This window comes from Notolabrus celidotus, chromosome 13, assembly GCF_009762535.1.
Source record: "Notolabrus celidotus isolate fNotCel1 chromosome 13, fNotCel1.pri, whole genome shotgun sequence".
Classification (NCBI taxonomy): domain Eukaryota; kingdom Metazoa; phylum Chordata; class Actinopteri; order Labriformes; family Labridae; genus Notolabrus; species Notolabrus celidotus.
Genome location: NC_048284.1, coordinates 6,454,008 through 6,594,030, shown reverse-complemented (window position 1 = coordinate 6,594,030; position 140,023 = coordinate 6,454,008). Strand labels below are relative to the sequence as shown.

The 140,023-nt window shown below is 40.4% G+C and overlaps 3 protein-coding genes, 3 long non-coding RNA genes and 1 other non-coding gene across 7 annotated transcripts; 3 read left to right on the top strand and 4 right to left on the bottom strand.

The window, feature by feature from the left end:
* Positions 1-1,819: 1,819 nt before the first annotated feature.
* LOC117823749 (clumping factor B-like) lies at positions 1,820-3,780 on the bottom strand. Its single transcript, XM_034698986.1, has 2 exons — positions 2,902-3,780; positions 1,820-2,371 (listed from the first exon to the last, which is right to left on the bottom strand). The coding sequence occupies exons 1-2, from the start codon at positions 3,407-3,409 to the stop codon at positions 2,151-2,153; spliced, it is 729 nt and encodes a 242-aa protein (XP_034554877.1). The 5' UTR covers positions 3,410-3,780; the 3' UTR covers positions 1,820-2,150.
* A 6,482-nt stretch (positions 3,781-10,262) lies between these two features.
* trnal-cag lies at positions 10,263-10,345 on the top strand. Its single transcript has one exon. It is a non-coding gene; the product is annotated as a tRNA-Leu (tRNA).
* A 2,767-nt stretch (positions 10,346-13,112) lies between these two features.
* LOC117823764 lies at positions 13,113-22,887 on the bottom strand. Its single transcript, XR_004633491.1, has 3 exons — positions 22,783-22,887; positions 22,043-22,162; positions 13,113-13,721 (listed from the first exon to the last, which is right to left on the bottom strand). It is a non-coding gene; the product is annotated as an uncharacterized LOC117823764 (long non-coding RNA).
* A 21,106-nt stretch (positions 22,888-43,993) lies between these two features.
* On the bottom strand, positions 43,994-94,757 carry LOC117823762. Its single transcript, XR_004633489.1, has 4 exons — positions 94,561-94,757; positions 69,060-69,266; positions 44,537-44,788; positions 43,994-44,350 (listed from the first exon to the last, which is right to left on the bottom strand). It is a non-coding gene; the product is annotated as an uncharacterized LOC117823762 (long non-coding RNA).
* blk (BLK proto-oncogene, Src family tyrosine kinase) lies at positions 48,147-62,095 on the top strand. Its single transcript, XM_034698975.1, has 14 exons — positions 48,147-48,249; positions 49,387-49,470; positions 50,928-51,021; positions 51,525-51,555; positions 51,975-52,068; positions 52,173-52,271; positions 53,664-53,767; positions 53,911-54,060; positions 56,106-56,258; positions 56,353-56,532; positions 59,288-59,364; positions 60,178-60,328; positions 61,210-61,341; positions 61,450-62,095. Exons 3-14 carry the CDS (start codon positions 50,929-50,931, stop codon positions 61,650-61,652), a joined length of 1,467 nt encoding a protein of 488 aa, XP_034554866.1. The 5' UTR covers positions 48,147-48,249; positions 49,387-49,470; position 50,928; the 3' UTR covers positions 61,653-62,095.
* Positions 82,278-139,818, top strand: fndc4a (fibronectin type III domain containing 4a). The gene is made up of 6 exons (XM_034698989.1): positions 82,278-83,141; positions 98,209-98,324; positions 105,409-105,613; positions 123,077-123,166; positions 130,344-130,477; positions 136,545-139,818. Exons 1-6 carry the CDS (start codon positions 83,066-83,068, stop codon positions 136,584-136,586), a joined length of 663 nt encoding a protein of 220 aa, XP_034554880.1. The 5' UTR covers positions 82,278-83,065; the 3' UTR covers positions 136,587-139,818.
* Positions 104,320-130,648, bottom strand: LOC117823763. The gene is made up of 3 exons (XR_004633490.1): positions 130,334-130,648; positions 115,684-115,811; positions 104,320-105,628 (listed from the first exon to the last, which is right to left on the bottom strand). It is a non-coding gene; the product is annotated as an uncharacterized LOC117823763 (long non-coding RNA).
* Positions 139,819-140,023: the final 205 nt, after the last annotated feature.

The window sequence follows — 140,023 nt, the reverse complement described above, 5'->3', positions numbered from 1 at the left end:
CCTGTGGAGGGTAGACAAAGCAAACCAGCAGGCCGTCTGATGACAGCTCGGAGACACAATGAGAGAGTTTCTGTTGGAAATGTTCAAAGAGAAGTCTTTGATACACTTCTTATACAAGGACCATTATGTAAAATGCTGTCCTTGACCATTTTGACAACTAATTTACTTTGGCCATTACTACATGTATTATTTAACACCGTAATCACACCTAAATTTAAAGTCACTGATTTACTCCAAGAGTCAATCATGTACACTGCTAGTCAAAAGTTTGGACACACCTTCTCATGCAATGGTTTTTAGTTATTTTAATTATTTTCAACATTGTAGATTAATACTGAAAACATCAAAACTATGAAATAATCTGGTTTTACCATAATCTGGATTACAATAGAGGTCAAATAGGGCTATCCATTGTGTACTAACTCTACCTCTGAGCAACACAACCGATGGTCTCAAACACATTAAGAAGGCAAGTCATTCTACAAATGAACTCTTGACAAGGCTCATGTTAATTAGAAACCATTCCAGGAGACCACTTCATGAAGCAGACTGAGAGAATACCAAGAGTGTGCAAAGCTGCCATGAAGGAAAAAGGGGGCTACTTTACAGAATCTAAAATATAAAACATATTCTGCTTTGTTTAACACTTTTTTGTTAATTAAATAATTCCATATATGCTCTTTCATAGTTTTGATGTCTTCAGTATTAATCTACAGTGTTTCAAATAATTGAATGAGAAGGAGTTTCCAAACATTTGACTGGGAGTCTACATGTAAAAAGTATTGTTCTTTATTCTTTTTATCATCAAAATCTTAACATGATTTTTTTTACGTTTCCCATATTGATAAAAAAAATTGTTTTGTGATTTTTTTTTTATCCCCTCTTAAACTCAAGAAAAGAAGATTGAGGTGTTTCCCTTTCAATTCACAAATATAGTTAACCCTCCTGTTATGTTTGTTTCTTAGGGACAGTAATAATGTTCCTGGGTCAACTTGACCCGGGGCATATTTAATGATCCAAAAGTGTCCAACCCCCCAAAAAAACAATAAACACTTTTTAAATCTCATTAATACCTCCATTACTAACCATTTAAATCAATATATATGGTGTTCTTTAATTATCATAGATGTGCAATACAAATGTAAGAAATGAGCCATTTACATTGTATATGTTGTTTACACTAATTAAGCCAAGTAGAAGAAGTTTCATAACAAAATAATACTTTTAACAATTTTTTATTTATTTTTCAACTTAAAAATGGGTCAATTTGACCCACAACATAACAGGAGCTTTAAAAACACTAAATTTCTACTCGCTTCAATTAAAATGTAACATTTTTTAAGTTATTTTCCAAAATTGCTGGGATTAAGAAAAATATGTCTTTATTTTCCAGAGAGTACAAAGTCGTTTTTATAAACATAAAAAAATATTCCAGGCATAATACAAAGCATGACATTGATATATACAGAAAGATTAATGGACAGAAATGTCAACATGAATATTCCTGCTAAAGCCCAGCTCTTTAATCAGTTTCATGTTGTTGATTAAGCAGGTGAACTGGACCCTGAATCAGAATGTTTACCGTGATGTAAATTTGTACTGCAAGGAGGCTGGAAGGAATCTTTTGCCATGCCATGCTACCAATTAAAGGAACTATAATCCTTAAAGTTGCATAGATACATCCTTTTAAAATCAATGAAATCATCATTAAATCATTACTTTCTGTCAACTTTTTTATAGCATTGGTTGGTAGCCAGGTAATAGTTCTCCCCTTAATGTGTATCTTAATAATAAAAATAATGAAAATTGAAATTTCCAGTGACAGTTTGTCAAAATTTTATTATTTCATTTCAGTTAATTTTTTTAAATGTGAAGACAGAGCATTTCAGTTTATGTTTCTTTTTTCATCTTGATTTCATCTTGGACGTGTCAACTCCAACTCCTGTGTTGACCTTGAAAATTGCGTCAACCTGGTCCACACCAAACCTGAGATCTGGATCTAGGTATCCCTAGTCCACACAAAGATCTGGATAGTGCATTTTTTTCCCTGATCCCCAAGATTGAAGATTGCAGTGAATCCATTGGGGGTTGTGGATGTGAGGCGGATGAGGGGGATGAAGGGGAAAGTGTTTGTTGTGGTTCTTGATAGGTCAGTGTCTGAATCTTTTGAAGCTTCCTCCATCTTCATCATCTCCCTCTTCATCTCTTTTCCTCTTTCCGTCATTGTGGTCATTATATGGGTCATGATCGTCATTGATATCTTTGTCCAGCCTTTTCATCTGTCTGATATCAGCAGGACATGTGTCCTCCTCTTCCTCTTCCTCTTCTTCTTCTACTGGGACCATATCTTTGACATCTTCTACGTTTTCACTTTCAGAGGTGAGTTAATTTTTTTAAATGTGAAGACAGAGCATTTCAGTTTATGTTTCTTTTTTCATCTTGATTTCATCTTGGACGTGTCAACTCCAACTCCTGTGTTGACCTTGAAAATTGCGTCAACCTGGTCCACACCAAACCTGAGATCTGGATCTAGGTATCCCTAGTCCACACAAAGATCTGGATAGTGCATTTTTTTCCCTGATCCCCAAGATTGAAGATTGCAGTGAATCCATTGGGGGTTGTGGATGTGAGGCGGATGAGGGGGAAGAAGGGGAAAGTGTTTGTTGTGGTTCTTGATAGGTCAGTGTCTGAATCTTTTGAAGCTTCCTCCATCTTCATCATCTCCCTCTTCATCTCTTTTCCTCTTTCCGTCATTGTGGTCATTATATGGGTCATGATCGTCATTGATATCTTTGTCCAGCCTTTTCATCTGTTCGATATCAGCAGGACATGTGTCCTCCTCTTCCTCTTCCTCTTCTTCTTCTTCTGGGACCATATCTTTGACATCTTCGACGTTTTCACTTTCAGAGGTGATACTGCTGGAATCACTGTCAGAACAGCTCTCAGTGTCCGTATCCATGAACTCATCCCACCACCTAAATCTTTTGCTATCGCTCTCCTCTGATTCTGAATCATCTTCCTCCTCTCCTTCTCTCTTTCTCTTGCCTTGGACGGGATGTGAGTCCTCATCATCTCCGTCTTCTACAGCGAACACATCGCCTTCGTCGCTGCTGACACTTCGATCCAGGGAGCTGTCTGTGTCACTGTCGGTGTCGCTTTCAGTCTCACTATCAGTGTCCACGAATTCATCCCACCACTCATTTTCTTCCTCAGGAGCACGAGCCACTATTACAACTGGTGCAACATTGGGAGCTGGATCAGGTGGGACATGGTTTAGAGCCTCAGGATGCTCGGCTAACATTTGGACCTCAGTCATCACTGGAGGATCGTACATGCCCAAACCAGGACGCCTGTAGCGTTGGAGGTTTCTCAGTAGGGACACATTATAACCATCTCCTGAATAGTCCATCTTTGCTGACTGTTTGAGTAAACAAATAAGCTTTCAGTGAAAAGTTAGTAAACTGAACACAAGGGAACTTACCTGTTAACCAGCTCTGAAGAAATGGTACTGCTGTGTGTTGGATCCACTACAACTGTATGAGGATTCTGTGCCTTTGTGTGACTCCTTTGTGATGTCATAGATAAAGACGCGCCAAAATGAAGATTTCATTCTATTTCACCCGATGCAACAATGGAACCTTACACGTTGACATTTCTGTGGTTGCCACGGTAATTTCTGTGTTGCTGTCAATCAAAGTGAATCCAGAAGTAAAACTCAGTTTTTTAACCTAAGATTATGAGACCTTAGATAAGGGTTAACGGTTAGGGTTAGGGTTGGGGTTATGTTTAAGGTTAGTGTTAGGGTTAGGGTTAGGGTTATGGATTCGGGCCCCTAACCCTAATCCTAACCCTAGCCCAAATCATAACCCTAACCATATTCATAACCCTAACCCTAACCCTAATCATAACCCTAACCCTAACCCTAATCATAACCCTAACCCTAACCCTTTCATAACCCTAACCCTAATCATAACCCTATTCATAACCCTAACCCTATTCATAACCCTAACCCTATTCATAACCCTAACCCTACCCATAACCCTAACCCTATTCATAACCCTAACCCTAACCCTACCCGTAACCCTAACCCTATTCATAACCCTAACCCTATTCATAACCCTAACCCTAACCCTACCCCTAACCCTAACCCTAATCCTAACCCTAACCATATTCATAACCCTAATCCTAACCCTACCCCTAACCCTAACCCTAATCCTAACCCTAACCCTATTCATAACCCTAACCCTATTCATAACCCTAACCCTAACCCTAATCATAACCCTAACCCTATTCATAACCCTAACCCTATTCATAACCCTAACCCTAACCCTACCACTAACCCTAACCCTAATCCTAACCCTAACCCTATTCATAACCCTAACCCTATTCATAACCCTAACCCTAACCCTACCCCTAACCCTAATCATAACCCTAACCCTATTCATAACCCTAACCCTAATCATAACCCTAACCCTAATCCTAACCCTAACTCTAATCATGACCCTAACCCTAATCATAACCCTAACCCTAATCATAACCCTAAACCTAACCCTAATCATAACCCTAACCCTAACCCTAATCATAACCCTAACCCTAATCATAACCCTAACCCTAACCCTAATCATAACCCTAACCCTAACCCTAATCAAAACCCTAACCCTAATCATAACCCTTAACCTAAACATAACACTAACCCTAACCCTAATCATAACCCTAAGGGTTAATAGGGTTAGGGTTATGATTAGGGTTATGATTAGGGTTAGAGTTATGATTAGGGTTAGGGTTATGATTAGGGTTAGGGTTAGGGTTATGATTAGGGTTAGGGTTATGATTAGGGTTAGAGTTATGATTAGGGTTAGGGTTAGGGTAATGATTAGTTAATAGGGTTAGGGTTATGATTAGGGTTAGGGTTATGATTAGGGTTAGGGTTAGGGTTAGGGTTATGATTAGGGTTAGGGTTATGATTAGGGTTAGGGGTATGAATAGGGTTAGGGGCTCAAATCCAGCCTGTGGCCTCTTTCCCACATGTCATTCCCCCCACTCCCTCCCTGTTTCCTTTACTATCCACTGACCCAACACTATTTACTTTGTATGTTAAGTTACATAAGTACACAGAGAGAGAGAGAATAGATCAAACATAACTGGCCGCATATAAAATGCTAATGTTTGCGGTGTTTGCTGTATGTTTTTTTGTTGATTGTTACTGTTCTGGTGTTTGTTTTTAACTCTGTTTAGCACTTTGAATTGCTCTATGTATGAATGGTGCTTCAAAAATAAACTTGCCTTGCCTTGCCACTGTCTTCTTCTCTATAATAAAGGTGTAAAAGCCCCCATGTTATGATTAGGGTTAGGGTTAGGGTTATGATTAGGGTTAGGGTTAGGGTTATGATTAGGGTTAGGGTTAGGGTTATGATTAGGGTTAGGGTTAGGGTTAGGGTTAGGGTTAGGGTTATGATTAGGGTTAGGGTTAGGGTTAGGGTTATGATTAGGGTTAGGGTTGGGGTTAGGGTTATGATTAGGGTTAGGGTTAGGGTTAGGGTTAGGGTTAGGGTTATGATTAGGGTTTGGCTTAGGGTTATGATTAGGGTTAGGGTTATGGTTAGGTTTAGGTTTAGGGTTATGATTAGGCTAAGGGTTAGGGTTATGATTAGGGTAAGGGTTAGGGTTAGGGTTATGATTAGGGTTAGGGTTAGGGTTAGGGTTATGATTAGGGTTAGGGTTAGGGTTATGATTAGGGTTAGGGTTATGATTAGGGTTAGGGTTAGGGTTAGGGTTATGATTAGGGTTATGGTTAGGGTTATGATTAGGATTAGGGTTATGATTAGGGTTAGGGTTATGATTAGGGTTAGGGTTATTATTAGGGTTATGGTTAGGGTTATGATTAGGGTTAGGGTTATGATTAGGGTTATGGTTAGGGTTATGATTAGGGTTAGGGTTAGGGTTATGATTAGGGTTAGGGTTAGGGTTATGATAAGGGTTAGGGTTAGGGTTAGGGTTATGATTAGGGTGAGGGTTAGGGTTATGATTAGGGTGAGGGTTAGGGTTATGATTAGGGTGAGGGTTAGGGTTATGATTAGGGTTAGGGTTATGGTTAGGTTTAGGTTTAGGGTTATGATTAGGCTAAGGGTTAGGGTTATGATTAGGGTTATGGTTAGGGTTATGATTAGGGTTAGGTCTATGATTAGGGTTAGGTTTAGGGTCATGATTAGGGTAAGGGTTATGATTAGGCTAAGGGTTAGGGTTATGATTAGGGTTAGGTTTATGATTAGGGTTAGGGTTAGGGTTATGATTAGGGTTAGGGTTATGGTTAGGTTTAGGTTTAGGGTTATGATTAGGCTAAGGGTTAGGGTTAGGGTTATGATTAGGGTTATGATTAGGGTTAGGGTTAGGGTTATGATTAGGGTTAGTGTTATGATTAGGGTGAGGGTTAGGGTTATGATTAGGGTTAGGGTTATGGTTATGATTAGGGTTAGGGTTATGATTAGGGTAAGGGTTATGATTAGGCTAAGGGTTAGGGTTATGATTAGGGTTAGGGTTATGATTAGGGTTAGGGTTATGGTTAGGTTTAGGTTTAGGGTTAGGTTTAGGTTCATGGTTATGATTAGGGTTAGGGTTATGATTAGATTTAGGTTTATGGTTATGATTAGGGTTAGGGTTATGATCAGGTTTAGGTTTATGGTTATGATTAGGATAAGGGTTATGATTAGGTTTAGGTTTATGGTTATGATTAGGGTTAGGGTTATGATTAGGGTAAGGGTTATGATTAGGCTAAGGGTTAGGGTTATGATTAGGGTAAGGGTTACTGTTAGGGTTAGGATAAGGGTTACTGTTAGGGTTAGGGTTGCCTCTATGTTACTCACTGCTAACAGGTGCGCTCGATCTCGGACTTCAGCTCAGCAGGTGTTAGGTTGGGGCTTTCCCCTGTATTGGCTGTGATGTGAGGTCACAGCTGCGGCACGAGAATCGACCGGCCTTGTTCGCATTTTGTTCTCAGCAGAGGTTAACTTTTATAAACTCGATATTTTGTTGGGGCAGTTCTTGAATCAAGAAATGGCCAAACTATTCACAATACTGAGCACCTTCATGCGGAAAAAAAATGCTGGAGCTCGAATGTTTCTATTCAGAAGACTTCTCCAAGCCAGAGGAAATTGAGGAGCCGTTCCACTCTTTTTGAGACATTGTATTCATTGTGTCAGCCATGGATCCTAACACTGATGTTTAAATGACGTGTTTAACGGATCTCGGCACCTATGTGTCATCTCCTGAGGTGTTGTAGACTGACTTTGTAATTGCGTTTAAACTGCAATGCGCCTGCCTGTCGCTGTCCATCAGTGTCGGTGCTATACCATTCATTAATCAATGCAGTAGAGTGCTGTTTGCTGTCCTCGGTGCAGCTGAAACATTTGAACTCGACAAGCAACCTGTTGCCTTTTATCGGCTGTCTTGGATCAATAAGTGAGAATTTGTGTTATTGATAAGTAGGGCAGAAAATATATCAGCTGTTTTACAGTTGTGAATTTGACTATCAGAAGGGCCCCTTGAGGATGCTCTGCCCCCTTTGCGCTGAGAGTCTAGCTCCGCCTCTGTACAGGACATTTAGTTTGACCAAGAAAAAACTCAGCAAAAGACCTGAATCCAAATTGAAGTTGTCGTTGAAGTCATGTAGAATAAAAAGCAGCCTGTAGAAGACATGTAGGCAAAAGTAATTGTTAGTTGCAGCCAAAATGTACATCAACTGATTTAGTTCATGTTTATTACAACAAGTGATATGTGTAAGAAGACATCCTGCTCAAGTGTTGGCAATATTTTGAACCTCTGTCACCCAGGGGTCTACATACAGGAACAACAAACCTCAGTTATTGCTGCTTACTTGGAGATGAAGTACGTCAGTCATGACACATGTCACTTCCTTCACCTTGATGTAGACCGTTTACACTCAGAGTTTCTGGGTAAGACCACGTCTGACTGACCTTGGCGGTGGGTGACTCCTGCATCATTTCCATGCTTCACCCCCTCTCCTCCAGCCTTACGTTATGTGTGTAATACTCCTGGTGTTGTTGATGTCTGAAGTTGGAGAAATCCCTTCCTTCTGGACGCTCGGCCCCCATTTCCTTCAAGACTCAACATCAAAAATGAGACACACGGAAATGACTCACACAGTCGTCCCCAGCGTTCAGACACATCCATTTAAGTACCGTGTTGACAGCTTCAAAACAGGATATGAGCTTGATGGGTCTATGTTTATTACAGATGTCGGAATGCTTAAGAGCAGTGATAACTGAGAGCTCTGATGGATCAGGCCAGCAGCTGTGGTCACGTATGCACAGTGACCTACAAGTGGTCACACCATAGACTGCATACAGATTATAGGTCACACGAAGGCCACATAAAATAGAAGTCTAACAATAGATTGATATGTAATATGCCACATTTATTTTCACATTTAAGCTTCCAAGACATTTTGAATTATATGCACAGCAGTGCATCTGATGAGAGGTATAAAGTCATATCAGGATATTTTCCATGATCCTACAGTTTTCTAAATTCTGCATCTGCACAATATTACACAGTTTGCACTTTAACAGGGCAGTATCCCCAAGGTGTTTGGGTACAAGGTTCCATAAAAATGCATTAATAACAATGGCCTGGGACCTTAAAGGCTACTGATCATTTTCTGCTTGGTAAGATAATACTCTACAGGCATGAGTAAAAAAATAATTATTCACATGGGAATCTGTAGGCAGCAATAAAATCACTCTAAAACTGCAGCTTTGATTGTATATAAATTAATGCTTATTTTAATGAAGTCATTGTCTTAATTGGCTTCAGCTGTGTGAAGTCAAGATGCTATTAATTCATAAAGTTAGTCAGCACAGATTGAATTGAATATAGGGTGACATGGAGAAGATATAGAGCAGAGGCATCAATACAGCCCAAGTTGATCTGAAGTGGACCGGACCAGTAAAATCATAACATAATAACCTAAAAATAACAACAACTCTAAATTTTTTCCTTTGTTTTAGTGCAAAAAAGTACAAGAACATTCTGAAAATGTTCACATTTAATGAACCATCTTTCTTTAAAAATAGCTGTTGGATTATGCAAACAGCAAGTAATCTATTTTCTCACTTTGAGAAAAAAAAGCGCTGTTCAGGTGCGCACCATCAGCACTGATTTTATGTGACCCCCAGAGGACAAATTTGAAATAGGGTTTACTTTTATTGAAAAATTGCAGTAAATGTCTTCTCTGTCATTTTTTCACTTTGCAAAGTTGTTCCGCCGGCCGGATTGGAACCTCTGGAGGACCGGTTTTGGCCCGCAGGCCGCATGTTTGACCCCCTGACCTAGAGGGTTGTTTTAATACTGAATGGCTGCATGACTGATTTAATGTAAAGTTTATTGTTTCTTCCTGTTAGATAAGATATAACAGCTAGCTTGTATTGAGACTTTAAACATAAACTTAAAACATATTTATTCAGCCTAGCTTTTATTCAGGGTTAAAAAAAATGTATTACTTTAATATTTTATATTGATTTTAATTTTGTTTTATTGTTGTATTCATTTTAACTATCTGTTTTTTCTTCATTTACTCAGTTTTGTTGATATTTTTAGCCTTTATTTTACCTTCAACTCTTATTCTTACCCTTTTTTATTTATTCATTTTAACTATTTACAGTCTTAATGTTATTTTGATGCATTAATTTATTTTAATTACACATATTTTATTGTTGGTGTGCATTAGTCTCTGTTTTAATTTTTTTTTAATATGTTTACATTATTTTATTTCTGCTCCTTTCTTGTTGTCAGTCGCTGTAAAGCTCTTTGAATAGTTGATTTGTATGAAACTCACCTCACAGCCATCCCACGTGGTGTGCTGTTTACAAGTCCTTATCACAGAGACCGGTTTCGACTCCAACTCGTCACTTGTGCAACATCAGCCTTATCCTGTTCCTTTCACTGCAGAGTACAGGCAAAATGTCCACAGAGCACCTCTAAAAACAAATCCCCCGTAAAGCAAAGTTTACGTACGTAACTTTTCCGTGACTACGCCACGAACCAGTAGCAGTAATCCAGTTCCTTTGTGTTGTGTTTAATGAGTGTAGGTTTTTAGGCATTCCACCGCTCGCCAGGTGTTAGCTTATTCTAGCTAATTCCATGCGGTTTTTACCATTAGCCGGCTAAGCTAATGACTGTTTTCGCATATTTAACATATTAATTTTGTATTTTTATTTCTGTAAATGCTGTTTACCGCAGAAATAGATGTCAGGATGGCCGAGCGGTCTAAGGCGCTGCGTTCAGGTCGCAGTCTCCTCTGGAGGCGTGGGTTCGAATCCCACTTCTGACAGATATACGTTTTTCCCATATTTACGGAAACACGAACGTCTCATTTTTGTACGCACATCTAAAAATAGCACACACTAAAAAAAAAGGCTTTTTAATTTAATTTGAGAAAATAATCATTACTTATTCTGTTTTATTAACAAGTGAAGTCAAAGACAACACTTAACAACCGTATTTGCTCACTAATAATAATAATATTAAGGATACCAAAACAATAATAATAATAACAACAACAAGAATAATTTAAGTGATAATAATAACAACAACAATAATAATAATAATGATAATATATTTCTTTCAAAACATAGTTAATAAGATTAAAAAATTACATGCAGCCTTAGCAAAAATAACATTAAAAATATAGAAAAATATTAAGTGAAGGACCTAAACTGTTAGATTAGATTAGATTAGATGTACTTTATTGATCCCCATTGGGGGAAATTATTTTGTTCCAGCAGCTTACAACATGGTTCATGAGAATACAACACTGTACTTACATAGTTAAAAAAAGAATCAGAATCAGAATCAGAATCAGCAATACTTTATTTGTACACAGTATGAAAAAGTCCAAATATTAATAGAAAGAAGGAATAAAACAAGATATAAATACGAATAAAATAATATAAATTGGATTAATAATAAGTATATACAGAAACGCAGAATAGTTAGAGTTCGCTATGTGCAAAAGCACTGGGAATGAAGGTATTATAAATAGGATGTTGAAGTGGCAGGGATATTGCACAGTGCATTGCATGTTATTGCAACTGTATTGAGTACAGAAAATAGTTCAGTCATCAGAGTAATAATAATACAATAAAATAATAATAATAGAAATGATAAAAGTGAATATAAACTAAAATAAAATATAGCAAATATAACAGATATACACTATGTACACTTCTACACTTCTATCTTATGAATCAATGGTAAGGTAGGTTATTGCACGGATAAAATTGCACCAGTTTTTTGTTAGCACACACAGTATGAAAAACACTTTCAGAGCGATTCAAATATGAGAAGTTTACAGTCAGTTTGTGGGTGTGAATCATAAATAATGACCCGGGAAGACAGGTCATCGTGCAAGGTCACAAAGTAGCAGCCATGTAGTGAAATGAAAGATGACTAACGGAAGTAATGCAAGTTGAAATGCAGCCAGAAATTAAAAGTACATAAATCAATTGAGTCAATAAAACAGTAAAACAGTAAGGACAATGAATCCAAGTGAAATTAGAAAAAAAAAAAGATTGAGCTGACCTCACTTCCTCAGGTAGAGAGTTCTCCAGCTGCAAGGCTCTTACAACAATATTTACAGCAGTTTTGTATTTGAAGGGGAGGAGAATTCCCATTTCAGCATAGCTTAATAAGTAGTATGACATGTTGAGTTACATCCATTGTTCATTATTTGAATAATGACTTTTTCATACTTTATGTTTTAAAGGAGCAAAATTAAAGAAAAACAAATGCTAGAGTGGTAGGAAATGTGGCTGTTACAGTACATTGTCTATGCCATACTTTTTTTTTGTCTTTTAAAGTTTGTTAATCTTAAATTCGGATGGGTCAATAAAAAAACAAGACTTATTTGTTTTGTTAGTTTTTTATTTCTTCATTGTAATCTCCCTGAACACTTCCTGTATCAAGATAGATACGAGTAAAAAATTACAAACTCTCATATGTAGCCCGAGGCACTGTCTGAAATCATCTACTGTTAAATTGATAATCATCTTTACAACTCAGTCCATGGAGATGTATAAATGTGGTCAGATAAGGCAGAAGAGGCAGCTCTAGTACTTTCAGATCTTAGTGATAGGATTGTCAACACTTGTGTTTTCTGTGTCCAGGCTGTAGAAATGTCCCAAAAAATAATGGTGACATGTAAAAACTATTTCCAAGGCCTAAGGTTCACACACACACTAAGGATAGTTTGAAAGCTTAACTGCACACACTGTGTGCAGTTAAGCTGTCACAGTTGCACATGCATGCATGCGTTTTAACAGGTACAGTGCAGGATGTGAAATTGTTGCATTTCTCAGTGCCCTGCAGAGCATGAATTTCTCGTGGTAAAATCACAATGCACATCTTTTACATCTGCCTTACTTCACCCTCAATATAAATCCTTAAACATCTTCGAGAGACAGAAACAAAACTGCAAAGGGATAAATACAGCAGGAAGTTTAAATTAGCATTCTCCAGAGGTTTTTGTGTAAGTACCGCAGCAGGATTTGGCCACAGTGTGGGCCTGCCACTGTAGGATTCTGTAAATGTGCTTTGAGTCTAAATATGTGGCCAAGGCTGCTTCTCTCGGTTATATTTATACTCCCTCCCTGTGATCCTCACGGTGACCTCACTGCAACCTGTAAAGGTTACAGAGTGACTTGAGTTCAGGCCCGTCTCGACACTCATTATCATGAGATTGACACAGGTTCTTAATCGTGTAGATTAAACTCTACTGACAAAGGACTGCATCCTTCCATCTTCTCTCGGTTAACTTAAATGTGTTATCTTCTTATATTAACCGGGTTTGTCAGCTGACTTCCTCTGCTGTTTCCCTGTTTCTCCTCAGGTATGGAGGATGGATGGAGGTATAGATGAATAAGTCGTGGAGTTAAAAGCTTAAAACAGTTTAATGAACACTTGAGAACAAGGAGGCACTCAGACACTCCTTAGAAATCGTCACCATTTAACTCCCTCTGAATTTCTGAGAGATTTGTTTTGAATTATTCCTTTAAAAAATAAAAATCTTAAATCAAATCTGGTAGAATTTCTTGTTTACCTGCATGCTGTTATATTCTTCTTCTTACTATTTTGCAATGGAAAGTTATTCATTATTACTTTACTGCTTCCTGCATAACATTCATCCCTGTAACTGACTGGCATGCAGCCTATAAATGCAAATATACCAAATATATAAATGCTCATTAAACCCTTCAGTGAGAGTGTGCATCACACATTTTATTGAACCTTACACCTGAGTTAAAGCTGCAGAGTGTTACCCTTTAGAAGGTCTTCAGCTTCCTGGGTGTGCAGCTTTTGTAGGACTGTGACTATACATACCAGGACTCCTGCTGCACACACAGCAGGTTGCACACTAATTAAACCTGATATTTAAACTGCAGCCAGGAGAGGGGGAGGGCTAAGCCTGAGCGTCACAGCACACGTGCAGGCTTGATGGATGTTGGACTTGTCATGGCGTCCTGCTCCGACCGGATCCAAGCCGCATCCGCATGTCCAACGATAAACAGCTGAAGGCCTGCTAATCATATCTAATTCAAATTAATGCAGGTTTCTTGGTAATGATTTCTTTGTGGTGTTTAAAACTCTGAGAGGAAGGCGGTAGTGGGAAGAGGAGTCAGCATCAGTCATCCCAGAAGAACCGGATCTCTCTGTGGAACAATTACCAAAAAACAAAAATCAGATATTTAATGAAAAGATAAATCATATCCTCACAGTGATTCCTCTTAAATCTGACTCCTGTGACCTCTCTAATGTGAAAGGTGAAGGGAGGTGTCTTCCTTGCACAGGAAAGCACACGGTCAAATGACTAAATCCTCTTCTCAGCACTTCTGTGGAGTCACTCACTCACAGTCGTGACTCAGCAGGGGGGTCTTTCTGCTATTTTCTCCCATGAGTCAGGACACAATAAATCTGCCCCACCACGACCCATCAAGCTCCTTAAGACCAAAGACAGATGGCAGCACGAGGGCTCACCCCGCTGTGACTGTGTGTGTGTGTTCGTGCGTGTGTGTCGGCTTTGTGGGAGTGGGTGCTCCTGTGATGAAGCACTTCTTGAAACTCCCTGCATCACAGGGAGGGATGGGCCTGCCGGCTGTGAGCCTCTGATAAGGGTTACCCCTCACGTATTCTGTGGCAGTTCCTTTGTCCTTGAAAAGAGCGAGCTGACCCCCGCTGATATTTAGACAAGGAGAGAGCGCTCTCAGAATAGATCCACACACGCTGACCTTTCACATGTAATGAGTGCTACATGTGGAACATGCTTGAGGAGATGTTTTAGGCCCTGGGATCATTTCACATGTTTTGTGTGACAGGAGACTTTGCCAACCAGGCAGCTGGGTTTAAGTAGGCCTATTAGCCTTTTGTTAGGATTACAGTACTACGTAAAGACAATAGGTGACTTAAATGATGCCATCTTTGAACACTTATGTTGATATGACCCTTGAGGCAGCCGTTCACCTCTGCGGTGATTACAGAGCAGGTTTTGTTGCTGCTAAGGTTGCTAAATGTAGCGCTAGAAGGTGTCAGGTGTCATTCAGCAGAACAGTTATCACCGCTAAACACGGTCCTGTTCTAAAATCTTGGTTCTTTATTAATCCTCATACACACTCATGCACAAACCTGCTAAGGACATGCACTAATAGAGATGTCAGAGTGAGGAAGCCACCCAAGCAGTTAGGGGTTCAGTGACTTGCTCAAGGGCACTTCAGCAGTGGACAGGTAAATGAACAAGCACCTCTCCAGCCACCGGTCCAATTTCCAAACTTGGACCAGCGACCCTCTGGTTCCCAAACCAAGCCCCTATGGACTGAGCTACTGTCGCCCTCAATTATCTTTAAATCTATCATAATAATAAATGATCCACAGAGGGCTTTTAAACATATGTACTGATTCTTTACATGACACATTTATTAAATAATCAAGAATCCTCACAAAAGAAAACATGAACAAAGTAGCTGCATGATTCAAAATCACATATTCAGAGCTAGATTAAAGGTTTGTGTTGTATTTTTTTCCCCGCTGACACTTTAAACTAAAGGCGTCCTTGTGACACAGAGTTAGAAGTTTTGGAATACACAAGATGATTTTTTTTGTGTTCCTAAAAACTTCAATCTGAGATATGAAAGATGCCTCTAAGTATAAAGGCCTATTACGCAGCTTTCTTACTAACCACCAGGCTGTGTTATTTGTGATTGGTCGAAACCTTTTGACAGCGGTCATTAATTCTGACTAGCAAAGGCGATGCTAGGGACAAACTTATCACACACGTCATACATCATATCCATCCGCAGAAAGGAGTCCTGGCACATCTGACAAAAACATTACTTTCCGATGGCATCATTAGACAACAGAGAGAGTATTCTTAATATTACTTTCATTTTATTTGGGGAGCACGAAACTTTAGGTTAATGGTTAATGGCTGATCAGTCACCAGCACAGAAAAGGACGAAAAAGGCAGTGGATAGGGCTTTCACTGTAGCAGCTCCTCAGCTCTGGAATAACCTGCTGGAGGTCATTAGACAAGCAAACTCTGATGAGGCTTTCAAGAAACACCTTAAATCCTACTTTTATTCCATTAATTTTAATTATGTTTAACCTGTTTAAATGTGTTTCTATCTTTATCTTATGTTATTTTTTCCATATTGGTTACTCTAAACTGTATAATGTCTGTTTTTAAGCTGGCTGTGTATAGCCTATGACTGTTCTTGTGAAGCGCTGCAGTGCAGAACGTGTTTTGCTTTTAAGGTGCTGTATAAATAAAATAAACGTAAACTTTAAACTTAAAAGATGATGGCGAAGAAGAAGCGGGAAGACAGCACAGAAATTAGAGAGGGATGTCAGGATTTTGTCCCACCCTGTCAGGATTCTATTTTATACATCATACATTATTCCTAACTTAACTCTAAGATGTGTGCAGGAGACGTTGACAAAATTGAAGAAAACAGACATGAGGCAACCTCAAAGAAGAAGAGCGTATGCAGGTGCTGCTGTTATTTTCTGCATCTGTTAGGAATGCCAACAAAAATAAAGGTTGTGAATTAAAATGCAAAATTTAATGTGATTTATGACAGTGAATCAGGTTAGTATTTAGACTTACTGTGAATGAAAATGGTTAGTTGAAAGTTAATTTAAAGACTGTAAAGAATATTGTCACCATCAAAACTTGGGGACTATTTTTTTTATCTCTATAAATAAATTATATTTCAGTCAATATAAACATCTTGTCATCTTGTTTGTATCTGTAGCTGTTAGTCGTGTGATAAGCAGGATAGTTTAGATTTATTTTAACAAAGAGTCAAATTGGCAGATAATAAAAGATGTACATATTTTGTTTACTTTGTTGAATGTTGTGCAGGTTCAGCAAATAAACCAGCAACCTGAGTAATATGTAGTGCCATATCAAAAAGCTGCGTCTCTGTGAGGGTGACAAAGGACAAAAGGTGGCAGATAAAGACAGGAACATTATGCCTAGTCATTGTCACTGAGCCTTCAGCTGCTTTCTTAAAGCGTGTTAAACTCCCTTTATGCAATGCCCAGGTCCGAGTCATGTGTCCAAAGCCTCAGCAGATTTCAGTCCAATCTCAGAGTGATTAGCAAGGCTTTTCATTCTATCCTTAGCTTCCCATGGATGTGATTAGCAGGTAGGCCCGCTTCTGGAGGGAGGCTTTTGAACTGGTTTCTTGTTCTCTCTGCGTGCAGGAGCTCCGGTGTTCCTTTGGGAGTTTACATCGTACACGCCGTGGCTTTGGAGCTATTTTCTATCACTTTGGTCCTTTTATGATGGTGGATCATGTGAGTATACATACTTGATGTATATATTTGATTTTCTGACTGCCTGCTTATTTACCTACAGTACATTTAAAAAGCCTTGTGACAGTAAAATGCTTCAGGAGTGACCCTAAAGGTTGTACTTCCTAAATAAAGTCAGAACTTCAGTCACGCAGGGTCATAGATTTTTGGGATTTGCACGAAGAAAGGAAACAATAATCCATGTTTCATTGGATGAACTCGAGCTGGCCTGTATGCAGGATGTGATTTTTATTTTCCTTGTTTGAACTTTTTTAGGAGACTCAGTTTGTGAATACGACACCTTAGGGATAAAGAGCATTATTCATGAGATCCAAGGCCACATATGTTTCCTGATTGTGATGAATAAAGAAAAAGATTTGGCATTTGAAGTCCATTAAGAATAAAAATAACAGAAGGAACTCTGCAGAATCATTTTCCCTGCTGTGCTATTTAAACATCAGTGATATGATATCATCATACTTCAAAAAAAGGCATCCATGCACCTTATTAATTATCATTTAATGCACAATCTCTTCTATGCTTCCTGTAAAGTCTGCATCCTGCAAAAATGCATCTCTAAACCTGAAATCTGTGAACCATACATTCCTATAAATCTGATATCTTGCTTTGGCTTGTCCTTAAAGTCATGAAACATGTGATAAACAACACTAAATTATGCTCTTAAAATTATACAACCAATGCCTGTAGTTAAACTCCTGAGTTCACTGACACTGAAATAGAGTTGGCCTGCATAATCCTGGATTATGGAGTACCTAAAAACATATCTACTCAGACTATATTCTAAGACAATCAAAACAGTGTTCAGACTATAAAAATACTGTTAGTGCAACCTAAAGTCTTCACAGCAGGCTGGCAATATGACATGCAAGATTATTTACAACAATCAATCACTTCTTCCTGCCAAAATTTGCAGCTAGCAGAAACAGTCGACATGTGCAACACGGCTAATACAAAAACAAGGACAACGGCCAAACCTGTTCTGTATACGTGTCAGTCAAGCTTAGCCTATTTTGGACTCACCGAATTTGACTCATTCTTATGAATTTTTAAACATCACTTTTATTTGCATTTCATACCGGGCTCGCGTCCCTTCCCATCAGGCAACAATGACTTATCTGTGCCTGGTGCGTTGTCTCGGGGAGAATACATTGTGCTTGTTGCAGATCTTGCTTTTTATAGGTAATCCGTGCGTTATTGAGAGCAGGGGGAAGCGGGCTGAGGTTGTATTGTTATTGCATATATTCTTCAGTGACAATCACCGAGGTGATGTCCACTTTCACACCTCACACAGACTTAAGCTTGTTATTTAAAGTCACTTGGAGGATTTATTTGTGGTATCATCCTCATTATCCCTGTCTTCATTTACTCTTTGATCTCCTCAGCAGTCTGTACATACAGTATTTAACATCCCTGTCATGTGTACCCTGCTTTAAATGTTGGAGACATTTGCAGTGGTAAGTGGTTTAAACAGAAGCTGAACTAAGAATGCATTTATATTTAATCTGGATTTTCTCGTACGTCTTGTGTAAACAGAAATGAAAGCATAGTGCACATAAAAAACTGAGGAAAGCATTTTATTACATTTGATTTAAAATGTTGCACAGTTAGCATCCAACCAAAAGTCCACAAATGAACGATCTTAAGGGTTAAAGTTTACAATGATTCTCAGAAGATGTAAGACAGCGTTAGGCTGCTTACACACAGGGCCAAAAGTGTTTCTTTGCAGGGATTTCCAGTTTCAGACAAGCCCGGTGTAAACCCCGATCAAACATGTTTACAAACTGCTTTAGACTTAAAGTCTTTAGAGAGGGCCATGCTGGGTTACCAAGAAAAGATAAAATGGGCTCAAACGTGCAAGAGCATGTTCACTGTTTGCATGCAGGTGAGCTGAAATAAGAAGCTGTATGTAAAAAAAGAAGGGGGAATTTCTATCATGTCTTTGCAGTTTGCATTTCACTCGTCACTTTAAGATGTGTCGTTTCTTCTTTTTCACCACCTATGTTAATTTCTTCCTGCAGCCTGGGTTGCGTGGGAGCCATGCAGATGTGCAGTGCAACCATGAGAAACATGCAAACCCCATTCAGCTGTTTGCCTGAGCTCACCTGTCCTCTCCATCTGCTCATGTGAGACCACTCTTCATCCAGAGCAGAGGGACGACCACCGGCACAGAATGTCCTCCCACAAGCGTAACTTCCAGTGCTTCAACGCTTTAGGAAGTGAAGGCTCCCACAAGTCTTCCCTTCCCTACAAACACACCACTCGCCTGCCCAGGATCTCCCATCATGGCATGGTGGCCCACCAGAACCCTCTGGACGACTGTTACGTTTGCACCCAGTACAGACACGCCCAGGCCCTGGAAGCCCTAGAGACTCAGGTCACACCTTTCTGTCACCCTCACAGCCCGTATCACCACCATCATCCACACCAGTATGTTCTCAGGAGACCCACCAGGCCCGAGGAGCACCCTTTGGCTCATTCAGGACACGACCATCACAGTCATCACAGCAAGCACAAGAGGGTGGTTCTGGTGAAGAACAGCGACCCGGCATTCAAGAAGACCATCGTCCTGCACCGCAGGAGCTTACGCAGTTTCGGGCTGTTCCTGGAGGAAGTTTCCGAGCTCATGCAGTACCACATCAGGAAGCTGTACACTCTGGAGGGTCGCAAGGTGAGGTCACAAACACCAGGGAAGTCAAAGCTTATGCAAAGAGAGGTCTCAGTTTTTACAGAGAGCTTGGGAGTACCTGGGTTTTATAACAAAGGGAGTTTTGGTTCCCTGGCAGATGAGTTTAAAGGCTTATAAAAGATTGTTGAGTTGGGAGTTGACAGAAGTCCCACAGCTTGAGTTGTGTTTTAAAAGTCTGCTGTTGTTACGTGTTGCTGTGATTCATGCTGCAGATAAAAAGAGTGAAAGAGAGGCCTCTAGTGACAGGAATGATTTTGCTCTAAATCCCAGCTGAGAGCTTTGTCAACCAGCAGCTTGACTGCAAACACACAGTTCCAACAAGTACGCCTTAAAGTCTTGGATTTGGTACTTTAGTTCATTGTGCAAAGACTGTGGACATGACACGAGGAACACAAGCCAGTGCATGAGTTTATCAGTGTTTAAATGTCCTGAGTGAATTTATTCACTGTACAGAATCACTTTCAAAATCCAGTCATTAGTCCATAAAGCGCTCAGTGGTTCAGCTTCTCAGTATGTTATATCTGATCCCCTGAGGTTCTCAGGTGGAGATCTTTTAATCGTACCCAGAATCAGATGAAGTCCAGTGAAGGGGCCTTAAGTTACCGTGCTCCTCCTCTCCAGAAAAGAAGGGCCTGTCTCTGCTTATACCGTTAAACTGAAACCTGACTGTGGGTGTGTCAATAGGATGACTTGTGTGGTTGTTTGCACGTGCGGCAATGCTTTTTTAAAAAGTTTCCTCATGCTTTTAATGTTTCATGGTTGCTGTGTGTCTGCTTTTTTTATTTGTATGTTTTCCACGACTGTAAACACGACTGTTCTTCTCATTTTAAATCCTCAACGTATCACATTGGGCTTACTACTACCAAATGTGCTTTATAAATAATAATACCAATGCTAATACTAAAGATAGCATCAAATGAAGAATTAATTTGCAAAAAACACATTTCTTTTTGATATAGATTCCTGACAAAGTTACATTTTCAAGATATCTCTGATGAGTTAAGTCATTTTGACTTAGTCAAAGCCACCCAACCTCAGTTGATTGATCATACCAAAAGCTAGTATTAGAAAAAATATGTTTTTTGAACATTATCTTAATTTTTAAAAGGTGAGTTAACTGTTTTTGCAAATGAACTCTTCAAATATAATCAGTAATGAGGGCTGCTCTGTTTGCTGTTTATTGATAAACACACTTCTCTCTGGTTAAAATCAACCTCTGTACGGAGTGAACAAAGTTAAGTTAAGAGGTTCAATCAATAAATTAATCTTTATTTATAAAGTGCCAAATCACAACAAACGTTATCTCATGACTCTTTCCAAACAGAGCAGGTCTAGACCGGTACTCTGTTATATTATCAACAAAGACTCAACATCAAGACAGGATAAGATCCAGTCCCATCTTACAGACAGGACTCAGTCTGATCTCATCTTAATCCACCATGAGCAGAGCACTTTGCAGCATTTAGCAAGTTACAGTGGCAAGGACAAACTTCCTTTAACAGGCAGAAACCTCCAGCAGGACCAGACTCATGTTAGACAGCCTCGACCTCTTTATTCTTTAAGTAAGACTACTGAAAGTGATCCATGTGTAGAGTCTGGAAAGAAACATCAAACATGCGTGTCCTCCTCAGTTTTATCTGTTTGTTCAGTGTTAATCTGCTTTATGCTAACAACTTTTTAACATTTACACACCCTTAACACTCATACATTATACTTTCATTTCTGCTCTCTGTAGTTTGTTATATTCTGGGTCTTATGGGACAAATATTTTGAGTATGTGCACGAGAGAATGAAACAGGGATATTCCCTCACACTCGGTTTTAGATTGTGGGTATCTCTGCAAACCTCCATTAATCTTGGTCAAATCAGAGCTATTTTTGAGAGAGGGAAAACAGGTCAATGTTGAAACTCCACTCCCTTTACTTTGATACCAGAGCTATCTCAGAAATGTGTCTCCACAGCGGCAATTAATTACCTTCACCATGGGCTTTGTGTGACCAGAGATGAAGCCATTCATCTGCCTTTACCAGCAGCAGGTTTCAAATTGAAAAACTGCACTCTCATCAAACTGACTGCTCACAAGCAAATAAATCCCTCAATGTATTAGTCGACATGTTGTGCCTGAGTTTCCTCGCTGTCAGGATAAAGAAAGGTAGCAAAGGCAGAAATATTCAATATCAATTCTCATGAAATTGCAAGAAAACACTTGGATGAAAAAGAAGGAAAGGCAGCTTTTTATGCAGTCACTGTGATCTGCACCCACAGAATAAAACATGCATTAGAAATTAACTTGACAGATTAATTTGATAGAGTATCGTGTGGGATTTAAAGATGTGGAAGGAGTTAATGAGCAGAGAAATAAGAGGTTAATACTAAAACAATGAAAAGCCCTGAAAATTTAACAGTAAAGAAACTTAGGGACGTACTGTATATTTATTTAATCTTATAAAGGATGTATACATGAGAATGAAATACCTTTACAAAGAGTAGATCCTCCTTGATCAGGCTGTCGTGCAGAGGTTTTCGGCGTAACAGGTCAGAGCTCACTCAACCTCTGTGCAGGCGTTCAGTGATTTAGGCCGTCGCGTGGGAGAGCTACAAGATGTCGAGGAAGAAGTAGATCAGCATGATGTTAGCCATTTTGTTATCAATCAAAATACATAAAGAGAATCAGTGTCTTCTGATTTAAAGAGTCAGACACCTCCATAGGAAAATAATCAACGTAACAATGCTGATTGACTGTTTTATCGCGGTGAGCTCACACCTCTGTTTCCTCATCCTAACCATTCCATCCTCTGCTGTCACACACTTGAAAAACTGCTGATCAGTGACAGTGATGGTGACAGCTCAATATTTCAAGAGTGCACCGTCATCTGTCAACCTCCCTAAGATCATCCTGGATTAAGATATTTATCTTGTTGTGACTCACTGCTCAACTCTCCGCCTGCTGCTGCTGCGGGATTTAGAACATTTAGTGGCACGAAAGAGGGAACTGAGCCTCGACTCAAACATTACTCAAACACTGAACTAGAGTTTACCTGTTACTCTTATCGTGAAAGTCTATTTCTTTAAGTCACAGATGAACATTCGATTCCACCATAAAATATAAATGTGCTCAGAAATGTTGTCACTGATATATTTCTTAAGTTAGTGGAAGGACTGAAGAAGAGGCTGCTGACACGTTTTCATGTGCACCGATGCTTTTTCATTCTTACCTTCCAGAGACTCTTGGTGCTGTTCAGGATGACGGCTCTTTAGATGCATTTTCAAAGTGGTAGTGTTAAAGGAGTGCAGTTTTGCTCCTTGATGCATCACCTATGATTCACAAACACTGCAAAAGGCTATTCTGTTGTCTGTTTCTTACACTACAAAATACGTCCATACTGCCGAAATGTTAAAGGTGGTTGTTGGCGTCCATGAGCTGATATTGCATGCACTTAATTAGTGTGCCACCTTATTGGCTGTACATTTAGGCAGACAGCTTTATAGTGATATATAAATACATTTATATATATATTCAATTTTATGTTGTATTTATATATGTTATGTTCACCATTTTATTTCTTATTATATTTTATATCATGTATTTTAATTATTTTGTTTACCCAAGCTTGTACTCATTTTAATTGATTTAATTGACCTTTAGTTATTTTATTCTTTTACTCTATTAATTTAATTGTTTTCTTTTAATCATTTTTTTTATCTTTTATCATTTTATCTGTTTCTCTAAAATTTTCTTTTTATCTTCCTTTTGTTATGAAGCACTTTTGGGGCTTTTGCATGCTTTTATGTATGAAAGCTGCTATTTAAATATTGTTGAATTGAGTTGAGTTGATATCGTGCATTCATAGGCGTGACGGTTGGTATGTTTAAATCCCACCAAATCTATCTCAGCTTTAACTCAATGGCGCATCATCCATCCTGCTTTGAACTCAGTCTGCTCATTAGCAACATTGCTTTTACCCTCATTTAGTAATGCTCTCTTCTTCCGTTTCAGATTGACAATGTTCAGAGTCTGATTCAGTGCCCTAGTGTCATCGTCTGTGTGGGACGTGATCCCTCACATTCCTCCATCATCGACAGTTTTCGGAAAACATCTGATGACAAACTCCCAAAGCTGAAGGCACACATCAGCAGCTGCAACGACGTACAACAGGGTATGACCAATTTTGAACATGTAAAGCACTGTTTCTTTAAAAAGGATCTGCCTCGTGTTGTAGAATTATTGCAGATCATGCAACAATACTAATTTTATCTGTTTATCTCTCTCTCTCTCTCTCTCTCTCTCTCTCTCTCTCTCTCTCTCTCTCTCTCTCTCTCTCTCTCTCTCTCTCTCTCTCTCTCTCTCTCTCTCTCTCTCTCCTGTCTTTTGTCCAATCTTGATGGCAAACCAAGAACTGCCAACAAGGAAAAGTGTCACCAGTCCAAAAGAGGAATCAGTCAACAGCTCTACCGGGCACTCAGTGACATCTGACAAGTCCTTACCGGATGGAACCGACTCACAGGACAATGTGGACTCCGGCCAGTTCACTGGGGATGGAATAAGGGAGGATGACATTGAGAAACGGGTCCATGTCAATGAAGACGGCAGTTTGTCTATGGAAATGAAAGTACGCTTCCGCCTTCAGAATGACGACACGTTACACTGGTCCACACAAGTTAGAAAGGCAACGGGCAGGACCTGCGATTACCTCCAGGGACACAGTAACACATGTTTCGCACAGGTTAGTGATATAAGCTGTTCTGAATCTGAAAACATCTCTGCTGATGAACAAGACGACGCTTACATCCATAGACACTACCAAAGACATATAGCGGAGGCTCACTGTCCTCAGTGCTGCAGTCGCTGTCAGGATTATGACATCTGGAAAAACATGAAAGCTACACAGGGATCCAGTCGAAGCGTTGGAACTTCGAGCTCAAGCGCGTCCTCACACACAGTGGTCTCCAGGAAGACAGTGGTGGAAAGGCGAACTACGTCTAGGTCAAGCGAAGACAACGCTGGAGGGGAGACTTGTGTGAGTCAGACTGTAGAGGCAGTTGAAACCATCGAGTACTGCACCACCAGGAGTGAGACTCACACACCAAATTGCAAGGCGCAATCCCCTGCACCGGACAACTCAGAGGGATGTGCTGACAGCTCCGAGGCCAATGACCAAACTGCTCAAACGCCAGAGCAAGAAGAACGACAAGGATCGTCTCCTTCTGCTTCCTCTGAAGTTTTAGCCGACCTAGAGGAGGATCAAAATTATGAAATCGATGATGTCCCACTGAGTGTCTCAAGAGCGTCCTCTCAGAGTAATAAACCTGAAAAAGAAGAGACAACAGGAAGTGCTGAGTTGGAAGCAGGATCTGCATCCCATCGTTCATCCCTTAGCCCGACTGATAAGGCATCAAATGCCTCAAGGAGCTCAAGCAAGTCAAGAAGATCCAAAAAGTCACACACTTGTAATTGTGGAGCATCTAGTGATCCTGAGGGTGATAAAAAAGGAGAGGCCGATGCCCACGCTGAAGAAGAACATGAGATACAAAGAGATCAATCAAGTGCCATGTCTTTAAAATCAAATGCCACTGGCAGATCGAACAAGTCTGAGGACGTAGAGGAGAAAAGACCCAAAAGTGCCATGTCAGTTCATTCAAATGCCTCCATGAAATCTAAACCTGATGTTACAGCGGAAGAGTCACAAACACACGACGATGGAGAAACGCCAGAAAGGCCATTAAGTAGCACGTCCAAGAAATCGGTGAAGTCAGAAGTGGCAGCAGAACAACCAGAACCAGAGGAGGACATTGTTGAAGAAAGAGTCTTAAGTTCTATGTCATCAAAATCCAAAGCGTCCGTTAAATCAAAGGGATCAAGAGTTTCCTCTCGTCCTGATAAAGAACAAGATGAGGGGGAAACTGAGGACAGGACACCCAGCTCAATGTCGGCGTCTGCACAGGAAGGCCTTCAGGATGCAGCCGAGGAAGATGACACAGAAACCGAACAGAGAGCGCAAAGCTCGCTGTCTGCTAAATCTAATGCTTCTGCAAAGTCTAACAAGTCAACAACTTCTGAAGCTCCACCTGAAGACAACTCAGAGGAAAAAAGTGATGCCTCAGAGTCACAAACTGCTGCCGAGAATCCTGAGGAAGAGGAAGCAGAAGAATCTGGAGAAAGAGTGCCAAGTGTTATGTCTTCAAAATCCAATGCTGAGGAAGATGCTCAAGAGAGAGCATCCAGTGCCATGTCAGCAAAATCTGCACAATCTGCAAAGTCTAAAACCTCTGAAGCTGAAATTCAACAAGCTGATGAAGTGCAGGAAGAAGTCGCAAGAAGTCCTAGTGCTTTGTCAGAAACCACATCGAATAAAGCTGACAGTGGAGACGAGGTGGAAAGAGCCCTGAGTATCAAATCAGTCAAATCCACAAAGTCAAATTCGTCTGTGAGGTCCAGAAAATCAGAAAAATCAAATACATCCAAACCACCAGTGGCATCCGATCATTCGGCTGAGGACGAAGAAGCTGCTGAAAATGAGGAAAGTGAAAGAGCATCCAGTTCCATGTCTGCGAAGTCGGTCAAGTCAGATGCATCGGCAACATCTAGAAAGTCGAAATGTGCTGAAGAAGTTAGAGGAAATGTTGAAGAAGCAGAAGAAGCAGAAGAAGCAGGAGAAGCAGAAGAAGAAGGAGAAGCAGAAGAAGCAGAAGAAGCAGAAGAAGCAGGAGAAGCAGAAGAAGCAGGAGAAGCAGGAGAAGCAGAAGAAGCAGAAGAAGCAGAAGAAGAAGTAGAAGAGAGAGCAAGCAGTGCTGTGTCGGCTAAATCGAATACATCTGCAAAATCTAGAGGATCAACAAGGTCTGAGCTCCTCAAGGAAGGTGACGGGAATGCCGAAGGGGGAAGTGAAGGGAGACCACAAAGCAAACTCTCAGATAAATCAGCAAAGTCTGCAAAATCTAGCAAATCTAAATCATCACAAATCCCTGATGAAAATCACGATGATCAAGGGGACGGAAATGATGAAGAGCAGACCGAAGACAATGCTGCAAGTTGCACAGATGACGTTGAGGAAACACCAAGCTCCTGCGATGTCTCAGCTGAGGAGAACCCTGATGAAACTGAAGCGAGAGCACCCAGCGCTGCGTCAGAGAAATCAGGCAAGTCCGTATCATCTGCGGTATCTGGTAAGTCAAAAGAGTCCAAAGTCAAATCTGAGGAGAACGGAGATGATGAAGACACCGCTGAAAGACCAGAGAGTGAAATGCCAACACAGCGTGCAAAGTCAAATGCCTCTATTGTATCGGTGAAATCTAAGGCTTCTGAAGTTCCTCCTACACACGATGATGAGACCAGCGAGAGATCGCTGAGCTGCATGTCGGCTAAATCCTGCAAATCAAACATTTCAGCAAAATCAAGTCAGTCAAAATGCTGTGACGGTTCAGAGGCAGACAGGGTGCTGAGTGCAATGTCAGCCAAATCAGCACATTCAAATGTTTCTGCCAAGTCTCATACGTCCAAACACAGCTGTGTGTCAGCTGAAAATACTGAGACAAACACTGAAAATGAAGAAAGAGCTCCAAGCAATATGTCGAATACGTCTGCTAAATCTGCAAAGTCAGACACTTCAGGTGAATCTGGGAAATCAGGGGGTTCTGCAGCCCCTTCTGAAAACAGTGGTGAAGAGGAGACTGAAGGAAGAACAATGAGCTCAATGTCAATCCACTCACTTCAGTCGGGGTTTTCCGTAAAGTCAAACCGGTCAAAATGTTCTGCTCGAGTCCTTGCTGAAGACAGCGCTGACAGCCCCAATGATGAAAATGATAAAGAGCAAACAGAAGGAAGAGCAACCAGCTGCATGTCAGCCAAATCAGCCCAGTCACATGTTTCTGGATTATCTGCAAAGTCAAAAGAGAGAGCACCCAGTGCTTTGTCAGCCAAATCTGCAAAGTCACGTGCTTCAGCTAAATCAGGCAAATCAGGAGCTTCTGAAGTCTGTTCTGACAAAACTTCTGACATCCCTGATGAGGGAGAGGGTGAAGAGGAAGCTCAAGAGAGAGTGCTGAGTGCCATGTCATCCAAAACTGCAAAGTCAACTAAGTCTGCAAAATCTACCAAGTCGAAAGGAAAGACAGGAGATGATGATGAAGACGCAAAGAGGGCTCCTAGCAAGGCTTCGGTCAGATCTGGTGTATCGGCCAAGTCAAATGTTTCTAAGACATCTAAAAGATCCAAAGCTTCTGAAGTACCCTTGGAGGACTGTGCCGACTGTCCTGAGGAAAATACGGGGGAGAATGAGGATGACGAGAGACCCGTGACCCCAAAGTCAGAACATTCTGTGAAGTCAAATGTTTCTGCATTATCGAAAAAGTCAAACTGCACTGCTGATGCTCCAGCAGAGGAGAATGATGAAGAAGAAGACAAAGAGCAAACTGAAGACAGAGCACCAAGCTGCATGTCAGCAAAATCAGGCAAGTCCCATGTTTCTGGTATTTCTGTAAAGTCTAACGAGCGAGCACCGAGTGCTGTATCAGCTAAATCAGCAAAATCAGCTAAATCACATGCTTCTGCTAAATCAGAAGCTCTTGAAGTTTGTTCTGTTAAAACTGGAGACATTTCTGATGAAGGAGATCCTGAGGAGGAAACTCCAGCGAGAACACAAAGTTCTTTATCTGTTAAATCAGCAAAGTCACGTGCATCTACAAAATCTGTCAAATCAAGTGCTTCTGATAAAGCAAGCCTTGCTCCTGAACAGGAGAGAGCCCAGAGTGCAATGTCAGCAAAAACTGAAAGGTCAGCTCTTTCTGCAAAATCTACAAAGTCCAAAGGGCCCAACGATCCAGCTGAAGACAACACAGCTGATCAGGAGGAAGATGCAGAGAGAGCTCCAAGTAACCTGTCAGTCAGATCAGGCAAATCAGCCAGGTCAAATGTTTCAACAGCATCTAAGAGATCCAAAGTTTCTGAGGTTCCCTTGAAAGAGCCTGCTGAAATAACTGAGGAAAACACGGATGAGGTTGAGGTTGAAGAGAGAGCAGTGAGCTCAATGTCAGCCCAGTCAAAGAAGTCAAATGTTTCTGCAGCATCAAACAAGTCTGAACGTCCTGCTGATTCTCCTGAAGAGGAAAGTTCTGATAAACCAAATGAAGAAGATGATACAGAGCAAACAGAAGAAAGAGCACCGAGCTGCTTGTCAGTAAAATCAAGCAAGTCACATGTTTCTGGAATCTCTGTTAAGTCTAACAAGAGAGCGCCCAGTGCTTTATCTGCTAAATCAGCAAAGTCAACCAAAACAGAAACTCCTGAAATTTGTTGTGATGAAGCTGCAGACATACCTGATGATGAAGATGCTGGAGAGGTGTCTGAAGCCAGAGCACAAAGTGCTTTGTCTGTTAAATCAGCAAAGTCACGTGCATCTACAAAATCTGTCAAATCAAGTGCTTCTGATAAAGCGAGTCCGGCTCCCGAACAGGAGAGAGCCCAGAGTGCAATGTCAGCAAAAACTGAAAAGTCAGCTCTTTCTGCAAAATCTACCAAGTCCAAAGGGCCTGATGGTCCAGCTGAAGAGAGCACAGCTGACCAAGCGGAAGATGCAGAGAGAGCTCCAAGTACCCTGTCAGTCAGATCAGGCAAATCAGCCAGGTCAAATGTCTCTAAGACATCAAGAAGATCAAAAGTCTCTGAGGTTCCTTTGGAAGATTGTGTGGATGTTACTGAGGAGAACACTGATGAAGGTGAGGCTGAAGAGAGAGCAGTGAGCTCAATGTCAGTCCAGTCAAAGAAGTCAAATGTTTCTGCAGCATCAAGCAAGTCTGAACGTCCTGCTGATTCTCCTGAAGAGGAAAGTTCTGATAAACCAAATGAAGAAGATGATACAGAGCAAACAGAAGAAAGAGCACCAAGCTGCTTGTCAGTAAAATCAGCCAAGTCACATGTTTCTGCAGTATCAAACAAGTCTGAACGTCCTGCTGATGCTCCTGAAGATGAAAGTTCTGATAAACCAAATGAAGAAGATGATACAGAGCAAACAGAAGAAAGAGCACCAAGCTGCTTGTCAGTAAAATCAGCCAAGTCACATGTTTCTGCAGTATCTGCAAAGTCAAAAGGGAGAGCGCCCAGTGCTTTGTCAGTCAAATCAGCAAGATCCCATGTTTCTGCTAAATCAGGGAAATCAGGAGCTTCTGAAGTTTGTTCTGGCAAAACTTCTGACGTCCCTGATGAAGGAGAGGTTGAAGAGGAAACTCAAGAGAGAACGCTGAGTGCCATGTCATCCAAAACTGCAAAGTCAACTAAGTCTGCAAAATCTACCAAGTCAAAACAACCTGAGGATCCAGCTGAAGGGAATCCAGCTGACCAAGAGGAGGATGCACAGAGGGCTTGTAGCAATGTGTCAGTAAGATCCACTAAGTCGAACATTTCAGTGGCTTCTCAGAAATCAATAGCCTCTGATACTGGACCGCAAGACATTCCTGAATCCCCAGCTAATGCAAATGAAGAGGAGCAAAACCAAAGCCGACCAGCAAGTTCAAAGTCGGTCCGTTCAGTAAAGTCAAACGTTTCTGCGAGGTCAAGAAGGTCCGGGTGTCCAGCTGATGATCCAGTTGAAGAAAGCATCCCCAGGCCCAAATCACATGCATCAACAGCATCTGTGAAATCAAATGCTTCTAAAGGGCCTCTCAATTCCAACCCCAATGATGGGAATGATGATGAAGAGGAAACTGAAGATAGAGCAGAAAGTGCACTGTCTCAGCGGTCAACCAAATCGAGAAAGTCAAAATGCTCTGAAGCTCCGGTTGAAGAAGAACCAAATGAAGAAAACGATGAGGAGGAAACTGAAGAAAGAGCATCAAGCCCCAAATCAGTAAAATCAACACGGTCTGCAGTTTCTGAAAGATCTATGAAGTCACAAGCCTCCGGTGCTCCTGCTGATGATGTGGCTGAGCATGAGGAAACCACAGAAAGAGCCTCTAGTGCCTTGTCTGCCATATCAGAAAAGTCCCATGCCTCAATACGATCTAAAAAATCCAACGCCTCTGTAGTTCGCTCTGTCAAAACTGCAGACATCTCTGGTGAAGAAGAAGCTCAAGAAAGAGCAGAAAGTGCAATGTCAGCCAAATCTACACAATCCGCCATGTCAGTGAAGTCAAGTAAGTCTAAAGTTTCAGATGATCCGGCTGAGGAAGAAGACGAAACTGCAGAGAGAGCAAGCAGTGCAATGTCGGACAGATCCACAAAGTCAAACGCCTCAAAGCTAGCTGAAGAGGAGAACAAAGACAGAGCGCCTAGCTGCATGTCCATGAAATCAGTCAAATCACATGTTTCTGTTAAGTCTGTCACCTTCAAAGAGGTACCTAAAAAAGCTGAGGAAGCTGTGGAGCGAGCAACAAGTGCAATGTCTGAGAAATCAAATGCTTCAGGGAAATCAGCAACAGTTTCACAGGCTTCAACTGGTAATCACGAAGAGGAAGATACTGAGGAAAGACCAGCGAGTAACATGTCAGCCAAATCAGTCAAATCAAACGTTTCAGCGTCATCAAAGACAAAAACAGCAAGTGAAGCTCCTTCAGAGGCTGCAAATGATGGGGAGGAAAGTGAGCAGAGACCAGCAAGCACCCTGTCAGCTAAATCAGCCACCTCGGCCAAATCAGCAAAGTCAAAAGTTTCAGGAAAGTCTGGTAACTCGAAAGCTTCTGTTGCCCCAGAGGAAGATCCTGAAGAGGAAGTAGACCGGGCACCAAGCGCTACTTCAGTCAAATCAGCGACATCAAATGCTTCAAAGAAATCAAAGGCCTCTGAGGTACCTGCAGAAGACGTCGAGGAGGACGATGAAGCAACAGCAGGAAGCGTAGTGTCTGCCAAATCAGGGAAGTCAAATGTGACATCCATATCAAAGAAATCTAAAGCATCTTCAAGTCCTCCAGATGGAAAAACTAAAGACAACGGTGGGAATGAAGATGATGAGAAAGCGCCAAGTGTTGCATCAGTTCGATCGGCAAAATCAAATACTTCCAGGAAATCAGAGAAATCGAAAGCATCTGAAGTTCCTGCTGATGAAAACACTCCTGAGAAGGCGGAGAGAACACCTAGCCCTGTTTCAGTGAAATCCACCCATTCTGAAATGTCAGTCAGGTCCGAAGTCCCTGCGGTGACAGTGGAGGAAATTGTAGATCGAGCACCAACTGGGATGTCCTCAAAGTCTAAGGTTTCAGCACGTTCAAAAAAGTCAACAATCTCAGTGGTGAAAGACAAGAACGTTGAAGCACGATCGCAAAGTTCCTTATCCGTCAAGTCAAATCTGTCTGTGAAGTCCCGGAAATCAAAAGGGACTGAGGTCTTAACAAGTGCAAATGAGCTCACAGCCATTGATGTTCCAGTGGAGGAGGAGGGCGATGTCTCTGTTGAAGCTGAGAGCAATAAAGACCAGAGCAAACCCACATCAAGTGTGCAATCGAACGTAGAACAACGTAACACAACTGATGAGAGGAGCTGTAATTCTAAAACGACTAAGTCAAGTGGGCAAGTCTCAAAAAGTGCAACAGGAGAAGGTACTGCCAAACCAAAGTCTGGTGCAAATTCACAACGGAGTGCAAAGAAACCAAATCACTTGATCACTCACGCAGAGTCACACGAGAGTGATATGTCCCAAACTCTGTCCAGTTCAGATGTTGTCAAAGAGGTTTGTGAGACTCCACTAACGAGAGATAACAATGTGACCAAGAGGATGGCGAATGGTCCACTGAACGCTGCGGACTGTGGAGGGAGTGTCACTGATAACAAAAGCGACAAAAGCAGCAAATGCATACACAAGACCACAAACGATGATGACTATGAGCTGGTCCCATCCAGTCTACCTAATGCATCACCGACAGAGGTTGTGAATGAGTGGCTGAAGTCAATACCAGCAGATGGTAACATGTATGAAGTGGAGGAGTTTCCTGAGAACTGTGATGGACCGAAAGGCTGCCACACAACAGAGGACCTCAGTAGGGCAGAGGATAATGAAAACAACACTAAACCTGCAGAGACCGAGAATCTAAATGACACAAATGAAGGTGATGGGGTGAACTGTGATCCCGAGGATGACTGCCAACAAAGCAAAGTGGCACCAGAAACAGATACCACCTGTCCTCAGAGAGATGATACCACAAAAATATTCAGCTCCTCTGTCCAGGTGATGAAGGTACTCTTAAGTCCAAAGCTTGACAGATGTAACAGTTTGCCAGAGATCTCTCACGTGTATGGACGTAAACTAAGCACTTCAGCTAGAGGTCTTCTGGATTGCCTTGTGAAGCTGCAGTTGATAGACCACAATCCTGAAAACGCAAATGAGAATGATGAAAGATACCAGGAGCTTATGAACATCCTCAAGTCTCTCTGGCTTTGTGATCCTCCAGAACATAAACATGTGTCGAGGAAGAACGAACATCAATCATTGGATGGAGATTTCAACCACACTTCATCTTCTGGTGTGGATGTCAACAGTGGGTCCACAGGCTCAGGGAAGAGTAGCGATGGTGTGAATGGGGATGCATCCAAACCACAAGCCAGTGCAGATGTGTTGAACAAAGTACAAGAAGTCTGTGAAGAAGAGGTAGATGAAGAGGCTCAGTGTACATGTGGGAATGAAGGAGAACTGATGTGTGAGGAGCAACAGAATGATGACGGTCCAGCAACAGATGAAACCATCAGGAGCAATGATAGTCCAAGAGAACTGCCGGAAACGCCGCCGTCGTCCTCAAACAAGAGCTCAGGGCACGACAGCAACAGCCCAAAGCTCCAAGAGGAGGGGGAAGTCCAAGAGAACACAATGTCCAACTCTCCTCCCCCTATTCAGAGACCACAGTTATCCAAGAGGATTTCTCAAGATCCTGATCCTGTTTGGGTCTTACACTTACTGACAAAAATAGAAAAGCAGTTCATGACTCATTACATCAACGCAATGAATGAGTTCAAAGTCCGCTGGAACTTGGATGATAATGAGCAGCTTGACATGATGATAAGTGAACTCAAATCTGAGGTCCACAGAAGAATTCAAACAAGTATAAACAGAGAGCTGAGAAAAATTCAAGGGAGAGCAGGACTACCAAGACCTCCCAAAGAATCCATGACCCGTGCTTCAACAACGCAAACCGAGGAGAGAAGACGGAGGCTAAAGGTGATGCTCAAACAATCAATCGACCCCCAAGCTGATAAAAGTTACGACTCAGCAACTGGAACATCCTTCAGTGACCAGCGCAGTGAAAACAACGACTACTGCCCGTGTGAATCATGCATAAAGAAAAAACTGGAGTCGAGGCCAGATCCTGCAATCAAATGTACCGCACCTGTTGCAATGGCCTTTGACCTGAAGAGGATCTTGCTCATGAAGAATGGTGGTCTTGGCGATGCAGAGGCAACTGACTTTGAGAATGATGATGACACAAATGCTGCAAAAAACCTTGTGGAAACGGTGATTTACAACGCTGTGAGAGAGCTGGGAGAGGATGTGGTGTACTTTGAGAGAGAGTGTGATCATGCAGCTGCAGAAGATGAAAAGGAAGCACATGATGCGTGTCAAGACAAGGTTACTGAAAACAATGAAGAAGAAGATGCAGAAACTGTTAAAGATTTCACAGAACAGGCTGTTGACGAAGTATTGCACGCAGATGATAATGAAGGAATGACCAAAACAGAGCATGATCATGTAGAACCTACCGAGGAAAATGAGGTTGAAATTTCAGCAGAGGAGGCTGATGAGTCTCAGGAGGATGCTGTTAAAGCTGGGGAGACCGATGAGGAGGCCCCAGGTGAAGACAAGTGTGACGAAGACGAGGCTGTAGAAGCAGGGACAGTTGATGAGGAAGAGATTGCTGTCACGGATGACAAAGAAACGAAGGAAGAGGAATATATCACTGTGGCAACCTTGACTGAGCACGAGTCAGAAAAAGATGAAGCTGTACAAGATGAGGAGGAGGAAGAGGAGGAGGAGATTGCCGCCACGACTGCAGATGAGTCTGTAGAAGCAGATGACTCAGCCACAGCTGATGAATCACAGGAGCAGGTTGAGGAACCAGCAATTGAAGACGAGATGACTGTAGAGAAAGAGGTTGACGTCGATGATGCAGAAGACTCAAAAGAAGACATCGCTGAAGATGAGACTGCAACAGCAGAACATGAATCAGAGGAAGATGAGGCAGTGGAGCATGAGGAAGAGATGGCTAAATCTGGCGAAGATGAAATGGAGGAAGAGGCTGCTGAAGACACCACAGCAGAAGATGATCTGACATCCACAAGTAAACATGCCTCTGATACAGAATTGGCTGGAGAAGAGGAGGCATCTGATGAGGATGAGGATGAAGGGCTTGCCTCTACTTGTGCAGATGAATCTACCCATGAGATGAGTGAAGCAACAACAGCCGAGGAATCAACATATGACCAAACTGAAAAACCAACATCTGAACATGAGATGGCGGACATCGAATGTGAAGATGAGTCAAAGGAAGTTACTGCGGAAGATGAAATCGAAGCAGAAGACGTAGCAGACACTACAGAACGTGAATCAGATGAAGAAGAGGCTGATGATGATGAAAGCTTGCGTGCATCAGCAAATGAAGAAGAAACGGCAGAGGAGAACGATGCCGTGTCTGAGAAACTGTCACAGGAACATGCCGAAGATGCAATAACTGAAAAGGAAACTGGGGATGAGGTTGAGGAACTTGAGGCAGCTGAAGATGAAAATGCAGAGGAGACCTCCGTGGCAGTAACAAGTGAAAAAGAGTCAGACAAAGAAGAGCCTGTTGAGGAAGGGACAAGCGATGTACTCGAGTCTGAAGATGAGAGTAAAACAGCCACAGCTGAGGATGAAGAGGAATCAAAGGTAGAGAGTGCTGTGGCCGCCACAACTGAAAATGACTCTGACGAGGAGGAAGCAGCAGTTGAGGACGAAGAAGACACTCCTGTCACCAGTGATAATGATTCAACCATAGCAGCAACAACAGAAGGTACTGCTACAGAAAGAGAGATGGATGCATTGAGTGGATATGAATCAAAAGAAGAGCTGGCAGAAGAGGCCAAAGTTGAAGATGAAACTACTAAGGAGGGCGCTGAAGTTGCAGCCACAAGTCAAAATGAATCAGACGATGATGAGGCTGTGGAATCGGGAACTGGAGAGGATGCAGAGGAGACTGCTGCAACGATGGACGAAAGTGAAACAGCAGGATATGACGATGCAACAACAGCAGGAGATGAAAGTGTAGTCGATAAAGAGATTGGTGCCACCAGTGGAGGTGAAGCTGGAGATGACAGTGCAGAAGAGGAGGAGGCTGATGTCGGTGCAACAACTGCAAATGAATCCGGCGAAGATGCCTCCATGGAAGACACCGGAGCTGATGAGTCTGAGACAGATGGCCAAGAACCAAGTGAAAAAGCAACAACTGAAGACGAGATGGCAGAAGGGAAGGAGATCGCCGCTGCCGCTGAGGATGAAGCCGAAGATCACAGTGCAGTAGGAGCAACAACTGAGCACGAATCAGAGGAAGAGGAAGAAGTGGAAGATACCGGAGCTGATGAGTCTGAAGCAAGTGCCATGGAGACATCTGAAAAAGCAACAACTGAAGACGACTTGGCAGAAAATCAGGAGATTGCTGCTGCCACTGAGGATGAAGCCGAGGATCACAGTGCAGTAGCAGCTACAACTGAACACGAATCAGAGGAAGAGGAAGCTGCAGAAGACACCGGTGCAGATGAGTCCGAAGCACAAGCAGCAACTGAAGATGACATGGCAGAAGATCAGGAGATTGCTGCTGCCACTGAAGATGAGGCTGAAGACAATAGTGCTGTAGCAGCTACAACTGAGCATGAATCAGAGGAAGAGGAAGGTGTTGAAGATACTGGTGCAGATGAGTCTGAAGCAAGTGCCCTGGAAACAACTGAGAAAGCAACAACGGAAGATGAGGTTGCAGATCAGGAGACAGCCGCTGCCACTGAGGATGAAGCTGGAGAATCAGAGGGCGTTGAAGATGGAGCTACAAGTGAGCATGAATCTGGCGAAGAGGAAGGTGTGGAAGACACCGGTGCAGATGAGTCTGAAGCAGGTGCCATGGAAACAACTGAAAAAGCAACAACAGAAGATGAGGTGGCAGATCAGGGGATTGCCGCTGCCACTGAGGATGAGACTGAAGACAACAGTGCAGTAGGAGCTACAAGCGAGCATGAATCTGAGGAAGGTGTTGAGGATACTGGTGCAGATGAGTCTGAAGCAAGTGCCATGGAAACAACTGAAAAAGCAACAACTGAAGATGACATGGCAGAAGATCAGGAGATTGCCGCTGCCACTGAGGATGAGGCTGAAGACGAGGCTGAAGACAACAGTGCTGTAGCAGCTACGACTGAGCATGAATCTGGTGAAGAGGAAGCTCTAGAAGACACTGGTGCAGATGAGTCTGAAACAAGTGCCATGGAAACAACTGAAAAAGCAACAACCGAAGATGAGGTGGCAGATCAGGAGATTGCCGCTGCCACTGAGGATGAAGCTGGAGAATCAGAGGGCGTTGAAGATGGAGCTACAAGTGAGCATGAATCTGGCGAAGAAGCTGCAGTGGAAGACACTGGAGCTGATGAGTCTGAGGAAGATGGTGAAGGACCATCTGTAAAAGCAACAACTGAAGATGAATTGGCAGACGAGAAGGAGGTCCCCACTGCCACCAGTGCGGATGAAGCTGATGATGGAGCTACATCTGAGCATGAATCGGGCGAAGATGCCTCCATGGAAGACACCGGTGCAGATGAGTCTGAGACGGACGGAGAAGAACCCAGTGAAAAAGCAACAACTGAAGACGAGATGGCGGAAGGGAAGGAGATCGCCGCTGCCACTGATGATGAGGCTGAAGATCACAGTGCTGTAACAGCTACAACTGAGCATGACTCTGACGAACAGGAAGGTGTTGAAGACACTGGTGCAGATGAGTCTGAAGCAAGTGCCATGGAAACAACAGAAAAAGCAACAACCGAAGATGAGGTGGCAGATCAGGAGATCGCTGCTGCCACTGAGGATGAAGCTGGAGAATCAGAAGGTGTTGAAGATGGAGCTACAAGTGAGCATGAATCTGGCGAAGAGGAAGCTGTGGAAGACACCGGTGCAGATGAGTCGGATGCAAGTGGCATGGAAACAACTGAAAAAGCAACAACTGAAGACGAGGTGGGAGAAGAGAAAGAGATCGCTGCTGCCACTGAGGATGAAGCCGAGGATGGAGATCACAGTGCAGTTGGAGCTACAACTGAGCATGACTCTGGTGAAGAAGCTGCCCCGGAAGACACTGGTGCAGATGAGTCTGAGACAGAGGACCAAGAACCAAGTGAGAAAGCAATAACTGAAGATGAGGTGGCAGAAGAGAAGGAGGTTGAAGCCACCAATGAAGATGAATGTGACGACAACAGTGCAGGAGAGGAGGCTGATGCTGGAGCTACAACAGAGCATGAATATGGTGCAGAGGAAGCTGTGGAAGAGACCGGTGAAGATGAGTCTGAAGCAAGTGCCATGGAAACAACTGAAAAAGCAACAACTGGTGATGAGGAAGCTGAAGAGAAGGAGGTTGAAGCCACCAGTGAAGGTGAAGCTGGAGATAACAGTGCAGTAGGAGCTACGACTGAGCATGAATCAGACGGAGAGGAAGCTGTTGAAGACACCGGTGCAGATGAGTCTGAGGAAGGCGAGGCCCTGGAAGAAGGGACGACTGAAGATGAGGCTGCTGAAGGAAAGGAGATTGCTGCAAGTGAAGATGAAATTAAAGACGGAGGTGGTGAAGCCCTGGCAGCTGCTGCTGAAAGTGAAGCAGAGGATGTAGCGGGAACAACAGAGGCTGAAGAGGAGGCCGCGGAAGAAGGGACAACTGAAGATGAGGCCCCTGATAACAAAGAGATTGATGCCACAAGTGAGGATGCTGGTGAAGCTCAGGGGACCGAACTGGATAGTGAAAGAGAAGATGTAGGAGAAACAACTGAACGCGAATCTGAAACCGAGGCAGCTGAGGCATCTGAGGCAGCGACAACTAAAGACATGGACGAAACCGCTGCAAGTGCTGATGATGATGATTCTGAACGCATGGATGCCACCACGAATAATGAAGAAACCGCAGAGGAGAAAGATAACATCACTGAAGCTGACGATCCCTCAGAAGAACCATCTGCAGTAGCAGCGACTGAGGATGAGGCTGAAAATGAAGCTGAAGCCTCTGAGGAAGATGACACCAAGCAGGAAGAAGCTGAGGCAACCTCAGCCACAGAAAAAGAGGAGGACGTCAGTAAAGCTGATGATGAAGCAAATGAAGATGACTTAACCACAGATGGAGGGGAAGTAGAGGAAAAGGGCGATAATGTAGAAAGCTCCAGAGCTGAAAATGAATCAGCAGATGAGAGCGATCAATCAGCCGCGGATGGAGATGAATCTGCACACAATGCAACAACGGATGCAAATGAGACCGCGGGAGAAGAGGAGTCATCAAAAGTCACCAATGATGACACAGGAGCGGGGTCGGAGGATGCTGAGAAGGATGGGGAGGAGTCTGCTGACGATGAAAAGGACGGCGAGTCGGGCGAAGATTGCACAGCAACAGGAGACGAGACTGGAGAGGGAGAAACGGCTCAAGAAGAATCAGGAGAGCCTGAAATGACAGGAAATGAAAGGGAAGAATCTCCAGAGAAGGAAGAAGATATGTCTGCAGAAGAGAGCAAACAACTTACTGACGGAGAGGATGAAGAGGTGGAGAAGGAGGCTGCCAGTGAGTCTGAAAACCATGACAAAACATGTGAAGAAAGTGACATGATTGAAGAGAATCAAGACACAAATGTTGAAGGCTCTGATGATGTGGTGGAGCTGAAACCAGAAGAGGAAGAGGAGGAGGCGGAGGAGAAGGTGGAAGAAATCAATAACGAACCAGTGGAAGATGTAGATAATGAAGAGACATGTGCAGATGTAACACACTGTGAAAGCATCAGCATCCCAAATGGAAACCAATGCAAAGATGAAGATACTCTGTCCTCCTCTAAAACAGAGGACACCAAGGCATCCACCGAAGGCTGGCAAGGGAACCAAGGAGACTCGGCTGACGGAGAAGATGAGGCAGAGGAAGATTCGGAGGAACCAGAGGATGAAACCGATGATGGAGAGAAAGAATTTGTTCCAAGAAAGACAGATATTCAAGAGGCAGCTACAAAAACAGCTAAAAAAACAGCACTGATCCCCCTCGATTTGATCAACAAAGCAAAAGAAGAATCCGAGGAAGGTGCTTATGCTGACGTTGAAGATTCTGAGACTGACTTTAACAGCTGAGAAGTAGCTTCAAGCCTGGCGTCAAACAGTCTGCAATAGTTCTCAGCACAAAGCTGACTGACTCTGCACGGGCTGGGAGACTTTTGATGTAACATGCAATGAGTAGACTCAAGTCATTCTTCTCATTTTAAGCCACAAGGTGAAGTTTCCTCAAGGAGACTTAAGAGGCAAATAAAGAAAATTGATGTAGGTAGATTTCCCTCATGGAGTTGGGTTAAAGTAGCAGAAACACAAGCACTTTCTTTTAGCATTTGTAATGCTGATGTTGTACACAAGCACAAAAAGTACTGATCATACACTTGTATGAAAAAGGAATCTTAAATACTTGAATGTATATATTTTACGTAGAAGCTTTAGACTCTTTATAATATATTTTTATGCACTATGAGTCATAGAGTATTGGTTACATGCAACTCTATACTGTAGTTTTCTTTAAATTACTAAAGTGTATTTACACCTTCTGTGCTGCTGAACATTGTTCTGCAGGACTAAGCCAGTTTATGATGTCATTTATCTCATCAAAAGCATTATTTGAAGACTTTTGGTTTCAAAGGTAAAGTTTAAAATCATACAAAGTTATTTATTTTTCTAGTGAATGTTGTATTTTTTTTTTCTGGAGAGCCAGAAAATGCTAATTATATTGTGCAGAAACCACACTGCTCATGACTGAATTTTGGTGCTGGATCTAAAGGAGGAAATAAGATGATGGATATCATCACTGTAAGCATTTTCAAACTTCCATTTAGTTGCTGTACAATAGCTTTAATGATTTCTATAGCAGATTACAAACATCTTTGGAAAGTGGAGAAAGTCCTGGCGGGGTTGTATGTATCATGACAGGCTCTCCTATTGTTCTGTATTTTAGACCAATGAACATTGTTTATCAGTAACAAATACATTATTCTCTGTGTTACAGAGGTAAAACCTTTGCTGAATGTACTGTACTTATTTTCTCTGATATTAAATGTACTTTAAAACCATTCTTTTGTTGGATGTACGATTTAAATTAAAAACTGGTACATTAAATCATCATGCCTGCAGCCTGCTTCATACTGGATGGGTGTCCTACGGGGTCACAGAGACTTTCTTCAGCTACAATCACAGAAAAAGCAAAGAAGACTTTAAGTGCAATCATGTTAAGGAAGTCTGGTCATCACTTGCACAGATAGAGGCACAGTTTGTCACTTGAGTTTAATCACATGCATCAACTTCAGTGTGAGATTCCAGTGAGTGAGTGAGTGAGTGAGTGAGTAAGTCCGTCTATTGAGATTTCATCCACTCGCTTCCCCCTGTGAACCCTATTACACAGAGCTGATGGATGTCCCTCTCTCAGACTTTCCATTTGTAGTCTCTTGTGGTCATGTGACACACACTGTACATAATTGGTGTCACTCTGGTTGACTGCATTACACCAGTGTGAGGAGCAGTCCAATTGAGCCAAGAGCATGTCGTGCAACCTTTGAAGCTTTGACTGTATTTATGGAGGTGAGAAATCTCTTAGATAGCACAATTAATATCAAAACACAGATAAACAGGAAAACATCACCTCAGGTGTGTCTCACAGACTGTGGTAAGGATATCTGTATCGCTTTGTGAAGCTTTTATTTTGGTGCTTCTGCTAGGCGGCAGTTTGAATTTGAATGTTTGCTAAATATTTAGGATCGCAGAGCAACATTTAACATTTAAATTTAACATTTTGATTTAACAGTTAACATTTTGATTTAACAGTTAACATTTTGATTTAACATTTTGATTTAACATTTAAAATTTTGATTTAACATTTTGATTTAACATTTCAGTTAACATTTTCATTTAACATTTAAAATGTTGATTTGAAATTTAACTTTTAAATTTAATATTTGTATTTAACAGTTAAATTTTTGATTTAACATTTAACAATTTTGATTTAACATTTAACATTTAAAATTTACCTTTAACATTTTGATTTAACATTTTGATTTAACATTTAAAATTTTGATTTAACATTTTCATTTAACATTTCAGTTAACATTTTCATTTAACATTTAAAATGTTGATTTAAAATGTAACTTTTAAATTTAATATTTGTATTTAACAGTTAAAATTTTGATTTAACATTTAACATTTTGAGTTAACATTTTGATTTAACATTTTGATTTAACATTTGAAATGTTGATTTAACATTTTGATTTAACATTTGAAATGTTGATTTAACATTTGAAATGTTGATTTAACATTTAAGATTTACATTTAACATTTAGATTTAACATTTAACAATAAGAATTCACATTTAACATTTAGATTTTTATTGAGTATTTAGATTCAACATTGATTTCAGCTTAAATATAAATTGTCACACCACAAATGAAGTGAAAAATATCACAAATATTGCTCTAAATGTGATAAAAAAAAACATGACTTTTAAAAATTCACATTACGTTTTCATGTCGTTTTTGAGCTGTTATTTTCAGTGAGCACAACCTTCTTACTTTCTTTCCTATCAACCTTCTTAAAGCAGAAGCAAGCAGCTACGTCCAGTCCCAAATGGCTAACAGATTCAGCAGCATGCTAAAATGCTGAAATTGTCCATGAGCTTTAAGACTTTGATATTTTTGTTAGTAACTGATGGGGACTGAAAAGTAATGCACTCTTATGTATCCTGGTTTGGAGACACTACTCCAGCTGGCTGATAATGTGGCTTCATCATGTCACCTCAATATGACAGTAAGATAGCATGCTAGCTTGAAAAACTGTACCAGCTAGCTAAGAACATGTAAATGGACTGTGTTTGGGCAAGTACTGCATGCATATATAGAAGTTCAATAGTCTGTAGAGTCATGAAACATTGCTGCAAAAGCATAAAAGTCATGGATTTCCAAAAATGTGTATGAACCCTGTATAACATAAAAAAGTGACTTGTGCCAACCATAGACTGTATAACAAATAGACATAGTATCCGTGACGTCACCCATCTGCTCCTGAAGCGTTTTTCTTTAACCTTTATGTTACCAGGAATAGTCCCATTGAGATACAGAGTCTCCTTTACAAGGGAGTCCTGGCCAAGACAGCAGCATCAAAAGTTTCACAAATAGAACAGGACAAAACATATAGTGACAAGTATTACATTGATTTATAAATTAGCAGTGTTAAGCTCTAAAACATGTGCACAAGCTGACCAGATCATCCTTTATCCTACTTTTAAAATCCTCCACGTTGTTTTGAAGCCAGTCGTCGGCGGGTGCCATATTGGAAATGCTGAACTCAACCTAACTTAAGCCTTTAACCTTTTCACTAACAGCTACGGGGTTCCCCACCTGTCAATCAAGACAGCCATGTCCTTATTTAGCCAAAACTAGTGAGTTTAATACCTTCAAAAATAATGAGTTACAAAAAAATTAACCCCCTGTACAGTGTGTTGATAAAGAATTAACTATTTAGTCCTAAACCGTTTTTTTTTAACCAGGCTGTAAACATGTTTATTATTGCTGTAAAGATTGTCTTTTTTTGAATGGGTGTGTATGTGGTTTCCTGTGTTTCTGCAGCCAGCCTCAAGTGGACGCTTGATGAACTGCAGCTTGTAACACTTCCGCATGGGCTTCCTATTTTAAGACCAGAGGTTGCCAAAGCAAGTCGACCACTGATGGAAGTATAATCAGCATATTTATTTGTCAGTAGGTTCACTATGGAATTAGGTCTGTTGTATGCATGATCAAATATTCATACTCAAAGAAAAGATGTGGTACTTAAACAACACCTTTCAGAAAACCAAAAGACTTCTGTTTTTCTAATTAAGTAGAGTTGAACTATTCCTCCATTGTTGTACTTAATAAAGCAGCACTAACGTTTGATTCACTGATGAGAATCCAATCCTCTAATCTTCTGGAAAAGTAAAGAGTGTTTGAGGAAGCACCTGCCTGCTGGCACGAAGTTGTTTCCACAGTAAACACTGGAGGAGTGAGGAACCTCATCCGGAGCACAATAATAAGGGGCTTTCCCGCAGCCATGTTTACCTCAGAGCTACTTGCCTCTGGAGCAGCTGCACAGACTCACTCCCTCACACATTCCTGCAGGTATCCTTATGAGTGAGTAAAAGTGCTGTTTTTAGTGCTTCAAGTATCGCTTTTATGGATTGTTTTGATGTTCACATGAAAAGTAAGAAACAAAGAAGGAATAAATATGTTTTATGGAGGAAATGAACTCATTACAGAGGCTCTCATCTCGCTGAGGTTGCACTAAGATACATCTAAATTAGGCAATCTAAATACAGCTTGCATATTCAGTCATTACGTCCTCAGTTTGATGTCAAATGGGAGGAAAATGAAGCTTGCAAAACTCATGAGCATCCCAGGGGAGCAGCGGACAGAAGTGCCTGCTGAATGAATGGGGGACTTCAATTGTTCCTTGTTTATTGACAATCACTTTGTCTTTTAAGGCAAATGCAGGAGCGAGGCCTTCTCTCACTCCATGTGTGACAGGGGACAGATATGGTTCCCACACAGACAGGAAGTCAAAGAGGGGCCTCCTGTGATGCAGAGGGGGATGAAAAATTGAGGAACGTGTACGTCTGTGACTTAATTTGTGTGTTTGCTTCCTTTCAAATCAGAGCTTTGATGTCTTTTAAGCACATAGAGGACACTTTAAGGTGGATGTTATACGTGTAAGCTTTGTTTTAAATAAGAAGTGTCCAGTGGAAATCAATCACACTCACATGTTTGGATATCATGCACTCTCAGGTTGATAAAGGGAGTTCAAAGTGCTCATTGGCAGCATGTATGCTTCTGGCACAGAGGTGGTCAAGACTGTGCCGCTAAAGGAGACCCACGCTCCCGGTCTTTCCCACCGTTGTTCAGGTTATCCTGTGGGGCCACTTATGACCCTCATGCAAGCAGGATGCAATGTCTGGGGACCCCAACAGAGCTGTACACAAGCATCCGCCGAGCCCTGGGAAGAAAACAAGAGGCTGATGGAAAACCAGGAGAAGGGAGCATAAAGAGAAACAGCAGTTAGTAACCAGGACGCACTCAATAACACTCACCATGCACCTGCAGCCTCCCTGTGTGTGTGTGTTTGTGTTTGTGTGTGTGTGTGTGAAGAGTGCTTGTTCCTTCAGAGAACTACAGCACAGCATAGTCCCCACACACAGCACAGGTGGTCCAAACAAAAACCTGTGAAGTGTTGCCCAGAGAGTAATATCCCCACGTTACGTGTTGTATAAAGCCCCCCATAGGAAACAAACACTTCCGGTGCTGTAAGATTTATTGTTCCCTGCACTTACAGCGTGCAACACACTCTGAATGATACCTTCCTCACAAAGCATCTTTGATTCATTCTTAATATCATTTCATCATAATTTAGCATGCAAACCACAAACAAAGGGGGTCATAATAACTTGTAGATAACTCAAGGACACATTGTTTTTGTGTTTATTGTTCCCATCGCTGAAGAAGAGCGGTGAATTCCCTCCTCGGGGTATTGAATGGTGAGAATAGGAAAGAGCTGGTTAGCTGTGCTGTATGGTGTGAAAACCAGAGCATTGTTGCACTTTGATAGATTGACCGCACATCAGCTTGTATTTTTTTTCTTTTTCCTTCAATGTGACAAACTTTGCATCTGTATTCACATCCGTTCACTTCCCTCTGCACCAGATACTGACATACACGCATTATGTAATGAAAATCCCCAAAGTTCATCACCTGGCTGAGTCATTTCTATATTCTCTAGGTCAATGTAAGGGTTAGCTATTCATAGAAATGATGTGGATTTATAAAAAGATGAGAAAGTACTTTATGATCAGTTAGTGTTACATGTTCCCCAAGTTGGGTTATGATGCACCTGACTCCTGGAGCTGAATCTACTGAAGTTGTTGCACTTTCCAGACCTCCATTTGTCATTGTTTAACTCAGGAGTACTGTATTTCTCTGCATTTGTATCATTAACATACTTATTTATTCTACTACACATCAGACTTCACCTTATCTTTATTGTACCTTTAACTATCTCCTCTTTCAGGTCAGAAAATATCCCTTTTCCCGGTCTGTCATCATGGCTTTTACTTTATCATACTCATACTTTGTCTTGTTATTGTGTAAGTGCTTGACTCTGTATCATTCTAAATCAGGGTTTGCCATCAATGATCTCTTGAGTGTAAATAAAGGTTGTTTCCATCTTTGTAAATGGACAATCTGGAGGTGAATAAGGGTTCAAAACACGTCTTTCTATGCCCTCTAGTGTTCACATTGTGGAACAGCATCAATCAGACAACACAGTACAGTGATGTCAGCCATTCAAGGTGAAACAGAATCACAATGAAGACTGTGAACACAATTCTAATCCTACTTTCCCACTTATTTGAACAGATATATATTCATTATGTATCTGCGCAAAGAAACTTCAGAACTCAAATGCAAACCAAGGAATTCAAAATTTAGAATAAAAAAGAAAGGTAAGAAAGATCATTAAAGGAATGAGTTGGAAAAACAATACAATACAATGCTTGATATTCCAGGAGCTTATCACTACCAGTGTTAGTTACTGTTCCTGTTTCATGTTCACCTTTAAAGGATGACCCAACTCGGTCTCAGCAGATGTGTGTCTAACATGAGTCTGGTCCTGCTGGAGGTTTCTGCCTGTTAAAGGAAGTTTGTCCTTGCCACTGTAACTTGCTAAATGCTGCAAAGTGCACTGCTCATGGTGGATTAAGATGAGATCAGACTGAGTCCTGTCTGTAAGATGGGACTGGATCTTATTCTGTGTTGATGTTGGGTCTTTGTTAATAATAGAATATAGAGTACGGTCTAGACCTGCTCTGTTTGCAAAGTACCTTGAGGTAATGTTTGTTGAGATTTGGCGCTATACAAATAAAGACTGAGATTGGGATTGATCAAGACAGGATACGATCCAGTCCCACAGGACTCAGTCTGATCTCATCTTAATCCACCATGAGCAGAGCACTTTGCAGCATTTAACAAGTTACAGTGGCAAACTTCCTTTAACAGGCAGAAACCTCCAGCAGGACCAGACTCATGTTAGACACACATCTGCTGAGAATGTTCTAGTCTTTCTACTTAAATTCTTTATTCTAGAAAAACAGTGCAAAGTGGTGAATTATATGTTAAGCACATCTCCTTGAATATATTATGACTAGCTGTGCATAAATCTGCATATGGTTTCAGATATGCAGTTTCAGCTCCACCTCTTGGTCTGTTTCTAGACTGATTGAAAAGTAGGCTATGTCTGCTTCTGCAATATGGTGATGATCACACTTCCTCAGAAACCAATGAATGATGTCACTGAGTTTGTGTTCATGTTTTATACAGTCTGTGGTCGGTTTTCAGTAAATAGGATTATAATAGCTGCTGGTACTCAGTGCTGGTATTATTCAGTACCAGATCAAAAGTGTACTTCAGAGTCTACAGTTCTAGTTATGTGTATATAATGGGCAGTTTACCTCTTAATAAAAACGAGAGTTGAAAGGAGAGACAGTCAAGAAAAAAGGTGTAAATCCAGGACAATGGATGGGCAAAACTTGATCTTAAAACCAGTTAAGTATTTGTCTGCACTGCCACACTTCCTGACATAGAAAACTGACAAATATTTGGCCTCATTGATCTGATTTAAAATCATTTTCCTATGTTCTTCACTTCATAGTTTTGCTTTGTTTAAATATGAGATACTTTGGTTGTACTTCAAAGTTTTAACCAACTCTTAGCTCCATCCTGTGGTCAGAGTGTGAACTGCATACTGTTACCATGCGTCACAGTTTCGCTGGTTGCATCAATGTCAACAAAGTGGTGGTTTTAACCACCAGAGGAACTGAGAAGTGTCTTATTTATGAGAACTCAGCCACTGAATCTAAACAACATGCATACCCTACAGTGCATACACATTAGCCACTCTATTTAATTCAATACAGACCTCAGCTGTTTTCAGAAGCACCACAATAGCATTTATTATTACTTTTTGTGTTGTAATGAATCAATGAATCTGACCTTGTGTGTGGTACATTTATGATTCTGAAGACTTAAGGTGTATCATATGAATCGCCTTCATTTGTCAAACAGTTGAAGGTAAAATAAAGTTAACATGTCGGAGGTTTAACCAGCAGTTGAAGTGATCTTGGCTCTGTTCTTTACATGATTTGCCACAGGGGCCAACAGAGGCACAGAAATAAACAGACAGACTGTTATCTGTTACAGTAAACTGTACGGAGCCCCCCATGGGGAGGCCGTGGTCTTCACAGAAAGAGAGAGAGAGTGAGAGAGAGAGGGAGTGGAAAAAGAAAAGAGAGAGAGTGAGTTTCAGAACAAAAATGAGCGAGTGAGAGTGACACACTGACAAGCTTTTGTGCTTTTCAATGAGGAAACTGAAGCATTTGACATCTGGGGGACTTCTGAGGACACACGCCTGGGAGACTGCTTCAAGGTAACTTTTTAAATTTAAATTACAAACACACTGATGACAGACGTGTAGATGCTTATTATGTATTATAGAGCGATTTTACAATTATGCAGAATAAGAGCAAAGCCTAGATTTAAAAGAGTGGATATTATTAACTTAATTTAATACTAGCCTGCTGTAAGGTCATACTGAAACATGTTAACATCAGTTGTTTGTAGGCATGAAGATGATCACAAAATTGTACATGAAAATATTTTTAAACTATATTAAAACTTCAAGTGTCTGAAGAATAAAGCACACTAAAAGTAGTGATAAAGGAGTTGCAAACATCCGTCAGTATAACACAACTTTTAATTTACTTTGTATGTTTTCTCCTCTTGAAAGCAGATATGGGAAATATACGTATACTCCAGATATTTAAAAAATCCCCTAAAAGTTAACTATGAAAGTTTGTCTTTGGGATTTCCACTTGTTGTATAAACACCAGGGTTGAACTTACACTTTCATGGATACAGCTGTAAGACTTTTTAATTTATCTATGTGATCTGAAAGTATTTCCTCACGCTATAATTAAGACTTTTGCAGTGTCGGCATAAAACTCAGAGACATCAAAACTCCTTAAAAAAACAAAGTGATTAATTCAAAATATAAGCTTAAAGTCTAAGCCCCCAAAACATACTGTTCCCAATTTTAACTCTCCAGTTCGTGTTTGACTGTAAAGGTTAATTTATGTGACGCACGTTAACGATGCATTCATTGGGTGTAAAGTAACTCTGATGAGCTTTACAACTTCTGGTCTCTCACTCATATTCCATCATCTCATCACAGAGCATCTTAAAATATGTCTCTTCACATAAATATAGAATCTCTGTCAATAATATCTCCATCAATGGAACATGATGTCACACTGAACAGTTGGGAGCTCAGAGTGCATTTCTACTTCTTCTTCTTCTTATCAGTTGTTTTTTCTTTCTATTTTTCAGCACTGTGTTTATACCTTAACTGTAAATGCAAATACCACCATAAAAAACAAAAACATTTCTCACTTCCCCTTTTTTGAGCATCAGTTTTGTTCCACTTGTAACCAAGACTCTTGTCTGACACTCTCCAGTGATAGTATAGAGAATCTGAGATTATTTTTATTCCTTTTTTTTTTTTTAGACCCGGCATGAATTTACAGAGCGGTGTGTGCAGCAGGAGGAGCGGCGACTGAGAAGTTTAAATAAAGCTCATCTGCTTTATCAGGTAATCATTCAAAAACAAACACACTGTAACTGTATGAGGAGTTTTGAAAGTAGTATTTGCAGTGGTATTTGGGATGTAAAATCAAAAAGTATGGTAATATTTGACTTATTGAGTAAGTATTGTTACAACCCCATTTTTAAAAAAAGTTAATAAAAACCAAATTCCATGTTTTGAAAATCATCAAAACCCTATATTAAATTGAAAATAGTGCAAAGACAACATCAAATTTTAAAACTAAAAGGTTTTCATGTATGGAAATGATATGCTCATTTTTAATTTGATGCCAGCAACCGAGGAGACCAGCTTCTTTTGTTGTGACGTACAAATATCGTCCCAGTCTTGCCTGATATAGGATTTAAACTCCTCAACAGTTCAGATTCTTTTAGTCGATGTCGTATTTTTCTATTCATGATGCGCCACACGTGTTCAATAGGTGATAATTTGGGACTGCAGGCAGGCCTCGTCTACTGTAGAATGTTGTTTGGCATTGTCTTGCTGAAGTCTGTAAGGTCTTTCCTGAAAATGTCGTCTGGATGGCAGCATTTGTTGCTCCAAAACCTGTATATATTGTTGAGTATTAATGGTGCCATGGGGACTAATGCAACTCCATACCATCCCGGATAGCTAGCTTTTGAAATGTACACTGATAACAAGCTGGGTGGTCCCTCTATTCGTCCATGATTTCCAAAAAGAATGTAAATTTTGCCCAAAGAAGCCACCAGCATTTCTGGATCATGCTTATATATGGGTTCCTCTTTGCATGATACAGTTTTAGTATTCATTTGTGGATAATTATGAGCCAATGTGGTGATTTCCACTATAGAGTCATATCTGTTTATAATGCAGTGCTGCCTGAAGGCCTGTATATTACAGCCCTTCAGTATTGGTTTTTGGCCTTGTCCCCTTTGTACAGAGATATCTCCAGATTCTCTGAATCTGATATGTGCTGTAGATGATGCAATCCCCAAATCCTTTCCTATTTCATGCTGACGAACACTAATCTGAAATTATTTGTGCAATTGATAGGGGATTTGTGGCTGTCAAGAACATATACAGTTGTGCTCATAAGTTTACATACCCTGGTAGAATTTATGATTTCTTGGGAGGTTTCTGTTGTCATTATGATATAAAATGAGTAAACACAGTTGTTTGACAACAAATGGCTTCACCCAACCACTAACCATGAGTGAATTTTTTTCTCTTATTATTATTATTCATATTCTCTGAAAAATAGCCAAAAAAAATCACAAATCTCTCATAAAACAATGATATTTTTCAGTTTCAGCATTCAATATATTGTCTTTGCATTTTTTTCAATCAAATTTAGGATTTAAATCATTTACAAATCATCAAAATCTGCTTTTATCAGCTTTTAACACAGTGTCCCAACTTTCTTTTGGAATAAGTGTTATAGTAGAAAGCAATATAAATGAAAGAGGTTTCATTCATGCACACAGGATGGGCTGCGCTTGCAGTGGCCAGACACAAGTGAATGATAAGCTCTACAAAGGAAAACCCAACTCTCAGGCCTCCCACCTGTCCAACCACATCGTAAGTACGACACTGAAAGAAGAAGCTTTACCGTCTTTAACCCATAACTACTTATCGAAATGTGAAGCTAATTAAATCTACCATGAGGGACTTTCAGTTGATGTACCTGTTGACATAGCCCTGTGCACAAAGGGGTGTACTCTTGTCTCGTTGCTCATCTGGTCCTGTACATGAGTAAAAAGTGTTTTCTGACAAGAACTTGAATCATGAATCTTTTAAGTGAAAATGTCAGCAGTGGGCTGTTATTCGCCTCTGACGTGTGACACCTACCCTGTGGCAGTGGGTTCAAGCATTTAAAATGACATCATAGAAATTCTTAATCTTGTGGCTGATATTCTGGTTTGTTTGACTAGATCATGACGAGGCAACATTAATTCAGTTTGTTTCATCACCCCCCAAACAAACCCTCACAGGAGCTTTAAGTTAACCTACTGCAGATTTAAAGCTACTGTTTTGAAATAATTGACAGATTGTATAATAATGCATTATTTTCTGTCTTTCAGGGGCGAAGTGGAAACACATTAGCGGAAAACGGTAATTACAGTCCCCAAAGGATGTAACAAACCATCTGTTAAAATAAAAGGACTGTTCGTATGCGGTCCGCTGCTCTGTGGAGACGTTAGCAGCAGCGAGATGAGGCTTCGTTTAGCGATTGAAATCTAAATTGTACTTCCTCTGTTCTCTTCTGGGCACGAAATGAGATTATAAATGAAAGAAAGCTGTTTCATGTCAGACAGTGTAGAAACTTCAGAGTAATCATCCCTATGAAGACGAGAGATTTTGGAAAATCTGAATTTAGCTTCGCATTTGTACAGTATTTTAACATTAACTTCCTTGTTTGGAGTAGCAGCAATAAAAGGTTATAAAGGGTTCAACTGAGGAACATTTGAGATCAATTAAACTAAATTGTAAGCAGCTGAGACTTTCTGGGAATAACAATTGTCTCTCTTTAGATGAAGTTGTGTTCGTGGCGCTGCATGACTTCAAAGGGACAAACGACAGCGATCTACCTTTCAAAAAGGGAGACAAACTGAAGGTTTTACAAGAGTGAGTATCCCAAGTATACGTATTTCATATTGTGTTCAATCATGAAATGAAGCAGTGTTTCTAATCTGAGAAATGATCATGATTATTATAATGTCTGTGTGTAGAAATGGAGAGTGGTGGGTGGCTCAGTCGCTGCTGACTGGACAGGAGGGCTTCATACCCTGTAATTATGTCGCCCGAGCAGATACACTGGAGGTGGAGAAGTAAGAGACACTTTCATACAGATAACTGAACTGCAGTTTGATAACATTTCATTAACTAATAAGTACATGTTGCATGATTTTAATAAGTGCACTGAAAACAACTGTTATGTAAATTAGTGGTGGCACACTGGCAGCAGTGTTAGAGCCCCTACTGTATCAGCCTAATAGCATGTTACTGTGTTAATCTTTATTTATTATTTTTATTTATTTTTTTAAACTTGAAAATCATTGAGAGCAAAGAAATATAAAAGAAACATTAAAATTATTGACAAGCAAATAAAAGATAAAACCTTAAAAGAATGAAGATCAAATCTTTTATTGTTTTTTTTTTTTTTAAATATTTAGTCTTACATTATTTTCACTATGTGTTTTATTGATTGTGTTTCTAAGCTTGTACAGCACTTTGGTCAACTGTGGTCGTTTTAAAATGTGCTATATAAATAAAGTTTGACTTGACTTGACATGAATTAAAAACAGACAACAATTAAAAAGTAATGTTAAGACAAATTCAGTTAAAACAGGTCCAATCAGAGGTTTAAAATGTTTAAAACTAATGATTTAACATGACTAGAATAAACTAGTGCATTCATTTTAAAGTGCTTTGAAGTGAGTTCCATGCAGATGGTGCAAAAAAAGTCAAAAGCAGATCTTCCCAGCTCAGAATGAACTCCAGGAACCTGGAGAGTAAGCCAATTAGTGGATCGTGTGTGTTGTGCTCCAGAGGACCAAACTAGCATGGATGATAAATATGAGGGTAGCACCCCCAACAAGCGCTTTATAAATACAGAGGTATGAGTGCAAATCATGCCTTTCAATCAGAGAAGACCATCCACCTTATTGTAGAGGATGCAGTGATGAGTATTATGATAATCACCTGTAATAAATCTCAGTGCAGAGTGAAAAAAAGCATCAAGTGGTTTTAACGTGGAAGCTGAAGCATGCCTGTACAAAATGTCACCATAGACAAACACTGATAAAAAAAGTTGCCTCAACCAGGGTTTTCCTGCAGTGCAGAGAAAAACAGGATTTGTTCCTGTAGAAAAAGCCAATCTTTTGTTGAAGTTTACTGGACAAATTTAAAATATTACTTTTAAAAGAAACTTTCCAATACAGAGATATTTATAAAACTTTACCCTTTCTATATTATATTTCAATAATACCCTGCACTGAATTAAAGCACACTGTTTTACAGTTTAAAATCATTAAAATAAAAGTGCTTCATCTTGTTGAATCATTACAATAACAGTTGCAGCAGGTTAGACAGTCCATAATAGTATTCTACGTTTCAGCATAACTGAAAATACAAAACCAACTCATCTTTCTTTTAAAAAAGAGATAAAAAGTGTTGATAAAAGCCAGTAATAGTGTGTTTTTGGGGTCTCTCCTCTGCAGGTGGTTTTTCAAAGACTTGAGTAGAAGAGAGACTGAACGCCTGCTTTTAGCGCCCGGAAACAAACCAGGTGCCTTCCTAGTCCGAGAAAGTGAAACATGTAAAGGTGAGCACACATCATCGATCTCGTCTTGTCATGAGATTACACTATTCAAATAATAACTTTGATGCATCTCAGGAAAACAGCATTTGAATAAGTTACATTTAAAACTGTTTTTTTTTTTTAAATCTTTTTGTTTTTCCCCTCAGGGTCCTTCTCTCTGTCGATCAAAGATAATGTATTAGAACATGGTGATGTAGTTAAACACTACAAGATCCGCTGTCTGGACAAAGGTGGCTACTACATCTCGCCCTCCAACGCGTTTCCATCCCTACAGGAGCTGGTCAAATACTACAGCCGTGAGTTACCAACAGACTCCTGCAAAAACTCAAATCATACAGTGTGTTTGTCTAACTCCTATCAAAATTACTTATTACACCTAATATGACAAGTCTATTTATACATCCTATTCAAGATACTCGACTAGTCTCTAAACATTTAAGGCCATACAATCAGATCTAAAAACTGGATTACTTTAAAATATGGGGCTTTAGAACCAGATGTGAAAAACTACTTTATCATTATTACTCCTGTTATTTAGAGTGATTTTCAATAGACAGCTTCATGACATTTTTAAAGAGCTGGTGTCTGAGCTACCTGAAGAAAGTAATTGCAACAGTTTTAAAATGGGAGAACATTTAAAAAGGTGTAGGTTTGCAAGTATGAATGTGTTCATGAATGTATATTTTACTATTTAACTGTGTTTGCACGTGCTTAATGTGCTGCTATAATTGTGTTGCTGCAGGGCAGCCTTAGAAAAAAGATCTTTGTCTCATTGGGCCTCCTGCTGACACAAAGGATAATTTAAATTTGCTTTATATAATGTATATATATATACATACTGCCAGTCAAGAGTTTGGAAACACCTTCTCATTCCAGGGTTTGTATTTATTTTAATTATTTGAAACACTGTAGATTAATACCAAAGACTTCAAAACTATGAATGGGCATATATGGAATTATTTAATTCACAAAAAAGTGTTAAACAAAGCAGAATATGTTTTATATTTTAGATTCTGTAAAGTAGCCCCCTTTTGCGTTCATGACAGCTTTGCACACTCTTGGTATTCTCTCAGTCTGCTTCATGAAGTGGTCTCCTGGAATGGTTTCTAATGAACATGAGCCTTGTCAAGAGTTCATTTGTAGAATGACTTGCCTTCTTAATGTGTTTGAGACCATCAGTTGTGTTGTTCAGAGGTAGGGTTAGTACACAATGGGTAACCCTATTTGACTTCTGTTGTTGTAATCCAGATTATGGCAAAACCAGATGATTTCATAGTTTGGATGTCTTCAGTATTAATCTACAATGTTGAAAATACTTAAAATAAATACAAGCCATTGAATGAGAAGGTGTGTCCAAACTTTTGACTGGTAGTGTATATATGTATATGTGTATATATATATATATATATATATATATATATATATACATATATAGCCACAAATAAGGCCTTAATCAATTGCAATGATTAAAAATGACTGCCAATATAACAAGCTAAATTTTCACACCAATCTTCTTGAAATAAGGATGACATCTTGTATCAAGAAACTTGTTCAGGAAGACTTTTCATGCTGCATTGACAGCTATTTTTACCCTCTGCATTCAAGTAGTAGTAGTAGTAAAGGTAGTATTGATTCAGTCATCTTACATGATGCAATAATTTCCACATTACAGACACTTTCAACAAAGCAACAGTAATGTATTAAGTGATGACTGAAAAGGCATAGGCAGTAGAATAATGCTTATTTAAGCCCAGTCTACATTTTCTAATTAAGCTACCAGCTTCCCGTCCTTATTTTTGGTTTGTAAGTTTTTGAAATCAGATAAATATCTGGTGTTTTCATGTCAATGTAGCTTACAGTGTAATGAGTCATTTTGACTATCAGACAAATACATTCGGTAAGATATGAGTTTATTTGCGCTGCATTTGATCATTTCAACAATCCAGAAAGTGTTCTACCTCTTTCTTTGACGGATACAATATTTAAATAAAGGAAGGACTGCAGGGTTTAAAATGCTATTTATGTTTGTTACCTGCTGTGTTTTCTTAGAAGAAGTCTGCACTCACACTAAAGTAAAGTAAGAAGTCAGACCCTTGTGATGAGTTGTGCATTTCCTGTGTGAGAGGAGTGAGTCTTTCCCCTCCTGTGACTACACCACAAGATAAGACGGCCGAATCTCTAAAATGGCTGTCATCAGACTCAAGTTCAAACAGCAAGCAAACAAGCGTACGCCGACAAGCCCGAAGCTGAAAGACTGAAGCTAACAATAACAGTGACTAAACTTCAAAACGGCTTCAAATCTGTTGTGTAGTAAGCGTGCATGTGTGACGTCTGTGTGCAGGGACATCAGACGGTTTGTGTCAGCGTCTGTACGCCCCCTGTAAACCCAAAGCCCCCCAGCAGCCGTGGGCTCAGGACGAGTGGGAGATTCCCAGAGAGACCCTGAAAATGGTGAAGAAACTGGGGGCCGGGCAGTTTGGAGAAGTGTGGATGGGTAAGAAAAAAGTTAACTCTTCACCCTGATAAACACACACCATTATTAAGCTACACAAGCTGATAACAGTGAGTTGTTTAAATTCCCTCCGCAGGTTTCTATAAGAGCACGCAGAAAGTCGCTGTCAAGACGTTAAAGGAGGGAACGATGGAGCCTGAGGCCTTTCTCCAGGAGGCCAACCTGATGAAGAAGCTGCAGCACGAGCGCCTGGTGCGCCTCCACGCCGTGGTCACCAAAGAGCCCATTCTTATCGTCACTGAGTTCATGATCCACGGTGAGGAAAGCATTCAATCAGAGGAGAGTTGTGGTTGACTGAAGTCTCTTTTACAACAACTATTTTTAGGAATGATCAACCCGGACATACTGTCTGGATTTGTCCGGGAATTGTTATTTTCCTTGAAAAGACTGCTAACACTTAAGCCCCCGCCAGCTGCTTCAGACAAAAATTAACTATATAGAAAGGACATCTTTCTGCAGATTGTCTCATTTTGCTTTTGCAGCTCATAGAGACATCAGTCTATTCACTAAGAGTTTTAAGTATGTTGCTTTGTCTAACCAAAACCCAAAAGACATAACGAGTAGTGAGATTAAAGCTCCCTTGAGGAACTTTTTGTGTTGATTTCGGCGCCCCCTGTGGACAAAGAGAAACCTCTTATCTCTGGTGATCCTGTACATGTGTACATCTTGTTTTTGAGTCTGGGGCTACTCGCTTGCTTGCTTTGAAGACTTTAGCCTCTGTACATAGGGCAGACGATTTACCAACAGAGCTAATTCTATGCCCCACAGTTAACATTTTGCTCTCCTTCAAAAGGCGATTTAAATATACGGTACCAGTTGAAAGTTTGGACACACCTTCTCATGCAATGGTTTTTATTTATTTTGATTATTTTCGACATTGTAGATTAATACTGAAGACATCAAAACTATGAAATAATCTGGTTTTGCCATAATCTGGATTACAACAGTAGTCAAATAGGGCTATCCATTGTGTACTAACCCTACCTCTGAACAACACAACTGATGGTCTCAAACACATTAAGAAGGCAAGTCATTCTACAAATGAACTCTTGGCAAGGCTCATGTTCATTAGAAACCATTCCAGGAGACCACTTCATGAAGCAGACTGAGAGAATACCAAGAGTGTGCTAAACTGTCATGAAGGCAAAAGGGGGCTACTTTACAGAATCTAAAATATAAAACATATTCTGGTTCGTTTCACACTTTATGTTGTTTAAATAATTCCATATATGTTCTTTCAAAGTTTTGATGTCTTCAGTATTAATCTACAGTGTTTCAAATAATTCAAAAGAAATACAAACCCTGGAATGAGAAGGTGTTTCCAAACTTTTGACTAGCACTGTATTTTTTAAAAATTATTCTCAAAATGATTTCTAAAACTGAAGACGTTCTCACTTAGCTGGGACAAAGATCAGCATGAACAATAACATTTGTACAATAACCTGCTGTCAAATCTGAGGAATTAAAAACTACACCTACATGAAGCTTAAACAATTATAACACTATGTCTTTAGCTGATTTAATCCCACAGATTAGATGTGCCACTCAGCAGCTCTGTGCATGCTTAGAGCCAGACTCCTGGGCACTCGTCACTGCACTGTGAGCATAAAATGATAGAGCATGAAGATATTATTCTGCCATAATCTTAATAAAAGATTTAGTGGTAAAGTATCAAACATGCTCCCCGTTCTCTGAAGATGCAAATGAGGAGAGTAGAAGAGTTATGTAAAGTCATTCTGCACTCTGAGGATTGTTTGATTGAGGCTATTGGTCCACTTAGATACCAAAACATAGTCACCTTGTTATTATCAAGCACTTTATCAAGTTTGCACTCTGCTAACTTTTTTTCACTATGCTAGGATTTTTTTGACAGAGCAGCAAAACTTAACAGAACACCGGTCCCATGATATAAATGTCACCCCTGCCTCCTTCTCCAAATGATACTGAACACTCTCTGTGTTCTCAGATTAGCTTACTCCCACTTCATGCAGAAATTGTACTAAGGGGCTGGCGGTAAATATTCAGGAGAAAATAGGGTTGAAAATTTCAGCTGTTTGCATTAACACAGAGCATAAACATTTTTAAAAGCAAACTCAAGACCTACCTTTTAAGTCTCGCTTTTAGGTGAGTTTCATTCTTAAACAGTTTTATTTATTTATTTATTTATTTATTTATTACCTAGTTCGAATTTTAGTCACTTTTATTTATTTATTTATTTATATACTTATTTATTTTATCTTTTAAGTATACCCTCTTATTTTCTTTTAATGTTCTAATATTCTAGTGTTTTATTATCTTACAAATTTTTAATTTCCTGTGTTGAGTTTGAACATCTTATTTTACTTCCAGTGTTTCCTTATTCAGATATCATGGGAGCGTTTCCTCAGTTCGTTCAGCAACTTCTTTTTCATTTTTTATTTTTATTTATTTTATGTTTATTTTATTACTATTGTTGCATAAATTGTGTTCTTAACCTTAGGATTGAGGGGTGGGTTTGGGGTCAGGGCTTGGGGTGGGATCTTGTTCTTAATTTATTCTATTTTAAGTTGTTTTTACGTACTGCACTTTGTGTTGAAAAGTGCTTTATAAATAAAGCCTGATTGATTGATTGATTGATTGATTGATTGATTGATTGATTGATTGATTGATTGATTGATTGATTGATTGATTGATTGATTGATTGATTGATTGATTGATTGAACAGATGCAGCCAACCAGGAATATATTGGGGAGTTTTCATATTGAGTATTGTGCAAATGTGAATAAGGCTTGCATATGTTTTTGAGGGTGTAATCATAGGATTTACAAAACCTGCTGAATTAAACGTGATTATACCAGAATTTCTTCTTATGGTGAAACATCAATACTGCAGAAGTATCACACTGATTTGTCAGGTTCCAGTGAATGCTGCGGTTACGTGTTTACCAGTTGAACTCGAAGAAGTTTCTCAGGAATTAAAAACAGGAGTGTTTCATTTCTCAAAATAACATAGTTGTACTTCTCATTTTCAGGTTGTCTCCTGGACTTTCTAAAAACAGACCTAGGAAAAAAGCTGAAGCTCAATAAGCTGATCGACATGTCGGCGCAGGTAGGAAATGTTTGATGATAATCGCGTCTAATCTCTGAAGCATGATCTGAGAATATACAGTCATGTAGCCTCACACACCTCTAACACTCATCTCTGCAGGATAACAAGAGGTTATCTTTGACAACTTCTTTTCCATTGCATGAGAGTGCCTGGGTGTTTTTTCTCACCTTTATCACTGCTAAATCTTCTATTTATGATGCATGATATTAATTCACAGATTTAGCGTCCTCTGCCACACAAAAAAAAACACAAGCCTCCTGACTGACCCAGAGTCTATTTATACACACAAGCTAGCTGCTCTACTGTCACACCTTTAACTCGTGTCATTGTGTGTGCTCCGACGCCAGGCATGATGTGAAAACACATGGAAACAGCAGTAGCTGTGTGGTTTCTGTGGCGGAGTTTTAGCTCGTCTGGTTCGAAAGCCTCACCCTACGTCAATTATTAACATCCGGACAGGAAGTCGTGTAATTTTCCATCCACAGTGAGCTTCCCCCCACAACTTTCTCGCCCTCCAAACAGAGACTTTTCACTTCCTGAATGTTGGCAGGCTGCTGATATCATACACACGCACATGAGTTTACACCCGTACTGTAGCTGCAGATTTGCATATGCTCGCTGAGACTAGTGTACACACAAACAGAGGGACAAACATGTACTGTATGTGTGCAGATCATACATTACTGTACAGATAACCTTTAACTTAATACTTAACTTAGAACTTAATAAACTTGTAGCTTAATTTTCTGACATTTCATTTGATCTAAATCCCTGAAAAGTTGATTCCAACGCTCCTCTCTTCCTTCCTGACAGATAGCTGAGGGCATGGCGTACATAGAGAAGAATAACTACATCCACAGAGACCTGCGTGCAGCCAACATTCTCGTGAATGAGACCCTGCACTGTAAGGTTGCAGACTTTGGCCTGGCCAGGATCATCGAGACAGAATACACAGCTCAGGAAGGTGAGCAGTGTTTATCCACATGGGTTAATAAAAGCATCCAAGGCTGCAGCCAGGACATGAGCACTGGTTTATGTCTCCAAATACATCCTCCAACAACGCTGAATTTACTCAGATAAGAAGACATCATGTTTATTAACCCTCCTGTTATGTTTGTTTCTTTGGAACAGCAATAATGTTCCTGGGTCAATTTGACCCGGGGCATATTCAATTATCCAAATGTGTCAGAACCCCAAAAAATACCAATACACATTTTTTTAATATAATTTTTAACTCAATTACTAACCATTTAAATCAAGATTTGGTCCATTGGTGTTCTTTAATTCTCACAGATCATGGTTCAATGAGGATAACTCACTCGTTTTACATTAAAATTAATGTTAAAACTTTTTTTAATGTACATTGCAAAGCCCTAAATATAAATACAACAGTTTTACATGACATAGATTTTTGTTTATTTTATTTTAAATTCTTATTTTTTTGAGTGATGTTGATAAAATAACATGACTCCTCTTCTGTCACATGCTGCCCAGATTTATATGCTGCATTTAGCAGGTTTGGAAGGCATATATTGCCTAAAATGGACTTTCAAAAGGGTCAATTTGACCTGCAACATAACAGGAGGGTTAATAATTGTGGTTCGACTAAATGGGTTGAACTGTACTTTTCTGTGATGCAACAAGAGACAAATTCAACCAGAGATGTTGAAGAGAGTGCAGAGTTGTCATGTTTTCTAATCTGTTAATCAAATCTCTCTCGTCTAAGGATGTATTACACAACGCTAAGAGGAATTAACACATATACAAGAACACACACACATCTCAGCAGTCACCACCCAGTGGAAACAATACTCAGCAATATCTATTTTCCTCCACTTCAACTAGGTGCCAAGTTTCCCATCAAATGGACGGCTCCAGAGGCCATCAACTATGGCACCTTCAGCATCAAATCAGACGTGTGGTCGTTTGGGATCCTGCTCACAGAGATAGTCACTTATGGAAGAATCCCCTACCCAGGTACAAGGAGTGAGAATAATGAAAAAGAGAGGGAAATACACAACTTCAGTTTTTGCGATGTATGACAACTTAAATCTGGTAAATCTGTCTGCATTTCTCCCTGATCAGGTATGACTAACCCAGAGGTGATCAGGTGTCTGGACAGGTCGTACAGGATGCCGTGTCCCGACGGCTGCCCTGATGAACTCTTCGACATTATGATGATATGCTGGAAGCAGAAACCCGAGGACCGGCCCACTTTTGAGTTTTTGCAGAGCACGCTCAACGACTTCTTTATCGCCACGGAGGGACAATATGAGATGCAGCCATGATTGAAGCAGAAGTGTCCTGCCCATAACGAGAAATGTGAGACTCGAATGCAAGAGGAGGGCCAACCATATACACATTATAATAAAGGGCATTTTCTAGGTCTACCGTTTGAAGGATTGCAAAAGATATGAAGGACATCGGAGATGAGATTGTCTTGGCTGGAAATCTTCAATAAAAAGTTGTATTCTATGACTGCAGCAGCTACTGAATATTCAGGAACATCATAAGGACTGATATGAAATATATGATTGCTAAAAGGAATATGGAAATATTATTACCCTACATGCATGATGTTTAAAGCCTTTGGTCCTGAGGAAGTTTACAGAGTTGATATTATATTATTTTGCGTGGTACAGAAGCGAGCAGCCTGAGATGCACAATATTTTGCACATTTTTTAATTCAGCATTTACATACAGAGGCTTTCTAAATAAAATACATATAAATAAAGGATTTTTGTAAATAAAATATTTACACTGTATAAAAATGTGGTTTCTGCTTGAATTTTAGCTCAGTTGGTTTGATTGCAATGCAGGTGAAATATGTTAAAATGCATTTTAAATCAAGAGTCAGCGGCTACAACCGGTTTCAATAGTTTGTTCTTTGAATTTAATCAATTGCATTCATTTTAAGCAGGGTTCATTGGTTCACTGAGGTTCCTTTTTCATACGCTTAACAAATGTTCCAGTTATTAAGACTTTGTTTGCTAAACAGCTTTGTAAACATGTATCAGGTTGATTTTACAAGTAGATTACTTATCCTTCCTTCTGAATGAGGGATCGATTAGGGCCTGTGTCCACTGACTGCAGTTTTTGCACTGGCAGCGCCTATTATTGATTTAAAACCAAAGCAGTTCAGGGTTTCCATCATTCAGCACGAAACATTGGCTGTCAGATGTTTTTTGTCGCTACACTTTCAGTTCAAAATATAACAACTTTTAGAACACTACCTTGGCCATCAATGTCATCTCTCCATTATCAGCCAATCAAAGTCAAGATCAAGAAGGGGCGGTACTTCTGATGTCAACTTTGCAATAACATCAGTTTAGGTCCATGCAGAAAGAAACTAAACACACCTTCTTCTGACCTATGACCTGGAACTCAGTAATAAGACATCTTATTACCCGGCTTTCTCACTGATCTTCCGGTTGTGTAAGATGCTTGATTCTGATTGGTCAAAACCCCTTGACAACCCCTTGATTTTCACTAACATGAGAAACACCAGAGGCAAACTGATCACGCCACGTCAAATCAAGACCGTAGGGGACTTCGGCAACTTTAAGTTACTGGCCACTACAAAGAAACTTAAACCATGAGCGGTGGTGATTATAGCAGCCGGGTTCAGAGTTGTGACGTTTGCCTCATTTATTTTTAAAGGTGTGTGAACCGCAGAGCTCAGAGAAGAAGGAGAGCTGAATGGGGCCAGTTTCATGTTAAATCGACCACAACAGGCAGATAAGAATCCATCACCATGGAACGCTAACTTTGTGGTCGAATCACTGGGACTATTTTTAAAAAAACTATATATATAAATCAATTTAAATCAATACAATTATCTATTAATAAAGTTTTTTTGCCACTGTGTTTGTATTTTAAGTTAGTAGCCGGGTAATAAGCGGGTTAATGTATGGTGAGCAGGTTGTTATGGGAAAGAGAACACCTTCAGGGTGGACAGGACCCATGCTGGGATTCTATTTCCCATGACTACCTGCTAACCGTACATTTTCCCTTACATGACAGTATTGGAACTTCCCACCCAGAGTGTGACGTAACAAGAGGATGGCCGCAATGGAAATATAGTCTATCAAAACAGCGCATACATTTTAAAATCCTCCTTCTCATCCACAAAGCCCTCCATAACCAGGCCCCCTCTTACCTCACCGACCTGCTCCACCACCACACCCACCTCCTCTCCCTACCACCTGACACCAAGCACCGAACCTGGGGGGACAGAGCTTTCTCTGTCGCCGCCCCCACCCTCTGGAACGCCTTACCACTTAACATTAGAACCTGCCCCAACCTGTCCACCTTCAAATCACTCACCAAAACCCACCTATTTAGAATCGCTTTTAACGTATGATTGCTTTTAAATGTATTTTACTCATGTTTTTACTATTCTGTTGTTTGATACGATGTTTCATCCTTTGTGCAGCGTCTTTGAGTTTTTAGAAAAGCTCTTTATAAATAAAATGTATTATTATTATCATTATTTCTAGGTCTAGAGCTGCTAATGCTACGGTATGATTTTTATAAACAGTTTTAACAATTTCTTTGTAAAATTCCTTTAAATGAAAGCAAATATGACGCATACAGAGCATTTTAAAACAGACTGAACAGTCACTGTTAAGAAAAGTGCTGCAGGACAACTTTTGTAACCTAGCAAAATGAAGCACCAATGTAAGGATCTCTGAAATTGAGGTCATGGGGGTTAGTGGACACAGACCCTAATGAGTGCTTTCATTAAAACAACATTGAAGTTACATATAAATTAACAACTTGAATTCATGTGTGAAATATAGGTGAATGAAGACGATGAGGCAAACTGTATGTAGTAAACGTTGTGGTTCTGTGAAACAACAGTAGGCTACAGGAAACCTTTAAAAGCAGCAACTGAACTCAATTACTCTGGTTTTCATCCTCTCACTAAATGGCCCATGGGGAGCTCAGACAATATCAGGGAGATAAGAGAGTGGAACGGCTGAGGCAGACGGGGGGGGTTAAACCCTGCCACTTCCTGAATGGACAGGAAACAGGAAGTGTGAGTAAGCATTCTTTAAATGCCACACAGCTAAAAACAACCTCCCAGAATAAAGTGTGAGGATAAACCATCTGTGAGGTATTTGGTCAAGAAACATTAAGAAAGTATTATTTTTTATTGCAATGATTGATAGATGCCAAATGTCTTACAATAACTTTACCAAGTTGCTTCATGTACATCTGTCTGTTTCCTCTTGTGTCATCAGAACAGCCTGTAACAGCGATTGATTGCTTGTTTCATCGGCGAGCTCAGTGCTTTCTCCAAAAACAAGCCAACATCCATTTTGGCGAGTTTCCAAATGGCACAACAAAACAGCAGCGCCTGGAATCAACAGCATCTATTAATTCCATTAACTTAAATCAAATTAATGACATTATGCATCCCAGCATCAGTTGGCTGTCACATTAGCAATCAGTGTAGTATATATCTTTCTTAGAAACGCAAGCACAGGCTGTTAAGTGGCAGTTTGATAGTCTATTCCTTGTCCTCATATAGATGATAAGTGTAAAACCTAATAACTCTTCAAAGTCATGTGGTTCTTTTCTTTTATATTACATTACAAATCAAATATAAATGCATGCATGTTAGTTTAAAAAGGCAAAAAGAATCAAATGCAAAAGAGATGTGTTACAGCAGGGACTGTACTCAAATCATCCTGCAGAGGTCAGTGTCACACAGTTTCACATCATGTACTCTGCTGTAAGCCATTAATAATGACAGTGTAATACTGCAGCTTTACATCAAATCACATCAGACAAGAACATTTCATTTAACTCAAAGAGGGGAATTGAGAAGCTTCCTTAATTCAGCATGATCAAAAATGATGTAGGACACGTGGAGACTGAAATCCAATCATTAAACCTCCCTCCTTTCAGTGAATACCAAGCATTGGGTTCAACATTCACCTTGACAGCAGATAAAAGCATCCTCAGAAATTACTGCACATCCTTTGATGGCTTTGTGGACATATTTCTCAGTAAAAGCCATGCTCACAAAGTCCTCATAAATCAAAGACAAACCATAAACCCTGCAGCTTTGTATGACCTCATGTATCCTGTCCTGTATGGTGGTCTGAGTCCTTACAGGCCATCCTGCCATGCAATGATCTTATCATACTTTCATTTTGTCATTATCTCATTGTCTTTTTTTCTGTCTTTGCTGGATCTGCAGATAATGAACTAAAAAAAAAACACTTGAAAACCTTCATTCTCACTGCTAAACAACAATATTACTGATTCATCATTTCAACCTTGTTTGTAATGCTTTAAAAACAGATTGTTCAACAATATACTGAAATATATTTGGTAAGTCCAACACTGCAGATGCTGCAGTGGCTGTGTATAAAGACAATTACGCATTTCCACCTCCTCCCAGTGCACAGAATTTAAGCCAAAACACTCCTCCTCCCACAGGCGCTGACATTTTGCACCCTTGAAGCCAGAGTCTGAGCTCTGCTACTGGCATCCCGACCCTGCCACTAAACAGAAAACACATTTAACCTACTAATAAAAGAGGCAAAGCTCCCTCAGGCTGGCATAGTCCATAGCAGAACAGATGTGGTGTATCAGTCATAGAGAGTTCAGTGACTCTGGTTCCCTTTGCTGAGCCAGGAGCTGTCAATCATGCCGCTACACTCCTTTTAATAGCATCAAATAACATATTCATGCAAAATGTTCCCAATTAATCAGCATGAAGAGAACTTTCTATGACAGAAATAATGCTTGAGGAAAAATTAGTTTGAGATGTATTTTGATGTCATAGTTTGGTCAATGCCTCATCTGTTAACATGGAGGGGGCATTCTTTAAGACCTATACTGCTCCGAGTCAGCAGGGGAGCTCTAAGTCTCTTGGGTTCACTTTCTATGGCTGTCATTTTGTCATTTTTATGTTTGCTAGTCATATAAACAAAGAGGGTCAAAAAAATGGTTATCTTACCACTTCCCTGAAACCACAAAGACAATGATAATGAAATCTGGAGGGACATCAGGCCATCTGAAACAACATTTTAGTCACCTGCTGGGCTGCTTCTAAAACAGCTAACATCAGCATTCAATCCTATCTACACTTGGATTGTACAGAACTCAGCTGCCAGGGTTTTAACCAGAAATTGTTCTCTTTTTTCACCAGCTGTCCTGTAATTTGTCCTGTTTTTTGGGGAAAATGCAAAAACCCTCATTTGATTTCCTTCATTCTGTAGTCTAGAAAGGTCCCCCGTGCTTCTGCAGATATTCAAAATTGTCTCTGTTTTCTTCCTGTCTATGCGTATGTCACACGCCTAGCTCTAAAAGCGGCTCAAGCAGGGAGGGAATCTTGACCGAAGGCTGAATTGTCCGTGCTGAGGTCTTCTTTTCACCAACTTTAGGCGTCTCCATTTGAAATGGGAGGAGAGACGACTGACGAGGAAGGAGATGGAGCAAATACATGCAAGCCACCACCAAACTACTAGTTACAATCCTGACTGGGTGACACTGTCAGAGTTTGAATAGGTACGGCCGACCCAGGGAGACAATTTTTCCTCCACATGCGTTTTTGTGTCGGGCGAAAATCTCTGTAAAATATGAAGGCATTGGAAATCCATGCAAAAACAAAAAAGCATCAAGCTGTGGAATCAATCAAACAAAAACAGGCAGCCATTGCAACTTTTATGACCAAAAAAGGTTCACCAGAAGAAGACAAGATTGCAGCAGCAGAGCTTACCAGTGTCCTATGTCCGAATTGTATGTTCATTTGTTCAGCCTGAACTGGTAATAGTGGCCGTGTTCCTTTTTTTCACAAATCCGAGGTGGCAACCCTACCGGGATGACTGGGAACATTCACAGACATGTTAGCTAACAGTTGTCTAAGCTAGGTAATGTTAGTCAATGTAAAAAATAATGTTAGCTAGTGTAAATGTTAGCTATAATCACTGGGTAATGGTTTAGCTAGCTTACAGTAATGCTTGGTTGGCAGGTTCATGTTAGCCAGGTTCATGCTGGTAAGATTTTTAACCCTGAACCAAGCGGTCAGTGGCGCTGTATAGGGGGGAAAGTTAGGATGATTCTAAGGGCCCATGACTGACAATAATAATTGAAAAAAAGAATCATAATTAATATTTTATTCGGAATAAGGTAATTTGTAAAAAACTGTCCTGTTGTCTTCAAAAAATGTATATCAGAGATTTCTACTTTATTTGGGCAAATTTATATTAATCCCCCCCCCCGTATCGACTTGAAATGGGACAGCCCAGCCTGAGTCGCGCTAATCAGCTGTGCCGCGCAGTTAGACAGAAGTTGCGCAGTCCAAAGAAAGTGCGCTAAAGGCAGCTAAAATGTCTGGAAAGACAAAGTCTGGGTCCCAGAAAAGGAGGGAAAGAAAGGAAAGAGAGGAGAGAGAGAAGAAAGAGCGACAGTATGTCACCCAGTTTTTCTCCAGGAAAGGTTGGTATAGTCTTTGAGTGGTTAAAATCAACCTGTTTGCTAGTTTGATGTCCACAATGAGAGGAACTACGTTGTAGCTAGTTATGGGTAATTAATAAACTTGATCCGATAAACTTGAACACAATAAAGTATCAAATCTAGCGTTGCTGATACAGAACAGCATTATAGATCCATTATTCTGCATGATTCAGTGCTACTCTTTTCTTTCTTTTTTTTTTATAGATATGTTTATTGATTTTTCTTTTCCTTTCAAAAACAAACAACAAACATCACAGGGACGACTCCCTTGAAACAAACAAACATGACAAACAAAATATAAAGCAAAACAAAACAAAACACTTGGCTCACAAATCCAGCACACAATTGTCATTTGAGAGGAGACCCGGGTAAGACATCATCCAACAAACATATAGTCCTACACAAACCCCCTTGCATGAAAAGAAGAAACGTTCACTCCAATATAAGACATAAAGGGCTCCCAAGTATTATGAAATACATTGTCTTTAGAATGCAACACACGTTAGGTAGTCAAGAGAGACATATTCAAGGATTAACTTATGCCACTGTGTTTTATTTGGGACTTTGTCTGTTATCCAGTTCAAGAGTATGCACTTCCTTGCACAAAATGTTAAAATATTATAAAGATTTTTTTTATATTTGTTAGTAATATTTCGATTTCGTGTTCCAAGGAGCATACATAATGGGTCATTTTCTAGATTGGTGGCTAAGATATTATTAATTTCTTGACCTATGAGGTGCCAGAGTCTTTGTATTTTCCAGCAAGACCACAGGCAGTGAGTTAAAGTAGCTACTTCTGTTTTACACTTAAGGCAGAGGGGGGAACAAGCAGCATTAAATTTATGACGAAGTGAAGGTTTTTTTTTTTGTTTGTTTTTTTTTATTATAAATGGTATATTACAAGACATATATGGGGCCCAATGTGATATTTTTCATGGGGCCTAAAATCCCTGGCAGCGCCCCTGCAAGCGGTACAATATAAAGGCAGCAAATCGGTCACAATTACTTAGTTCTCCAACCCTGGAACACAGCGGTCTAACATCACCAGCATTTGGGCAAGGCTACCATACAAACATCCTCAGTAGGAATGGCTTCCCTCACTGTTTTCAGAAGCCAGCCCACAGGCGCAGACCCTAATACCATCAATCTTTTAACTGATGAAGCGAGGGAACTATCATTAATAATTCTCACACTGTAGCATGATTGATAAGCAGCCTCACCTTGAAATGAGCCATGATGTTAACACAAGATGACAAGACATGTGGGGTAAAGGTTGGGAGGCCTAATCACCCTCCCCCTCCTCCTGTTCATCACTGCTGCCTTTCAGGAATAATGACGGGAAACGGCGGCTCGTTTACAGATTGATGACTGATCTCCGCAGAAGGCAGCACGCCATTAGCATCTTGTGAGGTTAACCCCGCGCTGTCCTGTGGGATGATAAAACAAAGAGCGCATCACCACAGATGAAAAGAGATGCGCTTTCATCTAACAATAATGTTGATGTTCTCACTGGTGTTCAGTTTGGATTATGCTCCTCATAAACACGCTGTCTCTCCTGGGCTTTGATGTCATTAAATAAATGGAGTCCATCAATCATGAGGTTTGGTCCAACAGTTCTGAGTCCTCGTGAAACGATGACAGAAGAGGTCTACATAACATTTTGCAGAATGAACATTTGTAAAGTAGATAAGAAAGAAGGATGAGCCATTACAGAGGGGAACTTGTAATACGTTCCTGTAGATTTCACCTGAGTTTCTGATTTGGTTTGAACTGAAACAGCTTAAACTTCAGAAACAATATTGTTGGGCTTCTTATCTCTGAATGGAAAGATTTACTTCCTTACTTTTGAAATAGAAAAGTCAGCCCTGACTCTCTTTACCTGCCTTTCATCAAACAGATCTCACAAAGTTATCTTCCAGCTAGCAAACATGGTTGACCATTTAGCAGCTAAAGACACAAATATTTTCACAAGTTGGTTGAGACCAAAAAGGAGCTAAAAGGAGAGGATATATTGGATGTCTGTTAAGCCAGAAACACAACTCTGAATGAATGTACCTGCTTTTTTACAGTGGCCCTGAAGTGCACAACTGCATAACTGAAAAGGTAGGTACAGTGGATAGAAAAAGTCTACACACCCCTGTTAAAATGCCAGGTTTTGTGATGTAAAAAAATGAGACCAAGATAAATCATTTCAGAACTTCTTCCAGTTTTAATTTGACCTATAACATGCACAATGGAATCTTTTAGGGGGAAGAATAAAAAACAAAAGAATAAAATAATGTGCTTGCATAAGTGTACACACCCTTTAACTAATAATTTTTTGAAGCACCTTTTGATTGTATCACAGCACTCTGGGTTTTTTTTTGTTGTAGGAGCCTATTAGCATGGCACATCTTGATTTGGCAATATTTGCCAATTCTTCTTTACAAAAAAGCTCCAAATCCATCAGATAGTGAGGACATCTCCTGTGCACAGCCCTCTTCAGACCACCCCACAGATATTCAACTGGATTCAGGTCTGGACTCTGGCTGGGCCATTCCAAAACATTAATCTTCTTCTAGTGAAGCCATGAGTTTGAATGTGATTGGTTAATTCTGTACACAGCCACATCCGCAGTTATAAGAGGGTGTGTCAAGCGGCAAACTCCGGTCTCAAACGATGAAGCCAATGCGGAAGTGATATAAACTGCAATACATCGAAAATCCGCTTGAGGCTGGCTGCAGAAACACCGGAAACCACATAGATATGAATGGGAAAAAGACGATCTTTGCAGCATTAATAAACATGTTTACAGCCTGGTTCAAAAAACGGCTTGGCCCTACAACGCTAATCTCTCTAATGGCATACACTGTACGGGGGGTGAATTTTTTTTCTAACATGACGGTTAAGAAGATATTAAGATTATGAGTTTTGCCCAAATAAGGACATGACTGACGTGAATCCCGGTCGGGAACACACAGCCATTGGCTAAGAGACTCACACTACGTCACACTCTGCCTAGTTGAGTTCCGCATTACCAATATGGCTGCCGCCGTCGATTTGCTTCAAAACAGCTCTCAGGAACAGATGGGTGACATCACGGATACTACGTCCATATTTTATACAGTCTATGGGGTGTGTACACGTATGCAACTAAATTATGTTAAAAAAAAATTTCTTCCCCCTAAAAAAATTAAAAAAATTCTGTTGAATTGTTCATGTTATAGGTCACATTAAAGCTAGGGTTGGCAGTCTCGGAAAACCAGCATGAATTTGAATGTAGCTTTTCCTCATGACTCCGTCTAACCCCTCCCCTCCTCCCTCGGAGCTCCTCCAAAACGACGCCCCCCGCTCACATGCACGAGCGCCGCTGATTCTCGACCATATGATCGTGACTGATTCAAAACTGGTCCTCACCAAAACATTATCATAGTGAAAGTTAAAAACACAAACAAACATGGCTGCTGTTAGTACTCACAACTGTCATGCTAGCATTATCCAGTTGTGCTGGTGACACGATATCAGGAGAAAAGTTATAACACATATATAATACTATAACAGTTCTACTGTTTGTTAAACCTGTTCAGTGTAGATGTTCTTAATTCCTACAGTGTTGACGGTCAGTGAAGGCATCAGGAGAGGTGTAGAGTGTGTGAGTGGGAGAGAGGAGAGACAAGAGGAGAAGTTCTTCATTCATTCAAACATTGATTGTTGTTTTGTTGGTTGGCGTGATCACGGCCGACAGTGACCGGTTATTAAAGCTCAACGTGTTCACGAATCAGCTCGTCATCCCTCCGGACAGACGCTACAATACATATATATTTTCTGTAGGACTTACTGAACGTCATTAATTATTCTGCTTGTTGGTGAGAGCTTTTTAGACTCTGATCCGGACTACAGTCCTGAGCAAAGCACCTCATCAGGTCAGAGGGGACAGGCCCGAGGTCGAGCGAGAGGGGCAGTAAATAGAGTCAGGGGAAGTAGAGGCAGGAGACCGGGACTCGGAGGAGTGCACGCCGGGGAAATGTACGCGCAGGAGGAGGGCAGAACGGCTGGACGGGATTTGATTGGTTTAAAATTTGGGGAGCCAAAAAACGCTGATTGGTTGGTGTTTTCCCAGGTTTACTCCGGCTGTAGATAGCAGCTTTTTTCACTCTTTTTTAGGAACACATTATGTAATGATTGCCATCAGGACATAAAGATCATTTTAACCAGTATGACAAAAAGTGTATCTAAATCTGATTACCAACCCCAGCTTTAAAGGTGGAAAAAGTTCTGACGTGATTTATCTTGGTCTCATTTTTTTACATCACAAAACCTGGCATTTTAACAGGGGTATGTAGACTTTCGCTATCCACTGTATCTTCTGGGACCAGATCATTGCTGAAACGTACTGTCCAGAAGCTAAGTCATTCGTTTTCTTTTTTGTTGTTGTGATTTGTTTTTGTATTTTCTTATATGTCGTTGTATTTTTCACTTCAGGGCCACCATAGTTTCTAACCAAATATGTGGCAACTGTTTGCTAACATTTATCAAAACCAGCTTAATAATAAAAGATCAATAATGCATTTAAAGCATTTTTTTTGCAACCCCATATCTGCCAATAATTGATTTACTATACTTAAAATGCAAATTGGATGCATCATTGGATTGGATTCAGATGTGATGAAACTACACATTAGATGATTGAATACAGAAGCTAATACAAAATGAGAAGTATATCAGGCTGAAGCACAAATACACTGAAAAAGCTACAATGAAAAACACTCCAATTGATGTTACACCACCACTATTGCCCTTGATGAATAAAAGCATCAGTGAGTACAGGTTTTGCAAGAAATGTACTATGTAATATGTGTTTGTATCTCTCTAAAGTCACATGTAAGGGATAATGTATAGTGAATTAGTGGTCATGCAAATTAGAATCCATACAGACACTAGGGGGTCTTGTCTTGTTTGATATGACGTGTGTGATCAGGTTTTCCCTGGTGTTGCTTGTGCTGTTGAGGATTAATCACCCTTGTAATGAGGTTTAACCAATCAGAATCAAGAATTTAACACAGCTGGGTAACAATATGTCCATAAAATTTAAGTCTACTGCACATGTACTCCACTGGCAATTGATAACGACTGATACAGGTTTTTGCTCCCTGAAGATCTGTTAAAAAAGAGTTAAACTAAGCTAATAATAACAATGACTGCAACAGTACAGGTTTCATTGAATGTCCTTGCATCAGCAGGATAAATTGTCACACACAGTTGCACACAGATGTTACTGCTGACGTCAGCGTCCTTGGGAAGGACCCAGCTGTGATGGAGCACAATCAAACTCTTCCTTCTAGTGCGCTCTGAGATCTTAATACTAATGTAAAACTAAAGACATAAGAAAACGGGAAACAGAGCACTTATTTCTTGGCTTGAGATGCACAGATCTTTACAGACGGCAGAATATGTTCGGTCTTACCAAAATGACGTGTAATGCAGGAGCCTTTCCTGCTAATGGAGTTTTCTTTGATGAAGCCAATACAAAAGAAATCTGCACACCGGGGCACATTTTACAGAGGCCGGCTCCCTTTGCTCAGGCTGATTGAGGAGGATTTAAGAAACCATCTGCTAGATTGATATTTCCTCTTGATATATGAGTCTATATCAATTCATTTAACGTGAAAGGCCTTAAAGCCATGAGGTAGCAAGAACCCCAACCCCCACACACACACACAAATGTATCTGGTGATTGGCCACCTCGGTTTTGCTCAGTGATGAGTCAAGGGCACCGGTAACTACAGGGAAATTTAATTACATGTGCACTGGTGCAGTGAAAAGTACTGCTGGCCTACGCAGTGTGGGCTCAAACGTGACCATTCAATGTTTTCCAGACCTTCTGTCTCCATTTTGAAGTGCGAGGACAAACGATGTGATTACTTTCCAAAGAATGAAGAAGAATCAGACTGATTAATGAATTGTAGTGTGAGTGCTAGCATGTGTCTCTCAGCTAAAAGGACTCCAACAACCACATAAACCTTTCACAGAGCAGTAAAACACCGGGATACATCTCCACACTTACACGACATCTAATATCTGATGTCATGGAGTCTTTTGTTAGCTCACAAACAAGACAGATCATCATTCCTGATCAGTATGCAGCGCCGTGCCCGCTCTCTTTACGATCCCTGCTGTCACCGTCTCCCTTCACCTAGTGCTTTGTGTACCAAATGTCAACGTAAATATTCATGTGTATGGCTCTGACCTTGGATGGCCATGATCCTTTTCATCCTTTTTTCTTTACATTCAAAGTCAGAAAGAGGAAACTCATTAAGAGTGTAACGGAAAAGGTGAAGTTGAACTGATTGACGTGGTGATGGTGTTGGATTTGAATGGAAAACCAAAAACTACACTGATTTTGAATGTAAGAGGAGATGTATCTTGGGCATCAAAGGTCATTTAAATGTGGAGATACATCATACACATACTTAAGTTCTTACTTTGATGAGGACCCTTTATTTGATGTTATTTATTTGTAGTTTATTTCATAGGGACCGACACTTTATACACTTTATAAATAGGACTCTGGGTTGGCCCTTGGTGAAAGGAAGGATTACCATTTCTCTGCTCTGCTGCTTTAGAAGCATTTCTGTGTCTAAAATTCCAAATGTTCTGTTTCATTAATTATCCTTTAGCAGTTATGGCCATAGTTTCAATACTAGACATGCTTCTAGAGGTTGCTTTACACTTCCACTGACAAACACTAATGCAAAGCAGCGTACCGTTCTGTATAGAGGTATGGAGATATGGAATGGCCTTCCATCTGATATTACCAGTTCAACCAGTAAAATAGCTTTTAAAAGGACCTTAAAGCAGTATCTTGTGTCGCAGAGTCTCTCTGAAAATATACCTGTTATTTACACTATATGTGACATTTAGGTAGACAGTGATAGTGATGGTGTGGGTATTGTTGTTGTTATTATTGATATTATCAGTAGTAATGGTAGTGTTTAATTGTTTTGGTCAGTATGAACTTTTATGAAAAAGCATTGTATTTATAAGCGTTGTCATATATTTTATTTTTAATGTATTATATGTTGTTATTATTGTGATATTGTTTTTTTAGTTTTACTTGGATTTTTTTAAAATGTAAATTGCGTGTGGATTGTACACATTTGCATGAGTGGACCCCAGGAAGAGTAGTTGCTACCTTGGTAGTAACTAATGGGGATCCAAATAGATAAATAAAACATTAAAAAAATACATAGACAAGTTTTCCCTTAATATCCTGATTATTTTGTTATCATGATTTATTTTTGGCCACAATAATCATGAGGTGGAAGTCTGTTCAGTGTGGCTCTCTATCATACACACCTCTGCTGCCAATCAACCTGCACACCTGAGACCTATCCACTAACCAAGCTCCTGCAGTGTATACAGTCTCTACAACCAGCCTTCCCCTGAGTGTTCAGCTCTACGTACATGTGGTACTCTGCTACAGACATTTACAGCCTTTATCTTGTTTTTACAGATGGCCCTTTCTAACTTGATTTTATTTATCAAATCTTTATTGACAAATGTTTGATTTTTATTTATATCTTGTTTTTATTGACTTTGTTCTTAGTGAACTGCTCATTTCTTGCTTTTATTAAGGGTTGCCTTTTTAGTACTGAGCATTTTGTGACTCTGTTCGTCGTGTCTTGTCTTGTGTCGTTTGTTGGTCGATGTAAAAAGGAGGCTGGCTCACTGCAAACAAAATCTACCTAAGGGAACAAATAAAGTAACTTTGAACCTTGAAGCAGCTTTTTGAAACTTTGGCAGCTTTATGTATCACTAAGAATTCAACATCTTGGTCTCCCTCTTTCTCATCATCACAAATCATCTCAGATTATCAGCTTTTTGCCTCAACCTGCCCTGCTTCAAGATCCATCTGTTCCACCATAACTTCAAACTCAAGCTGTGTCACTCTAAAATAAATCTGATTGAACAGTGCCTTCTGTCCGTTTTTGAGTCCTCCCACACATTAGCACTAAAGGCGCAGTGAAGATCAACTGGGTAGCTCAATTTTCAACAGTTTGAGGTTATTTTAGATGTTCTTTAGCAGCACTTGATCAGAAAACCCAGATGGTACTCCATGTGCGACAGAACAAGTGACCTAACAAGTCTTTCATGACAAAATGGAACAAATTTAGAACATTAACTTGAAAAAGCAATTTCTTCTCCCATCTTGGAGTCAATGTAATCACTTTTCTGTATTGCTGTAAAGATCGTCTTCTTTGAATGGGTGTGTGTGTGGTTTCCGCTGTTTCTGCAGCCTGTCCCAAGTGGACGCTCGATGAACTGCAGTTTTTAGCACTTCCACATGGGGTTCATATTTTAAAACTGGAGGATGCTGCTTGGCTCCAACCCATGGCCCATAGTAGAATAAAGAAAGTTTATTATCTGTGAGTCATCTGGAGTGAGTAATATAAGGATGTTAAGACAGTCACTGTCATTTGCACTCATAAATTTCACTGACGTAATGATATAACATTAAAAACAAAGGGAGGTAGACACACAATGCTTCGTCATACCACCTAACTGAGCAATGATTGACTTATAACTGCTTTTTCACTGAGCCAGAAAACTCATAACAGCATATTGTTTCCAAACTCACACCTTAAAGTACCTGAGAGTCATCAGGAGGATGGACCAAAATGAACCATAAAGCAGTCTGTGTCTGCAGCCACTTATTATTAAACTCCTGCCATCTTCCTGCCTTCCCCATTACTTATAAAGTTCTTTTACTGGGCACCGAACACCAAGCAATTAACATTTGGAGTCTTTCCTCCTGCCAGGGGGGAGTTATTTTAGATATTTTTAACCCTGTCCTCTTGAGATTCGGTTAGAAAGTTTTCAAATGAAATGAAATGATGACGAAGCAGTATGAGAAGAAGAATGAGAAGTACAGAGGAGGGAAAGGGAGAAATGGGGTTCATCACCCGGAGGAGGTTTGAAGGTGACCCTCTGCCTTTTAGGAGGTGTGATGCACTTTTACTTTCTTAATTTATTCATTAAAAACAAGCACTTTATGACACCACCTTTGTACATTTACCCCGTATAGAAATGGTTGAGATTAATCCGAAAGTCCACTAAAATGAAGGTGACACACGACTCAATGCATACACTGTAGCAGGATCACTGTATGTATAATGTAAAATTAGCCGTGAAATGATCTCCTTTAAAGACGCTGTTAAAAACAAACTATTAAAAACAATAGGTTTTGGCCATGACTGGGCTCCTGAGACAAAAATATGCTAGTGGTACATAGAAGTGAAAAAATATGAAATATGATCAATACAAAAGTCTGAATTTATCACATTGTTTTCTCTCTCAGTGTGTGAACATGTCACCTGTAGGATGGAGGCCTGGGTATAATGGCAGTGTTTTCAAACCACTTTGTTTCAGTCAGATGAAGCTCTCACATCCCATCGGCTACCCTCAGACTAAATTGTGCTGGTCTAATGAAGAGAATCTTTCAGGTTTTGAGAAAAAACATGTTTGTGTTGAAATTTTCAGATTTTTTTATTTAGCACACTTAAAATTGTGATTGCAATATTTAACACACGTTCTTTGTTTTTCTCATATCCTGCAGGCCCGGTCTCTTGATGGTGAGATAGCAGCAAGCTAACACCACAAGGACCTTGTTTACTTTAAAGATACACTGTGTAGAAATGTGAATATTTAGCAGTATGTGGGTGGCGGTTTCTAGGTTAAAACCACCTCCGGTCTAAAAATACGAGTCCAATGCGGAGGTGCTAAAAACTGCAGTTCATCGACCGTCCACTTGAGGCTGGCTGCAGAAACACCGGAAACCACATACACACCAATTCAAAGAAGATGATCTTTGCAGCAGAAATAAACATGTTTACAGCCTGGTTTAAAAAACGGTTTAGTCTGAGTAGCTAATTTCCCTATCGGCACACACTGTACAGGGGTGAAGTTTACGTTTTTTGCCCAAATAAGGGCATGGACGTCTTGATTGACAGGCGGGCACTCTGTAGCTGTTAGCAAAAAGGCTAAAGGCCCGCCTCTTTACCTCACACTAGCTTGGACGATGTTCAGTTGTGTTCAGCATTTTGCAATTGGCTTCAAACCAGTGCTCAGTAACAGATGGGTGACATCACAGATATTACGTCCATTTTTTATACAGTCTATGGTTAAAACACTCCCTTGTTCCCCCCTCTCATTGGTGAAGCGACAGTAGCCAATCACCAGGACAAGAAGCTCCTGTAATGCATGATAAATATGATCCTCCTTTTGTCCTGTATTTAGCATCAAAAACATCTATCAATACAAATTATTGTATTGCAACAACAACCCCCCCACACTCCACACACACCAATAACAGAGTGTGTTTCAGTTTCCAGAACCTGCAGTGGTTTATGTGCTCTCATAGAGCATCCCACAACTTTCCTGTCATAAACAGAGCTCCCACACTGAGAGCTGTAATTTAATCCATTAAGGTGAAGTGAGTATTTTTGCAAAGAGCTTGACTTAATTAAGTAGGACCCAGGATGCACACAAAACAAATAACTACACCTGCGCATGCATTAAGAGCCAAGCAACTGGGGCTCTTGTTGCAATTAAGCAATTATGTTAAAACAAATGACTGGGTCCACATTTAGAATGGATGGAAGTTGAAGAGGCGAACATGTTGAGTGCTCTTCTCAAAATTAAAAGGCGATGTGTCTTGACTTGAAGTCCAGAGGTTTGAATGAAAATGAAGTATTTAAAACGTCTTTAAACATGTCATAGTCGAAGAAGTCAGCAACTCACTGCTGTGGCTGATTTATGCCTAAAAATAAGCAGAACACATGTGCAGGGGTGTGTCCGGAAGCATGGCTTGAAATCTGATTGGCCACCCCCAAAAATGAAATATATTTGCCTTGTCAGGACTATGACGTGTTAAAATCAACTATTTGAACAACAGGCTGCCATTAGTGTTCTTTGCAATTGATTCTGGCGCCCCCTGTGGACAAATTAGTCATTTTTTTATATCATCCTTTACATGTAAGAGTTACGTTTTTTAATAAAATATCAAATCCTGCTCTATTAAAAGTCAATGTATCAATCATCTAGGATCTTTGCATGGAAAATGTAAATCAAAGGCTGTTTCGGCAGCTTTGTGGTACTCACTTCCTCTGACACCTACCTTGCTGCAGCGGTTTCAAACATTAAATTTAATATAGAAGTAATCTGTCTTCTCACTAATTGTCTTATTTGCTTTTGTAGATCAAAAAGAGGCATTGTTATTTATTACAGTCTATCCGGGAGAGGCTCAAAGTAGAGCTGCTGCTCCTCCGGATCGAGAGGAGCCAGATGAGGTGGTTCGGGCATCTGGTTAGGATGCCTCCCGGGCGTCTCCCTGGGGAGGTGTTTCGGGCATGTCCGACTGGGAGGAGGCCACGGGGAAGGCCCAGGACACGCTGGCGAGACTATGTCTCTCAGCTGGCCTGGGAGCGCCTCGGTATCCTCCCAGAAGAGCTGGTGGAAGTGGCCGGGGAGAGGAGTGTCTGGGCTTCCCTGCTGAGGCTGCTGCCCCCGCGACCCGGACCCGGATAAGCGGAGGAAGATGGATGGATGGATGTTTCATAAGCACCTGAAAACTCCTCACAGGAGCTTTAAATTGTAGAGAAACAATCCATTCTACTCTCTTAGGCCACCCCATTCAAAAATCCTGGACACACCCTTGCACATGGGACTCAGTGATTCAACTCATTTATGATGATATGAAAAGAAGTTTTGCTGCCAGGATTTAGCATAAATTCTGGCTCTGGTGCTATATTCCTCTGGTGTTTCTTTTTCACTTGACATCCGGGCATGGCTCTCACCATTTACAGGGCAGAAAAGAGTGCATGAGGATTTTTTAAGAGCCAAGGAATATAAATCACCAGCTTAGTAGAGTTATTGGTTTAGCTGTATTTGTGCCAGTGCTCTCATACTCAAGAGGATGTATTTAAAGTCACAAATCACACATGGCTGAACATCCATCTGAGTCTCCTGCTCAGCAAACATCATGATTTGTGTTTGCTTTAATAACAGGTTATTTTACAGTGAAAAAAAGCCTCTAAACCCTCTCAACCTTCGTGACATTTACAGCTACAAACTTCATTGGATTTTGTTGAGCTCGATAAATAACTACGAGGAGAAAGGAGTGAGTGCATGCTCTAAACTCTTAATGCAGGGGAAATAACACAGAAGTCGATACATGGAGCAATTACAATAACCAGACGTTTCAGTAAAAAGCTCTTAAATGCCACAGAAATGTCAGCTGCGAACAGACAGCTGTCATGGTAACTCCAATATCTCATATAGTGCTTAAAGAACTGATCCAGAATACAAAAGCTCATCTCTCTTTTGCTCACAAAGAACTTATGAGCTCATTGAAACCATGGCAACACCTGAGGGGGACAATTTTTGGAGCACTAAAATGTTTCAAGAGGTCGACTGCGGTGGCAGACATGTGGAAAACAAGTTCTGAAAGGAAGAAAACAAACTCTACGTAAGGGGGTTATTTTCTCTTTTCAATGCTGTTACAAAGTTAGATTTCTATGATTTGATTACCACACACTCCACACGTGTATTTTGCATTTGATGTCTCCATCTTCTCGTCTGTCATGAGAGAAAGATTGGCCTGCAGTGGTTTCATCGTGGAGGTGAAACGTTTGTCCCATGAGGCAATGCACTCAGCTTATCAACGAGATGCATCTCTGTGATAAGGTGCTGTGTGTCTAAGGGGGGCTGCGCAGTGTATGAGGGGTGAGAAGCATGTCGACCTCCTGCAAAGGTTATATTATAGGAAGCACAAGGAGTTTACCCAAGCGGCAACCTCCGGTCTAAAAACATGAGTCCAATGCGAAAGTGCTAAAAACTGCAGTTCAGGAGGATCCGCTTGAAGATACTAGGAAGTACCAGAAACCATATACACACCAATTCAAAAAAGCCGATATTCACAGCAGTAGGCAGTGGGTCCTGCCAACTGCATACTGCGTTTGAATTTAGTATGTAGCATGACCGTTCTGTTGGATCTGATCTGAGGTATGCTGAGCCAGACGTTGCTGGAAGTAAACAATAGCCAAGCTGATAGAGAAACTGCTTCTTCAGCCTTCTCAAATTATTTATATGTAATAGGTAGGAAGTGGTTTATATGTAATTTAATAGTTTTCACAGCACACGGTCAAAAGAGAAGAAAAAAGAAAAAGTGTAACGAACGCTGTTCATTGTGGGAAATAGTACACAAGAGAGACTGGTCCGATGCATACTGAGAATTTTCCCAAATCAGCATGACATCCGGGTAGTTTTGGCATACTGCAGATTTTGCTCTTTTTCACATACTACATACCAGGCAAGGCAAGGCAAGGCAGCTTTATTTGTATAGCGCATTTCATACAAGAGGGCAAATCAATGTGCTTTACATTAAAACATTAGAAGCATTGGAAACATTCAGACAAGCATGAAAGAACATAATTAAAATGACAAATATAATAAAACAGAAAAGAAAAGGAAAATTAGAAATATATTAAAAATTACATTAAAAACTGCATTTAAGGTTAGTTAGAATAAGCTAAGACAGGAAGGCAGTTGCAAATAAAAAAGTCTTAGTCTTTGATTTAAAAGAGGTGAGAGTTGGAGCGGACCTACAGCTTTCAGGGAGTGTGTTCCAGATATGTGGTGCATAACGACTAAACGCTGCTTCACCATGTTTCGTTATGACTCTAGGGACTGAAAGCAGACCAGTACCTGATGACCTCAGAGGTCGAGGTGGTTCATAGAGTAGCAGCAGATCAGCAATGTATAATACAGTGGCGGAGCCAGGTGACCACAGGGGTGGCCAATCAGTTTTCAGAGTTGGCCATGGCCACCACTGTGGCCACCCTTAAGTTCTTAAACATGATTGGTTATTTGGCATGTCAGAGGCATTAATTATATTCAAATCAGCTATGGTGTTTCAGCAAGCTGCAGAGACAGTAGTTTCTGTGGATTTGAATATTATTTTTGTTGATGCTTTGACTTTATACAATCATCTTCATTTTGAGTCAGAGTTCAGTTCAGCAGATTTAAATGTTGACACTGTCGAGTTACAGTTTTAATGTTAACGTTAGTAATCTACAAAAATGTAACATTTGTTAAATTATTTTGTAAAAAGAAGTTGAAGTAGATGTGATTATTGGAAGTAACCCTCCTAGGTTTGAGGTAAGCCCCTAATGTTTTCCATGCCTGGCCTCCCTGGTCAAAACTGTGTGGCTCTGCCATTGACTATATTGAATTTTGGCCAAATCATACATACTGCTAGTCTAGTAGGTGGTTTCGAAAACAGCCTGAGTTTACCACTTGTAGTTGGCCTTGTCATTTCGTGAATGAAAAATGTTACATTTATTATTTTTAAGGCAATGTGAACACGACCAACAAATAAAAATAAAGCAAATATAACCTTTAACGTTAACGCTGTCATATTAAAGCAGAAGAAGAAGATTCTGCTCTGTGTGAGCGGCGGCTACATCAAAGGTAGGCGTGATTCTACCTGCTGCTCTCTCCTCTCATGGCACGTGGATGATTAATCATGTTATGCTGCGCGTCAGCGCGTGCTCTTGAGCTGGAGCGCAAAGTGCTTTTAAACCTGGAGCTTCACTTTGTGTGCGCGGACCGCGAGAGCTGCAGGGTGAGACACAGCTCCGCGTGCGTGAATGACAAAACATCAGTCAGGTCTGAGCGAGAGACAGAGAGCTGCTGAGCGAGCGCGAGGACAGTCTGAAAACTTACACGCGCTGTGTCCATGGCGTCCCTTGTAAGCGCGAGGGGACCCACGAGCCTGCTGTGAGCATCATCATCATCATCATAATCATCACCATCATCCTCTCTGCTGTTTTCAACGCGACCTGTTCATACCTGAGCGCGCGTGCAGCGCAGGGATAATGGGAGAGTCGCTCGGACGTCAGGTTGTCTCCCTCAGCGCGAGGACATGGATGAAGGACTTGTGGATTTAAACCTCTAAATGAAGAAACCCGCGCGACAAAATGTTCCTGAAGGCAACATTTGATTCGTACTTTCACTGGTTATCGATTCACTGACCAGCTCGAGACCAATTCAAGAGGCAGCCGTGCGTTCATCCATTCATGAGAGGGATTTCAACATGTTGTGAGAAATGAACGCTGTGAGTTAGCCGTCCTTCATGCTGAGGAGACCTGTGCTGTAACCCTTGAAGAGACACCATACCCGCAGAGACATGGCTCGTCTGCTTGTGTTGGTCAACTCCGCCGTCCTGTTGCTTTTGGGCAGCGACATGTTCTTGGTAGGAGCAAGTAAGTATATGAGCCTCTACATCAGAGGAGTCAAATCAATTACTGTGCACTTATAGCCTTGTAAAATGCGCCATTACATGCGCCTTACAAAGTATTACAAAACGTCAAGTTTAATGAGGCTTGTGCATTTTATTCTGCACCTGATGATGCATGCAATTCCACATTTCTTTTACATTATCTTCTATTTATTATTTTATTTTCCCAGTAACACCTGTTTAAACAGAAACTGATTTTTTTTACAAGCATGTGCAGTGAAAGCTTTTTTATCTTCACTCTTTAAATCATTTATACAAGAAGAAAGCAGGGTGTCTATTTTTAGGTATCTTCTGTGTTGACATTCATATTCATAACTACACCCTCACTTTAAGGATTACCTTGAAAGACGGCCCTCTAATACAAAGCAATGCAAGTGTTTATCCTCAGCATTGTATTGGGGATTATTTGCAGGAGGAGAGGAATGTGAATGTGAATCTGCAACCACATTCAGCCTCTCCGTGTTGTGCCTGCTCACTTGAAAGGCACTTTCTCTAAATCTTTTATGACTTCAGAAAGGCAGATTCATTCTTAAATCATGGGGATTACAGGGTTATTCAAATAGTGTACCAGAAACACTAGTTGCAAGGACACATTTCATTCACTGTGGATCAAGTGTCAATAAAGGAAAACAGCAATAATGGTGTTTTCTAACTCAGCTTCAATCTTCTGTGCATATTTTCTGCTCCTGTGGCAGCAATCTCTTGCATTTGCCTCCCTTTGTGTGCATCTACAGTATCTCGCTCTCTTCATCTACCTGTCTCCCTCCATCACTTCCTCCCTCGCCTCTCAAGGGGACTGACTCCTACATGCGATTGCGCCTTGAGACAATCCGATTGGCACCTCAGTGTGTGTATGTGTGTGTGTGTGTGTGCGCGTGCTACAAATATTCAGAGCTGCTCTTCGCTGACATGTGGAGTGCATGAGCATCTCTTCTCTCGGTGGAGTTCTGAAAAGGCGGCTGTCAGGAGCAGGAAAAAGCTTCCATTAAAATGAGGATCAGGAATATAAAGTTGGCTTCTGCGAAAGAGCTCCAAAGTAAAAAGAAAAGTCGACTTCATTACTGCGTGCCCTTTGCGTGCTAGGAGACTGTGGGATTCGCTGTGACACGTCTTTCAGAGGACAGCTTAAATTAATTGTGAGCCTCTTCGCTCCCTAGTGAGGTTGTCTATAAAAATTTAATTCAACAAATCAGGAAAGGAATAAAATTTGCCTACATTTACCACGGCATGATGCCATCCTCTAAAGTTAGGCACTCACAGATGATGTTTTTCCATCTGGACTGACAAGAAATACTTGAATGTTTGTGTCTATATTTACACAGTCTGGATGTAATCCCACACGAGGCCCAGCCAGAGCTTTAAGCACTGAGCAAACGTGAATTAAAACCAATTGGATTTATTTGGAGCGCCGGGCTCATATCATTCTTCAAATTGGCAATCTGCTGTTCATAAACCTGGTGACACATCCTTGACAAATAGACGGTCTGTATTCGAGCTGAATCCATCACAGTGAAGGCCGCTGTGTGTGCTTAGGGTCCCGTAATCCCATCTGCTGTCGGATTGTGGATGTTTAACAAACAACTCCAAGGAGATATAGGACTTTATTTAATCCCAGATTTGACTGCATATCATTGTTTTGTGAATCCTGGTGCTTACACTTGTTGACGTCTTGTTTAGCTTAGTGGAGAGCCAAAAATAACCAAAGCTTCAAATTAAAGCCACAAATGCTTATTCTGTTTACATACCAGTGCATTTAATAATTTGAATAATCTGGAAAAGGTTAAATGTTTCCTTCAATAATTTAAGAAAGTGAAGGATTGAAATATTCCAGACTCATTTCATGTAAAATAGAAAAAAGGTTAAAGTGTTTTTGCATTTTAATTTGGATGATTTTAGGCCTAAACACCCAAAAAACATACCTCAAATTATAAGAATATTTAATTTCAAACTTTGTAAACACCATGCATCTCTTAGTTTACTTCAGAGCATTTCACCACAGTCATGGGGGAGACTGCTGACTTGACAGTTGTCCAGATGACAATCACTGATACCCTCCACATAGAGGGTGAGCCACAGAAGGTCATTGCTGAAAAGGCCAGCTGTTCACAGAGTGCTGTATCCAAGCAAGTTGACCGGAAGGAAAAAATATGACAGGACATGGTGGACACGCAACAAGGATGACCACAGCTTTTTGAGAGGATTGTCAAAAACGGTCGCTTCAAGAGCTTGGGAAAGCTTCACATGGAGTGGAGCCACCATGCACGGACGTCCTCAGGAAAAGGGACTACAGCTGTCACTGTTTCTCCTGAAAACCATCAGGAGAGTCTTACCGGTGCCAAGGAGAAAAAGAGCTGGACTGTTACTCAGTGGTTCCTCGTCCTTTTTTCAGATGAAAGTCAATTTTGCATTTCATTTGGGCATCAAGATCCTAGAGTCAGAGGGATTCACGTGTCTAGTGTGATGTTTCTGCAGCCTGCCATGAAACCTAATGGTGTTGGTCCACTGTTAACCCTTTTCGATCAACGCAAACCTGGTTTTAGTTCCGGGCAGGTTCATCTTGCGAATCAACTCGGCACCAGTTTTTTTTTCCACCCACTTGAGCCCTGGAAGAGCCACGTCATGACGTCATTTCTGCATGACCGCTTTTCCCAGCAGCGTGAACTTTCCCTCACAATAACATCGATAGTGGACAACGTAGCTTGCTTGCTCGTGTTGCTCCTGGCTTATCGTGATCATGAGGTCCCGAAGAGAACTTATCCATCTTCCTTGGAATCCATTATCTTCGTCTTTGTTATTATTTCGCTGCAGGAAAATGGCGGAAACTTGTTTGGTTTGGTCACAGCAACCCTGCCCCTCAAGTTAGCGGTTCGGGGTGCTAGACCAGCAAAGAGTTGGTGCTGCTCTGGGATCTGTTTTCCTGACCGGGAGCCAGTTCTCTCGCAGTCGAAACACAACAAACTGGTTCTCAATTGAGTACCGGCTCCGAACCTGCCCTGGAAAAGGGGTATGTGGTTTATGAAGTACAAAGTCAACACCAGTTTAGAGCACTCCATGCTTCCTCTGCTGACAAGCTTTATGGAGCTCCTGATTTCCTTTACAAGCAGGACTAAGCACCTGCCCACAGCACCATAACTTCTACCGAATGGATTGCTGATGGTGATATTACTTATTGACCAGCCGACTAGTCTGACCTGAACCTGAGGTCTTGTCTTGAGGAAGATGGGGAAACATCAGATCCAAAGATTTGAATGAGCTGAAGGCCGCTATCAAAGCTACCTTGGCTTCATTAACACCTCAGCAGTGTTTAATAGTCCCCATGCCACGCTACATTGATGCAGTTACTCGTGGTAAAGGAGCCATAATAATAAAGTATTGAGTGGTGAAATTAATTCATTTCCATAAGTGGGACATTTTTAGCAATTTTTGGGGAAATTTTAATCATTTTTTGATTGATCTTAAAAAACATTCTAATATTTTTAGATACTAGATTTGGGATTTTTGTGCACTGTAAACCAAAATTACCAAAATGAAGACACTAAAAGGCTTTCATTATTTAATTTAACATGCCACGATTGCAAGAATGTATGAAAGTTAACATTTTTTAATTAAAGCTCCTGTGGGTAGTTTTTGAGTGGTTGTGAAACAGATCCAAATTGATACTGATGTCTCTTTATGACCTGCAGAAGTAATCTAGACCACCAGCGACATGATTGACAATTTCCTTATTCTTACGTTTTATGGATAAAACTGCTGTGAGGGGGTAGGCGTCAAACCAGATGAGGACCAGACAGCGCTTAAAAAAACCATCATTGTACATTTTAAAGTAACATTTTAACACAATGAGTGATTCCATAGGGGGTGACAAAAACGACACAAGCTGAAAGTTCCTCACAGGAGCTTTAAATGATGAAGAACATAAACATTTTCATGATACAGATTCACCTGTATCTGCTCATAAACATCACCACATACAAATCTTTGTCTGTTTTGAAGATGAAGAAGTGTAACCCTGCAGCTTTAAGGCTTCATAGTTCAGCCTGTGATTACATTAACTTCAGACTGGCACCTGCTCCCATATGGTCCTCCTGTCGCCTCCCAGCCTCTGAGCCGGTGAGTACGAAGACAGAGTGTACCTAAAGAAAGATACAGTAAGTGCCTTCACCGTAGCGAGGCTCTGAAATGTACAGCAAAAACTGAGGACTAATGTACGCCAGGCTAGACAAGCCTCTCCATCTCTTCTATCTAAAGCCTCTCCACGCTGTTGACAAGAGATCACAAACCGCCACTCCACCCACATGGCATCAAATGTGAGAGAAAGGCCAGATATCAGAAGGGGGATAGTGTTTGATGATTAAACATGAAGATAGTCTTCAAAGGTAATATACAGTCAGGCTGAGTTGAACCAGCACGTTGTTGCTTGAAAGCTCAACTAGCTAGTGATTTGCAACACGGGGGCCTGTGAGGAGCTGTGTGACAAACATTCACAGTGTGTGTGTGTGTGTGTGTGCACAGAAGCACATTTACACTCCCACGACACATCCAGATAAAGCTGTTTGAAGATTGACTGGGCAATGCATCAAAATTCAAGGCACCTGTTGTGGTTTATTTCCGTTATTTATGAGATGTTGGTGAATATATTATCTCACCAGGGAGCAAGGCTTTATTAGAAATCTATCAGGATTACATTATAAGCAGCACTTCAACCTGTCACTTGCTTAGAGGCAAAAAATATGATGGATAACAAGACGGGTCAGCAACCTTCATAAACCTGACTGCTCTGCTTATTAAATGTGAACAAAGCCAGATGAATTATGCAACTTTGGGAGTTTTATTGTGATGTCAATGAAGTAGTCAGCTGGTGGGAAGGCAGCACACATTCGTGTCCGAGTTATAGACTGTATAAAAAATGGACATAGTGACGTCACCCATCTGTTCCTGAAGCGCTGTTTTGACGCCAATCGTTGGCAGGTGCCATATTGGAAATACTGAACACAACCTAACTTTGTCCAAGCTAGTGTGAGGTAAAGAGGCGGGCCTTTAGCCTTTTTGCTAACAGCTACAGGGTGCTCACCTGTCAATCAAGTTAGCCATGCCCTTATATGGGCAAAACTAGTGAGTTTAATATCTTGAAAAATAACAAGTTACACCCCTGCACAGTGTGTGCCGATAGAGAAATTAGTTACTCAGACCTAAACTGTTTTTTGAACCAGGCTGTAAACATGTTTATTAATGCTGCAAAGATCGTCTTCTTTGAATGGGTGTGTATGTGGTTTCTGCAGCAGCCTCCAGTGGACACTCAATGAACTGCAGTTTTTAGCACTTCTGCATGGGCTTCATATTTTAAGACCTGAGATTGCCAATTGGTCCAAGTTCATATTGGTCATATAAGTAACAGCGAGGAAGTCACTTTGTTTTGCTGAGTACATGAGCTGTAAACCTGCATTTATCATTTCTGTTGTGAAAAATCATTCAAAGTGAGATCAAAGAAGTTAAACAGTGAATTTGTTGTGCATTACTGATACAGCTGTAGTATGGATGTGCGTGTTTGGTCAACTGAGCAATCATGTTGTCAATAATAGAAGTGCTTCAGGCTTTTATGTAGTGGGCTGTAGGATCACAACCTGGACGCTCCCTGGACAGTGATGCCCTTTAGCTTAATATATTCAGTATAGCAGCAAAACACAAGAGATGCCACTTTAAAACTGCTGTTAACTATATGTACTATACTATAGGTCTCAAAATATGAAGCCCATGCAGAAGTTTTATAAACTGCAGTTCATCGAGCGTCCACTTGAGGCTGGCTGCAGAAACACCAGAAACCAAATACACAGCCATTCTAAAAAGACGATCTTTGCAGCAATAATAAACATGTTTACAGCCTGGTTCAAAAAACGGCTTCAGTCTACGTTGCTAATTTCACTATCACCACACACTGTACGGGGGGTGAATTTTTTTCTAAGAGCTTTGCCCAAATAAGGACATGACTGACTTGACTGACAGATGGGAACACATAGCTGTTGGCTAGGAGGCTCAAACCCCGCCTCTTTACGTCACACTCTTTTGGATGAGTTCAGCATTTCCAATATGGCTGCCGTCGACGATTGGCTTCAGAACAGCGCTCAGGAACAGATGGGTGACATCACAGATACTACGTCCATTATTTATACAGTCTATGGTGATGAATCTTGTGAACCTGTCCTTGTGAAATCTGGTCTTAAAGTTCAGTCAACTTCACTTTTGAACCAGTTTCCAGTGACTTGAAATAGTGGCCATGTTCCTTTTTTCCAATGTCTATTCTCTGTTTTAGGTGCATTGTATTTGCTCATGGGTGCTATCATTCAATAACGCTCATCAGTTGCACAAAACAAGTTTTTAGATTTGCATTACATTCAAACCTGCTCATTGCTTTTTCTTCAGGCAATCACACTGCTCGGCATCCGCTCCCAGAAACACCAAAATAGGAAAGCCATGTCATCTGTCAAATTATGCTCCCGGTAAATCTGACTGGGGATGTAATCTCCAATTTTCTTCTCACGTCTCAGTTTTCTATTTCAATTTAATCATGTCATGGTTATTCAAGATGATAGATTGTGATGAATCTGAAATTTTTATTGTATGAACATAAAAAAACATCCCCAATAAATCTCTACCCTGATGCTGCTCAGTATGAGAAACCATAAAAACAAACCAGGTGTAAATCAGAGGGAAGTCAAGCAAATGTGCCCTGCAAGCAAATATAGAGGACAAAAGTGAAGATGCTGTGTCCGTTCCTCACTAACAAATTCAAACTGGGCTGGTTTCCACGTGGCTCATCAGCCATTCAGACATCCACCCGCACTTTCACTATCTCTCTGTGCACTCAGGTTTGATGGGGAGTAGCTAATGTGCTGGGCTTTGGCTTTACGCTATGATTCATCCTGGCAGTGCGCCCACATCCCAAGAGGGTCTTACCATTTGTTTGCACTGACACACGCCTCGGACACCGTGACCTATTGCTGTTTGATTTCATATCTTACGTAACCCGTTCTGTGGAGTGGGCTCACTCAGGACACGTGGCCAACAACAAATATTGAAGTATCCACAATGACACCTACTGCTGTAGAGGGGAAAGTCAAACAAACTGCAGGCAAACATTTGGAAGAGGATTGGATCATTACAATAAACAAAATATTTATATTAGAGAGTCACATCATCTGTTGTCTTTTCATCATCCAACAGTGAAAAAAACAACATTTTTTTCTGATTTATTATGAGCTGCTGAAACAGTTAGGTGGATAAATACAATATCAGTTGAAGGTTACAGCTTTATTGCCTGTTTGTGAGTATTACAAATTATAAATTGAAAAACTTTTAAGCAATAACATTTCAAATTAATTTAAAATTTATTTTAATATAGTGTGAGGTTTTTTTAAATTAAGATTAAAATATTTAAATAAAATTAAGATATGTTTAATATCTTGAAAGCCATGAATTTATTTTAAAATGATACAAAAATTAAAAAAAATATATTTATGATAAATAAATCTTGGAATAACCAAAATACTAAAATAAAAAAAATGGTTAAAATATATCTAAAATATCTTGAAAGAATTCATGTATTTTGTAAAAAAAAAAGAAAACTTGAATTAAAATAATCTTTAAAAATATCTTACATGACAAAAATGTCTTGGAATTTTTTTTTTTTTTAAATATCTGAAAAATCTTGAAGTGTTCTAAAATAATATAAAAATGTTGAAATGTTATTGTTTTCTTGCAGTAGCTTCTTGACAAAAATATTGAATTAAATAATCTTTAAAATTATCTTACATTACAACAATGTCTTTGAAAAATATCTTAGAATGTAAAAAAAAATAAAAAATCTTAAAGTTTATTTAAGCAATTACAACAAACAATAACATTTCAACATTTGTATATGATTTAATTCTTGAAAAACATCTTTAAATAAAATAATCTTTAAAAATATCTTACATGACAAAAATGTCTTGGATTTTTTTTTTTTTTTAATATCTAAAAAATCTTGAAGTGTTTTAAATAATATAAAATGTTGAAATGTTATTGTTTTCTTGCAGTAGCTTACTTCTTAAAAAAATATTGAATTAAATAATCTTTAAAATGATCTTACATTACAACAATGTCTTTGAAAAATATCTTAATGTAAAAAAAGTTAAAAATCTTAAAGTTTACTTGCGCAATTACAACAAACAATCATTCAACATTTGTATATGATTTAATTCTTGAAAAACATCTTTAAATAAAATAATCTTTAAAAATAAAAATATCTTACATGACAAAAATGTCTTGGAAAAAATATTTAAAAAAAAGTAAAAATAATCAAAAATCTTCAAGTGTGCTAAAATAATATAACAATATTAAAATGTTATTGATGTTTTGGAATAGCATGATTATTTTTTTTATAATACCTTGATTTATGAAAAAATCTTGAAATACTGTGTAAATGTTTACAATGTGAAAATATCTTAAACTCAATAGAAAGTACTTCAAAAAAATCTCTTGAATAAATTGTTAAATATCTTGTTAGAATGATAAAGATCTCTACAGAAACAATCTGACCTCGGTCCCTCAGAGCGAGAATGAACTTGTCCTGTTAGACCGCCAAAATGGAAACAACATACAGAAAGAGGGCGCTTATACATTAGTGATGATGCATGGCCAGCTTCAGCTGAACTGTCACTTGCTCCACCGCCGCTAAATGATCCGCAGACCATGCATCATGGTTACTGGCTGATTTTCTGCCCATGCGTGTCTGCCTGTGACCCCCATTACCTAAAGGACAATGAGCTGCAAGAGGAATGAAGGTGTCCTGTCTTAGATAAATGTTGCACCTGATTCAGCAGCGTGTGTGAGAGCCAAACAACACAGGCTGACAGCAATCTGGAGCTGAGAGTGTTTACCCGATAACCACGCAGATTTATTCTTACTAAACAAATGAATATGCACGTTATTTGTGACTGAGTGTTTATGTATTTAGGGGATGATGCTGCTGCAAGAACAAATCTTTGGATGACTTATAATGAGACAGAGATAAAAACATGTAATCCTTCTATATTCTTCATCTGAGAGTTCATTAGGAACATGCCGCTTTCAGCCAATTAGTGTCCCAGCATGTTGTGATGATGATAACACATTCAATTATAAGCTCATTAGCATAAACATGAAAGGTTTTTGACACTGTATTAGCAGTAACTTAGACATGGCTGATGCAGAAGGACACAGAAACCATTATTGTAAAGATTTGAGTGATTTATTTCTCTGCAGCTCTCCAAAGATCAAGGACAAAATCTACAATATGTGACTTGCCCCCACTCTTAACCTACGCGACGTCTATCTTCACACATCAGCGCACCTGTGGCCATAAAAAGCTTCTCATTAAATGGATAAAATGAGACAGCGGAACCTCTTCACCTCTTGAAACCTGCATGACCAACAACCGAGCCCACTTTTCTCCACGCTCAACATCAATTTCTTTAAGCGCAGGCTTTGCATTAAGCTGCGCTCTTGTTCATCTCAATCGCTCTCCTCCACAAAGCAATCTATGGGTGAAACAGAGCGCTCTGCTTGTGTTAGACCTCGAAACCTGCGGTGGATTATAACGCCACGAGGGCTAAAAGAAGGAGACGGATGGAAGGTGACCGAGGGGGGTCTAAAGCTCTGCCTCAATGTCACCTTTTGCTCTGAACACGAAGGCTATCATTGATTGTTTCTGAGATAAAACAGGAGTGCAAGAAGCAAAGAGAGAGAGACGGAGAGAGGGAGAGATGAAAGGGGAGATCTGAGTAGAGGGAGGATATAGAAAACAGCAAATCATTTGAAATTGCTCCTAGATTCATCATTTTGTCTGCCGTCTTTCTCTCAAGAGCAATCTTTGGATGAAATATTGTCCTCGTGCAGCTCAGGCCTTTGGCTGTCGTCTCAAGACAACTGTGTTACGGCTTATTTCATACGTGCCTTGTGAGTTAAAGGTGACATATCATGCAAAATCGACTTTTTAATGGTTCGCTACCTGAAATATGTGTCCCTGGCATGTCTACAAACCCCCCAAAAAGGAAAAAAATCCATTCTGCCCCTGTTTTGATTTCTACACCTTTCTGTAAATGTGTGTGAAACGAGTCGTTTCAGACTTCCATGTTTTTGTTACGTCACAACAATATCCGGTCTGTCACAGAGTCAGAGCTCGGAGCTTGTTCAGCCCATAGACTGTATAAAATACAACTCAACTTCTCCTCCGTTTTTCATTCCCTGCACACATGAGTGCTAACAAGGAGCTTAGGAGGGAGGCATGGTAGTTGTAGGCTGTCTTAATTAACACAAAGGTCGGTTTTACTCCCCACGTCTGCAGATTTGAAGATCTAGTGGATGATTTTTATTTTTCATGGAAAAGTGCTAGCGCTAGTTAGCATAGCCACATAGCTACATGTTTGTAGCTGTAGCTGTGTACCAAGACACACGTCAACATACTGCCAAATAAAACAACAAGAAACACAGAATCTGTGATCAATCCTTCAGAAAGGTCCTGCTGCCTTTCTGGCAGAGGTCGGTTTTACTCCCCACGTCTGCAGATTTGAAGATCTAGTGGATAATTTAAATTTTTCATGGAAAAGTGCTAGAGCTAGTTAGCATAGCAACATAGCTACATGTTCATAGCTGTGTACCAAGACACACGTCGACATACTGACAAACAAAACAACAAGAAACACTAAATCTATGACCAATCCTTCATAAAGGTCCTGCTGCAGGCGCCTCTCCGTCAGGATCAGATTCTGGATCAGATTCAGAGGGTTGAAGTAACGTGGGTCTGTGAACAGCAGTGTATATTCAGCCAACATGTAAACATTAGATCAACGTGCTGGAGAGCCAAGGGGATATCCACTTCCTGAGGGGGCGTGGTCAGAGAGAAAACCGACCGTTCTGAGCAGGGCTGAAGAAGAGGGTTCTTCAGACATACCAAAATCTGATTTGTGTTTTTTTGAGCATAAACTTTAAAGACATGTTTTGGGGACCAATATATATTGATGAAAAAAGCGTGACATGTCACCTTTAATGAAAGTGTGGAGGAAACAAATTGACTGTAATATCATCAATTAGTGTTTGAAGTGAAGTTTTACAGAAAGCTGTGACTAGAAATCTTTTAACAGGCCGGCTGCTAAATGTTCTTTCATCCTTATTGTGTCTTTCTTCTCGGATATCATCCTGATGAGAAACTGTACTTTTTTATCTCTGCTCTTCACATCTCTACTCTCTGACCCGCCTCACATCGCATCTGTGACTTTCAGTGACAGCACACAAAGTCCATTAAACCTGCGCTAACGACAAAAGCCCGGAGGATGGCCTCCAGGTCCCCATCTGCCAGGACAATCCCATCTCACCTTTTCATCCGGACAGAGCGATTGCTTCGGAGAGACAGTGAAGCCGTTCGGGACCCTCTATTAGATCTGTCACCCCCCTTTTTTTTCTCTCCCGGCTTTTTTGCTTTCCAAGCTTTTGTCTCCACTCTGCAATCAACATGTCCACCAGCAATCGAATCATGATAGATGGCTGCGGAGTGACAGGGTGAAGAGATGTAAACCTGTCAGAGTGAAGAGGACAAGAAGTGGACAGTGTGGTTACTTTGGAGTGGACGGACTGTCAGTGTGGAGACGAGGAGGTTTTAGAGGAGGAGGGAGGATCAGAAATATCGGATTTCTCAAGGAAGAAATGAAGTGATTTCAAGGAGAGGGACTGGACATGTAAATGAGAGAAGAATCACATCGTGTGCCTCGAACTTTGGACTTGACACATTTGAAAGGTGCCGTTAAAACACGCACGCCATGTTCAGAGGATGTCATCCTCAAAGTGGGTCATTTTCTACTGTATCCACTGTGCTACTCTTTTAATGTGACATAAAACCATAAAAAAATACACCTAGGAAAAAAAAGAGAGACTTTCAGTGTGCCTTCTCTCAAAAACCTTGCATTAGTGGAGAATTCTCATGATTAGGGATGGGAATTGCTGAGTGACTTGGGATACGTTATGATACTCGGCCCACTACAACGATAAAATCAGGATACTGCAAGACTCTGCATCCACCATCTTTCCTCTCGTCTCAGCCGGTCTTAGATCTGCAACAGCTTGTCCTGTTTTTTGTTTTAAGAGCGTATTGCTAGCTACTTTTCACCACTGTCTGACATCTTGCTGCCAATTAGCCGCTGTCAACTTCTGAAAATATAGATTTTCAGCTCCCTCGCCTAAACCCAAATACCTCCTCCCCATCCTGACTGTATATATTTGACATTTCTTTTATATTATTACTGTATTTATATTGTCTTTTATACATATTTTCTACCTGTTTTGATTGTATTTGTATTTATCTCATGCACCTTTAGGAGCAACCAAGTCAAGCTTTATTTATAAAGCACATTTAAAACAACCTCAGTTGACCAAAGTGCTGTACAGTTACTAAAATACAATATAATCATGCACAAATATAGTAGAGTATAGAATAGTAAGAGCTCAATTTAGGAAATAAAAAGAGTAAAAGTAAAAAAGCCAACGATTCTTGCTTAGCTGGGACTGAACGCCATGGAGAAAAGATGGGTTTTCAGTAGCGTTTTAAAGTGCACAAGCTCAGCTTTGGGGCCGCCACTGAGAAAGCTCTGCCCCCAAAGTAGCGCCTCTAATTTCATTGTACACCTGACAATGACAAATAAAGGCTATTCTATTCTACTCTACCAAGCAGCAACCTCTGGTCTGAAAATATGAAGCGCATGCTGAAGTGTTAAAAACAGCAGTTCATCGAAATCAGGATGGAGCTTTGACAACTGTCAATAAAGTTTTCTGAAAACTCCCACACAAGGGGAAATTGAAGTCAAAGAATATGACATGGTACAGAAACATCAAGACCAATTGTTACTTTTCTGACATGACAGCAATAATTAAAAATGTAGAAGCTTCTTAAAAGTAGAACTTGTGGTTGAGCTGTTGTATTGGGTTGCATTATATTGCTCTGGTGGTCTGGTGGTTTATGTGTAATACAGTTTCAGATTCAGTATCATCGCCTCCTCTTATTTTATTTTATTTATTAGTTTATTTGACAGGGGCCATGCAAAACAAAAACTGTCAAGCCAGAGTTAGCTATAAGCTAATTTTCATCAGTGGTCCCTGGGCAGGAAGATGTTAACAAATGTACAATACAAACGAAAAAAAAAAAAAAAAAACATACTAGCATTTAAAACAATACATAGACTACTCAACACAGTCCATCACTAATAACAACACATTTAAAATTACATTTCATTGTCTCTAATTTGATGCATTCAGATGATCACATGATTGTTTTTCCTTGAGCCATAATTTCAGTTTACTTTTAAAAACACTGAGGTCTCTCTTAAAGCTAGGGTTGGTAGTCTCGGTAAACCAGCATGAATTTGAATGTAGCTTTTCCTCATGACTCCGTCTAACCCCTCCCCTCCTCCCTTGGAGCTCCTCCAAAACGACGCCCCCCCCCCGAGCTCACATGCACGAGCGCCGCTGATTCTCGACCATATGATCGTGACTGATTCAAAACCGGTCCTCACCAAAACATTCTCATAGTGAAAGTTAAAAACACAAACAAACATGGCTGCTGTTAGTACTCACAACTATCATGCTAGCATTATCCAGTTGTACCGATGACACGATATCAGGAGAAAAGTTATAACACATATATAATACTGTAACAGCTCTACTGTTTGTTAAACGTGTTCAGTGTAGATGTTCTTAATTCCTACAGTGTTGACGGTCAGTGAAGGCATCAGGAGAGGTGTAGAGTGTGCGAGTGGGAGAGAGGAGAGACAAGAGGAGAAGTTCTTCATTCATTCAAACATTGATTGTTGCTTTGTTTGTTGGCGTGATCACGGCCGACAGTGACCGGTTATTAAAACTCAACGTGTTCACGAATCGTCTCGTCATCACTACAGCGGACGGACGCTACAATAAATATATATTTTCTGTAGGACTTAATGAACGTCATTAATTCTTCTGCTTGTTGGTGAGAGCTTTTTAGACTCTGATCCGGACTACAGTCCTGAGCAAAGCACCTCATCAGGTCAGAGGGGACAGGCCCGAGGACGAGCGAGAGGGGCAGTAAATAGAGTCAGGGGAAGTAGAGGCAGGAGACGGGGATTCGGAGGAGTGCACGACGGGGAAATGTACGCGCAGGAGGAGGGCAGAACGGCTGGACGGGATTTGATTGGTTTAAAATTTGGGGAGCCAAAAAACGGTGATTGGTTGGTGTTTTCCCAGGTTTACTCCGGCTGTGGATAGCAGCTTTTTTCCACTCTTTTTTAGGAACACATCATGTATTGATTACCATCAGGACATAAAGATCATTTTAACCAGTATGACAAAAAGTGTATCTAAATCTGATTACCAACCCCAGCTTTAAAAACATGTATAACAAATGTTGCCTCAGCTGTAATAAGTCTAATATGTAGCCTCCTTTGAGATTGCCTTAATTTGATTTTTGTCCCTGAGGACACCGCACACATCGATGATGAGGCAACAAATGATTTAAATGTTACCATCCCTGAGTTTAATTAATCCGTTAGCAATGGGTGATGGAAAGTAATTAAAGCAACGCTGCTGTAGTTGTGTGATTTGGCGGATGAGATTGCAGGGTAATGCTTTATTTGACCGAGGATGTTGGATCAGGGAGGAGTGAACGTGTGTGCAAAACACAACACCAAAACAAACCAAAATCTGCTCCACTGTTGCTACAAAACTGCAGAAAGGTGAACACATTTTCAGACTAGTTCCAGCTTGATGTAATTAGATCTTAACTCAGACAAGACTTCTTGACTCCAAGTTCACCCTGACTGAGTTATTTCTGAGAGCAACACTCACTTTTAATTCAAAGCAAACACCTGTGATGCGTTCAGGGTGCCAACACTATGCTTGACTCTTCCCAGGTGGACACAGATGGTGAAGTTAATGTAATATCCTGAGTAACAGGGAAAGTTAATGACAACCTCTCTTTCTGTTTCTCTCCTCTGTTCCAGATCGTCCACCAGCTCCCGTCAATGTGTCCGTCATGCACCTGCGCGCAGACTCCGCTACAGTATCCTGGGAGGTTCCAGAGGGAGATATAATCATTGGCTTCTCCGTCTCACAACAGGTAAATCCTAAACCTCCATTCTTATTCACAGGGACTGAGGGAGTTGTTGGGACATGGTTTCAAAAGCCATTTCAAGACGAGCCGACGCTCCAAAGCGTGACTTGAATGAACCACGATGTTTCATGATTGATCTTTAGTGAAACTCAACTGCATCACATTGAGACTCTAAACTGTTATACAAATTTCAATCATATGGCTTAAAGACAATCAATCAATCAATCATTATTTATAAAGCGCCAAATCACAACAGACGTTATCTCAAGACTCTTTACAAACAGAGCAGGTCTAGACCGTACTCTGTGTTCTATTATTAACAAAGACCCAACATCAAGACAGGATAAGATCCAGTCCCATCTTACAGACAGGACTCAGTCTGATCTCATCTTAATCCACCATGAACAGAGCACTTTGCAGCATTTAGCAAGTTACAGTGGCAAGGACAAACTTCCTTTAACAGGCAGAAACCTCCAGCAGGACCAGACTCATGTTAGAAACACATCTGTCTGAAGTTAGTTTCTGACTCAGCTGGTGAAAGCCAAAGGAATCTTAACTTGCAGTGCAGAGCAGAGCGCCTGATTCTGTAAAGTGCACTTCTTACTGTTCAAAGGTGGAGTATAGGCTTTGCACTTCTACTTCATAGGACAGGAGCATAGGAGAGATGTAAGAAGACAAAACAAATTACAAAAATCCTGCACACTTTCCAACAATGCAAAAAATATTTATTGGCAACATTTTGATCCTGGACCTTCATCAGAACCAAAACTGTTAGCCTGATGAAGATCTAATAATGAAATGTTGCCAATAAATATTCAAAACGTCTTTGCCGGGAAAGTTCTGACCGTGCCTGTGATAATCTAGTCCACATCTGATGAGTTTTGGGATAGTAGTTCTGAATCACGACTTGGGCTAATGTCATCAAGAGCTGTAACAAGCAGTAAAATCTCCCTTTTTGGCATTACCTTAAGTAGAATAAAGTTTTCATAAACCTGGAACTGTGTGGTGAAAGGTCCCAAGACTCTCTGGGTTAATCTAGTTGAGATCTGTCAAGTGTAAGTGTGGTTTTGGATCAAGACCTGGACTAATGTGGTTTAGATGTGTGAAAAAGCAGTGAAATTGCCCTTTTTTGCATTTCAAATGCAGCATGAATGTTTAAATAGGTTGAAAAAGACACAATTAAGGCTTACCTAATATGACAAACACTCTCTGAGAACAGTAAGAGGTGCAAAAGATGGAGAATCAGATGCTCTGCACCCTAAATCAAGATTCCTTCAACTTTCCCCTCAACAGCTGAATCAAAAGCTGCAAATCTTTGCTGTAAAAAATATAAAATATGAAGGCTGTTGTGGCAAGGCATGGTTATCTGAAAGGAAAGTTTTGGTGTACTGGTGCTTCAGGTGGTCATTAAAGAGGGCCGCCATAAGTTTTATAACCAACCAGATGTCGCTGTGTTTGCCGAGTTTGAAGGTTCAATGCATCAAATCTTTTTCGGCATGCACTAAAATAAAGCCTCAAAGCTTCATAAGGCTTCATCTGCTCATCACTAAGAAACAAAATAATCCAAACAACACTGCTACATCATTAGAAATAGGGAAACTCACATGAAAGGAGGGGTCCAGAGCCAACTGTCAAAACTGACACAAGGAGCAAACAGTAGCTTTAAATACTTCCTGGTTAAACTGATTATTACAAGCAGGGGTCAAATTTAAGAGACTTCTTTAGCTGTGAGAAATGAGTCATGACAATCTTTCCTTTAAGGAGTGAAAACAAACACAAACTCTTTAAAGTCTTCAAGCTGTGATTCATTTTACTGTGGCTGGTTAGAAAGAAAAAACAAAGAGGAAAACATTCACGCCTCCCCCCTCTTAAAGTCCCACTTGGTACAGTCCACATGCATCACCAGGTAAGACATAGGGTGCATCTCAAAGCTCTAAACGTCCATCCTCGCGTCTCTTCCTCGCATCTCTTCCTCGCGTCTTAGTCCCGCCCACCAGAGATGCGAGGAAATGAAACCAGAGGAGAGAGGAGAGAGGATATTTGTATTTAGAGAAATGAGAAGTCCTCTCCTCCGGAGCGTCACGTGAAGCGACGTCGGTTTGTGATGACGGCTTTAACAGCTGTTTGTGTCTACACATGTTCACTGTGATAACTCTGATAAATATAAACAGTGACAGAGCTCTGTCTCTGTGTTTACCTGTTTAACACACACCTGCACATGAAGAGAATCAGCTCTCTGTTTATTCTGTCCTGAAGCATCACGGATCGATTCACCGGTAAAATGCCTCATTATTAAATTATTTATTACTTCAAGGGAAAATATAAACCATGCACCTCTTTTCAAACCCCGTGCTCATTAATGATCAGCCTCATATGAAACTTTATTAACCTGACAGGAAATATAACAAGTGTTTTTACTAACGGGCAAACTTTACTGTCAGACTTCCCTTCATGAAGAAAATGAGAACAAATGGGGAAGCTAACAGGAGGAATAACTGATCATTGATATATATTCTATCAATGATGTTAGACTCTATTACTCTATTTCATTAGACAGTGAATCTGACAAAAACAATCAGATATAACATCCATCCTCTGTAATGTTGAATTTATGATTTTGCGATCAGTATATTGTTTTTAAAACTCACATCAAACACTTTTTAATCTCAGCTCATCACACACAGACTGTTTAGAAACCGACGGATGTTTATGATCTGTTTCAGGGCACCCTTAGTGACTGTTTTAAGGTCCGTCTTTTCTCTGTTATTAAACTCAGCTGATGTTAAGTTCCGGTTAAGTCCGAGCCGCTGCAGCGTCAAATCGGTGAGTGATATCCGATAAGGGGGCGTGTCTGTCAGAGAAAAGACTTCCGCAAAGTCTGCTGTCGTGTTTCCTCGATTGTCCCTCCTCGGATCAGTCTCCTCGCTCCTCGCTCCTCTCTCCTCCAGCAGCGTTTAGAGCTTTGGGACGCAAGTTAAAATGGCGCGTTGGTAAGTACTTCCGGTTCGGCCGAGGAGCGAGGAGACTGCAGTTTAGAGCTTTGAGATGCACCCATAGGGCATTGGGAGCACCATCCTCAACCAGGAAGTGACCGTACATGAAGTGAATGATCACGTACTTAAAAAAAAGTTCTTGTTTTATAAGTTATAAATGTAGGAGAGTTTCACCTGGTGAGTCAAAGATGATGGAAACAGGTCAGCTGAATGAAAAAAAGAAACCACATCAGTTTTATTTTTGGCCAAAGCCATTTGTGGTTTGGCAGCGAGTCTCCAGAATGACCCATTAAATTTCTGTTGGCTCACCATCCGGCCAGTCATCAGGATGATGAAGAAGTGCGCCTGGGATACGTTTTCTACTACTTAACTGTACTTCACCTTTGAACGCACCGGGATAAAACATATAGTTCAGACACTGAGAATAAAATGTTGTCAGTGACAGAAGTACTTACAGTACATTTTGAGTTCTCAGCAAATACCACACCACGTACATTGAGTTAGTCCAGAGCTCTGAGTTAGAGGCAGGGCTGCACGATACAGGGAGGAATATGTGATAACATCAACACAAATTCAAGAGTGCACGTCAGCTGTTAATCACAGTTTCTATCTTTACCTGCTGGTTGTCATGTTTGACACAATTCCCTGTGATTGCAACACATCCCTCCATCCATCCATATCATATTCAGGGTCACAGGCGGGCTGGAGCCAATCCCAGCTGTCATAGGGTGAGAGGCAGGTCCATCACAGGGCTGACACACTTCCACACCTACGGGCAGTTCAGAGTCACCAATTAACCTAACAAGTAGGTGTTTGGTCTGTTGAAGGAAGCCGGAAAGAACTGACGCATCCACAGGAAGAACTATTGACAACTGCCTCATACAATCAGACTTCAATCAATCAGACTTTATTTGAAAAGGACTTTTTATAAAACAAAACATCCAAAATAATAGTAGTAATAATAAAATAGACTAAATTTAAAAAGACAATAAAGGCCTCAAACCCATCCCACAATGCATATACAAAGTTAAGAACATGATAAAAAAACAGAAGTTGTAGATGAGAGGAGGAAACCCTTTCATGATATCTTAAAGAGGAAACACTGGAGGTAAAATAAGATGTTAAAATTAAAGAAGGGAAATAAAACTCACCAGAACAAAATAAACAAATAAGATAATAAAACTCTAAAAGATTAAACCAGTGAAATAAACTAAGATGCTACACTACAAGTAAATACAGCAAAGTAAAACGGAATCAAATATTTAAATGCTGAGAGGTAATCCAAAAATTAATAATAAAATAAATAGTGAGATAATTCACAATAAATTAATAAATAATACAAATTGAAAATAAAGTGAATAAATACTATATATGTATCTATAATAATTTAAATTAAGACAGTAGAAGACTTTTAAAATAGACTCAAATTCACAACTTGATAACAAGTAAATGAGGTAAGATAGAATAAGACTCAGTTATAAGTGAGACTAAAAAGGTAGATCTTGAGTTTGCTTTTAAAAATGTTGATACAAACCCACCTCAAAGAAAATGAACTCTCCCTTGAAGCTGAGAGTAGCTGATAGCTAGCTTTAGCATCATCTGACAGCATCAAAAAGGAGTGACAGCATTAAAAAGCCATTCAAAGGAACCCTGCATAATAAGACCTGTTGACCTTGATAACATTAACATTGTTATAAGAAAGAAAGGTACTTTATTAATCCCCAGGGGGGAAATTCAATTGTTTCACTCGTGCTATTTTTGGACATGCTACACATACAGTTTTTTTGGTATACATAACATGCTTAGGAAGAGATGTCAGAGTGAGGATACTGCCATCAACCAGCGCACCCCGAGCAGTTGGGGGTTCGGTGCCTTGCTCAAAGGCACCTCGGCAGTGCCCAGGCAAGTGAACCAGCACCTCTCCAGCCACCAGTCCACTTGCCAAACTTTGTACATACTGGGACTCGAACCGGCGACCCTTCAGTTCCCAAGCCAAGTCTCTATGGACTGAGCTACTGCCGCCCCATATGCTTTATGCTTTACATGACTGTAAAGAAACATAATAGATTTCTACATTTTATGAAAATTTTAATTAAAAATGTACTTGTAGGTCACCACTGTTACTTTACTGTTACAACAGGTGTTAGCTCTGCTATGGTCGACGTCCATTGAGCCTTTTCAGTTTACTGCAGCGTGAAGGCAGAGGACAGGCTCCACTCTTACCTCCTCACCTCTCCGATTTTTTAATTACGATCCACATAGAGTAACTTCTTCATTATTGTCCTCTTCACTCAAACTGCGCTCACGTTAATATTAAGAAGGGTCAACATACGAAACTCACACAGGGACAGCTTTGGGGAGACGAACGGAGCAACCATAGGAGAGTTGAATGTCACAGTGGCAGCCTGGGAGTGAATTTACTTTTCTAATTTCTCAAAATGTAGAAATCTTTTGATGCTTTTTGTGTACATATAGAATCAATCAATCTTTATTTATGTAGCACCAAATCACAACAAACGTGATCTCAAGACGCTTTCCAAACAGAGCAGGTCTAGACCGTACTCTATGTTCTATTATTAACACAGACCCAACATCAAGACAGGATAAGATCCAGTCCCATCTTACAGACAGGACTCAGTCTGATCTCATCTTAATCCACCATTAGCAGAGCACTTTGCAGCATTTAGCAAGTTACAGTGACAAGGACAAACTTCCTTTAACAGGCAGAAACCTCCAGCAGGACCAGACTCATGTAAGACAGCTATCAGCTGAGATCGTGTTGGGGTTGCAAAGAGGGATAGAGGAGATGAAAAAAGAGAGAGAGAGATGATAGTGGAGAAGAAGATAACAATGTTAATCTAATCAGGTCAATATGTCTTATTGTGAGAGGTTCCCATTTCCATCCGACAGGTAATTGCATTGATAATTATTGTATCTGTTGCAATAAATTCAGACTTTTGCTTTGTGATATCGATGAAATTGTGATTTCAGCCTTAGTAAGTAAGCATCTACAGAAGATCTTGTTTGGAAAAAGATGCGTTTTCCCTTAAATCTCTGTTTGATATGCAGAGAGACGGACTAATTCCTGCCATCAAGCTCGAAGTCAGAACTAAAGCTGGCATGGACGGTGTGTGGAGAAAACAAGGAAGCAGCAGGAATTGGCTCCACATAAGCACATCAAGCTGCCAAACTGCATTCATTGGATGAAAAGATTTCAAAGGCTTAAAAATAGGAAAACCTCTGAATGCTAAACCTAACTGACAAACTGCCATATGGTGCTGTAATCATGTTTATGCTTTCTGCATCTCCACATTTAACTCTGCCTTTCACTCATTGACTGGATGGCTGTAAAACACCTGAAGGTCTCTCCTCAGGGCTCTTCGTCATGTTACGCAACTAAATTTGAACATGAATAGTCATTACTTTGAGTGTACACGGCTTTTAAATCACCACATTGTTAACAAAGAGTTACAAACGCCATCCATCAGGCAGCGCCGTAAAAGAACATGGGAAGACGACACCTGGCCCAAAGCCACATCAAATGTAGACAGACCTGAGAGTGCTCCAGGAAACCAGCTCTGCATGAGAGAGAGAGAGAGAGAGAGGAATAATTTCCATAATTCTCAGCTTCAATAACATCCTGAAAGTCAAAACCAAAGCGTGAGACTGTGAAAGCTTCTTCTCTACACTCGCAGTCTAAATTAATCAAGAAAAATTGACTCCACAACTTTTCAATTTCCAGTCTGGACTCCACATGGTGAAAATGAAGTGCCAACTGTGAACATAATAAGGTACTCGGCACGTTGCTTCCAAGCACCTTCATAATTTTTTGGATGGTCACCTCCATCTCACATAGAGGAACATGATTGGTTTTTATGATGCTTGAGGCGGAAACATTAGACCAGGAAGAGGGATTCCTGGAGTTAAGAAACAAGGCCCCACACAGAAGAGACTGTCTTCCTGAGGGACACATTTGCAGGTCTGGCTTTGCTGTGTAGTCGCCATAATCACCCCTTCTCCCTCTGTATTGATTATCGTGTTATTTATTGACCTAAAGGATCCATTCTGTTGTTCTCTGTCCCTCGTTCAATTCCCAGAGGCAGGACGGACACATGCAGCGATTCATTAGGGAAGTAAACACCACCAGCCGCTCATGTGTCCTCTGGGACCTGGAGGAAGAAACGGACTACATCATCCAGGTTCAGTCGATCGGCCTCTACGGGGAAAGCCAAGCCAGCAAGAAGGTCCATTTTCGTACTCTGAAGAAGACGGACCGCTTCCCCTCCAACAGCTCCAACCAAGGTAGGAGGAGTGACCCTGCACATGATGACAAATAATGACAGATTTAACAGTGTTGTTTTTATAGTTTGTGGTGTGCAATGATGTGGTGAACACAGCAAACCACACAGTAACAGATTCCATTCACCATCAACCTGAGTCCAAACTCTCAAAACTGGAATCCTTGTGAAATATTTTAGTCAAATTTGACTTTAGAGTAAACAAACATGGCAGATGATGGGATGGTTATCTAGCTGAACAAAACATGTTGTCAAAACAGTCGAGTTGTTGCCACAAATCAACAAGTCTACCTCAATTCCTGACGTCCGTCTGACTTTGTCTTGTGTATTATTGTCAGCATGGTAGCATTTGTTGTCATTACTTCTTCAGTCAGATTTCTGCTCGATGTTCTACGACAGGGGTTCCCAAAGTGGGAGTCCAGACACTAAAGGGGGTCGCGAGAAGTCTTCCAGATGTTTATTTCTATTTATTTTTTTTTTTTTAAGTTATCTAAATTTGCACATTTTACCCATTGTTGTAAATATAACAGCAAAAGCATCAGTAGCAGCAGGTTCATTCATATCAGCACAGGAAACAGAGCCACATGTGCATGAAGCTAGGCTAATTTTCTGCAGAACACTTGAATAGAGCAGCATTTTAATCACATCCAGGGACAGTGGGGGTCGTGAGTCTTTGGCACTTGTATTTTGGGGGTCACGGCCTGAAAACTTTGGGAACCCATATTCTACGAGACAATCCACAAGGTGTGTGCTCGGCTGTCCTCGGGGTTCCCCCACTCAACAAGATAACTGATCATTAATAGGAATGTTTAATGTAAACAATTTCAAATCAGTGTGGCCACAATATATTCCAGAGCAGACTGAGTGAGGTTCAGTCCGTTTTCAGATACATCACACCAGAGCAAAATCTGGAGAGATCATCTCTAGACCTTCAAAACTTTGCTAACTGTTGTGATAAGGGGAAAATTGGGCCCAAAATCAGCCCAATTATCTTGATTTGTTCACCCTGCTTTAATTAGTAAATGGTAACTGGATTTGGGCTTAAATAGCGCTTTTCTAGTCTTTCTGACCACTTAAAGTGCTTTTACACTACTGGTCACATTCACCCATTCACTCACTGATGGTAGAGGCTGCTACAGTAAGGGACCATCAGTATTAGCTAATCTCATTTATATGCATTCACATTTCTAGCCTGGAGACACAAAGTCTGTTACAACACATAGATACAGTAAGGACAGGAGCAAGAAGAAGGACCTTGATTACTGAAGAAACCCTGTCTCACCATATCACCCAGCTGCGTCTGGTGAAATAGAGAATGAATGTAGGGCTAAACAGAAGGAAGTTCACTCTGCTCCTGAATAGTATGCAACCCAGAAACTTAACCCAACAGGCCTCATTCAATCTAATACTAGGAGACACATAGACACATCATGGTTCCCACTCTTTTCCAGAGATCATTTTCCAGGACATTTCCAGGACATTTTCATTGATGATCAAGCTGGTATGACAGTCTAAATTTAGTTCCTAATTTAGTTCCTAAATAGTTTAATATGTTCCTCTCAGTGGAAGTCTACATTGAAAGACATGTAGTCTATGGCTATCAATGAAATCATCTCTTACATGCTTAAAAATGATGGCAAATTGATAATAGAATAATGCAACCACAGATGTACAGCACTTCACTTTATTAGTGCAACCAAGCAACAATGATGGGCAACATCTCAGCTTTCTCTTTTCTCAAAAAAATATAAAATGAGCTAAGAAGAAAACAAAAGAGCCTGCAAAGGAATCAGGAAGCTGCCTTACTGAAATAATTAAATAATAATAATGATCAGAGGATCAGTGCAATAATGACCTAAATAGAATTGAATGACAAAAATGGCAACAAATGTTTCTCAACTCAACTCAGACTCAAAATATACCTGCTTAATCCTGATATTCATCCTGCTAAGTGGTCGATATAAAACAAAGCAAATGTCATGTTTTTTATTTTAGTTACCGTAAACTGAGAAAATCGCACCGGTGTAAAGACGCACTCTGTATTTGAAGATCTCTCAGAGATTTAAAAAAGTTTAAACTGTCTTCCTGCATGGTGATGTCTATTATGATCAGGGATGTCTACAGCATGGAGTTTCTGTGAAGCTGTGTCGCTCTTTTTGTTCCGTTTGTTTTCACTATCGGGAGTTTGCACTCCTACTAGGTAGAGCAGGGGTTCTCAAACTTTTTGGAGCCAGGGACCCCTTACAGGTGAGAAAACTGTCCAAGGACCCCCTCATAATTGTAACACAGATTAAACACATTAGTGATGTGTCATGATCAAAAGCTGCGGCTCTGAGAGTCGATGCTTTATAGTGAATCAGAGGAGCCGGCTCACATCCAGAGAGAGCCGGCTCCCAGTTTGTTCCTTTCCCTGCTTAGCTCTCACAGTGTTCAGCCCCAGCTCTGCTCACAGCAGAACTTTGTTTTGATTGGTCAGCATGGCGGCCATGCGGCCAATCACATGTGAGGATAATACAGGTGATGGAGGGGAGGCTGTGTATCGTGGCTTCATCTGTTCCTTCTGAGAGGGTTAGGGTTAGGGTTCTTCTCAAAGACCGGGCAAATACTCACTGAGAGGAGAAACCGGATCAGCCAATTCAAGCTGAGGGATCGGATTTTTCTCAATGCCAACCTGAGGACATTAATAAAGTTTGCTCAAGTTTGGTTCTGGTTCAGTTTGCTTGAGTTGGTTCTGTTTCTGTTTACCTGAGTTGGTTCTGATTCTGATTCTGTTTGCTTGAGTTTGGTTCTGGTTTTGGTTCAGTTTGCTTGAGTTCGGTTCTGGTTCGGTTCTGGTTCGGTTCAAGTCTGGTTCGGTTCTGGTTCGGTTCTGGTTCGTTTCTGGTTCTGTTCTGGTATGGTTCTGGTTCGGTTCTGGTTTAGTTCTGGTTCAAGTCTGGTTCGGTTCTGGTTCGGTTCTGGTACGGTTCTGGTTCGGTTCTGGTTCGGTTCTGGTTCGTTTCTGGTTCTGTTCTGGTATGGTTCTGGTTCGGTTCTGTTCTGGTTCGGTTCTGGTTCGTTTCTGGTATGGTTCTGGTTCGGGTCCGGTTCGGGTTCAGTTCTGGTATGGTTCTGGTTCGGTTCTGGTTTAGTTCTGGTTCAAGTCTGGTTCGGTTCTGGTTTGGTTCTGGTACAGTTCTGGTTCGGTTCGGTTCTGGTTCGGTTCTGGTTCGGTTCTGGTTCGGTTCTGGTTCGGTTCCAGTTCGGTTTCTGGTTCAGGTCTGGTTCAGGTCTGGTTCGGTTCGGGTTCAGGTCTGGTTCGGTTCGGGTTCAATTCGGGTTCGGTTCGGGTTCAATTCGGGTTCGGTTCAGGTTTGATTCTGGTTCGGTTCGGTTCTGGTAGGGTTCTGGTTCGGTTCCGGTTCGGTTCTGGTTGAGTTTGATTCTGGTTCTGTTTGCATGAGTTTGGTTCTGGTTCTGTATGCTTAAGTTAAGTTCTGGTTCTAACCCTAACCCCAATCCTAACCCTAACCCTAATCCTAACCCTAACCCTAACCCTAACCCTAATCCTAACCCTAACCCTAATCACAACCCTAACCCTAATCACAACCCTAATCCTAATCACAACCCTAATCCTAACCCTAACCCTAACCCTAACCCTAATCCTAACCCTAACCCTAACCCTAACCCTAATCACAACCCTAACCCTAACCCTAACCCTAATCGTAACCCTAACCCTAACTCTAATCACAACCCTAACCCTAATCATAACCCTAACCCTAACCCTAACCCTAATCCTAACCCTAACCCTAACCCTAATCCTAACCCTAACCCTAACTCTAATCACAACCCTAACCCTAATCATAACCCTAACCCTAACCCTAATCCTAACCCTAACCCTAATCCTAACCCTAACCCTAATCACAACCCTAACCCTAATCCTAACCCTAACCCTAATCCTAACCCTAACCCTAATCCTAACCCTAACCCTAACTCTAATCACAACCCTAACCCTAATCATAACCCTAACCCTAATCCTAACCCTAACCCTAACCCTAATCATAACCCTAACCCTAATCACAACCCTAACCCTAATCATAACCCTAACCCTAATCACAACCCTAACCCTAACCCTAATCACAACCCTAACCCTATTCATAACCCTAACCGTAATTACAACCCTAACCCTAACCCTTATCACAACCCTAACCCTAATCATAACCCTAAGCCTAATCACAACCCTAACCCTAACCCTAATCATAACCCTAACCCTAATCATAACCCTAACCCGAATCATAACCCTAACCCTAATCATAACTCTAACCCTAATCATAACCCTAACCCTAATCATAACCCTAACCCTAATCATAACCCTAACCCTAATCACAACCCTAACCCTAAACCTAATCACAACCCTAACCCTAATCATAACCCTAACCCTAATCACAACCCTAATCCTAACCCTAACCCCAACTCTAATCACATCCCTAACCCTAATCATAACCCTAACCCTAATCCTAACCCTAATCCTAACCCTAACCCTAATCACAACCCTAATCCTAACCCTAATCACAACCCTAACCCTAATCCTAACCCTAACCCTAATCACAACCCTAATCCTAACCCTAACCCTAATCACAACCCTAACCCTAATCACAACCCTAACCCTAACCCTAACCCTAATCATAACCCTAACCCTAATCACAACCCTAATCCTAATCATAACCCTAATCATAACCCTTACCCTAATCACAACCCTAACCCTTATCATAACCCTAGCCCTAGACCTAACCCTAACCCTAACCCTAATCATAACCCTAACCCTAATCACAACCCTAACCCTAACCCTAATCACAACCCTAACCCTAATCATAACCCTAACCCTAATCACAACCCTAACCCTAACCCTAATCATAACCCTAACCCTAATCATAACCCTAACCCTAATCCTAACCCTGACCCCAACTCTAATCACAACCCTAACCCTAATCATAACCCTAACCCTAATCCTAACCCTAACCCTAATCACAACCCTAATCCTAACCCTAACCCTAATCACAACCCTAACCCTAATCATAACCCTAACCCTAATCACAACCCTAACCCTAATCCCAACCCTAACCCTAATCATAACCCTAACCCTAATCACAACCCTAACCCTAATCATAACCCTAACCCTAACCCTAATCACAACCCTAATCCTAACCCTAATCAGAATCCTAACCCTAATCCTAACCCTAACCCTAATCATAACCCTAACCCTAACCCTAATCACAACCCTAATCCTAACCCTAATCAGAATCCTAACCCTAATCAAAACCCTAACCCTAATCATAACCCTAGGATCAGGGTGAGAATGGTTTTGTAACAGAATAAATGCACACATTTGGGCAATTATAAGGCTTCTCATAAAAACACTGTTAAAGAGTTTTCAACACAAACCATTATTTTTTGTAAAATTAAGGTAAAATATACGGCTACAAAAGATCCTAAATTAAGAGCCGTTTCGGGAGTCGAAAGAGACGGCTCTTCTTTGGGGGCCGAGTCAAAAGAGCCGGCTCTCTGTAAAGAGCTGAACTTCCCATCACTAAAGCACATGCTTACTACCATTTGCACTCTTAGTTGCCCTTGGAACTATTTGTATTGTAAAAGGTATCAATTTTCCTGTAGTGGGAATCTCTTAGTAAAGAGAACTTGCTACAGTGGAGGAGGAAGTGCATCTCTGTCTCTATGTCCCCTGTAGAGCAGTGAGCACATAGACGCTCCTCTCTGGGCAGCCATGTCTCCCTGTGTCTCCCTGTCTCTACAGCTAGCTTGTGGTCACTCAGCCTATACCCTCTCAACTTTTGAGAGTAAGCTTTTTGGTAAAGCTTATAGTTAGGGCTACAGGAGAGGGATAAAATGGGTATTAGCATCAATGTTTACATGTTCCAAAAGAAAATAATTTCTACAGAATATAAAACACAAAAAACAATGTTTGTGGTGACATGAAAACAGTTTCTAGTTGTAGTTTGTCTGAGGGATGAGAATCTAACTCCATGCTTGCAAAACCCCTCAACATTGTCTATAGCAGTGGAGCATCAAATCTCAGCTGATGTTTGATTAGAGGTGGTTTAGAGTGTATAAGTAGCCTCCAACCTTTGAAGAGTCATTTTCAGTTAAAAATTCTTTACATGAGCGGACCAATTTGTAGTCTTTATATTTTCCTTATCTCTAGGGCCCATCAGTATCTTCATGATTATTTATCCAACTGTACTTGAGATATTTCAATCTGCACCAAAGTGGTGGATAAACCAACAGACAGCCCAACACTGCCGTACCCAGTGTGGCCCTAGCAGAGTCAATAAGAGATTTATCATGCTAATGAACGTCCACCCAATTATGGATTTGTCGTTACACAAATTAAGATTAATTTGCAGAGTTGTCTAAAAACGACCATTCATTGTGATGAAGAAAAATATATGTGACAGGGTGCAGATCTGAGGCCTTGTTATGTGCTCTGAATGATTTGAATGATGATTTAATTCTATAACAGAATATCTGTGTTCATCATGGTGCTCTGAAGATGCTTGTTTGCAGGGTCATGTCAGTGTTTTGAAGATAATTTTTAATACTCACAAACTAATAATTTAACTGTCAAGGTGTCTGTTTGTCGGGGTCACCACAGGTCACTGCAGGAGCTTTTCCCTTTTCATCTCACTGTTACGTAACAAACAGCTTCGCTTTAATTCTCCTCTATACGGTCTACGCCATGCCTTCTTCCCGAGGCACAAACAGGAGCAAACCCATTACAGATGCTTTTCCTGTTGTTGCACTTAAGCCTCTTTGGGCTGTTGAATGCTTTTAAGCGCCCTGACTTTGAAAATGAAGCACAGCAAAGGCCAGAGCCGGCATAAGTGCGAGTAACCTGAGGCCTCCTCTCGGAGCGTCTCTCTGGGGGGGCCTCTGTGCTCACTCTTCCTGCAGGTTTATTTTCTCCTAGAAAACCAATTCATTATTGACAGACTCTCGGGGCATGGCTGTAAGCAAGCTTCTCTGAATTTATGCAACTCTATATGACTCCGGCTGCCTAATCAGGATTCTGACACGCACTCTAAAACACTTTGGATTCAGTGTCAGGGCTCAGCTCATGGGCTGGGGGGAATTATGAAGAGCGTGACCAACGGAGAATAAGTTCAGTAGCTCTCAATTTCCCACAGCATAGATGATGAAACCCTCTCTGGTTTATATAACAAGCAGTTTTTGGAAGAGTCTGCATTTCAGAAGTAACCAGTCTGCTAATCTCTGCATTAGCTCTGCCATGCTTTAGTAGCTCTCAAAGCCAAATATGTTAACTCTTAAAGTCACCTTGTGTTTGACATTGGTCGAAGACACAGGCCTCATGGTCTGGTTGAGGTTGTTATTGCAGGAACTGCTGATGCAAGTGTATCATAACCGTCTCTCTTCAGCTGACTCAGGTTTGGTAGCATTATTCAAGGTGGCAAGAAGAAATAATAAGGCTCAAGTTCAACACAAGAGCCGGTGCGCTGTCCATTTAGTTAATACAGGAACCAGCATGACTCTCTTCTCCTGATTCGTACATTAAACCCCTCAGGAAATCATTTAATGTGCTTATTTTTAAAGTTTAAAGCGATGGATTTAAGAGAGCTAGCACACCAATACCATCCTCCCAAAGTGCTGAGCATGACAAGATTTAAAGCTACAGCTGCACTACTATCTCAAGACTCTTGGAGAAGCTTCACTATGCAACATTAATCCTCCTTTGAGTCGTCCAAGTGGGTCAGAAAAACAGCCCATTCAGTGGATGAGCTTCATTTGTGAGAGTTTGTTTTTTTGTTAAGTGTGGAGCCATTCAGTGTCAGCTTTCTGTAAATCTAATGCCGTCTAATGCTGACTTCTCATGTCCCGGTTTCAAAGTCCAATCACTTCCATTTCCTTGATGTAACTCTTCCGAAGTCTCCAGCTCAGCTTGTCTTTTTGTGTTGAGCCCTGTGGCGTTGTATATTGTGACTAATTTAGTAGAGACTGCACTTTGTTCACATGACACAGTGACACAAACAGCTTCAACAGAAACCCAATTAGCTTTGCATGTGTGATAGAAAATGTCACAACTGATGTGATCAACAACTTAAAGCTCCTGTGAGGAGTTTTGAGCTGGTTATGAAACAGACTTAAATTAATACTGATGTCTCTGAATGACCCACAAATGCAAAACAAGACCATCAGTGACAAGACTTATAAGTCCTACACAGTTATTTTTAATGCCTGTAACTGATGCAGCGGGTAGGTGTCAGATAAAGCAAGTGATGGCATCCTGAAGTAACAGTGAAGCCACAGCAGAGGTTTATGTCAATCATCAATCAATCTTTATTTGTATAGCGCCAAATCACAGCAAACGTTATCTCAAGATGCTTTACAAACAGAGCAGATCTAGACCACTCTATGTCAAAGTATGAACAGAGACCCAATACCAAGACAGGGTAAGACTCAGTCTTACCCCACCTTAATCCACCATGAGCATTACACCTTGCAGTATTTAGCTAGTTACAGTGGCAAGGAAGAACAACCTTTTAACAGGCAGAAACCTCAAGCAGGACCAGACTCATGTTAGACACATATCTGCCTCGACCGAGTTGGGTCTGGAAAGAGGGATAGAGGAGAATAAGAGATAGAGGGAGCGGTGATAGTGATGAGACGAGTAGTAGAAGCTGTTGCCGCTGGAGTCCAACATGTCTGTATCAAGTGAGTGATACGTTTAGCGATTTAAAGACAGTAGGATGAGAATTGTCATCAGAAAACACTACTATGATAGATCAGAAGAAGATACTACTAATGTATGGGAAGATCAGGAAAGAGATAACAGGTAACTTTGTCCACAGGGGTTGCCAAAATTACACACAGAAGCTTAAATTACTTTGTGAATGAGACACAGCCATAAGCAACATTATGCAACAATTTAATGTTAAAACAACAGCTTGAAAATTATTTCAGTGATACACAGAAACGTAATAGGGAGAAATATTTATCTTTAATTCTCCTCTATCCCTCTTTCCAACCCCAACTCGTTCTCAGCAGATGTGTGTCTAATATGAGTCTGGTCCTGCTGGAGGTTTCTGCCTGTTAAAGGAAGTTTGTCCTTGCCACTGTAACTTGCTAAATGCTGCAAAGTGCTCTGCTCATGGTGGATTAAGATGAGATCAGACTGAGTCCTGTCGGTAAGATGGGACTGGATCTTATCCTGTCTTGATGTTGGGTCTTTGTTAATAATATAACAGAGTACGGTCTAGACCGGCTCTATTTGTAAAGAGTCTTGAGATAACATTACACATGTAACTCTCATTGATTTCCCAAAAGATGGCGGTAACGCTTTAAGGCATGAGTTTCCGGCGATTAACCCTCAAGGCAAACCGCTCCTGTAACTGGTCTTAGTATTCTTAGCAGAGACATCCTTTCAGATGCCGATAAACTTTAAGTGGACTTGGGAGAGAAAGAGAAGAGGGAAAAAGAGGAGTGAGTGGGAGCAAGTATGATCTTTGACTGGTATTAAGAGTGAATCACTCCCTCAAAAGTGTAGTGAGCTGCATGTTGAGTAGCAAATCGGACAAACTCGTCAAAAATATTGCTTTAAATTGATACACTAAAACATCATCAGCATATGACCTGAGGCTACACTGACAAAACTCCACTTACATCTACTGGAGTCAAGCTAATATTGATGTATTGAATATCTCTCTCTCTTGCAAGTGCATATAGGTTCAGAGAAGGTAAAAACATGTACTTCAATATCAACAGTGGACATTTGAATTCTTCTTTGCTGTAGCAAGCTATAAAAAACTTTAGTAACATGCATGTCTGTTGGATCATTTTAAAGAGAAGTGTCAGCTTTTTATACCTTTTGCTCTTACATGCTATAACAAGCAGAAAGAAGTATTTTTAAGTGATAGTAACATTCCTTCTACATTTTAGGCTTTGTTGCATCCGCCAACTAGTATGATGAGCATGTGATATCATTATTGTCCCCGATGGACTTGAACACTGTTTAGAGTCATTGACATGAAATACTGAAGAGCTTTCCTTGGTTCTCTGAAGACTAACCTCCTGACCTCCAGTGCTGAAAAATGAGGACAATGCTGAGGTGCTAAAAACTGCAGTTCCTTGAGTGTCCACTTGAGGCTGGCTCCAAACGTCAAGGAATCTTCTTAGTTGGTATGTTAGGAGGCCTGCTTTTAAAACAGAAATAACATGTTTACAGCCTGGTTAAAAAAATGTGTTTGGTGTATGTAGCTCATTTTTTTATTCTTACACACAGAGCAGGGTTGTTGTTTTTTAAAGGTGTCCACTAAGATGATACAAATGCTAGGAGTTATGCGTTAATTTGCATAATTAGGGGCTAGGGTGAGTGAACCAGTGGATGTGTTTTAGCTGTTTGCCAGGAACAAGCCTGCCTCATGTCCAACCAAATTCCACTAGATCCTTGTCCGGTCCATCTCTGATCCGTCATGGCACCTGATCTGATAGGTTTCTATTTAAGTCAATGTGTTAACTTCCACTGGATCTGCTCTGTTGAGTTCTGGCTCCCCGGATCAGATACGCAAGACTTCTATTTTTGCTAAATGCCAGAGCATGACAAATCAACCTCAACAGGGAAGATGGAGCGGGACAGGAAGTCAGGCACCAAAAGAAACTGAAAACATCTGGTTAATTTTCAGAATAAAACACTCTGTGTTATCACCAGATCTTATTTCACTTAACTACAACAGCAAACCGTCATGATGAGCGGAGCCAGGCCTGGAGTCAGCAGGTCAGAGGTCTTCAGAGGACCAGAAAGACAACATGGATGAGGAGAGGAGGAGGAGAATCCTTGATTCAGTAATCACTGCAGGAAAAGCTTGGTCACATGACTCCAGCTGCCCGGCGGTCCTGCTCCATGCTACATTCTGAAAACGCAGTCGGTGGGTATTGACGGACGAGAGAGCATGGAGCAGGATCGCAGCAGGAAATCAGATGTTACTCTTCTTGGCATGTTGGCTTAGGTTGACCAATAGTTACATTGAGTCAGCATTTCCAATATGGTGCCTTCATAAACCCTCTTCAGTAACAAATGAGGGATGTCACTGAGACTACGCCCATGTTTTATACAGTCTGTGGGTTCTCCTTGAAGTAACTTTTAATATATCCACCACTCCCACACCTCTGGAAACTAAATTTCATTATTTTTTAAAGTTCTGTCTCTTAACAAGCTTTGGCCTGCCCTGAGAGGATGTCTATGATACTTCCTCTTAAAATAGCAACACATGTATTCTTGATGAAACTTAATGCACCTTAATCTAATGTGACTTTTTTGGTTTAGGATCCTGCTGCTGACCATTGTTCCCTAAAAGCCTTTTTAATCTAGCTGAGTCCACGTCACAGAGCCATTTCAGAGATCCTTTGTCACAGCCAAGTGCCTCATATTGAAACTAAATTGATTTGCAGTCTACACAAGGCTTTTTCTGAAAGCCAGAGCTATGATACCCACAAATCAATAATGCTTTATTTATTTCCTCAATGCAATCCCATTTGATAATGTGATTACATATTAGACCATATGTCACTGAATGTACACCTGGTCTGGTCAGATTTAGAATCCATCTTTTTCATATGAATCATTTCCTGGAGGGATACGCAACATATCATGCTGAAGAATTTGAATTTAAATAGGCTGATGTGGATTTTTTTGTTCCCAGGATCAATATGCCTTTCCAGAGTCTATTTCAATTCCATTAGCTCTATGGAAAGCTTTTAATCAGAGCATTTATTTATGCACTTTGCCTGTCATTCAAAACAGATCATGTTGTGTTGTGAAAGGAGATTGGAAACTTGCAGAAATAGATAAAGGAGCTAGAGGAATGAAAACATTTCTGTTGTATGATGACCCTTTTTTTTTTTAGCTTTACCTAAATATAAGCAGAAAAACAACTAAATTTTGAGAAACACAGGGCTCAAATGTAATATTTGTTGTACTATATGTGATTTTCTTCTGTCAACAAAGTGGTGAAATTAACGTTTGTGTTTTGAAATCTTAAAACGTGTGATCAAAATGATTCTCCTACAAATTAACCCACTCACCGTGTTACCTGAGCCACACGGCTGTCAAAGTGTTTCACACACGGGAGAAACAAAAGAGTGATTTCAAAGGATGAACGCCTTCAGCAGTGAAAGCTAACGAGGTAGGAGGTCCCCTTAGACACAATTACTGCGCGATACCTCAAAGAGATGTCAAGCTGTCTTTGCTGAGTCAGAACACACACCTAGACTCTCTCATTAATACACTGAGATAAAGGAATTCTTCACTGTTTGATCCCTGCCGAATATTCCTTTGACTCAGACACCATTGAGCATTTGAAGTTACAAGTTAACTCGCTGGTTTGCTGACAGTGGGATATTATTTTGTATTTTTAATTGGTACATTTACAAAATAATGCTCTCCAACTATCCAGATAATTTAGGATTTGTTCAAATACTTTTGAAGTCTTTTGTGTTCTAGCAATTACCAATTTACTGTGCAGGTTTTCAGCTTGGACAATTTACTGTTGTAGTTGAAGGTCAGTGGTGTATTCAGGAGGGGTGAGTCATGGTTTTTGAATAGCTGTTAATTTATAAAAGATTAAAAGGTTCGTGCAACTATTATCTCATCTTAAAAATGTTATTTTCCTCCTTTTTAACTGGCTTTAATACAGAACAAATACACCATGGCATCAGCCCATCTAAAAGCTGTTTGCCTACTGCCAGTTAATCACAAAAATTAATTCATTATTGGCAGGAACAAGGCAACATGTGCTGTGATGTGAGAGATGCTCACATCATGTTGAATCCAGGCTTGGCTCAGTGGTCAGCGTGATGCAGTCTGTGGCCTCTGTTACTGTTTAACAGTCTGATGGCGGTGGGCACAAAGAAGCACCTGAAGCGTTCAGTCTGGCACCGTGTTGGAATGATACGTTGACTGAACGAGCTCCCCATCATGGAGAGGGTGAGAGGGGTTGTCCAGGATGGCTCATCATTATGACATTTTGTTGTTATAGTTAAGTGAAGTGTGATTTGGCGTCAACACAAAGTAATTTATTCTGAAAATTAACCAGATATTTTAATGTTGTTTCATTGTCTGACTTCCTGTCTTGCTTGAATTCATGCACCATGCTCTGGCATTCTGTAAAAAATAGAAGTCTTGAATATCTGTGGAGGGTTCGGGATTGTCTGAGTTGAGACGGAACAGAAACACAATGCAGTGGAGCCAGTGGAAGTTAACACATTGAGTAGAATTGAAACCTATTAGCTCTGGTGTCATGGGGAAGCGACCTTGAAATAGTCATCTATGCTTTCATTTCGTCCCGCCTTGACTATTGTAATTCCTTATATTCTGGAATCAGTCAGTCGGCCTTGTCCCCCCTGCAGCTGGTCCAAAATGCTGCAGCCAGGCTTCTGACTGGTACCAGGAAGAGGGATCACATCAGCCCCGTCTTGGCCTCCCTCCACTGGCTTCCAATTCGCTTCAGAATTGATTTTAAGATTTAGCTTTTTGTTTTTAAAGCTCTAAATGGTCTGACCCCTCCCTACATAACTGACCTCCTGAGCCCTTACAAAACCTCCAGGCCTCTGAGGTCTTTTGACATGGGTCTTTCCTGGCAGATCCCCGGTCAAAATATAAGCTGAAGGGCGACCGCGCTTTTAGTGTCAAGGCCCCGCGTCTTTGGAACAGCCTCCCCTCCTCAATCAGAGCCGCCCCCTCTGTCGACTCTTTTAAGACTCTCCTCAAAATGCACTTTTATATTTCAGCATTTGAGTCCTCTAGCCCTGATTAGGGTCTCATTTCCAATGCTGTGCTTTCCTTGTCGTTTGTTTGTCTCTTTTTAAATGATTGCTTGTTTGGTCTCACATTGTGTTTTTTATTTATTGTACAGCACTTGGTCAGCTTCTGCTGTGTTTTATAAATAAATTTGACTTGACTTGACTTGAAGCACAAATGGACCCAACACAGATCTGATGAAACCTCCCTGTGCATTTTTGCTTCAAAATGACATTGTTCCAAAATGTTCCCAGCGATGGTTCAACCATCAGCTGAATCATTAGATTTAGATAATGTAACATAATCAGTAAACCAAACATGAATAAGTGTATGATTGATTTTCAGCTGAGTCACATCCATAGACAGCACAACACTTCACAAGTGTAGCCAAATCAGAGCTCCCCCTAGTGGCTGGTTGCAGTATAGGTTATAAAACCTGCTTCCACCATAATAACAGATGGAACATGGGTCAATTTAGAACATTTAAACGCACCTTAAATACTTTTTTCTCAAACATTTTGTGGGGTTATTTGATGCTAAAAAGAGGCGATGTGACTTCCTAAAGTAATCAAATTATTTATCATGTTGTAGTTAAGGTAGGGAGCCCCCTAATGGCAGATATAACATGGTGTGTGTTCTACATGTGTGACAGGTAGCTGGAGAATTAGGCTAATTTAGTCGAAAGGGTTTGACAGTGTAAATAAACACAAATCTAATTGCTTAGACTCAAGGAGACATAACGCAGGAATAAATTACATGATGCATCGTTGTGGCATCAGAACAGCCCCCCTGGTGAGTTGTTACATAGTTCCCCGACACGGTTCACGGCTACGAACAACAACATGGGATTTGTGGAGAGTGGAAGGAAGGTCGACTAATTATCTCAACACAAACTGTTCTCTGCAGCCGAGGCAACTCAATATGCTCATTCTCCTCCGGCAGAGTCACACCACACATTGGAGTGTGCTCACAACATGAAATATGTATGAAACGGCAGAGAAGGACGTGGATTCAGGTCATCCTGCTCATCGCTCACTGCATCGTGTATAAACATTCATATACATCCTGCGTGCTGCACAGTCGGCACAAACAAAAACTCTTTGAAAGTTAAGATTCACTCGATCAAAACTTGAAACTGTCTAAAAGTTGGAACAAAGATACAACAGCCTCAAAGACTGCATTCATTTCGACAGGTCCCTCATGCACTGCCATTATCCCAACACTCGTATCCTTAGATTTTCAATGCATAGACATAACTGAGAAACAATGTCAGGATGTAAAACTACTCTTCTTCTGAGATTAAAGGTCAGAGTTTGGTGCAGCAGCTCAGTCTCTCACAGGAGGAAACGGTCTTGACTTCCTAGAAAGACTTGTGAGTTGGTTTTTCATTTGAGCAGTGGAAGAAAGTTTACCATTGAGTGGGTTGGGTTCAGACAGATAGAGCAGATGTGAGATTAATAAACTGGAGAAGAAGTCAGCAGCTCTGACCCAAGTCCTGATCTGACATTTAAGTGTAATGTGCAGGCTAATATGAAATCTACAGCTCACTGAGCGATGGGCAGATGCAGGAGGATATTGATGAATCTTATGTTGTTGAAAAGTTGGATGTATTTTGTGAAGTTTATTTTTACAGAACAGTACAAAATATGTCAAGGTTTGGAGATGTGATCATGTCTGGTGTTCATGCTGACTGTGTACTGATACCAAGAGACTACAAGGAAATATCTTCCTTTTTGGAATACATTTTAAGTTGAGTGTAAACCTACATGCACCAAATGACCTAAAAGCATTTCTACAAGGTAACATGTAAAGAGGCTACTATGGCCAATCTTGAACCTAGGGATGTCCGATCCTGATCTCAACTATCGGATTGGAGCCAATCTGGGCGATTTTTAATTGATTTGTGATCGGCATTTGAGCCGATAATCTCATGCGATCATTTACATCCGCTGCCACTGAACACAACTTGCAGCTGAAGGCTAACACGCAAGTGTAATTGAACGTTCTGAGTTCGCTTAACCGTGTTTACATAATGAGAAAAAAATTAATTGGACATTGATGTAAAACTCAAGCCATGAGCTGAATGGAATAAACATAAAACAATTACTTATTTTTGTTCAAAGAAAAAAAACAGTGTGCAACTCAACTCTCATTTTTTTTAAGTTATATTTTTGGAGCATTTTTGTCTTTATCGGATAGGACAGCTGAAGAGAGACAGGAAATGTGGGGATAAGAGAGAGGGGGAGGACATGCAGTAAATGGTCGAGGCTGGAATCAGACCTGCAACCTCAGCTACGAGGGCTATAGACTCTGTATATGGGGCACGCGCTTAGACCGCTAGGCCACTGGTGCCCCGGCGCTCAACTCTCCTACGTCTTGTACAACTGTTATCTAGGCAAACACAAGTATTGGACCAGGACCAAAAAGCTGATCGGGAGTTCCCTACTCAAAACCCATCGGCTGTCACCTGACACTATAATAATCCTCTAAGAATGATGGCCCAGTTCTCTGAATTGTTCGCTATATACAACTTCCAGCCAAGACTTAACTTTCCAGAGGCTGCGTTAACAGTCCATGTAGAAGCTATCACACGTTCAGATCAACGGTAAAGCCCCTTAAGATCTGTCTGCAAACCAAACACCGTCATTTTTTGGTTTATTTAATATTTAGATATTTCTCATTATCTGTTTCTGGTGAGTCCCAGTTTCACTGTAAATAGTGGGTTATAGAGCGGCTTTAAACTGGATTATTTTAGCTGTATGAACTAGCTACACAATATCTTAAAACCATAAGCAGTAGTGCTAATAGCAACAGTGTTAAAAGGTGTGTTAACTGCAAAGCTCTGACGAAGAGGAGAGCTGAGTGAAGATAGAATTGTCTCATAAATATTCCTGCAGGAGTTTAGTTCACCTGGTCTAACTTTACCTTCAGTGGAAATGTTCAGTTTGCATTAAAGTCCTGCTCACCCTGTCTGGAATCTAATTCCCATCACCACCCATTCACTATACACTATCCCTAACATTGTCACTGACATCAGTTCATTTTTTATACGTATTCCCCTCATAAAACACATCTTTTTCCTTTTACACTACACATTACACTTTTTAATTTTGCTTGACCTCCCTTACCCCCCCTTCATCACACTGCTAAAATCATAACATCATATTTGACCTCCCACCCTCAGATCTGTCGTGTAGAGAGAGCTGACAGTCCAGTGTTTTGGGCCCAGCTTCTCGACAACTTGATTCACTAAAAGAGGCAATTGGGATGAGTGGTGCTTTGGACCGGTTCCACCCATGCGGGTAAAGAGATAGTCTGAAGAGTGGAAATCGGCCCAATAGTCAATCCACTTAAAGGAGGATTAATGCTACAGGGTCATGTGGGAATGCCCACCACATTTTCTTACTACTACAGTTTTTGTTTAATGGCATAGAAGTCTCAAGAGAAAGAAATGTTAAGAGATGATGTTATCAGTGAAACCAAGAACTACAATTCCCTTTGTAAAGGTTGAAGGGCTCAGGTTTCACATCTGATTGTCTTATGTATCTGATATTTACTACATTTTATATCAATAACAAGAGAAGGACATAATATTTGGCACTTTGCCGACTGTATTTTGTATTTAAGAGTCTTTATCTCAACTGTCTCTTCTGTCTCCTTTCCTAGATGACCCCACCGTGCAGGGCCTGGATAAATCCCGGCATCTACAAACAGGAGAGATGATCATAATCGTGGTGGTCCTGGTCATGTGGGCAGGTAGGTTTGAAGTCTGAGTGAGGACTGAGTGTGTTAAATGAGGTCAAAAAAACAAAAAGCAAGAAGAGGGGAAACACTTTGAAGGGCATGAACCTCTATTTTTATAATCAGCGTCTTATTCAGAGGAGTATAATCTCACTTGAAAATCATATTTCCTGTGTAAACTAGGACAGCTTTGGTTGTTTCACATGGGAGATCTCTGTGTTTTTTGTCCTTGTTTCTCTTACTTGTCCTGAATTCGCTTCACCAATACCAATTTAGCACCAGTGAATTAAAATTTCATAGCAGTGAGGTTTCAAGCTTGTGTTGCCGAGCCTCTGTTGATCAAATCTGATTAAAACACTCTCAAATGTCAACAAAAAGAAACGATCGGCTGAAGATTTGAATTACCTCTCTCAATGAATAATAACTCAGGATGTTTTCCACCAAATATGAACTCTCATTGTTGCGTATTTACTCGTACATATTTCATCTTTTGGGTTTCTTTTATTTTTTAAGATTGTTTTGGGACCCTTATTGAGAGGACCACACAGTAGATAGAGTAGGAAACTGGGATGGGGGAGTGAGGGTAGGAAGAGGAAGGATTTGTTGATATCTGAGGTGGCCAAAACGGAGGGGGAGTAGCATTAAATAAAAGCCTTCAGTCAGCTGCAGTGAGGGGAATGGACAGCCTGGGAGGGAGAGACCATCAGGAAGTTAAGTTGGATTGGCATGTGGAAAAGAGCGGAGACAGGCTTAGTTTCCTCATTAAGTCCACTTACAATACTCTACCAAGCTCCAGAAAACTTCACCTTTTATATGCCCCAAATTGGAGTCTGCAGCACACCCTGTCTGGTTGCAAAATAGCACCGACTCAGGGCTGTAACAAGTCAAGCTGGTGAAAGTCCTGCAGATGTGAAGACTGGAAGAAACCAGAGATCAGCTTCTAATACCTCAGCAGATGATCCACTTCCCTGGATAAGGAGACAAGGCAGAGGACATCACCCGGAGAGACTGATCAGCCATGACAACTGATTGCTAATGGAGCATGAGAGCCGAAGTTGCTAACTGAAATCTGTACAACCGTTTTCAGACCAGACGTTGATCTATGGTCCACCGCAGCAGAGCTCTCTGTCCCGTGGGAGGGAGAGATGAAGAAATGTGGACACATACACAGAGCTGATGGCTGAGTACAGGGAAGCAGTGTGGTTAGCTGTCAGCCACCCTGGAGCAGTCTGCTGCCGAGATTTTGTGGGAACATGCACCCAGCACTTCTTGAGGAGTGTGGAAGTGTCTGCTCATAAATTCGTAAAGGTCCTCAAAGAGCTGGTCGTGGAGGCAGAGCAGGCAGGACCGAGCGTGAGGAAAGCAAGAGTCAGTGAGGTGACGTCCCCACTGTTGATCCACCACCACGAGATGTTCCGGGTTAATAGAGCGAAACATCAATGAAAGGTGTCCTCTGGCTGATGACCCTGCAGCTGTTTGGATTGCACCAGGCAGCAATGCTCAGCAGGTAGCCTCTTACCTGTGCCTCTACCTTACATATTCATTTATAAATATAGAATCTTTTGGGGAAGTACTTTTATTTAAAGATTTTTTAGAAGGTTTTGTGCCTTTATTGAGGGGACAGCACAGTGGACAGAGTAGGGAACAGGGATGAGGGAGTTTGGGGGTGACATGCAGCAAATAGCCGAGTGCTGGAATAAGGGATGTGCATGTTTAGTCGACTTCAGGATTTAACGTCAACCCCCTTGCTAGTCGGTTAATTAATTAACAGTTTCTTTATTGTTGTAGGCCCAAAATGTCGGTCTTATGTTTAGTCTAAGCTGCCACCTGCCACTAGACAGAGCTGTAACTCCAGTCAATGGCTACTGCCACAGTGCTATAATACTCTACTACCTGGATGTAAACAAACACAGGTGATGGGTGACATTTCATACTCTGGCGCAGTTTGGCAGTATTTTCATTGAGAAAATGGAGATATTGTTGTCTGCAGGCTGTGTCTGGTTAAACTACAACATGTTATCTGTAAAGAAGTTCCCCAAAGGGACAATAAAGTCTAAAGTCTAAACTGGTATATAAACACTCAACCAAAGCAATGTGTAACCAGCACAAGTATGTGGACATAAACAATTAGGGTGGTGCTAGCTCTGCTATTGTTAGCCAATCTGCAAATCAGTTTGACACCATTGACCCAGACACTGAGATCCCCTGTTTAGCCGTGTTGGATGCATTGTGCTCGATTCTGACTCTTCTCTGATTTTTTTCTTACCTTTAGACTTAAAGCTAGGGTTGGTAGTCACGAAAACTAGCATGAATTTGAATGTAGCATTTCCTCAGGACTCCGTCTACAACTCATGTCTCACTCAGCGGTAAGAAAACACCAAAACATTATCATAGGGAAAGTTAAAAACACAAACAAACATGAAATGTACGCGCAGGAGGCAGGCAGAATAGCAGGACGGGATTTCATTGGTTTCATATTTTGGCTCCTGATGGCAGGGATTGGTTGGTGTTTTCCCAGGTTTACTCCGGCTGTAGATAGTGGCTTTTTTTCACTCTTTTTTAAGAACACATCATGTATTGATTGCCATTGGGACATAAATATCATTTTAACCAGTATAACAAAAAGTGAATCTAAATCTGACTACCAACCCCAGCTTTAAGTCACTTATTTGGAATTTAGATTGCCATGTAATTGACCAAGAAATAAGCCACTTTGGATCACCTGAGGGAATGAAAACCTGGGCTGCTGCTTCAAGGGCGAAAGTTGCTGTAAATGCAATGCATGATTTAACAGCTAGGCCAAACCTGGGCCTTCTAAACTGGATTATTTTAGAGCTTTAGGTAACATAAAGAAACATGAATGAGCAGGATTCTCATATATTGTAACGGGAGATTAACCGAGTTTAAAATTAGGACAACATTTTAGATTTCTGCCACACTCAAGCTCAAGCAACTGATTGTTTCACCTGCAAAGGCAGTGATAGTCTGTAGACCAATCATAGTCAACCTGAGCTATTGACGGTTACTAATAGGCTGGTCATAAATCCATGAAAGTCTAACACTCATGAAGTTAATAACCAAATGTTAACTGTTGTAACCATCAGTGAAGTGACATTAAAATCCTGCCTAACAAGCTGAAAGATAATTGGATTTTCTGATGGTTCTGCAGAATATTAGAATTTATTGTCAGCTTCAATGATGCACATCTGAGTGAGGTTTTTCACACCGTACACAATCTTGAAGCTACGTCAATATCGACACACCAATCAATACGCCTCTAACCAATAAACTGTCATCCAACGCAAGACCGAGTATCCCCATTTAGAGGATGTTCAGAGTCCATAAAACAAAGTAACACACGCTCAGAAATAAATCCATCAACCCCTGACATCCCGTCTCTTTGAGGCTTTTTCAAAACATCACGCTTCTCTGAGCTTCTCTGCACGGCGGCTCCTCTTCTGAGTACGAGTTTTCTACCAGGAAGTGTGCTGATAAATGAAGTGTTGCGGCACAATGAGAGGTGGCACATCTGACGGGCTGCCAGGAGCAGGGCTTCCCTCCCACGAGCACCAGAGTGAGATGTTAAATAATACTAATGAGAGAAAACCAAAGTAACACGGAGGCTGCACAGAGTGGGAGTGAAAGACTACAAACAACTCATGTGGCTTATTCATAATGGACTGCTCATCAGAGGTCATCTAGTTCTGTGCATCAAACACCTCCACAAGTAATAATCTGAAAAACACTGCTTGTTTCTGTTATTATTTGATCTTTCTTGTCTTCTTTGTTTTCATTTGATATCACTGAAATATGTTTGTGTCATAAAGATTTCAAGAAAATGTTGCCAAAGCATCAACTAATGATTTGTCTAAATAATACGACAGTATAAAACTACAGAAATAAAAAATTAACACAGCATTAAGAAGGCAAGTCATTCTACAAATGAACTCTTGACAAGGCTCATGTTAATTAGAAACCATTCCAGGAGACCACTTCATGAAGCAGACTGAGAGAATACCAAGAGTGTGCAAAGCTGTCATGAAGGAAAATGGGGGGCTACTTTACAGAATCTAAAATATAATAACACTTTTTTTGTTAATTAAATAATTCCATATATGTTCTTTCATAGTTTTGATGTCTTTGGAATTCATCTACAGTGTTTCAAATAATTAAAATAAATACAAACCCTTGAATGAGAAGGTGTTTCCAAACTTTGGACTGGTAGTGTTTATATATATATATAGATATGCGTGTATCTGAGGTTCTGTCTGTTACCTCTGCTGCTTGGTCTAGGGCTAAATAAGTAATTTAATTTCTACAGTAATCAGATGATTTAATATTATGTAAGCTCATCTGCTGTGCTGATTAGTCTCTGTTCTGTTTTAAGAGTGTGGTATTTTAGTATTAGAACATGAATCATTGATTTTAATTTATTTAATTTTCTGTCCTGTAGCTAAAAATAATTCCTGCTGGTGCTATGTTTTCTTATTTTGTGCTTAAGCAGCTTGTCTTAACCATTGGCCGTCTATAAAGGGTGTACAAATGGTTAATACAGCTCTTTATTTTGTTGCACATCATAGAGACAGTATTGCATTGACTTGATAAAATAATCTGCTCTGTTATCATGAATTAATAAGATTACTGTACCTCAAAAACTCAACAGGGCTCTCTCACTTGTTTGTGGTATGTAGTGAGTCTGAATGCATTTCAGATGCATCTTATGTCCATGAAGCCGCCATACAGCCTCAGCTGATCCTGGAGAAACACTGCGATGTCTAGCACGTCAGATTTGATGTTACAGGGGGGCTGATTATTTATAATAATCCTTCTCAATTAAAAACATTCCTCTTTTTAGCTGCTTACTCCGCCCCTTAAATGGATACAAACCCAATCTCAACCTTAGTTTTTTATTTGTGTACTTACAAACTTTGAATTTCTTTTAACAAACTGAGTTTTAATGACATTTTTTCTGGAAAAAAAATCTGAGTTGTCAAATTTCACTAAAACCTTTATATCTCAGCCTCTGGAGCAGATAGAACCATGAAATGAAAACCATTTGATAGTTTAGAAATTGGGCTTTAATTGGAACATCATTACTTTGCTCTTATGTGCATTAAAAAATTTCAAAAAATCATCAAACAACATAAATATTAAAAATATAAATTAAAATGATTACAAAATATTTTTTCCTGCAAGCGCATTTCATTGGTCACATGTCTTTGAAAAAAACTCCCAAAACATGCACATCATTCCACCCATGGTATTTCAGCAAATCACAGCGCATTTCATTAGTCACATGTCCTAAAAAGAAATACCAAAACATGCACGTCATCCCTGTCATGTGTATTTCAGCGAATCACAGTGCATTTCATTAGTCACATCACTTGAAAATGATGACACCGTCTGAAATGACCTACACATTTCATCCAGTCTTAAAGGGATAACCGCGTATACGTTGCATCTGGTCTAAATGGGTTAAACTAATTTTACTTCTTTCTTTCTTGATCTTAGATTTTAAAATATTTTAAGTTTTCATGCTAATGTTGTTTAATGTCATATTTTAAATTTGATATGTTCTGACAAGGTATGGCATTATGGAAGTAACCTGATATTGTATCTATAATTAGATGTTGGGCATACAGACATCCTGCAGGGGTCTCAAGAGGTCTGAGCCAGCTTCAGGCTGCGACTCGACACAGAAAAGACTTATCAAACATTTAAGAACAAGTAGCCGCCGCCGGCAGTCTCGGTCTTTGAGGGTTAACTTTTGAACCGCTAATCCTATCAACAAGCTTTAAAAACTCAGTTACAGCAGACATTCTCAGCTTCCCACTGATACCACATTTGTATCATTCAGCATATTCAAAATAAATCCAGGAGAGTGGCGCCCCCAAAAATGGTCTAGGTCTTTAAGGGTTAAAGTGTGAGTCTTAATCCTTGGGAAGAAGGTCTGAGAGTAATTGAATGATTAAAAGGTTCATTTAAGACAATATCAGTTGTGATTCTGTGGCCGGCGGGACAGAGAAGTCTCTGCAAGTTACTGACTTCAGAGCAGTGAAGGGGGCTGATTATTTAGAATAATCCCTCTTAATTTAAATTAATAATAATAATAAGACCCAACACTAATTACTATTTACTATGTACGTTAAGTTAGAGAGAGAGAGAGAGAGAGAGAGAGTATGTATGTTTTTGTTTTGTTTTAACTCTGTAAAGCACTTTGAATTGCTCTTTTATGAATGGTGCTTTATAAATAAACTTGCCATGCCTACATTAGAATCCCTGCAAGTCCTGATGTGCCCGCACTAAGTCAAAAAAATGATAACAATACCATCCCTGTTTTGTAAAGACTCAATCTCTCAATGTCTCAAATAATGCTGAATTAAACTAAACAGTCAGGGCATGTTTACTTCCTTAAGTGGCCTCTAAGAGCTTCTGCTGGGGTACCAGTGTCTCATTAGTTAAGAAAACACAGCAGATGTTTTAATCTTTATAAAACTTTTCATATGATTCTGAAACTATCTCGTAAATCCAGAACAACTGAGCAATTTCTGTCTCAAGGGAATGCAATCTGCTCCCTTACATCTGTTGTTAAAACCTAAACAGTTATAATTCAGAGGAACCTGTTCTTCATTTAGGGACATTATACTTCAATCATTTGCAAAACAAACCAGTCAAAATGTGGAAATTCCCCTCACGAGTGTGTCTGTGCCAGCATGCAGAGCACATCCATCGTTCAGGAATAATAATTTTTGTAATTAAATGAGTTATGCCGGTGAATGTGAGTATTTCTCCCCGCTCTCAGGCTGTCATTACCAGGACCGCGCATCAGTTTCTGAATATTTAATGATGGCGTGCTCATAGAAATTCATAACCTCAGTGAAGCAGGGAAGTTAATTGTAAGCGAGGAGCATTCATTCGAACTGGAAGCAGAAGTGCATCTGGCAGATTGTAAATGGTAAGAAAAAGCAGAGCCCACAGAGAATTACTGTCTTCAAGCTTCCAGATTAAGGCTCAGCCATCCCACTCTCATGGGAGCAGAATTCCATTATCCACATGGCCTTTCAACGTGCGCGCCGAGAAGAAGCAGTGACATGTCTGAGAGTGACAGTGACTGAATTCCTTTCCTCTCTTCTCTGTGTGTCTGTGTGTCTGTGTGTGTGTGTGTGTGTGTCCGTGTCTCACCTCCTGCCAGCTGTTATTGCCCTGTTCTGCCGGCAGTATGACATCATCAAGGACAACGACTCAAGCAACAACAAGGAGAAGGCCAAGCCGTCGTCGGAGAGGAGCACGCCGGAGCACCACAGCGGAGGGCTGCTGCGGAGCAAGGTGAGCATGACTTCCTCTCAAGACACACAGGCTGACATCTCCATCACTTTGAATAGATGTATCTCCTGCATACTGAAAACACACACACTCACACACACTCACACACCCTTCCATGTGTGACACAAGATTGGCTCCGGTGCTTCGGTGCGTCCTCCTCAAAGGCCTCTTTCAGCAGCTGTATGTGTACACAAACACAGACAGACGTATCAGCATCCATATAAATCACTTTGTTGTGCCGCTGTGACAACACAGGCTTTTCTCACAGCAGACATTTTGACACAGCAGGAGAAGCACAGGTGGTGCTAATAACATTAACAATGGATTTATCCCAGGAATCAGTGACAGCGTGACACAGCCAGCATGCACAACACCCCAACCCTGGAGCTGAGGATGGAACACAGCCATCATTCATTTTAGTATTCATAACTGTGCTCTCCACACATACAGAGACGTGTTAAAGTATATATTATTAATAATAATAATAATTCATAGGATTTATATAGCGCTTTTCTTGATACTGAAAGTTGCTTTACATAAAATAAAAGTAAAATAAAACAGGTAAATAAAATGTATGCATCATTTAGACTAGGGGTTCCCAAAGTGTGGGTCGAGACCCCCCGGTGGGTCGTGAGACACAAGTGGGGGGTTGTGAGATGTCTTCCAGAATGTTTTTTTTTAAGTTATGTAAAAATATTTATTTTTATTTATTTTAGTTTATTTACCTTGTTGTCTTATTTTTTATTTGTTTTAGAACTTTATTTTCAGTTTTTTGTTATATATCAAGACAAGAAAACAAACAGACAAACTGCAATAAAAAGGAAAGAAAGAAATAGGCACACACATCATTGGAAAGGAAAGCTATCAAAAGACCAAAAAAAAGAACAAATAAGAGGAAAAAAAACAAAAAAAAGAAAATATACATACATACATGCCCACACTTCCATTTAACACTAAGGTGGGATGTTAAATCTGTGTCTTGTTGTCTTATTTTTATCTTCCTTCTTTTGTTTGTACTGTTTATCATTATGATTTCTTTATTATTATGTTTATATATTTCCTGTTCTTTGTTGGTTTTGCATTACTTATATGTAATTTATTAACTTGTGGTGAACAAAGAAATACAGAAAAAAGCAATAAAAAAGTTGAATGACAAAAGTTATTTAAAAATAGTATATTTTAACCATTATAGTACAAAATATTGGCAAAAATAGTAGCTACATTTCAAATAAAACCTTGAAAATAAAAAATGTAATGAGTTTTCTGCCTTCTTTTTGCAGGATGACTCCTAAGTTTAGGGTTAGTGAACAGTTAATTATCAAAAGCATCAGTATCAATAGATTAATTCATAACAGCACAGGAAACACAGACACATGCTCATATAGGTATGCTAATTTTCTGCACACTAGCTAAATGAAGCCACATTAAATCACTTTGAGGGACAGTGGGGGGTTGCAAGTCTTTGGGACCATTTTTTGGCGGGGTGAAAAGTTTGGGAACCCCTGATGTAGACAGTGTGTTTTTAATGCATCTTGCACCTTAGTGACTAACATTAATATAAGATCAGTGTGTGAGGCTCATCACGTCACAGCTGCAAACCGGGTTATGCAACATAAACATGATAACAGCAGTTTTTTACATAACAGATACTAGGGATGTAAGGATATATCACAAGACGGTAACAAATCGATACAAATAAGGGTGGATTAAAATCGATTCAACAAAATTTGCATTGCAATATTATTTTTAAACAGTAGAAGGCGCTATCTGCATTTCACTGCGCTTGTTCAACATCATTAAAGGGATATTTCAGGTTTTTTGAGGTGGGGTCATATGAGTTACATTACACTAGTGCTCATGCTAGCTACAATGAGTGCCGGTAAGCTCTTCTCCTTTAATGAGAAAATTCCCAGATGACCAGCCGGCAAGCTAGGCTAAAATTGCATAATTTCACTAAAGTTAAGAAAACATGGTCCAGGCACTCATCACAGTGCAAATGCATGCACCAGTAGAAAAAATTGGAGCTATTCAGTTTAGCGTCAGAAACCCTCTTTCTTTTGGCACTATTTTCGGACGCACCTCGCAGACCGGTGTTCTTCCGCTGCATGAGCACGGATACACGCCGATCAGCTGTTTGGATCTGCCTGCACTTTTAGGATCAAAAACTACAAACTGCAAAAATGAGTGATTCTGACAGCGACGATGATGCAATGTAACTCATACGACCCCCACTTCAAAAAAACTGAAATATCCCTTTCAGTCTCTTGCGCTGCTCTCTTGTCACTCGCTGAGTTCAGCTTAACAGATGTGGCGGCAGCAGGTGAAGACCGAGCAGTTCAGGATGCACCTTTGTGTTTCAAGTCTGAGGTGTGGCAGCATTTTGGCTTTCCCTGATATTCCTGAAGAAAAACATGTAAAATTCCAAGCCAGGAGCATAAGCTGCACTTTAGTTTATTTAAAGCTGCTGTGAGGAACGTTTGGTTTGTATTGATTCTAATGCCCCCTTGTGGACAAAGTGATACATCTTGTCTCTTGTTCTGTACATGCAAAATTAGTGTCTTCAGATAACAACCTCACCCTGCTGTCTCTTAACATTTAGATTTATCACACAATGTGATTATTTGCCATGAAAACAGCCAAAAAAGGGTGTTTCTAAAGCCAGACGTCAATCGTCTGTTCTGACACCTACCCCCTCAGAGTGGTTTCAGGCATTAAAAATGACAACAGAGAAGGTATCAGTGTTGTTGTGGATGTTTTGTTTTTGTTTTTTAGGGTCATAAAGAGGCATCAGTATCAGTTTCAGTCTGTTTCCCAGCCATTTTAAAACTCCTCATAGTGCCTTAAAAGAGGTTTACCTTATTTGTTTTAATATTTAAAACTTTTTGTTCACCTTCCATTTCTGTATAATTGTTCTGAAAATTTCCAACAAGGTATTTTTGTACGGTCATTTTGAGTATTTTTGCAAGGCGCTGAAAAGAAGTGTGCAGTGGTTTTATTGAGTTACAACACACCTTAAAAATGAAAAAAGATTACTTTGTTTACAAAGAAATATAAGAGAAAAAATATATATTGCAACTGTCCATACCTGAGAATTGAAATAAAATAATAGTTATTAAAATTTTGAGTTCAATCCAGTTTTCTTGAAAAAGGTTAGAGAATCGTGAGTGAATCATATCATGAACCAAAAATCAGGATTCAAATTGAATCGCAGGTTGAGTGTACCCTTACATCCCTAACACATACACACCTGTCAGTGATAGAAAAACACTCATGATGGATTTAGCCTGAGGCATAGCTTGATTAATATCTTGACTACAGACCAGTGAGGCAGGCTGAGGGCTTAACTTCAAGAACCTTTCCTCCTGTGTATTACAGCAGCTTCAGACAGGAAACACATTAGCCGTGTGACAGCTGCTTAACAGCTTCATTTTCATTTCAGCGTGCATGTTAATGGATTCAAACTGCCTGCCTCACACGTCCACTTCACATCTGTCTCAACAATCTAAAGACAAGAAGGCTCGTCTATTATTTCTGTGAGCCACACGTGGAATAAATACAAGAACACCTCTGACATGCTTTTCCCTCCCTTGTTTTTACACACTAGAAGTCATTTTTGTTATTTTGTTTATCTTTATTTAAGCAGGAGAAACTCACTGAGATGGAAAATCTCTTTGTCAAGAGTGTCCTTGCAGAGAGGCGGTTTGTAAGGTTCTGACAAACACGAGGAGTCATACACACAAACATAATAAAAGAAGGGACTACAACACATCAAAAATACAGAATAACAAATAAGAGAAGTTACAATCATAAATATACCAAGCAAAACATCTACAGCCAGATGTGTGTCTGTCATCCAAGCGCACCTTCCAGTGATCCAGTGAGCCCACATCCTTAAGGTCCAGCTCTTAACTGGGCTACAACTATCTAGTTAACACGTTGACTAGAACAGAAACCTATCAGATCCAGTGCCGTGATGGATCAGAGACGGACCGACACAGATCTGGTGGAGTTTAGCCGTAAGATCCTCTGGCAGTGACCTTCTTTATGTTCCTGAATCTCAACTTGTAACCAAAGGTGATCAGGCTTTTGCCGTTTGGCCCCTAAGCTTTGGAACTCCCTGCCAGATGAGCTTAGGTTAAGGCGGGTACACACTACAGGATAATCGGGCTGATTTTTAGTCCTGATCTCCCCCTTACGATCAAAGCCAGCAAAGGCCCGATTGTCTGATGTTTGCAAACAGCACTGTGTCTGATTTTCCTGTGGTGTGTGTGTTAAGAGTGATTTTGTCCGGTTTGAAGGCCTCAGAAGGAGAGATCTTAAATAATGAACATGTTTAATATTTGCAACTAGAAATCCTGTAGTGTGTGGGATTCTCCAAGAGGAGCTAAGCAGGCACAGTGTGTAATGTCACGTGTACCGGAGCAAAAGCCAATCAAGACGCGAGTTGACTCAGCTGACTGACGGAAGAGGAAGTAAAGACAAACAAAAACATGGCGCCGGTGAAAACTCACCGCTGTAAAGCATACAGCCCACATTCACGCCGTCTCCATGACTTCTCCCAGAATCGTTTTTCTATTTTGTGTGTGTTTTTCGGAAAGTAAGAAGCCGAAAACAATCATCATTGCTTCTTCCTGTTCGTCCGCCATGTTTGTTTACACCGAAGTCACGTTTTACTACGCAAGATTTGGAATATTGAGCGTGAAGGACCTGATACTCTGCTGAAGAATCGGTTAGTGTGTGGTGTGCGCCGTAGTGCACACCACACACTATAAGATCAGAAGAGAGAGATCTTGTGCGATCTGTCTCTTGTTATCATCAAGTGTGTGGTCTCTAAATGTGTGAAGGTTTGAAGAATCCTGTAATGCAGTGGTGTCCAAACTTTTTTCAAAGAGGGCCACATTTGATGTTGTCAGAATACCTCAGGGCCTTTGGCTCCTACTGATACTTAGGAATCATAAAAGTGATATATGAAATCTCTATTTAATCACAATTATTTTACATTTTTTTCTCAATAAATCAGTAACTAGATAGTCCTCAGTTCCCCACAAGCCATGTAAACATTAGCAAACTTTATCTTCTTCTGGAGGAAAATATTTTTCATTCGGGTCGGGCAATGTGGGAAAAATATTGTCTCATTATTTTTCTGTCAGGATCATGATCTGGATTTCATCATACTTCTATTTCATGTTGTTTTTAAGACTTTTCTTACCAGCAGACAACATTTTAAGAACTAGATCATTATTGTCCTGCGTTCTGAACTATTTTTATGCATTATAACTTTGATAATGTCTTGTGTCCTCTTTTTTGTCTTCTGAACTTTTAGTGTTCATCAAGAACATTTTCACATCATGATAAAAACATTAATTTGAAAACCTGTCAACTTTAAGAGTTCTTGTGTTTCTTCTTTGTTGCCGTCTTGAAGAATCCCCAGAGCTTTAGCTTTTACAAAAGTAGTCCATATGAAGCTTTTTGAGACGTTTCTGGATTGACTTTAGTTTTGTTTGTGCGCTTGAAAGAAACTGCAAAGGTACAGATGATTCAGAATGTGATTAATTTCTGTGCTATAAATAACACATTTTAAGATGGAATCTTGGGGCCATAATTAAATGGACCTTGGGCCGCGATTGGCCCCCAGGCCGTACTTTGGACATGCCTGCTGTAATGTGTGCCAGCCTTTAGCTGAGTCTGTGTCCTCTTTTAAATCCCCACTCAAAAGTTCTTTTTTCATAAGGCTTTCTCTGAACCGGTGTGCTATTAATCCTTTATCTGTTCATTGTGTGGTTATTTTAACTTCCTCATATGACTGTTTTATCAGCTTGTTGTTTCATGTATGTCTGTATGGCACCTTGTAACTTTTGTTCAAGGAGTAAACAAAGTTAAATGCAGGATCCCAGAGGTGCTCAGTGATGAAATAATCCAGTTTAATTTAATTAAATTTAAAGTGTCATCTAAGAAGCAGCCTTTAAATTGGCTTTGTGAAAACTGTTGTAGGATGCTTGTTGTAAAGCAGCGTTCATGTTTGTGGATCAAAGTGTGTTTTAATTCCTGATCTTTATTCATCTCGTTGCAGTTTCATCCCTCTGTGCCGTCGATCAACATCATTGAAGTTTGACAAGATGGAAGCTGACGTTAATTCCCTCTCTCTCTCTCTCTCTCTCTCTCTCTCTCTCTCTCTCTCTCTCTCTCTCTGTCTCTCTCTTTCTCTCTCTCCTCTACCATCAATGCACTTCGACCTTTCTCACTGATGAGGAAACGAGATTAAAGGATGTAAAGTTTCTGTGGGTATTCATCAGAGAATCAGGTTGATCCGTAATGTCTTATCAGAGATGCACATGCATGCACACAGTATTTGTGGGGGGAACGCCGAACTACAGGGTCAGAGTGAAGCAAGAGAGCGTAGACCTGGATTTATGCCAGGTGTGTCTCGACTTGAACTTGTAGTCCAGTTAAAACCAATAGAGAACGAGACTTTAAGTTGGATTCACCTTCTAGGCTTAAACCTTCTTCTCAGTAAGGCCAGGCATTAATCTGGCCCACGGTCAGGGTCTGATCTCTACAAATAGAATCTGTACATGAACACAGAGAGGATTTTTGTGTCAGAAACACTCTTCTTGTTGGAGTAGAGTTGTTCCCTACAGAAAGGGAAACTCATGTAAAGAAAAGATTCATCAGTCGTAATAGCAGAGTGTATCTAAAGATGGTTTATTCTTTTATTTATCTCTAAAAACAGACGACATGTAAGTGCAGAATACAGTCCAGTCTTGGATGTCGTCTCTACTCAAACTAAATTCCTGCCTCTTGAGTCCCTGCTTTGACTGTATCAATGATTAGTGCATGGACGAGGAGGTCTTGGTTGCACCAATATCTTGGTCAGGACTGGCAGCCCCAATAATATGCCTTTTCTCATAGAAGCTACATTATCCACACTACTCAGAAAAACATCTGTCTTTGCTTTGCTTTGCTCTCTGATATTTCCTGGTCATACAAAAAGAATACTCTGGTCAAAACCATCATTGATGGCTTCTGTAACTTCTCTATCAGTGGATTAGTTCTTTGTCTTTTTATTCACCTTGGACTGTTGTGACTCATTAGAAATAAGCTTCCAATTAGCTAGACATCTGAAGATTTAAACAATGGATCCTAGTGCAGCTATGAAAAGCCAAAGTGGAGTGTGCATTCACATGAACGTGGATCGCCAGGGTGGAGTAAATTGAAGACGAGGTTGGTTCAAAAGAATTTAGGTCTATCATAAAGGCTGGTCTTATAAAGGAAAGCTGCTCTGTTGAGACCAGCTAGTGCATCTCACCCCAAACCATTGACTGTATATAAATATGGACGACACACCTTTAAGTGAAACCAAAATAGCCCCTGTGACAGACGCTGACATGTTGCTATGGGGGAGCCAAGGCTTGTGCAGAAGCAATCTGGCTGGTGGAGATGCAGGACTGAAGTCACACTTCTGCAAACCAAATCACATTTAACCCTCAAAGATCTAGACAACATTATGTTTGATAACTTGAACCGCTAATCCTATCAACAAGCTTTAAAAACTCAGTTACAGCTACATAGACTGTATAAAATATGGACGTAGTATCTGCTGTTGAGCGATAGTGACGTAAAGAGGCGGGCTTTGAGCTTCCTAGCCAACAGCTACAGTGCTCCCGCCTGTCAATTAAGTCAGCTGTGCCTCTCATTGGAAGACTCCTAATCTCAATATCTTCAAAATTGCTGCATTAGAAAAAAATTCACCCTCCGTACAGTGTGTGCCGATCGAGAAATGAGCTATCCAGACTACACTCGTCTTGTGTACCAGACTGTAAACATGTTTATTAATGCTGTAAAGATCGCCTTTTTTTAATTGGTGTGTATGTGGTTTCCGGTTCATCCGGGGTCAGCCTCAAGTGGACACTTGATGAACTGCAGTTTTTAGCACTTCCGCATTGGACTCATATTTTTAGACCAGAGGTTGCCGCTTGGTTACAGCGGACATTCTCAGCTTTCCATTGATACCACATTTGTCTCATTCGGCATATTCAAAATAAATTCAGGAGAGTCTGGCGCCCCCAAAAATGGTCTCGGTCTTTAAGGGTTAACTACCTGAAAGAACGTCAGAGATCCCTCAGGTTGGTACGGACCACTGCAGAGCAGGTTCCTGTGTTGATTTGGAGCAGACGCTCGTGTGTGTGGAAAGTTCATTATCTCTTGTGTCACGTTTTCTCTCACCGTGCCTCCTCTACTCTGCTAATCTAGTGAAGAACACTGCAGGAAATGCGATTGTCAACAGAGCTGTCAATCATAGCCTCCCTATTTTTAGCATCAAATAAGTGACTACAACTGAACTTCTCAGAGGAATGAACACATGGGCATCAATCTGCATGATAGAAGTGTCATGGCAGGCAGCATGTCTGAGAAACATTTGATGTATCATGTACTTTCCTAGTTGGACCCATGTTCCATCTGTTAACATGGAGGAGGCGGGCTTTATGACCTGCACTGCAGCCAGTCACCAGATGGAGCTCTTTATGTTTTGGCTTCACTTTTGGGAGCTAGTGTCCTCTATGTTTTAAGTACGGTCAAAGGTCTGGACTCACAACCCTAAACACGTGTACACCCCCTGATCCCCACAGACTCACTCCGTACAGTAGTTAACAGAACCGTTCTCCTGCAGGTGGATAGAACCTAGAACAAATGTTAACATGTGGTGACGTTAACATTGAAGTCTTTGCCAGGTGCTTGGTATGTTATTGCAATACAGAACACACAGAACAACCTGTCATCTCTGGGAGGCCTGTCTTCATGGCTTTTAATAGGCAGTGTATTTTTGATATTGGCATGTGCAATTAGACACTACAGTCACCCGTTGTAGACGACTCAGCTTTAAGTAAATCTACATCTCTCCACTGCAAATAGTGTCTCACATGTATGTATTGTTTTGTGACAGCTGCTGCAGGTTGTTTATAAGGAGAGAAGAAGATGTGTGAAAACTTTATTTAGAAGAAGAAACACATGTATTATTTTTTTTTCCAAGTGTTGAATTTAAAATGCCATTTTCTGGTTAACATAATGTATTTTTTCACATTTCCTGCATAACAAACATGTCTGTACATATTTCATCCATTTACTAAATAAAGATGCATGCAGGTCATTTGCCTGTAGAATAGCATTTGATGTGCAATCTAAGTTAGATGCCAAAACTAGAGAAATAAACATTATTGAAGTACTGTGAAGATGTTTTTTCTGCTTTTAGATCGGGACTTTTCCTCATCATAAAACACATCTCATACATGTCCTGATGATTGTATTTCCTGCCATGTAAAATAAACCTTCTTTTGAATGTCTCATTACACAGTTTGCAGCTAATGTGATGGATTCCCACTCTCTCTGTAACAAGTTAATCACTTCCACCAAGCGCTGGAGGCACATCAGCAGTCAGAAAGGTGGACGTGTGCATTAAAAACTGACCCTGACTTACAGCAGAATAGAAAACTGCTCTTCATGCACTAAGTGTTTGCCAAGTCACATCACAAAAAGTGTAATGCAGGTAACACA

What these genes read in the sequence shown, in the direction of transcription:
- LOC117823749 (XM_034698986.1), bottom strand. Translation starts at nt 3,409, where the DNA reads ATGGACTATTCAGGAGATGGTTATAATGTGTCCCTACTGAGAAACCTC. An exon ending in CAGCAGTATCACCTCTGAAA is followed by an intron (nt 2,372 to 2,901) that starts GTGAAAACGTCG and finishes TCACCTCTGAAA; the next exon opens with GTGAAAACGTAGAAGATGTC.
- blk (XM_034698975.1), top strand. Translation starts at nt 50,929, where the DNA reads ATGGGCTGCGCTTGCAGTGGCCAGACACAAGTGAATGATAAGCTCTAC. An exon ending in CCCACCTGTCCAACCACATC is followed by an intron (nt 51,022 to 51,524) that starts GTAAGTACGACA and finishes TCTGTCTTTCAG; the next exon opens with GGGCGAAGTGGAAACACATT. An exon ending in GATACACTGGAGGTGGAGAA is followed by an intron (nt 52,272 to 53,663) that starts GTAAGAGACACT and finishes TCTCCTCTGCAG; the next exon opens with GTGGTTTTTCAAAGACTTGA.
- fndc4a (XM_034698989.1), top strand. Translation starts at nt 83,066, where the DNA reads ATGGCTCGTCTGCTTGTGTTGGTCAACTCCGCCGTCCTGTTGCTTTTG. An exon ending in GCTTCTCCGTCTCACAACAG is followed by an intron (nt 98,325 to 105,408) that starts GTAAATCCTAAA and finishes TTCAATTCCCAG; the next exon opens with AGGCAGGACGGACACATGCA. An exon ending in GGTCCTGGTCATGTGGGCAG is followed by an intron (nt 123,167 to 130,343) that starts GTAGGTTTGAAG and finishes ACCTCCTGCCAG; the next exon opens with CTGTTATTGCCCTGTTCTGC.